The 144,179-nt window shown below is 34.3% G+C and overlaps 11 protein-coding genes across 15 annotated transcripts; 3 read left to right on the top strand and 8 right to left on the bottom strand.

The window, feature by feature from the left end:
• Nucleotides 1-16,538: 16,538 nt before the first annotated feature.
• On the bottom strand, nucleotides 16,539-18,069 carry LOC141692691 (putative WRKY transcription factor 11). The gene is made up of 3 exons (XM_074497604.1): nucleotides 17,487-18,069; nucleotides 17,239-17,361; nucleotides 16,539-17,123 (listed from the first exon to the last, which is right to left on the bottom strand). Exons 1-3 carry the CDS (start codon nucleotides 18,023-18,025, stop codon nucleotides 16,985-16,987), a joined length of 801 nt encoding a protein of 266 aa, XP_074353705.1. The 5' UTR covers nucleotides 18,026-18,069; the 3' UTR covers nucleotides 16,539-16,984.
• Nucleotides 18,070-28,735: 10,666 nt separating this feature from the next.
• Nucleotides 28,736-29,671, bottom strand: LOC141692044 (uncharacterized). Its single transcript, XM_074496788.1, has 2 exons — nucleotides 29,339-29,671; nucleotides 28,736-29,086 (listed from the first exon to the last, which is right to left on the bottom strand). Exons 1-2 carry the CDS (start codon nucleotides 29,669-29,671, stop codon nucleotides 28,736-28,738), a joined length of 684 nt encoding a protein of 227 aa, XP_074352889.1.
• A 4,308-nt stretch (nucleotides 29,672-33,979) lies between these two features.
• LOC141690016 (glutaredoxin-C4) lies at nucleotides 33,980-38,879 on the top strand. 2 transcript variants are annotated; one of them, XM_074494582.1, is made up of 4 exons: nucleotides 33,980-34,283; nucleotides 37,078-37,151; nucleotides 38,403-38,501; nucleotides 38,592-38,879. In XM_074494582.1, exons 1-4 carry the CDS (start codon nucleotides 34,114-34,116, stop codon nucleotides 38,663-38,665), a joined length of 417 nt encoding a protein of 138 aa, XP_074350683.1. In that variant the 5' UTR covers nucleotides 33,980-34,113; the 3' UTR covers nucleotides 38,666-38,879. The 2 variants fall into 2 exon arrangements, with proteins under 2 accessions (XP_074350683.1, XP_074350682.1); XM_074494581.1 differs by lacking the exon at nucleotides 33,980-34,283 and adding an exon at nucleotides 35,208-35,427.
• An 816-nt stretch (nucleotides 38,880-39,695) lies between these two features.
• LOC141690014 (homeobox-leucine zipper protein HAT22-like) lies at nucleotides 39,696-41,643 on the top strand. Its single transcript, XM_074494580.1, has 3 exons — nucleotides 39,696-40,482; nucleotides 40,603-40,682; nucleotides 40,790-41,643. Exons 1-3 carry the CDS (start codon nucleotides 40,150-40,152, stop codon nucleotides 41,064-41,066), a joined length of 690 nt encoding a protein of 229 aa, XP_074350681.1. The 5' UTR covers nucleotides 39,696-40,149; the 3' UTR covers nucleotides 41,067-41,643.
• A 14-nt stretch (nucleotides 41,644-41,657) lies between these two features.
• Nucleotides 41,658-45,732, bottom strand: LOC141690013 (protein trichome birefringence-like 5). Its single transcript, XM_074494579.1, has 5 exons — nucleotides 44,950-45,732; nucleotides 43,451-43,643; nucleotides 42,870-43,063; nucleotides 42,337-42,492; nucleotides 41,658-42,069 (listed from the first exon to the last, which is right to left on the bottom strand). Exons 1-5 carry the CDS (start codon nucleotides 45,651-45,653, stop codon nucleotides 41,742-41,744), a joined length of 1,575 nt encoding a protein of 524 aa, XP_074350680.1. The 5' UTR covers nucleotides 45,654-45,732; the 3' UTR covers nucleotides 41,658-41,741.
• A 6,495-nt stretch (nucleotides 45,733-52,227) lies between these two features.
• Nucleotides 52,228-54,837, bottom strand: LOC141692045 (uncharacterized). The gene is made up of 5 exons (XM_074496789.1): nucleotides 54,603-54,837; nucleotides 53,954-54,446; nucleotides 53,143-53,836; nucleotides 52,980-53,030; nucleotides 52,228-52,872 (listed from the first exon to the last, which is right to left on the bottom strand). Exons 1-5 carry the CDS (start codon nucleotides 54,835-54,837, stop codon nucleotides 52,228-52,230), a joined length of 2,118 nt encoding a protein of 705 aa, XP_074352890.1.
• Nucleotides 54,838-55,040: 203 nt separating this feature from the next.
• LOC141692047 (uncharacterized) lies at nucleotides 55,041-55,514 on the bottom strand. The gene has a single exon (XM_074496790.1). It carries the CDS (start codon nucleotides 55,512-55,514, stop codon nucleotides 55,041-55,043), a length of 474 nt encoding a protein of 157 aa, XP_074352891.1.
• A 180-nt stretch (nucleotides 55,515-55,694) lies between these two features.
• Nucleotides 55,695-56,273, bottom strand: LOC141692048 (uncharacterized). Its single transcript, XM_074496791.1, has one exon. It carries the CDS (start codon nucleotides 56,271-56,273, stop codon nucleotides 55,695-55,697), a length of 579 nt encoding a protein of 192 aa, XP_074352892.1.
• A 5,571-nt stretch (nucleotides 56,274-61,844) lies between these two features.
• LOC141692977 (RING-H2 finger protein ATL43-like) lies at nucleotides 61,845-63,925 on the bottom strand. The gene has a single exon (XM_074497948.1). The coding sequence runs from the start codon at nucleotides 63,209-63,211 to the stop codon at nucleotides 61,964-61,966; it is 1,248 nt and encodes a 415-aa protein (XP_074354049.1). The 5' UTR covers nucleotides 63,212-63,925; the 3' UTR covers nucleotides 61,845-61,963.
• Nucleotides 63,926-72,775: 8,850 nt separating this feature from the next.
• Nucleotides 72,776-80,481, top strand: LOC141690011 (protein OSB2, chloroplastic-like). 4 transcript variants are annotated; one of them, XM_074494574.1, is made up of 10 exons: nucleotides 72,777-73,275; nucleotides 74,907-75,045; nucleotides 75,783-75,864; nucleotides 77,764-77,951; nucleotides 78,084-78,231; nucleotides 78,334-78,437; nucleotides 78,528-78,663; nucleotides 79,553-79,617; nucleotides 79,753-79,908; nucleotides 80,008-80,481. In XM_074494574.1, exons 1-9 carry the CDS (start codon nucleotides 72,860-72,862, stop codon nucleotides 79,858-79,860), a joined length of 1,386 nt encoding a protein of 461 aa, XP_074350675.1. In that variant the 5' UTR covers nucleotides 72,777-72,859; the 3' UTR covers nucleotides 79,861-79,908; nucleotides 80,008-80,481. The 4 variants fall into 4 exon arrangements, with proteins under 4 accessions (XP_074350677.1, XP_074350675.1, XP_074350676.1 ...); XM_074494575.1 differs by having other exon boundaries at nucleotides 79,753-79,877; nucleotides 80,079-80,481; XM_074494573.1 differs by having other exon boundaries at nucleotides 72,778-73,275; nucleotides 79,753-79,877.
• Nucleotides 80,482-81,221: 740 nt separating this feature from the next.
• LOC141690010 (uncharacterized) lies at nucleotides 81,222-84,522 on the bottom strand. The gene is made up of 2 exons (XM_074494571.1): nucleotides 84,272-84,522; nucleotides 81,222-83,970 (listed from the first exon to the last, which is right to left on the bottom strand). The coding sequence occupies exon 2, from the start codon at nucleotides 83,958-83,960 to the stop codon at nucleotides 82,554-82,556; it is 1,407 nt and encodes a 468-aa protein (XP_074350672.1). The 5' UTR covers nucleotides 83,961-83,970; nucleotides 84,272-84,522; the 3' UTR covers nucleotides 81,222-82,553.
• Nucleotides 84,523-144,179: the final 59,657 nt, after the last annotated feature.

A 144,179-nucleotide genomic window follows, 5' to 3' on the forward strand; every position in this document is an offset into this window, starting at 1 on the left:
CAAAAAGATATTATTATACTCGCACTTTTGAAACCTTGGCAAAAATATATCCTTTATATTGGTTCTCGCATGATGTCATACTCTCACTCACATACGGATTATGAGCACTCTAGTGCTCCAAATGGTTTACTGATCAATTATTTTTAGTTTTTTCCAGCGACTCAAGAAATCTGGAAGATCGAAGAATTTATAGTTCTCCACTGCAGCAAGCTACACTGAAGAACTGGGGGCTAGTTGTTATGCCACAATTTGGCATATCCTAATTATCTCCAAATTTTCTAATATTATTAATATTATTAATTATTAATTATGATTAATAATTAGTTACTTATTGCCCAAGAATATCCTCTCCCTGAAACGAGGAAAAATCAATCACAATCAATTAATTACGGAAAATATCTCGAAACGATATTTTTCAAATCAAGAAAGATTTCACAACACTCGGATTAAACAAAATAAAATCAGTAATTAGCACATTAACGATACTTATCCCTAAAGTCTCTTAGGGATAGGCCCGAATTTCACAGAACTGCGTAGGCTTGATCCGATATAAATTGGTACGCAGGCATCTTGTTGTAGAAAAATGGAGGATAACTTGGATTATTCTGAAGTCTTGACAAACAATTTCAGATTGAAACAATTTGGTGGTTATCCAAACTTTTCAACCGGATAAAATCAGAATATAAGAACAGAGAATGATGTATTTTGTGTGAATTCAACAACCAACCTTTTTATTTTTTCTATATCCATGACCAAATCTGTTGCAAGTATTATATAGGTGTCCAAAAGACATGTCCTAAGACACGTCCATACATGTCCAAAAGACATGTCCTAAGACACATCCATACATGTCCAAACGACATGTCCTAAGACACATCCTTTGAGATATGTGGTTGTGTCTAAAAGACATGTCTTTTCACATTAACACCAACCCCCGCCAATACCGAAAATCATAATAAACTCAAACAAGCATGCACTCCGCACTCTCCCGACTTGTTTGATGAAATATTAAAATCACATTGGTCAACTACTTAATCCAATTACACTAAAATATCTAACAATCCTCCCCCATTTTAGCGTAATCCATGATTAACTAAACATAATCACTACAAACAACAAATTTATGCATAAATGAAATATCATGACGATTGAATTTCATATTAGTATATTAAACATTCCAGATATTCGAATATCAAGGTATCACAACTGATTGAACCTCTGTTATTCATAATGAATAAATGAAGATAATATACACATAAATTTACATTCTCAAATGTTCTCACTTGACACTATCTTTTACTAGCCTTGTGTCCCAATCCTTCATAAGCATAATAAAGTCAAGTCCTAACTTCTTGAAGCGGCTAAACTTCATGCTCACATAGGTAGCTCTTTTATTCTGGCACCTGCATATGCAATTTTTCAAAAGAACTATTAAGAAGATAAACTTCAACCTCCTCAACTTGCAGGTCTGAACACATACCTTGGGATGATACTATTAATGTGTTCCAATCTCTAGATGTTAAACTTTCCGCATTGAATTCAACATCTAATGTCATATTAGATGGGAATTGGGTATCTCAACATGAGAAATTTTAGATGGACTTTAATCTCACCCCTACAGCCGATTTGTACACAAGATCTCTTCTCAACCCTTTGGTCAAATGATTGGGTAAATTATCTTGAGTTCTTATAAACTCCACTGATATAACACCATGCATGATAAGCTCTCGAATCATGCTGTGTCTAACACCTAAGTGTCTAGACTTGCCTTTATACACTTCTCTATAAGCATTAGCCAAGGCAGACTCACTATCACATCTGATAGATATGGGAGATATCGGTTTAGGCCACAATGGAATTTCATAAATCAGATTTCTTAGCCATTCAGCTTCTTTACCAACAGCTGATAATGCTACAAACTCAGATTCCATTGTTGAGTTAGTAATGCAACTCTGTTTTTTTGATGCCCAAGAAATAGCACCTCCCCCAAGAAGGAATACCCAACCACTCGTGGAAGAATGATCTTCTTTATCACAAATCCAACTTGCATCCGAATGACCTTCAAGAACCGAAGGAAATCCAGTATAAGTCAAACCATAATTCATGGTTCCTTTTAAGTACTTGAACACTCGGCTTAAAGCTTGCCAATGATGTGAACTTGGTTTGCTAGTAAACCTACTAAGCTTACCAACAACATAGGCTATATCTGGCCTAGTGCTTATCATGGCATACATGAGGCTACCAATCGCTCTTGAGAATTCAAGTTGAGATACTACAACTCCTTTACTAGATACTAGCTTAAGACTAGGATCAATAGGAGTGCTAACTGGAGAACAATTATTAAAGTTAAATCTTTTCAGAATCTTCTCAATATAATGAGATTGAGAAATTGAAATATGATTTTTCGTACGCTTGATCTTTATACCAACAATCACCTCAGATTCTCCCAAGTCTTTCCTGTCAAAATTAGATGACAAAAATTTCTTGGTTTTATCCACTTGATTTTGGTCAGTACCAAAAATCAACATATCATCTACGTATAAGCAAATTATAACTCCTTTACCAGAAGCATCAAACTTGCTATATACACATTTGTCTGCTTGGTTAAGAAGAAAACCATTAGACAAAACCACACTATCAAATTTTTGATGCCAATCTTTTGGTGCTTGTTTAAGACCATACAAAGATTTCTTCAATTTACACACCTTGTGCTCACTACTAGGCATAACAAACCCTTCCGGTTGTTTCATATAAATCTCCTCATCTAATTCACCATTCAAGAATGCAGTTTTTACATCCATCTGATGAATTACAAGGTTGTGTATAGATGCAAGTGTTATCAACAACCCGATAGTAGAAATCCTAGCAACAGGAGCATAAGTATCAAAGTAATCAATCCCTTCTTTTTGTCTAAAGCCTTTTATAACCAATCTGGCTTTAAATTTGTCTATGGTACCGTCCACTTTCATTTTTCTTTTGAAGATCCATCTGTTTCCTAATGCTTTACAGCCAGGAGGTAGATCACTCAATTCCCATGTGTTATTATTCATGATAGAATCTATCTCATCCTGAATAGCTTCTTTCCAGAATGCAACATCCCTTGATGTCATTGCTTTATTAAATGTTTTTGGATCCTCCTCAATAATAAAACAATATTGGTACTCAAACTCAATCTCAACCTCATCTCTTGAACCTTCAACCAAATAAAGTTGAAAATCAGGTCCAAATGATTTATTTTTTCTAGCTCTAAAGCTTCTCCTTGGTTCAGAAGGTCCATGAACATCTTCAGTTTGAACCGGGTTCCTACTGAAAAAATTCTGAATCATGTCTCTTGGTCTAGGTATAGATGTAAATCTATTTTCATTAAAGTCAGAATCTCTTGACTCGATAATCGTATTCACAGATACATAATCATTAGATTCTAAAACATAGAACCTATATGTAATGGAATGCTCAGCATACCCCACAAAAATATAATCTAAACCTCTTTCACCCAAGTTTCTCCTTTTGGGTTCAGTGAGCCTTACAACTGCTCTACATCCCCAAACTCTCAGAAAACTCAATTTTGGTGGCTCTTTATACCAAAGTTCATAAGGGGTAAATTTATTCCTCTTAGTAGGAATCCTATTTAACAAATAACAGGCTGTTAACATAGCCTCACCCCAAAAACCTTCATTCAAACCCGAATAGGATAACATGGAATTAACCATCTCTTTCAAAGTCCTATACTTCCTTTCTGCCACACCATTTTATTGTGGTGTATAAGGAGCAGTGGTTTGATGTATTATACCAGTAGATTGAAAGTATATTGGATCATAATACTCACCTTCTCTATCAGTACGCAGATTTTTAATCATAGTACTTTTATGTAGCTCTACTTCTTCTTTATAGATTTTAAATTTATCAAGAGCTTCATCCTTAGTATTCAACAAATAAACATAGCAATATCTAGATGCATCGTCAATAAATGTAATGACATATTTTTTATTTCCCAACGAAGGTGTAGCATGAAAATCACATAAATCACTATATATTAGTTCCAACATTTCAGATATTCTGTTTACGTCCTTGAAAGGCTTTCTGGTTATCTTACTTAACATACATGTTTTACATTTCTCATTGTTTATATCAATAGCCGGTATGAGACTCATTTTAGACATATCCTTTATTCTTTTATAATGTACATGTCTCAGTCTAGCATGCCACAATTTAGATTTATTCGAATTATTGGTAGCACTATTAGAAGCCATACAAGCAGATTCATCATCAAATGAGACATTAACATTCAACATAAACATGCCATTATATAAATAACCAAAGCCAACAAAAGTACCATGCTTTGACAAGATATACTTGTCACTTTCATACACTTGTTTGTAACCACAATTATTCAATACAACACCAAACAAGAGATTCTTTCGAATTCCAGAAACATACAACACATTATTTAATAATACATATTTTTCAGAAGTAAAAACAAGCTTTACATTTCCTAGTCCTTTGATTGGTTCAGTTTTAACATTTCCCATCTTTAACATAGACCCATCTTCGATTGGTTGAAAATCTTCAAACCAACGAAGATCTTTACACACATGACTTGTTGCTCCAGAATCAATCTACCATGCAACATTATCATCCTGCACATAAAATGTCTCAGATATTAGTGACACATAATTCTGCCCAGAATTATAATTTTGTACTAAAATCTGACCTTGTTGCTTTTCTGGATCCTTAGATCCACTTGGACCAGCGTTATGCTTGCCTTTACCAACCCGACAATCCTTCTTGAAATGACCAGGTTTGCCACACTTCCAACATGCCAATTTTGGTTTCTTGTTGGAAGAGGTATTGTTATTTCCTTTAAACTTCCTCTTCTTACCATTGTCTTTGTTAGAATTCTTAGAAGATTCACCATCTTCAACCATATTTACAAAAGAGTTACCGACTTGATTCTTTCCCTTAGGATTATTCTCAATTTCTTGAGCCCTTAAAGCCTCTTCAATTCTGAATTGACTTCCAAGTTCAACCAAAGTCATCTCTTCCTTATTATGTTTCAGGGTGTATTTGAAATCTTTCCACGAGGGTGGCAGTTTATCTATAACACTAGAAACCGAAATGGATTCATCCATTTTCATGTCGTGTTGAACAAACTGTCCCAAAATCCTTAACAATTCATTATACTGTTCCATGACTGGTCTAGTATCAACCATTTTATAGTTAATAAAATTACTAACCAGAAACTTTTTGCTAGAAGCATCTTCAGCCATGTACTTGGATTCAAGGGAATCCACAATTCTTTTGCAGACTCAACATTTTGGTATATATCAAAAAGAGAATCAGACATACCGTTCAAGATGTGACCCCGACAGATATAGTCATCATTCTCCCATTTGCAGCGTCTTCTAGTCTGTTCTACAGTTTCCTCCTCAATCATTTCTGGCATTGGAGTACTCAAAACGTACACAACTTTTAATGTGGTTAACAGAAAATGCATCTTCTTTTGCCATCTTCTAAAGTCACGTCCCTCAAATTTGTCTAGTTTTGCAAACTTGCTAGTCATGTCTTTTATAGATTCGTTGTTCGCCATCTTCAGAAAACAAACTTGTTTCAATCTTTGTTGTAGAAAAATGGAGGATAACTTGGATTATTCTGAAGTCTTGACAAACAATTTCAGATTGAAACAATTTGGTGGTTATCCAAACTTTTCAACCGGATAAAATCAGAATATAAGAACAGAGAATGATATATTTTGTGTGAATTCAACAACCAACCTTTTTATTTTTTCGATATCCATGACCAAATCTGTTGCAAGTATTATATAGGTGTCCAAAAGACATGTCCTAAGACACGTCCAAAAGACATGTCCTAAGACACATCCATACATGTCCAAAAGACATGTCCTAAGACACATCCATACATGTCCAAAAGACATGTCCTAAGACACATCCTTTGAGATATGCGGTTGTGTCTAAAAGATATGTCTTTTCACATTAACACCAACCCCCGCCAATACCGAAAATCATAATAAACTCAAACAAGCATGCACTCCGCACTCTCCCGACTTGTTTGATGAAATATTACAATCACATTGGTCAACTAGTTAATCCAATTACACTAAAATATCTAACACATCTCGGCAAAGGGATCCGATACAGCGAGACAAATCGAGACACCTCTCAAGTCCAGCCTCTCTTTTTCATAAACCCTAATCTCACAATTACATACAAATCGCTCTAATATTTCAGCAACTCTCCGATTTCGTGTTGTTACGAAATTCCTCCAACAACAAAAATATTGGAGTAAACTAATAGGCGGGATGTATTAATACAAAACTTCAGGCAATGCATATAGAGTACGAGTAATGCATATAGAACTCATTATCATGTCGGCTAAGATAAGTGGAACTAGGATTAGAGTAGAGTACCGTACTTATGCAGTGCACAGTTAAACTTGATCGTAACAATGTACTCTATTCTTATTTTAATATTAAATTCATTTTAATTTTATTTATATTATATTACCAAATTCCAACACCCATGTCATGTATAAAGCATTGCTCATCTCAGCGGCCTCCTATCCCTCCCAGGCTAAGTTGTCACTTAGCCGATCAATCTCCAAGTCCTCAATGTAAGCCAAAACTTTTTATATTTGACAACCCTACCATCCTCCATAGGTCTCCTCATTTCCTTTGCTGAACTTGACATTAATTACAAAAGTATCTCTACATTACCCGATTCAATGGGATGCCTAAACAAGCTACAAAAGCTCAGCGTCGAAGGCAATCGAGTTACAATAGTTTAGGAGAAAGAGTTACAGTAGTTTAAGAGAAAGTCCGGTAGGGTAATACAGAGAGTATCGATCTATCAGAGCATGTCCCATGGAGTGTTAAATCATGTGTCAATATTATCAACTCATCAATAATATTATTGTACTTTTGGCACCCTTTTTATCAAAATTTATTCCAATAATTAATTAGCCTTCAAAATTGCCAAACTATTTATATACAAGTAGTCAAGTATAATTTAACTTAGATATGAAGATACATGTCTTTATTTGGACATATGACATTATTTCCAACTTGAAGGGTGTTAAAGGGTGCCAAAATTTGACTATTATTGGGAAATATGACATTATTTCCATCTTGGAGGTTGTTAAAAAAAAATTGTCTGCGGTAAAGGTTGGCTCAGTTGGTTAAAGAGTGGATAACTATTCCTTTGGTCATAGGTTCGAATCCCACGAGAGGAGAATTTATGATTATGCCTTCTGATTCAGAGCATGTCGCTTAAATGCAGTTTACCTTGGTTCACGTGATTTGCAGGCTATTGCGTGAGCCCGTAGGGTTTAACCAGTGCGCACCCGAAGGTTAGTGACTGCGGGTTACCTACGATTAAAAAAAAGGTTCTGAAAATTGACTATTTTGATTGACACCCCTAGGCCTTTAAATGGGTAGTTAACAAAAATATTATATCATCTCATGCCACATGGACATGGCACTTTGACATTATTTTTGGCATCTTTTTAATGTTCATATATACATAACGAGTTATAAGTGGATGACTTTGCAAACATATTCACTTAGTGCCGGTTTGGGTTCGTCTATTTTAACTTAAATGGGCTTTAAAGCCTGTTAGCTATAGGCCCAATAAGGCCCAACAAGCGAATATCCATCAAGCATCGAAGCCATTCGGGCCAAAGGCCCACGTTGCTCATGGACCGAAGGCCCAATTAGCTTTTAACGAGCTGTTCATCAATGCAAAATCGAAACGGCTACCCCCATATCACTCTTCCAACGTTTGTCCAAATTCTTCTCATAACGGACAAACATTAATTACAGGTTTGAGTATAAATATCCCAAAAAATGTAAGAAACCGAACAACTTTTATACACATACACTCTCAAAACTCTCTCTACATTCTTGTATTCTCAAAACCTACCTTACATCCATATTACTGATTCTCATACTGGAGGTAAATCGGGGGGACAATCCATCGCATTCTCTTCCCTTTCAAGTTCAAGCCGAAGGCTGTTCCTGGATGACCGAAGACTGTTCTTGCATCCGAAAGAAACTGGGCATAATATTTGGATCCGTCTGTGGGACATACAAGAATTGATACGAGATTTTGGGAGAATGACAAACACAAGCCATGAACAAATGCCACCCGATTTCGCTCCTCGTGATGAAGGGCAAACATCTTCATTAGTCGACGCTGATGGGGTGCTCAAAATAACCCCTGAAGAAGAGACTTTTCTAGTAAAGATCCGGGCTGAGAAATTGGTCGCGGAGAATAGCAAGGCTAAAGAAAATGAACAGGCAGAAAAGTAGGCAGAGGCCAAAGCGAAATAAAGGGAGGCTGATGCACTCCGATTGAAAGCCCTACGGCTTGAGAGAGAAGAAATCGAGCTGCAGGAGAAAGCACTTCGTGAAGCATTACAACCCGATGAGACGGTGGTAGTTACCAAGCCAAGAAAGGATCGAAGGGGGTATAACGAAGAAGATGAGTCTCACTCTGATTCGAACCCCAAGAGGGAGCGAACAAAGACCTATTGTTCCTCTGATTCGGACAAAAAGCCCGACGGATCCCGAATCAGGTTGACAAGGCTGGAGAAAGCCATGTTCGGCGATAGAAGGGTTGATCGAGAGCTGATATTAATGGAGGAGATTAAGCAGTACCGACCTCCCCCGGGCGAGGAGAGGCATTTTTCGAAGATGAGTGAGTTCAACGGAAATGGCGACCCGGAGGACCACTGCGAAAAGTACGAGTTGCTGATGATAGGAATGGGTCATAATGACATCATTCTATGTAAGATGTTTAAAACTTATTTGAAAGGATCAGCTTCGATGTGGTATAAGTCCCTCAAACCGAGGTCCATCGGCTCATACGAACAGTTGAAGAGAAAATTTCTAAAGTACTACTCACATCTGTATCGGAAGGCGAAGGATACCGAAGCACTGGTCCACTGTCGGCAAGGGTCGAACGAAGAACTGGGGGATTATCTGGCTCGATTTAAAGAGGAAGCTGGAATGGTCACCAACTTGGACAAGGTCAAAGCAATGGGCTTCCTCACGGAAAGGCTAGACCCCTATAAAGGTAAAAAGCTTCACTCATCTCTTTACGATTTTTCCCTCAATTCCCTCAATGATATTTATGTAAGGGGAGAGAATATGCGGAGAAAGATGGAAAGTATTTGCGGTTATAAAGAGTCCCGAAGAGACGACCGTTCCAAACGAACAGAGAAGTATGACTACTCGAGGTCCGCTAGTGACATAAGGGATAACAAGAAAGAGGGGAAGAAGGAAACAGACCGTGGTTCCGAACGGCGTCGAGATAGAGATTCGGTCGTGTTCTCTCCCTTGAACGCACCGATCTCCAAAATTCTCCACGAGATCAAAGGAAAAAAGGGATTCGTTCGACCAGTCAAATTGAAGGTCCCAAATCACAAGAAAAATCCTGATAAGTACAGTGATTACCACGGAGATTAAGGGCACAATACCAATGAGTGTAATCACCTCAAAAAACTTATTGAGTGATTGATCAAAGAAGGCTAACTAAATCAGTTTGTCCGACATCTGAGGGACAAATTGGGACCGAAGGATAATCAGGAAGAGCCCGAAGTTGAAAAGCCCGAAAGGAGAGACAGGATAAGGGGCGAAGTGAAGACTATTTCAGGGGGTAGTGTACTAAACCGTGACAGTAAGACAACGAAGAAAAAGTATGTTAGACAAGTATACAATATCTACCAGTTCAGCCAGGCGAAACCCCACATGCCTATGACATTCAGTACGGAGTATTATGAAGATGTCATCCGTCCAAATGAAGATCCCCTCATCATCAATCCTCTCATTGGGCAGAACAAAATCTGGAAAGTACTTGTAGACACTGGTAGTTCGGCCAACATCCTGTTTCACAAAACATACTGTAAGATGAACCTGGCGGGTGAACAATTGGAACCTTGTATTCTCAAAACATACCTTATATCCGGATTACCGATTCTCACACCGCAGGTGAATCGTGGGGATAATTTCTCGCATTCTCTTCCCTTTCAGATCAAGCCGAAGGCTGTTCCTGGACGACCGAAAATTATTCTTGCATCCGAAAGAATCCGGGGGTAACAAAGCCCATTTGAGTTTTTGACGTCATGTTTGGCTACAAACCCAATCAATCATTTTCACATACTTAAATGATAGAAACGTGGAGAATTCAAAAAAATGATAGAAACATGGAGGGTCACGTACTTTACGCTTTTCATTCTTTCACCGTTCATCTACTTCTTTTGTTCCCTTCTCTCTTTTTAAAACCAAAGATCTGTATACTTATTTTTATTTTTAATTTTTCCTTCTAATTTTTTATTAATCATGTATTTTTTTTTTTTAATTCATAAGTTATGATTCACCAAATATATTAACAAATTATAAGTAAAATTATTTAATATTATATAATTTTTTTTAAATTAATTTGATAAAATTTGTTCATTCAAAATTTATTAAATAACGATTTTAACTTTGTGTAATTTGTTTAGCCTAGATGACAGTATATATTATTTTGTTTTAACGCGAAACCATTATATCGAATAAAATTATTTAATGTAATATAATTTGATAAAATTTGTTCATTCAAAATTTTAAATAACGATTTTAATTTTATGTAATTTTTTTAGCCCGTGTGACAGTATATATATTATTTTGTTTTAATTCGATATCATTATATCGTGTAAAATTATTTAATATTATATAACTTTCTAAAATTAATTTGATAAAATTTGTTCATTCAAAATTTTTAAATAAAGGTTTTAACTTTGTGTAATTGTTTTAGCCCCAGTGACAGTATATATTATTTTATTTTAACCTGAAACCATCATACTTACCAAACTAATTCAATTTTTTTAATTTTATATTCATGTATTAAAATTATTAATTTATATAATTTTAAATTGATACTTTAATTTTTTGAAAAAAATATATATTATAAGTTATTATTTACTAAACACATTATAAATTTATAGGTAACTTATACGTAAAATAATCCAAATACCGAGATTCATATCACCTATATGACATTTTTCGACTTTAAATTATAATTTACGTTTTTTAAGAAATCCTGAACATGTCCTTATTAATTGAACATGAGACATTTCTAATTTTGTGTGTCTGTGGACTAATAATCACATGGAAAGTGATTTATTATCTCATAATAATTGAATGATTGTGTGATGTGATCATATGTATTGTTTTGTTATATCATATGAATATTCCCTAGCTAGTTTACTTTCAATTTTATTTATACACTATAATATTTCATATTAGTGATATCGATAGAAATATTGGAGTAAACTAATAATAAACTAATAAAAAATATGCATAAACAGTAAATTATTGAATAGATAAGTCAAATGCATAAATAACAAGGAAATTAAGTTGAATATACATTCATTATTCAAACCTTCATGTAAAAGATGACATCACCAATTTTGTTTAAATAAGGACGCAAAATTTCGGTTGAAATAAAGAGTATATATTCAAGATCCACAATAATGTTAAGTTATTCAAAATTACAATTTATATATAAATTATTCTCCCTAAATCATAATATAATATTACAATTGGCCATACTGTAGAGTCCCCTTAATGTACCTCAAGATACGTTTGACAGCATTCATGTGAAGTTTTGTTGGTCGTTCTATATAGCGACTCACGATTTCAACTGAATAAGCTATGTCAGGACGAGTATGCACCAAGTAACGAAGTTTATCAATTAAACTCTTGTACTAAATTGTATCTATCATTGTTCCCTCCTCATCTTTAGTCAACATTTCTTTCGGATCTATTAGGTATTTGGTGGGATTACAGCTCCTCATTCCTGCCTTTTCAAGAATCTTACGGGCATATCCATTCTATTTCAGCTCTATATAGTCTTCATTTTGTGTCACCTCAATTCCAAGATAATAGCTTAACATGCCCAAGTTACTCATTTCAAATTACAGCTCATATGTTCCTTGAACCTTTCCATTAGTGCCTTATCAGAACCAGTGACTAAGAGATCATCTGTGTTTACTGCTATGATCAAACTCTCCCCTCCTTCTTCTCTCGTGTAAACAGCATGCTCATACGGGCATTTAACAAATCCAAGGTTTTTCAAATATGCATTCAGTTTTGCATGCCACGCCCTGGGAGCCTGGAGCAATCCGTATAAAGCTTTTACAAGCTTGTATACCAGTTGTTCTTGTCCAAACTTCTCGAAGCCCTTTGGTTATTTTACAAACACATCCTTATTTAATTCACCATTGAGGAAAGGTTTCTTAACGTCTAAATGGTGAGCCTCCCAATTATTTTTTGCTGACAGTGCCAAAAGCAAACGAACGATTTCAAGTCTGGTCAGCGAGGCAAAAATCTCATCAAAATCAACCCCGTGTTCTTGAGCATACTCTTTAGTGACGAGTCTCGATTTATGTTTTATGATTCTCCCATTTGCATCTTTCTTCAATTAAAAATTCCACTTTAAGCCTATAGCCTTTTGTCCCGCTGTCAGTGTAGACATATTTTATGTGCCATTTTTCTCGATTGATTCAATTTCCCGTTCCGTTACATTTTTCATTCATTTTCCTTAGTTGTCTACACATAATTAGAAGGCTCTTCTACTCCCATTAGATAAAGTTCTTCATCGAGATCAACCTGTTATGTGTCATTATATATATCTGCCAAATTTCTATTGTGTCTAGGTTCCACATTGTCGTCATAATCTGCTATATTTAATCTTGATTGGTGTGTCACAGTCTCAGGTATCACATTTTCCTGCATTGTTTTATCGTCACCAAATTGTTCATCTGATCCCTTATGAATCTCCTCATTTATTTCTTATCCCCCCTCAGTTTCAAATATTAAGTTCTCAGTTTCTGCTTTTTCTTTAGCTTCATTCCAGGGCCATGATTTTGTTTCCTCAAACGTGACATCTCGGCTGACAAATATTTGATTTGTGATTGGATCCCATAGTCTATAGCCTTTCGTTCCCGGTTCTTTGCCCAAGTTGACCACTTGTCTACTTCGATCATCCAATTTAGTAAGCTGATTGCTTGGTATTTTCATATGAGATAAACAACCGAACATACGAATGTGATCCACATGAGGTTTATTTCCAGTCCACACTCCGTACGGAGTCTGTCCAGATAAGGCATGAGTTGGTAACTTGTTCAAGACATACACAAAATGTCTGACGGCTTCCCCCCCACAGAATTGACGGCAAACCTATCTCCTTTAAACAACTCCTTGACATACCGACTACAGTGCGATTTCGACATTCAACAACACCATTGTGTTGTGATGTGTATGGAGGCATGTAATTCCTCTAAATGCCTACCTCATCACAAAATAATATGAATTCGTTTGAGGTGAATTCTCCCCCTCGATCACTTCTGAACACTCTGACCTTCCTTACCTTCCTTTCGGACCTGGTTTCCATATATATCGACTATAGTTATCACAAGTAGAAAAAAAATACTTATTACCTCCTGCTGTTGAAGGTGATATAGGCCCGCACAAATCACCATGAACAAGATCCAGAACTCTCTTTGCCGTATAGCTGGCCTTTGTTGGAACTTGTTTTCTCGTTTGCTTGGACATGAGACACCCGGTGCATACATTTTTTGGTGTGAAATTTTTTGGCATTCCAACTACCATATTTTGCTTAGTCATAAGATTTATGGCATGATAGTTCACGTGGTCGAGTCTCACATGCCACAGTTTTGCAACCTCATCCGTTTTGGACATAAAAGATTTGCTTTTTACTGGTCTCAATCACCATTCACCAATCTATAGAGTCTGTTTTCTGTCCTCTTGACTTTCATAAGTAGACGCTCTCGTTTGTCATACACTCACGGGAATTGACCTCGAATCATTACTTTATTATCTTCCTCAGAAAGTTGTCCAATGCTGATAATATTAGTCTTCAAACTTGGTATATAATAAACATCGTGTAGTGCGTGTTCTTCTCCGTTTTTACACGTGAATATGATTGTCCCCTTTCCTTCAATTTTCACTGAGGATCCATCTCCAAAATGTGCTTGGCCTATTACCTTTTGATTCAGCTCAGTAAACTTAGATTTAAATCCAGTCATGTGGTTGCTTACTCCATTATCAAGATACCACACTTTTGTTTCACTGTTTCCTGAACCATTCATTATCAACGGTGAATGCATTATTCCCTTTTCTTCAAGCTTCATCTCGACTATCTCTTTCTTCTCGTGTTTTGCCAGTAATAGAGCAGGCTCATCATCCTCCATCACAATCATATTAGCTTCATGTTTTTTTATCTCTATTTCTATTTGGTCTTCGACAATCAGCCGCATAGTGTCCATAGATTTGGAAATTATAACACCTTACATTACTCTTATCTCTAAAGTTTCTATTCCTGAAATTTGAGTACCCATCTTGTCCTCCTTTACTAGACTGTTTTAACCACTCTTCCCGGGTTAACAAATGTTTCTTGTCATATCTTTCTTTCTTCATCCACTCATCCTCAGTAAGCATAATTTGGCCCTTCTTTGGCTCTACCTTATCCATTTCTGATCGTACGCCTTCAACGAGCCAACTGCTTTCTCAATTGTCATTACCTCCAAGTTTCGAATTGCTCCATGGTTGAGATAATTGGTAAGAACCTCTGTGAAACTGCCCGAAGTAATTTTTTAACCACATATGATTCTTCTATAATTTCACCCCAAGGCACGTATATTTGAGACAAGGGCATTCAGTTTCATGTGAAAATCATCTAGTTGCTCAATTTATCTCATCTTCATAGACTCGAACTCTGATTTTAGTGTTTGCACTCGTGCTTTTTTCACTCGATCCACTCCCTGACACAAAGTTTTAATCATCTCTCAAGCTTCATTTGCCGTTTTCTTTTCAGCCAAGGACAAAAACACCTCCTCACGTATGCCCTAGTAGATCATAGTCAGTGCAACCTTGTCTGTTTTCTCTTTTTTTGGATTTGTTTTTTCCACCGCACCCCACACGCCTTGTGCTTGTATAAAGACTTTCATCTTCATCGACCAAGCGGTATAGTTCTCCTTGGATAACATTGGATAGCTTAATCCTATTGATCCACTCTTCATCTTACTCATCTATATTCGTTGAGTCTTATAACACACACCACGATTGTTCCCGCTCTGATACCAAGTGATGATAAATCTGTTTTATCGATATGCTTGAGTATTAAAACTGGAACAAGATCACACCGAAATTGTCTAACTCGACTTCTTGATATATTATTGCAGGAAAAACAAAGATACAATATATACAAGATTCTCAGAAAGAAAAGCCACTAAACAAGGACTTGACAACCTTATTTCCTAAACTGACTCCATGACTACTACTTGTTTTCTAAGATCCTAAAAATCTGCCAGACATCATCAGACCAAATCTTGCTAAATGTCAACTAACAATATCATAATATAAAATAAAAATAATACGGAATAAAATTACAAGTTTGAGATTAAATTCCCAACATTTTGTGGATGGTTCCTTCATTAAATATAGTTTTACATATGTGGTTGAAAATATAATTTTGACATTTTAAGAGAAAATAATGTTATGAAATGATAAAGTAAAAAAAATGTGATTGAAGTTTGTGGGTCATGATGGAAACATGGATTGGTAAAACAAAACGTATGGAGCTTTCAATGAACCTGGCAGAAACAGAGGATAACTAATTTATAGCGAATCAAGGTGCTCAGCTAATGGAGAGACAGGGGTTTAGGATGGGACAGAGGAAAGACTTAACAAGATTTTATACTCCCTCGGTCCAATTGAATTTTATACGTTATAATAATCATTTAAAACATAACTCCACGATATTTTTTTAATTTTTTTTTCTAAATAAAAGTTTCATATTTAAATTTTTATTAAAAAAAAAATTGAAAAAAACATTATAAAACTATACTTTATAGAAGTCTCGAAATACGTACAAATACTAAACGTATAGAATCGAATGGGACGGAGGGAAACAATACAAAATTCTAATCCCGGTCACGCAACCGTAGTTAGTTTTGAAGAGGCCAGAGAGTCCCGCACTTGTGCAACGCAGTTACATCCACTTGACAATCGTAACAATTAATGTACTTTATTCTTAATTTCATTTCATTTCTATTTTTTTTTAATATTACGTTACAGTAGTTCGTTTTAGTGATAGACCACATGCATTACGCATAAAACAGCTTCCTCTTGCAAAGCCTGACTAGGGATTGTGTACAAGTTATGAGGACAAGAAGCATGGTTTTTTTATTATTTCATGATAGATAAATGATCATGTTTGTTGGCTCATCTAACATGTTTATTTCATTTTATTCTTATTTATAAGTCTTTTTTATAAGTGTTTTGTTACTTCAAAAATTGTAACAATGCGGCAACTAGCTAAATAGTTTAAATGTGCTAAAAACTGCATGCATACAAATCACTAGATATAAATTTTATGTACCCTATGTTCATTTTTATATCATATTAAATATTTATATAGCATTTAATAGATAATGAAATGAAATATTAGAGCAAACTAACAAATAAAAACAGCCAAAGTACAGCCAAAGTTTCACTTACTATTGCCAACAAGTATCAAAATAACCCTCCAGACCGTATATGGTTAGAGGAGCGGTTAAAAATTTTAGTAATAGCAAAAAGGTATTAATGGACATGTGTCCTTTTAAAAATATAAAAATATAAAAATATCTTATTAAATATACCCGATGTCTCATAAAAATAAATTTTAATGTCCTTTCTGTAGATGGAAGTCCATCAGCAACCACTTCTGTTCAATAATATTAAATAATTATTTGTATGAGTAAATTGTAAAATGATAGCTAAATTTTATCCATTTTGACTGTCTTATACTCTCGGTTCTTCTCCTCCGCAAGTCAAGTTCACCGAATGATGTTTCAGTATACAGCACCTGATATGTCTCAGCTTCTTCCATCATATGCACTTGGGTGGTATACGATTAAGTAGTCAAAAACACATCTCTGGCAATCGATGATTGTGTTCTCCTCTATACGTCACGATCAGAATCATCGGATCATTTTTGTCCTTGATTACATGTTTTCTCGCTGAGCATTCTTTAGAGCTACTGCATTTGTAGTATCCGCCACTGCAAATCACATCGACTTCACAATTCAATCAAACAATTCAAATACAACACATGTATATGATGATATGAACAATTATACATGATGACAGGCACAATGCCTGATCAATTAACTAACCGTGATGATGAGGACCTCGGGATCAACTTGTGCTCGTACTTTTTCCAAGAGTACTCATCTGCAGGAATCGACAACGATGATCCTTTACTTATTCTTATTCTTCTCCTGATTTCAATCTTTTTCCTGAAATCAATCATTCAAAAACATACGAAAATTAATTACAAAGTACTAATAAACATATAATGTAATTTTCTCATCACAAAACAGAAAATTTTGATTTGCTTATATTTTGTGCCAGTTTCTAGTACCTTCTTTTGCAACAATGACAACCTTGCAAGCTCAACCGATCACCTGAAACCTGAACATTTTCACGGCTTCTTTTTCGATGAGACGTAGGAAGAGGAGGCTTCCCGGACGAGTAACACTTCCTAATTGGATTGCTCTCCGTGCTAACACATTGTTTACTTTCTCGCAACTTTATCTTGTGAGATAACGGTAGTGGAGGCTTAGCAGACGAATAATTTCTAGCTACTCCAGTGATTAATACTCCTAGCTTTCCATTGGAAACCGTTGCTTCTTCTCCAACAATCGTCGAGATTTCTGAAGAAATCGTAGAATTTGCGCTCTTACATTCTTCAGCTCTAGCTTTATCTTCAAACTTAACATTAAACGTAAAGTGAGGTAGTGCAGGTTGATCATCAGAATAAGATGAAGTAGAAGCAGTAGTCGTAGTAGTAGTAGTGGATTGATCAGCCGGTCCGCGACGGAACCGGGCGTGACCGGTCCGGCGAATAGAATGAGTAATATAATTGTTCATCTCCTGAAACATGTCAACTTCAACTGCCATTTTATGTGAATGTGTTACAGAGAAATGGGAGTTTGAAGAAATGAAGGTAGTGTATGTTTTATAGTATTTGTGAAAGTTAAGTCAAAGATTCAATGTTTATGATCAACGGACGGGATTAAATGGAAGTGATTTGTAAAGAGTTGAATAATCGACAATACACGAGGTTGACGAGTAGATTGCACCTACCTATACGACTTTTTCTATTTTATGTGCGTATATATGCCCGGCATTAAAATTATTCATATTTTAGTTGTCGACCAAATAATTTGAGAGATCTTAGGACGCAGTTTGTTGTTTAGAAATTAAAAAAAGACTTTTTTACTAATATAATGTAACTAGTGTTATTATTTTGTCAAGTTATAAGGATGATCTTGTAAGAGATATCGTGAATACGTAAGTATGATTTAGTAAGAGTTAACAGGTACGTGTTATCCTCTAAAAATAAATTTTATGTATTTTTATTATTGAATTTGATAAAAAAATTATATTTAAGTGTATACATAAAATTAAAAATATAAAAGTGTTTTTTTTTAAAAAAAAATTGCTTGCTATTCCGGAAAGAAAATTGAAAAATTTCTGGATCCGACCAGTGTCAAGCTATGCATGTATATTTTTGCAAGTATTTTATTTACAACAAATATAATAAAATGATTTGACATTTAACATGCTTGTTATTTTCATTACAATTGTTGTCATAATATTATTATTAATATGATTTGATTGGCTGTCGTGTGGATTCATCTTGTTGTAATTTGGCATGATCACAAATTCTTCAAAATAAAGAAGTGGGAGATAGAAAGTTGACTTTGTGAAGGGTGTGTGGTTGGTATTTGAATGAATTGCCTTTGTTCAACCAATATTGCTAACTTCTTTACATTCTTTATTGGCGAGTAGGAATTGACTTGATAGAAATACACGTGTGTTTCCACTATTCATTCCATAAGTTTTACATGTCAAAACTTGATGCTAGTGAGCTGCTAGCCTGCTACCATTCATTGTTTGATACAGCTATGTTGTACACAATATGGCCTGTTTTCATGTGGTCCACATGAAACAGTTGACTAATATATTTATGGAGTATTTCCTTTCTTGTTGCTAGTCATAAACACATTCGTACTGGAAGTGTTGCGTCCCCTAACACTTCACAATTTTTTTAATGATTAAGGGTTACAATTACGAGAAAGATCTCAAAACTCTTGACTATCATTTTTTTCATATTCATGTTAATAACTAGGAGTGAACTAGTTTTATAGCCGGTGGAATGTAGAGGATATTCTAGATCGTGTTAATTGAAATTGTTTCCGCAGTAATTGTTAAAGATATATTTTGTTGTTATCTAATGTATAAATAATTTTTTTGTTTATGCATATGAACACGAGTGATTGAGATATGTTTGCAGTGCAGTGGTAAATTCGCAGAAAGTAATAAATTATGTTAGTAGACATTTCTTTTCATTTCATAATTAAATGATATTTGTAATATGTTAATGTCCTAAAAAGTAAAATAAATATAAGGGATTATGTGTGTTTGATGTATATCAACCACTCTAAATATAAAATAATTATTAATTTATTTTTTAATTATTTAATTTCTTTATGTGTTACAAATATGATTGATGAGTCATACTACATGGGTAATTGATGTCGGTATTGTAAGTTTACTCACTGAATGATATATGATAGTTTTCGTCCTAATAACTTTCTATTTTGGGATATTTCAACAGATCGTTAACATTTCCTAAAATAGCATATTATTTTTATAATGGCTCCAAAATTTAAACCCGCTTTCTTAATTTTCCTTCAACATAATTCATTTTTTCAATCTCTATGTCTAACAACGATGTTAACAACCTATGTGACGGTGGGAATATACGATATATGTCATAGAATGATTAATATTGAATTGTACATCGTATATAAAGTATAAATAGTTTATTCTATTTTTTATTTCATTGAATTTAATATAATATTTCACAATTTCATGATGATGTTAGATTGATAACAAATAATAATATATGAGTATGTATATGTGTGTGCGTGTATGTCTCTGTATTAATTTATATTTATATATATATGTATTATATTATATTATATCTATGTATGCACATATTAATTATACAATAATTGATAATTTTTAATAAATGAATAATGACGAGGTAAATTAAATATTATATAGATTTTAATGTAGGGGTATAATTGTCAGATGAATTAATTTGCTCAACAAACTCCCCTAACTATGATATATATCACATAATTATTAATAGTGAACTATAAATCGTACATATGTGTATAAATATTTTATTTTATTTTTATTTCATATAATTTAATATTATATTTGATCATTTCATTGTGTTGGAGTGCGATGTTAAATTGATGACAAATAAAAATATATGAGTATGTATCTACGTGTATGTGTGTGTGTGTGCATGCATGCATGTATGTATGTATGTATGTATGTATGTATGTATGTATGTATGTATGTGTGTGTGTGTGAGGATGATGTTAAATTGAAGACAAATAAGAATATATGAGTATGTATCTATGTATGTATGTGTGTATGTGTGTGTGTATGTATGTATGTATGTATGTATGTATTAATGAATATATGTATGTATGCATGTATTAATTTATATATTTATATATTTATTTATTATATGTATGTATGCATTTACGTATGTATTAATGTATGTATTTATGCAAATATTAATTATACAATAATTAATCATTTTTAATAAATGAGTTATGAGGTGAAATAAATATATATATAGATATTAATTATGTGTCAACTAATATATATTAATTGTGAGCAATAAGTATTATATAAATATTAATAGTCAACTAACAAATATTAATTATGAGAATAAATATGAAATAAATATTATATAGATATTAAATAGGGGCATAATTGTGACGCCCCTGACCTCGGGATGTCCTTAGAATCCCGACCCGGGGACGCCAAATAAAGTAAACAACTACTGCAACATTTTCGTCACAATGCTAGACGCATCTTGACCTTCATTAAAACCTTAGTTTATCACATTCTTATCCCTTCCTGAACATCCTTCCCCAAATTTTTTTCCTGTAAATGTTAGTCACATAAAACAGTGAGCTTATAAATCTCAGTAAGCATATATCGTATTAATTCAACCGAGGTTTCTCCGAGAAAATCAGAGTTCTTCAAATCATCAAATAAATAGGATAATCAGAGTTTCATCACAATCGTCAAGAGTTCATCAAATAATTCTCACAAGATTTAAAACGGAGTATTCAAGCACGATAAGTTCACATGTTCACAAGTTCTAGTGTGGGGATCCCGACCTGCTAAACAATTGGTTTAGCTTACTTCCAAAAAGGAAGCATCATCACAAGTTCACAAGTTCTACTGTGGGGGTCCCGGTCTGCTAAATAATTGGTTTAGCTTACTTCCAAAAAGGAATCATCATCATCAGTTCATCAAGTATCAGTGCAAGAATACTCGTTTTTCATCAATGAATTATCAGTCAAATCAAATCAATCATCATTTAAGATCAAAACATCAACAGTGAAATAGTATAGTATATACTTACAGTGCACCACTTAATTTATTCTCTATGAATCCTGAACTTCAAATTGATTTACTATCGATCATTTGTCCACTTGAATCTACAGTGATATGGTTGCTAAAACTTGATTCTACTTGTTACGAGTTTCGATTCGACTACTTGCACGCTAAAATCGGAGTTCGATAACGCATTCGATTATAAGGACAAGTATCTATAAATATATTTTCTCAAAATTTTTTAAAATCTTTATATCAGCATATTATTATATACTTACGCAAATGAGAAGACGATGGGCAAATTTTTTAAAATCATTATATCAACATATTATTATATACTTACGCAAATGAGAAAACGAGGGCGGTGAGGTGTGACTCTCATATCGTTTAAATCTATTTTATAATTTTCTCAATATTTTTAAATTATTAAAGAGAAAAAATATTACATCGATTAATGACTAATTCATAATATAATTTTATGATAATTTTTTTGAATAATGAGAGACCACCTCATTGAAATAAAAATAATTAACGAGACGACGACTTTTTACACTTTTTGATATATTGTATTTATCTATTATTCATAATTTTTGAATAACCAAGATCAAATAAGAAATATAAAAAAAAAAAAGACGGAACATTATTTTAGAAGGCGCTGTGAAACGCAGCTTAGTAAACTAGTTTAAAATAAAAATATTTTCTCCAAAGTGAAAATGTAATTTGAACTCGTGGATAGTAGGGGTGAACAAAAAAACGACCAAACCGCAAAACCGACCCAACCCGCCCCTTATTTCGGCCGACAGAGCCGAACTATCCAAAACCCGAATTTTAATTGGTTCAAATTTTTGTCAACTCGAATATAATGGGTTGGGTCAAGGTTCAAAAAATTTAAACCCTTATTAACCCAACCTAACCCGATTTTTTGATTATAATATTATTATTAGAAATTTTAATTTATGTATTTATTGTAATAAATACTATATTTGAAATAAAATAATTATTTTACGGGTAACACGCCATAAGTTAAACTAGAAGAGTGCACGGTACATATAGTATCCAATAATTTTTACTTGGGAATTTTTTCTATATACTACTTTTTTATTCTTATTTCTATTTTTACTACCCCAATTAATGTGCTTTTTTACCATTACTACTTTTCTTACACTCACAAGCTTTTATTGTTGTACATACGGTCCACTAGGTTTCGTTTTTCAAAAATACGGTAGTGGAGTTAGAGTACTGGAGTTTAGAGTAGTGGTTGGGGGTTGAGGTGCTCAGACTCACTGTTTCATTGCTTGCAACCAAACCTCTCATCAGCGAAGCTCATCAGCGAAGCTCTCTCTTTAGCGAAGCTCTCTCTAGCGAAGTTCTCTCGTTCTCACTCCTGCTCTGTTTTGCTGGTTAATCAGGTGAAGTGTTATGAATCCCTAAATACCTCTTATTTATTCGATTTTTGTTTTTTAAAACCTTAAATACCTTAATTTCGGATAATATGTTGCTTTATAGCTTGTTAGGTTTAAATGAAGTTGCATGTGTATACTTAATTTCTGATTTTGCCTGTTAAGTTTTGTTGATTTGGAACTGTAGAATGGGTAGTATATTAAGTAACAGATCTGTTTATATATCATGTGATGTTGCATATGAGGTTTGTAAGTTGTAGAGAAATTTGCATTTTAGGTGAATATTTCTAGTGTTGAGGCTACATTTAGGATTTAATTGCTTTTGGTTAAGTGGCCCCGCAGGGGCACTCATTGAAGTTGCAATCAGGATTTAGAAATATTTTGGGAGGATTTTAGAAGGATTATTGTTAAAATGGATTAAGTTGATCATAAGGTTACATATTAGAATGTTAAGTTGCATATAATGTTGCTAATATTTAAGCCACATATAATGTAACTTAAACAACTGTTTGTCATAAGTTATTTATGCACACACGAGACCATTTTAAAATATGTGAATGACATGTTTAGGATCTATAGTCAGTTGGTGTATAAAAGTTGTGATACATTACATGGCACATTGAAAAAATGGATGAAAGAACCCTGAAAGAATTGATTGTTTCTCAGTACATTACATGGATATTTATTTGGGATGTTGCAAACCCTCTATATTTCAGGGTAGTAAGACATCTACAAAGGCCATTTAACATGAATCTGGATATTATAGAAATCCAAATTCGTTTTAACAATAGTCTGCGAAGAGCTCTAAGAATCCATAAATGTTGGATCAATTTCACCTTCTGTACGACTTTGACACCTTCGGTTGAGGGATTTAGATCTAGATTTAGGTTGCATGTAATGGATCATCTAGATCAATTAGGAGTTATTTCAATTAACAATGTAATTAGGGCAACTCGATATTTTTATGTTAGATATGAAAGACATATTGTACAAATTGTGCAAAAAGAATCAATACAATTTATGCTTTAAGTATATTGTAATTGTTGAGCTTTATATGTGTTGAAAATTATTGAGATTTTGCCTCTTTTAAGTTACATTTATGACTATAAGTGGGTACTAAGTTGCATGTAATGTTGTAAATGATAGTACTGTGTTGCATGTGTTTTGGCATTGTAGGTTTATAATTGTGCATACGAGGTTCTCTTCGGTGTCTAGGTCTCCTTCGGAGTGTGCTTCTGCTTCAAAGGGGAAATCTAAGATGAGCCCAAAGGAAGTTGCAATGAAAAAGTCGAAGTTAAAGGGGAAAGGGAAGAAGACGAACTTTACAATTCAAGATAACATGATTCCACCTCCTAAGGTACTGCATTTTTTTTGCATACTAGTATGTTGTTGATTATATATTTGTATTCATTATTTTCTATTTTACAGGGGATGTAGTATGTTATTCCTGTTAAAGAGCATGGGACAGCGAAAATTAACACCAATAATAAGTATGATCTAATTAGTGATTTATTGAAAACATTATCTGTAAAGCAGCTTGATGATCTTCGTGCTTCTTGTTTTGGCCATTTTACCCATTTAAGATTTTTTAAAATCCAATACCAACTTATCCATAACCTCTTGCTTAGACAGTTTAAACAACCAAACCCTCTTGAAATTTGGATGGGTATTGCTGGGACAAAGCTTCGTTTTGGCATACGTGAATTTGCGCTTATCACCGGTTTGGGTTGCGTTAGTGCTTTAGATAAGAAAAGGTTTTTAGGTCTGAGAATCAATTTGTCAAGCAATATTATCATGGTGCTAATAGTATAACCAAGAGTCGTGTCAAACAGTCCTTTTTTCAAAAAGAATGGAAAACTGATGATGATGCAATTAAGTTTGCAAAATTGTATTTACTTCACCATTTTCTTCTTAGCTCCAGTAGTGATTCTGTGATTCCTAAGGGTGACCTTGATATGCTGGATAATGGAGATTTTGATCAGTTTTCATGGGGTAGGGAAATTTATAAGACAACCTTAGAGTCACTGAAATGTAATGTAAGAACAGGTTCCAAAGACAACTATTATCGTTTGAATGATTTCCCTATGCTTTTCAACTGTGGTTCTACGAGTGTTGTCCATATTTGAATGGAAAGTACTGTGATGCAAATAGTGGATGTATTCCACGTATGCTTAGTTGGTCAAATGATGGTAATGCGAAGTTTGAGGATGTGTATACTACACTGTCATTGGGCGCAAAAGAGGTATAACTACTAAATTTACCTTGCTCTCAGTTTAATTATATAGTAATATTTTATTTATTTGTTTTTATTTGTGCAGCTGGAATTGAGAAACCTAACTGCTACTACAAGTGAGATTAAGGAATTAAGTTGGAGAAATTATTTCCAACTTCCAATCAGCGGAGTGTTCAGGAGAATGAAAATAGCGATGATGACTTTGTCAACCCCCAACCCCGCTTTTGAGGCTGTCTTCTTCACATGCAAATGCACATGAAGATAACATGTCTCTCGTTGAAATGCAGAGGAAACTTTGCACATTTGAAACTCGTCAGAATTATCTTACTATTGAGGTTAATTCTTTGAAGATAATTATGACCGAGATGCGCTCATATTTTGAATCGGTCTTCTCAAACTTACAAGAAACTATCATGAAAGAAGTATGTATCTTGTTTTTTAGTTTCAGTAACCTTTTTTAAATCAATATAGTTGATCATTTATATTAATTTGGAATACCTTTTTTGATTCAAAAACTCTACTAATTATGATATTTTATGCAAAACTAATTGAATTTCTTAGGTTATGAGGAAGAATGAAAATGATGATGATGTTCTTTTTGATAATTACACTGGAGATGATTTGTCCAATCCCATACATGAATCATTTTTCCGTGCTAGCTTTCTTGAAAAAGATGCTCCAATTACAAAGGATTTTGATCAGGTTTGCATTATTGATTTCTTTTGTTCCTATTGAATTATTGTGATACTATATAAGTGCATGATTATGTTGTACATTATGCCATGCAGGATACAAGAGGATGGGACCCTAGGCCCCAAAATATGGTTGCAAGAGAGGTTGTTGCAAATGAAGATGCCTCAGTTAAGGTTGCAGAGGTTGCAGTACAGGTTGCTACAGTTGACACAGAGGTTGCAGATAAGGTTGTAACATCTTATTTTTTTTCTTCTTATTGAATTATTTTGATATTATATAAGTGCATGATTATGTTATACATTATGCCATGCAGGATACAAGAGGATGGGACCCTTGGCCCCAAAATGTGGTTGCAAGAGAGGTTGTTGCAAATGAAGATGCCTTAGTTAAGGTTGCAGAGGATGCAGCAGCTGATGGAGAAGTTGCAGGGGACCTTGTAAAGACTGCAGAGAAGGATAAAAATGTTGCAATAGGAGATTCAAAAGATGCAGGAGTTGACAGAGCTGATGATGATTTTTTTGGTATTTAGAGTTGGTTGTGCAAAGTGCCAGCAAAATAGGGAATCCCATATTGGTAAATGTTAATAAATTTGTCCGATGTAAATATTTCTATTTTATGTATAATCCTATGAAATTAGTAAATTTTATTTATTTTGTTATAGGGAACTTCTACTGAACCTATTCAGCCAACTCTTGTTAATCCTAAACGGATGGTTAAGCTCCCTTCATATTTACAGTCTCCTTTTTTGCAACATTTTGGTTCGACATCGGGGACAAGTATTGACTCCTTAAGTATTCAAGAAGTGTTCAAGACTGTTAAAGGACTTTCTGCATTGGATGGTAAAATTGGAAAATTGCCAGACTTTAATATTACTGGAGAGTTCATGGAATGGTTGGATCATGGCATGATTACAAAGAAAAAGTAAGGCTTTTATAGTTGTTTCTGTATATGTATATTGAGTTTTAGGTTGATTTTAATGTTTATGTCTTTTATATTTTTCTAGTGCGACAACATTCTATTCAAAACAAGACAACAAGATCAACTCGGCTCTGAATTTAGGGGTTGATTTGGTATCCCAGAAAACTTGGTTTCATATTTGGGAGTACGGTAACAAAGGTCTCACGAACTCTGTAAGTTCTAATGATTGTTGAATATGAGGTTGCATTGCTCAAATTGTACTACAATATTCCTGTTTATATTGATAAAATGTCCTTTTATTCTTTTGTGCAGCATGTTGATGTGTTCTTTTACCATTTAAGGAAAATTTTGAACTTCTTTCAACGGATTCCAACTTTCAGAATAGAGTTTCTACCATGTATAATGCATGTGTCAAGAAGAACAATTTTAAAATTAATATCAAGCAAGAGATTGCTAGAGTTATGATGGGCGATGGAATTCATTACAATACTCATTGGGCTTTGGTTGCTGATGTCCTGTTTCCTGTATTCATTCGAAAGCAAAAACATTGGCTTCTTGGAAGACTTAGTTTTGCAAATAGGGAAGTTCATGTGTATAACACCTTAAAATGTGATGGCGTGAGGGAGATTCTTATAAAAAATATGTGTCCATTTTGCAAGTTACTGCCTTACTATATGAGGATTACTTGCTTCTACGAACGTGATGATATTGACTTCTCATCCAAGGCTTATTTGAACAAGTCAGATGCTGATCCTCTTGGACTGATATTGCATCATGACTGCGTTAAGTCATCATCTATGTAAGTCGCATGACTTTTTAAGTTTGTTAAATTTTGTAGAACTTGTATAATTATATTATGTTATGTTTGATGCAGTGATAGTGGTATATACATGGTTTCGTTTGCTGAGTATCTTGCTGATAAGAAGGAAATTTCCCAAGCAGACTTGGATATTGGCGCTCATAGAAGCAGACTTGCTTTCCTATTTTACTCATATGGCATGGCTAAGCAGATATATGGTTACGAGAGCGAGGGAGAGGATACAAAAGGAGATGAGAAGGCGATAAAGACTCCAACGAAGAAGAGAAAGACGAGATCTATGTGCTTGTGTTAATTTTGTTTTGCGCCACTAAGTACTTGAAAGGAACTGTGTAATGGTGGTTGGGGATGTAACATGATTTGATATGATGGAATTAAGAATTATGTAAATGATATGGTTTGAAAACTTATGATTTTGTTCGTTTACGAATTATTTTGTTTGTATTCGGTTGTTAGTTGCATATCAGGCACTAAGTTTCATATTAAAATCATAAATTGTCAAAGTTGTTGAAGTTACATATTTATTTACCTAGTTGCATATGATGTTGGATATTGGATTATGAAGTTGCATAGTAACAACTTCAATAATTTACGACTATAAGTGGGTATTTAGTTGCATATAATGTTGCATGTGTTGTTACATTGTAGATTTATACATTCTTACAAGGATTATCATGCACTGGCATGATAAGATTGAATTCATTTGGATAGGTGGCCCCGCAGGGGCTCTTAATGAAGTTACAGTTTAAATTTTAAAAATAGAGTAAAGTTTATCACAAGGTTGCAAATTAGGTGATATTTGCATATAGTGTAGCATTCACTGTTGCTAATGTTTAGCAGACATTATAATGCTAATATGCAACAAAAATCAACTTCAAATGCAACTGAAAGTCACTTGATACTTTAACCTCAAAGTCAAATATATAAAACTAGTAGTTCTATTTTGTGTACTATAAAACGATAATTATGTCTTTGCTTGAGAAAAAACAATCAATGTAATCATATAAAGTAACTAATTCAAGCAAGTCTGAGTGGAGGATTTCGACAAGTTCTCCTATTATGTTTGTATTGATTACAACTCCCGTATTTGACTTGTTCACGCTGTTTTGCATTCATCTCCCAAGAAGCTTTGTATCTTCTTTTTTTGGTCTGCCCACTCTTACTCGTCCTTGTGGAGGATATAGTGCCATTGACTTGATATTTTCGGGTACTTCCCACGTGTCTTCGTGACCAACAGGGAACACTGTCTCTTCATATGCATGAATCATTGCTTCCTTTGTAAAATATGGTGAACAATAATCATATGGATCATGATTAGCCTTTTGTAAAACAGAAATTGCATGAGCACAAGGAAGTTGGTCTAGTTGAAATCTATTACATGTGCAGGTTCTCAAACCAATATCAACTATAGCTTTTCTATCATCATTGCGAACTTCAAACAAAACATCATTTGTCAGATGCACCTGTACACATATGAATAGATAAGTCACTGCTTCTCAATACTCAATATATTAAAAAAACTCTAAAATTTAAAATCTTATTGTCAAATTAATGGAGTATAGGTAATTATCTTTCAAGATATCTTCATACTTATTGGCCTGTCTTGTCAAGGTTACATTTACTATATTTCTATTGCTCCAACTCCATTTTTGGATCAAAGAACGCAAACTCTCTAGCATAGTACAAATTGGGAGTTCTCGAATTGCTATAATTACAGAATTTAAAGATTCAGCAATGCTGGATGTTAAGTTTGAGTACCTGTTATTTGGTGAATGAACTCTTGCCCATTTGTCATACCCAACTTCTTCCAAAAATGTTCTTATTCTGCTGTCAACCTTATCAAGTTCTCTCATGTGATACTCGAACTTTTTAATAGTGTATGCATTTTCCGCTGAGAAGAAAGACTCTTTAACCTTTTTTAAGTTCTTCTTGAACTTACTTTTAATGTTGCTCAGGAGATGAAGGATGCAAAATCCATGTGGTATCTCTGGATACACTTTGCTGACAGATTTTATTATGCTCTCATGACGATCAGATATTATAGTCATGTCTCCTCTCAATCCATAAGCATGTCTGAACTTGTCAAAAAACTAGTCCCAAGAATCATCATTTTCTGAATTGACTACAGCGAATGCCAATGGAAAGATCTTACCCCCTGCGTCATGAGTTGCTGCCACCAATAATGTACCTCTATGAGCTAATTTTAGAAAGGTACCATCAACAATGACAACCGGTATGCAATGAGGACATCCTTTCATTGAAGCATTCAATGCAACAAAGACGTATAAGAAACACCCATCGTCTCCCACTTTAAAACTAACATTTGATCCGGGATTTGTTTGATGCAACATAAACAAATAAGACACCAGTTGAGCATAAGATTCGGTTGTGTTGCCTCTAACAATTTCTTGTTCTTTTTCCTTGGATCTCCAAGCTTTGTCGTACTTCACTTGCACTTTATAATCATGTTGCATGTCTCTTATTATATCCACAACTGTGTATTTTGTTTTGATATTGGTGTATTTATTTTTTATGATGTCTGCAATGACGGTTGCAGTGGCTTGCCTTTGATCTTTAAATCTCAACTCCAGATCACAGGTGTGAGTGTCAACCAATTTCTGTATTATGAACTGACTTGTTTGTCCATTTCGTGATGCTCGCATCATCCAGCTGCAGTTTTTATCGAGGCAAGCAATCGAATACTCCTTCTGGCAAGACTTTTTTACATGAAACTGAAAATTGTTGCAAATGGCATAATGACTCACAACTATCTTCAGTGTTTCTCCGTCTTTGTATATTTGATCCAATTCAATATGTTCATGTTGCTTGTTGCTAATGACAAACTTCTTCTAAATGTGAGTTGCATCTCCAATATTTTCAAACTCATTTGAGATATCTACAAATTGACCAGATATGAGTTCTGCATAGTCAATATAATCTGCAATCATTTCGCCATCCATTTCAGTAAGTGAACTTGATGTTGCAACTTCAGGTTGCACGACTTCAATACACACATAATCACTTGTTGTTCCACTCCTAGGTGACGTAATAGTGTCTTGGGCTTTACTTTCTCCGATTGTCAAACACAAAGGATATCTTGTAAAGTCTGGTTCTCTTTTCTTCAACTCAATATAAAACATAAGTTGACAATCATTAGCAATATCAAATGGAGGATAACTGTCTCTAACTTGATACTCGATTTTTGTTGTAGATAATTCTGGAGACAACATCAGTTCATTGAGAATAAGTCCTAGCAAGTTATTATACGTGCAGTTGCTTGGAATCAACAATCCGCAGACCTTAAAGTTGATGTAGTTCTGATTTTCATTCCATTGGCCACCATGTTGTATTATGACCGCGATATTTTCAATTTATACTTCAGAAAATAATACCAAAAATCAATAGCCAATTGCAACTGCAATCAACCAAATTCAACAATATACAACAAACAATGTATTTCATAATGGTCTCGTGTATGCATAAAGAATTATAATGTTGATTAAACATTAGCAACACTATATGCAACTTAACATCCTAATATCCAACCTTCTGATCAACTTAATCAATTTTAACAATGATCCTTCTAAAAGCCTCCAAAAATATTTCTAAATCCTTATTGCAACTTCAATGAGTGCCCCTGCGGGGCCACCTAACCAAAAGCAACTAAATCAACTTTAGAAACCTCAATTGCAACTGAAATCAACCGATTTGCAACTAGCAAATAAATACAACAATGGACAATAAAATTCAATAGCAACTAAATACAACAATGATGAATATAATCAGAATAAATTTCAATTGCAACTCAGAGTAACATTCGAATAAACATATATGCAACACAAACTTATGAAATCAACAACATCTACAAAACTATTGTAATCTCAAAACTGAAAATCATACTGAAATCTGAAATCGTAAGCAATACATAACTTGAATCTACAAATCAAATCAAATCAAATCTACGAAATCGAATTAACTAAATGCAACTAGAATTGAAATTTTAAAAACGAGATTATACCTTGTTAAAGCGTTTAGATGCTAGTTGATGATGACAGAGGGTTAGTTGATGATGACGGAGTGCGGGAGTGAGGAAGAATAGCCGCTGAGATCGGAGCGCGGGAGTGCAGCGGGAATGGGCTTCAATTGGGCTCAAACAGAAATAACGTATTTTTGAAAATGGAGAGAGAAAGAAGGTATATTTGTAAATAAAATTTATCTTTAAATTATTTGTGAAATATATATACAAAACATATATATGTATAAAAAAAAGTCCTTTTTATTTTCTGTTAAATTATGGTGTACACTTCAACTTTTGATTAAAATTATTTATAATTTTGACTCTTAAAAATATTTAAATAGATTTATTCGAGTTTTAACCCAAACCAAATCCGGACCAACCCGACCCAATATATAAAGGGGGTTGGGTTGAAAATAATTGTTTCGGTTAAAGGGTTTATTTTTTAAAAACCGAATTAATTAGGTTGATTCAATTTATTACTTCTAAACCGCCCAACCCGACCCGCGTTCACCCCTAGTGGACAGTGAGCCTTGGATTACATAGCCCAGTGTTCAACCTGCAGTGGGCTTTACTTAAACTCGTGGGTTTTCTTAATATCTGTTTCAGATGGGCGATTTCTTTTCCCGGAACAAATTGGTCTTTCACCATTGAATTCAATATGTAAATTTAAGCGCGTATATAATTTCTTCTATCCCATAAAAATGATCCATCAAACTACTAAAGTTGTCATTAATATCATCAACATGTCGAATGTATTTGAAATTTTTTCTTTTTCTTTTTCAAAAATGATAAAGAAATTTTATAAAATGTACGAATTAAGCAAGTAATAAATTGCGACGTAATATCTCGTTGAAATAGCAATTCCTATCTCATGAAAAATATATTCAATCACAGTCATAATATTCAATCAATCATTCAATCAACCGTATCCGGTAAATAAAATCTAGGACAGTGTCTCTGAATAGGATACTGTACGCACCTTTACTTTCGTTCCAAAAAATGAGGTTGTTTCGCAAAATACCACCTAGTGTGTGCACATATATGTGTTTCCCGTATAAAGTGATATAGTCGCAATCATAACATTTTTACCTCAAATTCTTTTTTGATTTACTTTTTCATTTGATATATCATTCATAAATATTTTAATTTTTATTTTCAAAACTTCTAACGAGTGACAGAATTTTTTTTCTAATAACTCTATAATTTATCACTTAATTTGAAAAAAATTCATAATTCACCTTAACCCAAATACTAATCCAATTAAAATTTTAAGTATTTTGTTCTGACTTCTAAAAGAAAAAAAAAACTATTTGTAAAATTATAGCTGTTCACTAGTATTTTATTAAACTATCAGACCTAATATTTTTCTTTCTTTCTTTCATCGAGTCAGTGAATAGCTTTACATACTCTCTCATCCATAGAAACAATCTAATGCCCTCCAAAGTTCAAACAATAACTTAGCCTCCGTTTGGGGTGCTTTAAAAAACCGTTGTACTGTGACAAAAAGTGCTGGTGGAAAAAGTGATGTCGGAAAAATTAGATGACTGTTTAGTAATTTCTTTTTATTTATGCATATTTTGAGATATAATATATAAAAATAATATTTTTAAGAAGGTTTGATGGTAAAACTGATAGGTACTTCCCACAAAATTGAAAACAACTTTTTTCAAAAGTATGGGGGACATGCTTTTACTAACAGTAGCTTTTAGACGAAAATCGCTGTTCAGACAGCAGTTTTTAGACGAAAAGCGCTTTTCAGACGGCAGCTTTTAGAATTTACCAAACACCTTTCTGCTAGTTTTTCAGCAAAAAACTGTTGTAACCGTCTGCAACAGCAATACCAAACGGGGCCTTACTTCAAACAATAACTTATTTTACAATAATTTATAAATGAGTAAATTTCGATAAATATTTTGTACTTTTTTATCCTTTAAAAATCTCTCACAAACTATATATTAGGGGTTTTTTGGAAAATACCCAAATATCACTTAATTTAAAAAAAACATCATTCACCTGAACCCAAATATTAATTCAATTAAAATTTTAAGTAATTCGTTCTAACAAAAAATATCATTCAATAAAATTAAAACTGTTCACTTGTATTTTATTAAATTATCATAATCTAATGCTTTTTTGTTTCTTTAATCAAGTTAATGAATAGCTCATATTCTCTTGATCCATAAAAACAATCTAATAATGTCAGTCAAACAATAACTTATTTTACAACAATTTTATAAATTAGTAAATTTCGATAAATCTTTTATACTCTTTTATCCTTTAAAAATCTCTCACAAACTATATATTATATTCAGTAATTATTTTATTTAAACGCAACTAAATCTTCGGGTTTATAACGGAGACGCAAAACAAAAAAACACGCTACGAGAAAATTGGTAAATTACTAATAGGAGATCCGATCTGTATCTGTTTAGTGTTGAGTAAACAAGCTCGAAACTTGATTAATCAACTAAAATGGCGACGATATCAAAATCATCAACATCAATGCTAGTAATAGTAGTATTGATGGCGGTGTTATTGTCAATTAATGTTGCGGCGGATGAATCGTCGTCGGCGGCAATGAAGTTCGTGAAGAAGACGATATCTTCTCATTCCATCGTCATTTTCTCCAAATCTTACTGCCCGTATGTTATCTCTCTCTCTCCTTCTCTCTCTCTCTCCCTCTCCTTCTCTCTCTCTCCCCCCTCTCTCTCCTTCTTCCTCTCTCTCTCTCTCCCTCTCTCTCTCTCTCCCCCCTCTCTCTCCTTCTTCCTCTCTCTCTCTCTCCCTCTCTCTCTCTCTCTCTCTTCAACTTTCAATATTAGATAAGTACTGTCGAAGCTGGTGATAATCTGTATTGTTTATATATGTGTAATTATTTGCATTAGTTTGATGTTTGTGTAGATTGATATTAAAGGAGTTTAGTTACTCATTTAGGTTTTTATTGTTACGATTAACGATTAGCCACTATGAAGAATATCGATTTTGAGAAATGTTGCTCAATCTATCCACCGTTCATTCCCAATTTTAGTACATCTTCGAGATTGTTATGAATGTAATTAAATTTAATGTATTTTAAGTTGCAATTTTTCCAACTGGTATTTGTAATATCTTTCGGAAAGTATTGGGATCAGTCTGTGAGTGTGCGATACTTAATCACTTTTCATGTATTTGATATTTTGCATTAGTATTCGGTTATATACGTGTATGTATCAATTTATGTAGATATTTGTTACTGCAAATGTCGATAATTTTTATTAGCTTTACAAACTTGCTCAGCATATAACATTCATGTAGCTGTGTGTCGCTTAAATTTCAATAGCTTTAATTTTTTTAATGGAGGACAAATCCGTATTCGGTAAAGTTCTCCTCGATAAAAATGGTAAATTTCGATAAATCTTATATACTCTTTTATCCTTTAAAAATCTCTCACAAACTCTATATTATATTCAGTAATTATTTTATTTAAACGCAACTAAATCTTCGGGTTTATAACGGAGACGCTAAACAAAAAAGCACGCTACGAGAAAATTGGTAAATTACTAATAGGAGATCCGATCTGTATCTGTGTGTGTAGTGTTGAGTAAAAACAAGCTCGAAACTTGATTAATCAACTAAAATGGCGACGATATCAAAATCATCAACATCGGTACTAGTAATAGCAGTATTGATGGCGGTGTTATTGTCAATTAATGTTGCGGCGGATGAATCGTCGTCGGCTGCAATGAAGTTCGTGAAGAAGACGATATCTTCTCATTCCATCGTCATTTTCTCCAAATCTTACTGCCCGTATGTTATCTCCCTCTCCCCCCTCTCTCTCTTCAACTTTCAATATTAGATAAGTGCTAGGGCTGTAATTAGGGCTGAGCTAGCCGAGTTTCGAGTCGGGCCGGGCGTAATTCGAACCGAGATTAATAGAGTCGAGTTGAACCGGCTCGTTTAGTTAAACGAGTCTAAATCTCTGCCTGAACTCGACTCGTTTAATTTCACGAGTCGAGTCGAGTCGGCTCGTTTAGCTAAACGAGTCGGTTTTAACGAGTCGCGCGAGCCGGCTCGTTTAATTTTACACTTAATCGAGCCTAAATCTCTACCCGAACTCGGCTCGTCTAATTTCACGAGTTGAGCCGAGCCGGCTCAAGTTAGTAAACGCACCAGAATCTCTGCCCGAACTCGGCTTGTTTAACTAAACGAGCTGAGTCGAGCTCACTTAAACGAGTTCGAGCCGGCGAGCTCGCGAGCCGCCCGACTCGAATTACAGCCCTAATAAGTACTGTTGAAGCTGGTGATAATCTGTATTGTTTATATGTGTAATTATTTGCATTAGTTTGATGTTTGTGTAGATTGATATTAAGGGGCCGTTTGGTTCATGCTTTTCGGGTATCAGGTATGGGTTTTGGTCATTCCAAACTCATACTTACCCACACTTGATGTTTGGTTATGAAATTTAATTCTCCAAACTCATAGCTCAAATACCCTAGTGGTGAGTTGGGTATGAAATATGGGTACGAGGAATCAAATATATTTTTCATTGTCTATACAATTCTATGTAAATGTTTAACACAAAATTAAATCAATAAATTAAAATAATATAAAATTAAAATTATATTAATTTTTTATAATTAATAAATTAAAAATATTTTAATTGAATATATTCATTCTACCACTCAATCAAACACGTGCTATCAAAAATGATACCTTAACCCTATATCAGCTTAACCCGATTCCTCATTCCAACCCCATAGCACTTCGCGAACCAAACAACCCCTAAAGGAGTTTAGTTACTCATTTAGGTTTTTATTGTTACGATTAACGATTAGCCACTACGAAGAATATCAATTTTGAGAAATGTTGCTCAATCTATCCACTGTTCATTCCCAATTTTAGTACATCTTCAAGATTGTTATGAATGTAATTAAATTTAATGTATTTTAAGTTGCAATTTTTCCAACTGGTATTTGTAATATCTTTCGGAAAGTATTGGGATTAGTATGTGAGTGTGCGATACTTGATCAGTTTTCATGTATTCGATATTTTGCATTAGTTCTCAGTTCTATACTTATATGTATCAATTCATGTAGATATTTGTTACTGCAAATGTCGATAATTTTTATTAGCTTTACAAACTTGCTCAGCATATAACATTCATGTAGCTGTGTGTCGCTTAAATTTCAATAGCTTTAATTTTTTTAATGGAGGACAAATCCGTATTCTGTAAAGTTCTCCTAGATAAAAATGGTCATTCAGTGTCATCTTAATCTATTGCGTTAAGTAAACTATTTTATTCTGTTCTATTTGACCTTTTGAATGCATTGTAGTCAATGTTATCACTGGTTTAATGTTAAGATATTGTCCACTTAAACATTTCAAATATACATTTTTTCGAAACTTTTAAGATGTACTAATGTTCTTCTACTAATCACTTTGTCTCCTCATGTTCAGGTATTGTAGAAAAGCAAAATCCGTCTTTAAAGAGTTGAGTCAAAAGCCCTATGTTGTGGAGCTCGATGAGAGAGGTTTGTTAGTTTTTCTTTAAGCGGCTTGATGTCGTTCCTTTCATCTCCTTTCATCTCTAATAGGGTGCTCCAGGAATTATGTGATATAGACTTTAATACATCACAGAATTCTTACAAGAAAATAAAAAGAGAGGAAAGATGGGTGTAGAATAAGAGGGCTTTTGGTTGATAGTAAACGATGATAATAGAAATCTTACAAGAGAATAAGAAGAGAGGAAAGATAGGTGTTGAAAAGGGGACTTTTAGTTGATGGTAAACAATGATAACTGAAATCTTACAAGAGAATAAGAAGAGAGGAAATATTAGTTCGAGTCCAAATGGCCCCCAAGTGTTTGCTATTAATTTAAACAAATATCATGTGATTTTGGTTTTTGCTAAATTAAATTTTGTGATATTGGGCCCGTTTGGTATTTTTTTTAAAATGTAACTTATGACTTAAAGTTGAAAAGTGTCGTATAAGTAATATGAATATCGTAAATTATAAGATATTTAGGTGTTTGGATAATTTTACGTATAAGTTAGTTATAAGTTAATAATGTATTTGGTAAATCATAACTTATAAATAATATTTTTTTGAAATACAATTAAAATTTAAATGACAAATTATATGAATTAATAGTTTTGAACTTTTGATACATGAATACAAAATAAAAAAAGAGAAAATATAAAAATATGGATAATTACCACAGGAGAAAAATAGGTATCAATTTTTTTTTAAAAAAAAGAGATTTTGGTTATTGATACGGATTATTCGATTTGTATTATTAAAAGTAGTTTCGCTTATTAATAAATAATACAGATAAATAAAATATACTAAATTTAAATTTAAATATGATAAATTTCAAAAATTAAATGTACAGATAAAGTAAAAGATATTTTTAAAACAAGATGTCTCCATTAGAGTTTGATTAGTTTTATTTAGGGAAGAAAACAAGAACTATTTAATAACAAAAATAAACAAGATGAGGAAGGTAGAATGAGAATCAGAAAGCATCACAAGGCCAACATCCTGCTTATCAACGTTCAGGTGCAACATATGGTCATTTCTTTTTTTTGCCAAACAGTAACGTAACAGTTAAATTGGGCTAAAAGCCCATATAAGTTGATTTTGTAAGCAGCCAAACAGGCACGTTGTCAGCTTTTGCTAGCAATATATTATTAATCTATTTGAGGGATGAACAACCAATGGTTCTGAAGCTTCTCTTACTTGACTGGAAAAGGTATTGACAAGGAATGATTTATGTTCTACAGAAGATGGCTGGGAGATACAGGGTTCTGTTGGTCAGCTTGTTGGGAGGCGTACTGTACCTCAAGTATTCATCAACGGAAAGCACATTGGAGGCTCAGATGGTAAGTTCACTATCTTTGCATACTTCTCATGAATCATTTTAGCAGTTCGTACATTGTATAAGCTTGCAAAACTTTGAATTTTGGTACCAGATACAGTTGAAGCCTATGAAAGTGGAGAACTGGCTAAGCTTCTAGGTATTTCTACGGCTAAAACTGATCTTTGAACCAAGAACATCAAATTGAATTCTGGTGATATTGTAGCAACTTGATGTTGTGACCGAAATGCATGTAAACCATCGATATGATCCAACTATAACTTATACTAGTGCACGCTAATGTCACATATTCTTGTATGTATTTTGGCTACTATATTCTGTGGTCAACTGTGAACCAGATGAGCATTTTCCATTTTAAATTTGAACTAAGAATTATCTATAATTTTTCTGTGACTAAAGCCATGTTTAGATTAAAGCCAGGTGGTTTGCAGAATTCTTCTTATTTAAGTTGGGCCATTACTTTATTTAAAGCTTATTGTAGCATCCTTTCAGAATATTGTATACATTTGATGCATATGGCTAGTTTCTTCTTGGCACTTGACGGATTTTTTTCGAACGAAGATAGCACAAAATGTAAGTATAAATTTGCAGTTTATCTAGAACGTTTTGGCCTGAGGTAACACAGTTTCAAAAATAGATCCATGATATCAAACGAATGTCGCATGTGAGATTTTCATATTTAAAATCAAATCGAGTTTAAGATTTCACTCATCTCCCAAAATGCTCTGTTTCTTCACAGTTAGAAATCTCCTAGAATTTGTTAATGTACGCAAGTAGTAGTCCCCTTCTTCTAGTAGGAGTATTTCCACTACTCCATTAGTAACTGACGGTCAAATTGCTCCATTTTTACTCAAGAATAAGATGGCTTTATGGACGGTGAACCCATCAAAGACGACAAGCAAAAACCAATCATTCGAGTTCGAGTCTTTGACTGTCACCAAGAGTTATTGAGGTAATTATAGCACATTTCCATAATAATCAAATTCAGAGCACCATGACCTTGCCAAGGAAAACACCGTCTTAATTTGATTACTTAGTCTACTTCATTCTAGTAATTGATTAATTGACCAGTACTTTTTCCAATATCAGTTATAAATACTAAATACTTAGCTTTAAGCAAAAAATAAATAAATAAACATCTCGATTTCTTAAGATGCAACATTTTGACCATACTATTTTGTCGTCGCCTTTCATTGATTTCTTAAACTGCAACATTATCACCATAGTATTTTATCGTCGCCTTTCAAAAAAAGATCAAGTAATTTATATCATTTATCATAGATACCCTTCAGTACACCTGCTCAAAACGAGGACTCAGTGTAATGAGGACTCACAACAGGGTAGGAGTCAAATGGCATTATATTCTTGTGGAATTCATTGAAGTCAACCATAAATGAGGAAGTTATATGTTTCCTTCCTTGCACTCACAAGTCTAACGCATGCTTTTAAGTTCTATCTCTTACATATAATTAAAATTTTGTTACTCAATATACACATTTAATTACTGCTAATCTGATTTCCCTACAGAGCAGCACCCAAGTTATTAATAACTCTTCTCAGTTAAAACTTGTATAAACTCCTGTTTTCCCCACCTATCATTTCCCATCTCCCACTTCTCTTGATTTCATCTCTCTTTCTACACATAGTTGGCAATGGGAGATGAGGAAATGGGGCTTGGTCTGGGGCTTTCTATCGGTGTGGGGGATGAATATGTTCCTAAAAGGGATCTGCAGAAGAATAAGCGAGTTGCTAAAGTTTGCTTAGATCTTTCTTTACCACTTTGCTCGGATGAGGAAACGAAGGAAGCGATGAACTCTGAATATAGCAAGGCAGATGGATCAATCTCATCATCCGAAACATGTAAATTTGGAGATTTTAGTGATGATGTCGAAAACAAGAACTGCAGCAATAAAAAACTAAGGCTTACAGCACAACAAACTTCCTTGCTTGAAGACAGTTTCAATATGAGTAACACCCTTAACAAGGTAATCATGATTTATGCATGCAAGTGTGTATACATTTATGATGTGTGTAGTCAATATAATACATGGATTGATCTAATAATAATCATATAACAAGTTGATTTATGATGAATAACAATGCAGGTTCAGAAGGAAGCACTGGCAGAGAGGTTGAATCTAAGGCCACGCCAAGTTGAAGTCTGGTTCCAAAACCGAAGAGCAAGGTATATGCATATTATATTGGTGTGAAGGATTTGGTTATCGTTGCAACATCACTATAATAATGTTCTAATTGGTATGTCTGTGTGTGGGTGGGTGTGGCGGTGTGCAGGACTAAGTTGAAGCAGACAGAGGTAGACTACGCGTTCTTGAAAAAATGTTGTGAAAGCTTAAGTGATGAAAACCGACGATTAAAGAAAGAACTACAAGAACTGCCGTCGCTGAAGGTCCAACAGCCACCACTGTACATTCAGCTTCCTAAGGCTACAACCCTAGCAATGTGCCCCTCCTGCGAGAAATTTGTTCAAGTTGGCGGGGACCCAGAAGAAGACGATGCAAATAAAATGATTGCATCCATTTCCAACAAACACGAAGGTCATAAACACTAATAAAAGCCACAGCTAGCTTAAACCAAGAAACAATAGTCAGAAAATGTGGAAAAAGTTGGTTTTAGCATATAACTAGTTATACTCAACATATCTGCCTGAAACAGTATTACTTAGATAACAAAAATAGGTATTTTCATTGGTCATATCTTATCTTCTGATCCAAATAACTCGCTATTAACTGTAAAGGTTACATCTTATACCTAGGAAATGGAAACGAAAATCTATGGGATAAACTAAATGAGGGATCATACCTAGCTTCTATATACATTTTATCTAATAAAATCTATTGAATGTTTAGATGAAGTTATTTTCTTTTGTCGATGTCAAAAAGTCAAATTCAAATCAATCAAAAGAGCATTTCACTTCTTCATTAAAGGTATAAATAGGAGACCATTGACATAATATAAAAGTAAAATTTATCTGGCATCTTCCCTGAATCTAATTATAAAACATTGAATTGAATTTGAAGGAAAGATGTTCCTTTTCCTAAATTGATAATTTTCTTTATCTCATGTACACTAGAAAACTGTCATTACGTATACTGGCTCGGTTTGCACCTACTAGTCTAGTACCTTCATTCTATTGTCGGGATTGAAAAAGATCTTGACAAATATATAATAACTACATGCGCGGACAACTCGTAAAGTACATTACAGACAGAGATATAATTGGCACTTATCTAGTCCGGAGTACCAAATTAGCATATATTAGCTCATTCCATGCATCAGGAACCCCTGGAAGACACCAATGGCTGCAATCTTGGCGCCTGGTAGATATCTTCTTACCCTCATCTAGTGTTCTGTTCTTCCCATAAACTGATGGATGGCCATCCTTGCGGAAATTTGTCAACTTTGTTATGTTTAATAGTACCACTGGAAACTGCATATCTCGGATTACATCCTGCACAATTTTCATTTTTACAGGATAGTCATCCAAAATAGCCCCGGATTTGATAAGTTCAGTCTCCCCGTTGCAAGATCCGCCTGAATCCCAATCTCCACCTCTAAATGTTTATGATATAAAAAAACACAAAAGCATTAAAAGGTATATACAAAACTGAATATACGATATCAGCAATTTATTATGAAATGGTTTCCAGTTTAGTTATGAATAGGTCAATGAATCGACCAGGAAAATGTTCAGAGCACTACATATTTACATACTTATAGAAAATTAGTACACATATGGGGGAGAGGGGAGAGAGAGGGAGGGAGAGAGGGAGAGGGAAGTTATGTTTTTTTTAATGGCTTGGGGAGGAAGGGGGAGTCACCTGAAATGGGCGGATGAGTAACCACGATAAAAAACTGATTTTCCCGCGTCCACATTTTTATCGATCCACTTTGCCCAGGTACTCATCGATTTCTTGTAAGCTTCAACTGCATCAAACTTGGGATAGACATAGTCACCCTCCTTAAAATAATTTTTCCTGTAAAATAGCATCTCATTCCACTTCAGAACGAAAACACTGGTAAAAGAAATTAAAGTTAAAATTTATTAGTTTTTCCGTGATCTCGAGCAGTCGAGCTAGAAGCACACTGACATAAAGGAATTATCTGATATTAAAACAAGCTTGCAGCATACTAGTTTTTTGCTAATGTTGCATTCAATAACTTGAGATTTTTCGGAATATGGAACAAATCTACCAGTCTCATATCATCTCCTTATTTATGGAAAACAATCATTCATAATCAAAAGTGTGCATTCTTAGTTTACTGCAATCATGATTTAATATAGTTATATCAGACACCCAGAAACAGGTTTATGTTTTTCAATAAAATACATAAGATGATAATTGGATTTTACCCCCTGGACGTCTTTCCGTGAGTCCACCAATGCCCGGTATTAAAAATAAGAATGTCAACGCGTTTCCAACGATTAGCTGACTTGTCAATCCTGTCAATTGACAGAGTTGGGTTGTTGTTTCCTTGACCATTGACACGGGTTCCTTCCCTGACAAGGAAATGAGATCGTACAAATTCCACTGTGCAGTTATAATCCTGGCCAAGCAATTTAATAGTATGACAAAGTATCAGTCCTTTTTACCTTGCCTATGACATTGTAATATGTACTTTCAATTCAAGTTTATATAGGAGTGTGTGTTTAAGATAGTGATGGGGATTAAATTCATCAAGAGTATACTGAACACTGCTTTAATAGTCATTAAACTGGAATTGTAACTCAAACACACCTTTTAAAATCAACTGGTGGAAGATGATCCGGCACAAGGTTGGATAGTAATGAAGAGGCTCAATCGATCTTAACAGGGACATGAATATTTCCCTCGCTATTATATCATAATTATTTTTTATTTTTTCAATTTTTCAATTTTTGTTACCATAAGTAAACATTATACAAGAATCTATTCTGTAGATGATCATTTTTACCTCAAATTTGAAGATGTAATATCCTCTTCCTTTGGTTATTTTGTAGCCATGGATTTCATACATTTTGCTCTTATTTGATAAGCCATCATAAAGCATGCACAGTAGCGACTCAAACTGATTCCTGTTCATGGAATCCCCCACCAGCATCAACCGTTTCCCCCTTAGTCTTGTCAAGAAGTCTGTTGCATTAAACCTATACAAGTAAGGTACCCAAGCAAAAAAAATATTCAGATACATTGAAGTAACTGAAATTATTAAAAATTGAATCTGACAAAGAAAATATTTAAAAATTGGTAGATGAATCTGTCACCTTATATTGGGAAGTTAAAATCATGACTAATGTATCAAATTCTAACCTTTTGAGGTGATTTAAGACCATCCATCTTGAAGAAGCACATAAATATTAAACAGCGTATAAAGTATTGACTAATATGTTATTCAAATGAACTGCTTTTTTATTTTATTATCAAATATTGTATAAATGATGCAAGATATGCCAATCCAAAACAACAATAATAGATGGGAATGTGAATAAACTGAACTCTTGTTCATTGGTATTTCATTCTACCCTGATACTTTTGATAATTATATAACTTGGAACTTGCCCCGAAACTAAAGAGGCAAGAATACTTGTATAAGTCCTATTTTAACTTCACACACACGATTACACGAGCATAGTTGCGTTGTTCTTTCCTTATATATACAAGCTCCTTCAAGTTTCTATACCCAGATGCTGACAAAAAAAGTCTCTTGATCTGGAAACTATGAACAAGCCCAGCAAAACTTGGTTTCTGTAGCTATTCAGTTTCAGAAAGATTATCCAGGTATAAAGAACAGTATACAGTCGCTGTTGGAGAATGAGGTGAAGTTTAAAGCCAACAGATCTCTTTACTGAACTCCATGTTTTAAATTGCACAAATATGTACCAAAATTCATTCACTCATGTTAATTGTTTTGTAGTTCTCCCCATACTAAAATAGGATAGTATAAGAATTAGGAGCTTTACATAATTTAGGAAAATCATATTGAAGGAGAGAGAACAAAAATTTACTTTTCCACTCAATAAGTACAACAGTGGTCTAAGAACATGTGTCGCAAGGTCACTCTTTTAAAGGTTTCTCGAATAGCAGCAATTAATATTTAACAAAAATGCATCAAATTTGTTCCAATAAAACGTATTTATTACACCTTACTGAAATCACTTATATATTTGACTTAATTACTAGTACAACTCTGATTGTCAAATTCTAATTCTTATAAATAACTTGCTTAATCAATCCAAGTAAGCATTTTCAGTACGCGATGACTACTTAGTCACATTTATATAACTCAACAATTCACATCACTAAATCCTATGATTTTGCAAATGTACTAGAAGAAATAGCAATCTAGTACTAATCCAAATATATATCATTCTAAATATGGAAATGAGGAAGTAATAAAGACAAACATAATGTTCATAAATTTAGTAACTTTACAAAAGTAATGAAGTCACTAACCTAGGAATGTCACAACCATCAGGCTTCCATCTCCAATTCATATACTGAGAATCTTTTCTCCCATTGCTTTGACAATCATAAGCCTCGTCAACAAAAGGACAGCTCCCCGCCTTATAAATCGGATAATTCTCTTCATCTTTAACCCAACTCCCTACATATAAATCACAACTTATCTTCCACTTAACACTCTCTTTTACAACACTAGCACTGACATTTGAAGTATTTTCAAGAACAAATTTTTTATTATCTTCTTGAACTATAACATTGATATCATCAACCAACAACCCATTTGAGCTTCTTGAATTCTCAACTGACCCATTTGAGTTTCTTAAATTATCAATCAACCCTTTTGAGTTTCTTGAATTCTCAACTGACCCATTTGAGATTCTTGAATTATCAACTGACCCATTTGAGTTTCTTGAATTCTGAAGTGACCCTTTTGAGATTGTTGAGTTATAAAATGACCCATTTGAGTTTCTTGAAAGATCTTGACTTAGTGCAATGGGAATGTTGAGATCATCTTGAGATCTTGTGTTGAGAGAAAGGGAGAGACTTGAATAGTAGTGATCTCTGTAGAGAGATAGATTAGGTTGGAGAGATTGTTTAGAGAAGTAGAGTAGACTGAGAAGGAAGAGTGTAAGTAGAGAGAAAGTTGAAATGGCGTAGAGATTCTTTTGAGTTGAGAAGAAGAAGATTGTTGCCATTTTTTTGAAGCTAGCATGATCTTAGTTTGTTCCCAGTGTTTTTGTGACGGTTGTATCATAAATTCAACCTGACGGCAAAATTAAATGTACTGAATATTGAATTGTATATTAATGATCGATCTTAAAAAAAATCTAGCTCCTTTAATACAATTATTTTTTGATACAATTATTTTTTTATAGTTAATTTTGATTAAGTAATAATCGTTCAAATAATATTTTTTTCCCATCCCAACATAATGAATATAGTGTATTTTGAGTTTTGATAAAGTAATAAACTCGTTAAAATAACTATTACGTTAAAGACGTTTAACTGTATTTTATTAACATTTCAGTAACATTCATTTAATTTATAAATGTGCCGACAATCTACATTATGAGACCTCGTTGAATGGCAAAACAGAATTGTTGAAATGCACATCATGTCAAGTTTGCTGCTATAACATTCTTATTCATCATTTTTCGTACTCTCATGCTTGTTTAATTTTTTTTTTGAAACTAATATTTATTTTATAAAAAATTAATGAAAATTTATTGAAGAATTATAATCTTTTTAAAGTTTGTTTCGTTGAATTAGAAGATAGGATTGCAAATCACTATGATACTTAGTTGAAACAAGTAATATTTTATACCCTTTAATAAGTCGATTATAATACAATCCCAATAACTATGTTAGTCCAAAATAAATTTGCGATTAAAATTTAAAGGATAGTTAATACTTAATATTGAAGAAATTAATTTTCCCAAATTATTATGCAGATTCCGTGAAACAAACATCACCTTTGATAAATAAACAATCAATATCTATACTATATTATAATATTAGCCTTAAACCCGGGTGATGCAATGATTATTTTTAATTTTGCATATTTCTTTTGAATTTAGTTTGAAGTAAATTTTTTTAAGTTATGAAACTTATTTATTTAAAATTTTAATAATATGATTTGATTATACTTATTAATATACACATGGGTGTATAAGTTAGTTACACTACAGTTTTAAAAAACAATGCATTGACGAAAATTTATATTTTTATTGATATTTATAGGTGTATTTACGAAAGATTATTATATTTTATTAAAAGGTAAATTTCAGCTAAAATCAATAATATATAAATTTTCATTAGTCTGTTAACCGACCAAATCCAACTAACTATATTTAAATTTATGTTAATTTAATATGTTTAAACCCGAATTAATGTTAAAATTTTATATGTCAATGGCAAAAAAATTATGTTAGCTTAAGGCAGGTTATATAACAAAATCAAGCTAATTATTTTTTACTATTTTGTTTAATTTATTTTGGCCCGGGGTGATTATTATTTTATTTTAGACCGAATGAATAATATGTATTATTTTATTTTAGTTTGATTACACTATATCGACCCCACGAATTTTTTATTTTGTTATAGTCTGGTTCAATAATATAACATTTTTAGCGGGATCAATAATATTTATTATTTTATTTTAGCCCAATTATTCAAATCCAATTAACTATATGTAGTTTTTTTAATTTTTTATTTAAAATTGGATCAATAGTATAGTTTTGTTTAGCACGACCGGGTAGATTTTATATATTATTTTGTTTTAACGAAAAGCATTAGACATATTATAATTCTATTATGAATATTTATCTATTTGTGATAGTGTTTTATTTTAAATATTACTATAATTACGGTGATCATACCAACTACCAAACAAACTTTCATTGTTTTGTTTATAATAATAATAGTATATAGATACGAAACATTAAAAGTTTGGTAGTCGGTACTTGCTGAAATTACTTAATTACCCTTATTTAATTATTTAATTCTAATTACTATATCGTTCAATTCCAATTATAATTGATATTGAAGTCAACTTCCTTTATTGTTTTATCAATTTCAATTCTATTTTATATCGAACTCTATATTATTATAATTTATATTAAACTCAACTTCTTCTACCAATTTAAATTTTAATTCATATCGAGTTTTATATTATTCTAATTTATTACTTCAGGCTAAATTAAATTTAAGCAGACTAAATATAATTTTTAGGATTTAGTTGATATATAATGTGACTCGGGTTAAGATAAAATAATAATATTATTAATCCCCCTAACAAATTATACTAATGAACTTGGATAAACAAAATAATATATTTTACTTATACATGGTAAAAAAATACATTATACAATTGATTCAGACTAACAAAAAACTAAAATAAAAATATAATTCGACGAACAAAAATAAAATCATATATACTAATTATTCAATCTAAAACAAAATTATCTTATTGATCCAGACTTTAAATTTTTTTAAAAATAAACTAAAAATAATTAGTTTAATTTGGTCGGTGTATTGAGCATTGGGCTAAAATAAAATAATGTAAAATACTAATCCGAGATAAATCAAATTAATATTACGCTAAGTATAATTCGTATCCTATTGATATGAACTAAAAAATTAAATTTTAATTAAAACATAAATATTTTTTTAAATACACATAGATTTATCCATAAAACTATACCGTTTAATCAGTAATATTATCTTTTTTAAATATCTTTTATAGAGTTATAGTTAATCGATTAAGTAATCACCATGCTAAAATAATATTTTTTTAAGCCCCTCAATAAAATAATGTTATAATAATATTTCCCCATTACCAACTCTATCACTTTAAATAAATTTAAATGTTCTAAAAGGTTATGAACATATATGTCTACTAATATAATTATCATGAAGTCATATCATTTAAAATTTTAAATAAACAAAATTAAGAATTGAATTCAATATATAATATTAAAAAAATATGTGTCATCCGTGCATAACACCGGTTTTAAGCCTAGTAGGTGTATAAAAGATAATCCGTTAATCTCCAAATGACAAGAGATTAATCAACTCATACTCCCTAGTGTACACTGATTACAATTGACAACTGCCAATAAGTTATTGTCTATCCGGGTTTTATGCACCAAAAAGCAGGCTTTTGTATCCCCAGGCCCCATCGGGTTTGGGCTGGGCCGTTTAAAAGTGTTGCATCTCGCTTGTTGGCTTGTAACAATATTATTAGAACTCAGTAATATTTAGGGTGATAATATTATTTTAATTTATACGTAATAAATATTGACCATTCATGACAATCACATCAATTTTACAAATTTATTTAACAACGGCCCGTGTTTCACGTTACCTACTCAATTCCAAAACAACCAACATGCATCCTCATGCTAAGTTTGGTGAGTATCTTTTCCCTGTGTCCATTCATGTTATGTTATTTTAAGTCGGTAAACATGATTCGAAGGAAAAGGTTAATTAAATTTAAACAAAAATGATATCGAAAGGGTAAATTATATATGAGAAATATTAGGGATCTCAGATTATCTTATCAAACTTTTTTCTAAATAATGATGTATGTCACACAAACCTTTTGATGACTTGTTCAATATATAATAATCAAAATTCTTAATTTGTCATTTTATGTTATTTGAGAAAAATTTAAGAAAAATATTGGATAACTATTCAAAATATTATATTTTTAAATTTATTTACAAAAATATTAATCTTTTTTAAATTTCATTTTCAAAAATACGGTTTGCAATCTCGGTAACGTATTATGTAACTTAATTTTCAACTTTGAAAAGACTGATTTCAAGTTTACATTTGTTGCGTTTCAAGTTTATAACCTCTGCAACCTTAAAATCAACTTTAAAAATAAAATAAAATAAAAGTTAGCATAATAGTTACAGAGGTTGCAAAGAAAGAATGCCCATAATACCCCATTTTCCGGTCTCAACTGTCCAAAATACCCAGATGCGCGCGAACTGTCCAAAATACCGACGCATTACGCATTATAGCAGTGCGTATACAACCTTCATTTTTTTTGTAAAGAATACGCATGTCAGACATGCGTATTCAGTTTTGTTTTTAGTGAATACGCATGTCAGACATGCGTATCCTTTATAAATTTTTAAAAAACAAAATTCGCATGTTGCACATGCGTATTCAACAAGTAATTTGGGCACTCCATCCCGCCAAATAGTATTTTGGGCATCAAGCCCCTAAATGGCGGGTATTTTGGCTTTTTACCTGGTTGCAAATCGTATTTTTAAAAATAAAATTTAAAAAATATATTTATAAAAATAAGTTTAAAAATGAGAGTATTTTCAAAATAATTTTTTAAAAATATGATATTTTTAAAAATATTTCAATAATATTTAGGGAAGATAGAATTAGTCAAAATATATTTTCTTATGTTTGGTAATACGGAGGTCGTTATATAAAATGTACTGGCCTATAACCCGTGTCGCACGGGTTAAGTTATTCTTTTTCTTGTTCATATAATATTTTATTATTAAGTATTTATTTTGAAATATTATTTTATGCTAAATATAATATAATATTTCGATAACATGTTTTTTATTTTATTATTTTATTTTTTTTCTAATAATTATTTATTCACATTGTTAGAAGTAAGTAGGCACAAGTGTAAATATCAACCAAATACTCAATTGATCAAAATTTTAATATTTTGAATACATCTTATTTTATTTATAATAGTATAGTTTAGTATAAATTCTAATTTAAAATTTTAATATTTTTGAGTTTTTTTATATTTTTTTGAAATATATCTATCTACCACGTATATGCGTTATTTATTTTAATATATAAGTTAGATTCCTTTAAATATAATTTTAAATTTTTAATAATATATCTTTAGGAAGGCATTGACAATTTTTCGATTAATCAACGTAGTAGATATACCATATTTAGCAGATTGGTAGATTTTAAATAAAATAAATATACTTTATCTTAATTCTCTTTAAATAAATATAGGTGAGACTTGTCTGAGGTGTAGCATATATGACAAACTCCTACTGAAATCTAAAGTAGTGGTATTTATGTAAAACACGGACTAAATATTCGGTCTGCACTTTTTTATTAAATATTTTTAAAAATAATTTATGTAATTGATCGTTATTTTATTGTCTTAATTTTTATTATTTTAAAGAAAGAGCATGCAATAATTAACTTTTTAATTAGTTTGTAATCTTTTCAAGCATAAAATTAAGTAAATCTACTTTGGTTTAAGGGTTTGATACTTTTATGCATGTACTCACGTAACTTAAATACTTACATGAGTATAAATATTTTTTAATGTGAATGCAATAATTATCTTTATAATTTAAATTTTAAAAATTACAAAAGATTATCGTAGGTAACATATTATAATATATTTTGTGATGTAATCTTCATGTTTTTATAGTTCAGCGTTTTTAAAGTTTTTTTTTACTCTGGCTTTAAATGACCAATTTCAATCCCATTGGTCGGTGTTACGATACATATGTTGGCTACTTAGTATTTGAATTGGTAATTATCTTTAATGCCTTAAATCTCATGCAATTCATGAGTTCCGTTAATATTTAAATAAATTTTAAATTTTATCTATTCAATTATATATTAATTTTATTATATTTTATATAAATATATAATAATTATACATTGATAATAAAAATAATAAAAGGATTATGTTGGAACTATAAAAATTTATCTACTTGAATCTCTAATTAAAAGATATTATTACTTTGAAAACCATAATAATCAGAATTAACATATAAATATTATATAATTTACTATACGCTCTGCTAGGTTTCCAAACGTGGGGTGTTATATGAATGTGGTGTTGGTCCACGTCAGCGGGAATGAAGGAATTAGTTAGTCAACAGTTATTGGATGGGGTGATTAGACTAAGTATATCCTCACGGGGTGCACTAGTGATATTATGAAAATAGAAGGATGAAATTATGAGATTATGTACCGATTATCGGAAGTTTAACGACATGACGAATAAGAATAATTAACCCCTATATATAAAACTGATTACTTATATGACCTAATTTAAGGAGCGTGTTATTTCTCGAAGTTGACTTAAGATCCAGCCTGATGACATATCAAAGACTGCGATTAGAACGAGTTATAAGCATTGCAAGTTCTGGTGGTGATATTATTTGGATTAACAAGTTTACCAGTTGTCTCTAAGGATTAGGAAGGAGCTATGAATGTAATAAGTTTTGGTTGGTAGTTTAGTGGGATAAGGAGATTATATCTAGTAATTTAGCAATTTAGTAGTTTAGCATATGTGTAACTTTATTTATTTTTATTTTTAATAACCAAAATAAGGGGATAACCAACCGACTAAACTAAATATGATTTTGCTTATAATGGTATATAATAATATATGATGCATAGATGCGATGCACATACTGATTTTACCATTTCCAATATCATCGTTTATCTAATATTTTTTAATAGAAAACATAAATTGAAAATAATAATAAATAACATAATAAATATTTTTTGAAATTAATGAACTTAACGCTATAAATGTTTTTTTATTTACATGTCTATTATGAATTAAATATATTTAGCTCTTTGTTAAAACACACCTATAAAATTTATCTACTTGAAAATCTAATTAAAAGATATTATTACTTTGAAATTTATAATAATCAGAATTAACATATAAATATTATATATTTTACCATACGTGCTCCGCTAGGTTTCTTTTTTTTTTTTTGCCAGAAAAGAAGAATTTTATTAATGATTCAAATCCTTCAACAATACATTTAGAAAATCAGAGTGGATATCTACCAACTCCCAAGTACGATCAGCTATAAAACTAGAGTATTTCGCTAGGTAGAGAGCTACCGAATTCGCGGACCGTTTAACAAATTTTAGAGTCACGTTACGGGACTCTACGTCAACCAGAAGCTTTTTGCATTCATCAATAACTCTCCCAAGGTAAGAGAAGTTAACTGATGAACACCTTATGGCCTGAATTGCTCCAAGACAATCCGACTCAACTATGACCTCCTGCCAATCCTTGGTCTTTATCCAACTCAAGGCTTCCCTAATACCAATGGACTCTACAAGCTCTGGATGAATTCTTCCATGTTTGCAGCTCGACTTAGCTTCCAGAAGTGTACCTTCATGATTACGAGCCACCATTGCATGGTTATAGGAATGAGATTCTTCAAGCAATGTCACATCAGTATTTATCTTAACTATCCCTATCTGTGATTGTTGCCAGTGCGTGTCGCCATCCGTTTGGATTATAAACCCAAAAGAGTTGTCGAATGATCTGTCTTGCGCACTCTCCCAGTTGTTAAGGACCTGTAATGCTGATGCTACTATATCTTTAGACTCCCTTCCTTTCTGTTGCCACACCACTTCGTTTCTGTTCTTTCAAATGGACCAAGCAATCATAAAGATTTTATGAGTCATACCACTCATCCCTTGCTGCATAGTATCCTGTAGCCAGCTGTCTATCTGCAGATCTACTACCACACCGTAGTTGTAACCAAAATGCTGCCAACATTAAGCTGCAACCGGGCAGGTGACTAGAATATGAAATGTTTTCTCATCATAAATATTACAGACCGGGCAAGTGCTGATCACATCAACTTTTTTGCTTCTCAACAAGTCTTTTGTAGGGAGACATCCCCTAACTACTCTCCAAATGAAATACTTGACTTTCAAGGGCATTTTTTGGTTCCACAATTTATTCAAGCTGATCGAGTTCCTCCCTATATTGTTCCCACTTGCAAGATCCCTTAGCACAGCATATGCACTCTTTACTGTGTAGTGACCTAATCTCTCTTTCCTCCAAAACCAAATATCTCTTTCTGAGCGTCTAATGGGGGTAGATAGGATTAAACTGGTATCCCTTTCATTGAAGTTGTCCCACACTAGATCATCATCACAGTCTTCATTTGTTGTTGACATTAAACAGGACACCATTTGACCCTTTATTGCGTCGTGGTCTGTATGAATATAATGATCGATATCACACGCCAAACACAGATCCTTCATTATGTCTGTACTTAAACCATTCCCCACTCTTTTTGAAGCCCCAGCCTTTAGCAAATTTTGAGCTTCGAGAACACTACGCCATACGTACCTAGGATTGCTTCCCAGTTTTGCTGACAGAAAATCCCCCTCTGGGTAGTATCTTGCCTTGTAAACCCTGCTTACCATGCTTTCTTGATTTGTTATCAATCTCCACCCCTGTTTCCCAAGAAGGGCTACATTAAAATCATGAAGTTTTCTAAACCTCGTACCACCTTCTGATTTTTTAGCACACAAGCGATCCCATGACATCCAGTGTATGCTTTTAGGTTTCTTTGACGATGCCCTCCACCAATACCTGCACATTATATTTTCCATTTCATTACACAACTGCTTTGGCAAAAGAAAAATGCTCATTGCGTAGGTTGGCTGGGCATGTGATACCGTTTTGATGAGAAGTTCTTTTCCACCCTACGATAACTGCTTTTTATCCCATCCTTCAATCCTTTCCTGCATTTGGCTTTTAATATAACCAAAGATAGCGTTCTTCTTCCTTCCTACCATGTTGGGAAGACCTAGATAGGTCGTACCCTCGTCTGCTTCCTGAAAACCAAGAGTGTTGCAAACTGACTCCTTAATATCTCGAATAGTATTGCAGCTGAATACCACTGATGATTTCGATCTATTAATCTTTTGACCTGAGGCCTTTTCATACACCTGAAGCACGTTAAGAATCTCCTCTACAGTGTCTCCGTTAGCTGTGCAGAAAACATACGAATCGTCTGCAAAGAACATGTGAGTTAAAACAGGTGCTCCTCTACCCACTTTGATGCCTGTCAAAAGCTTTCTACGAGCATGGTCCTGAATTAAAGCTGTTAAGCCCTCCATACAAACCAAAAACAAGTAAGAAGAGTGGGGATCACCTTGTCTGATTCCCCGACTCGGAGTAACTGCACCAACCTCTCTTCCTGAATAAGTTATTTTGTACCTCACTGTCTGAACACACTCCATAAATAATTGAATCAAGTGGTCTTCAAACCCCAGTTTTGTCAACATTGCATACAAAAAATCTCATTCTACCCGATCGTAGGCTTTGCTCATATCTAATTTTAGAGCCATCCAACCTGTTTTCCCTGCGACTTTTCTCTTTAAATAGTGCATGACTTCATAAGAAATCATTATATTATCAAAGATCCACCTCCCAGGGATGAAAGCACTTTGAGATTCAGAAATTACTCCGTTTAAGATATGTTTTAATCTGTTCGCTAGAACTTTGGAGACTATCTTGTACACCACGTTACAAAGGGCAATTGGCCTCAAGTCGGCCATGGATACAGGATTCTGCTTCTTTGGTATCATCGCTATTTAGTGTATGTGACTTGATCCTCGAATTTGCCCGTAGTGAAAAAATTCTGAACTAACCTCACAATGTCTTCACCCACCGTTTTCCACTACTTTTGAAAAAATCCTGGGCTCATACCGTCCGGCCCAGGAGATTTGTCTGGATGCATTACAAACAATGCCATCTTGACTTCTTTGTGATGAACTGGGACTAACATACTTCAGTTCTGAATTGAACTAACACGACTATCCACCGTATTTATCACACTGGTAAACTCTGTATCCGTGACTGCAAACAAATTTGAAAAATAGCTAATCATGGTTTCCTCCATACCTGTACCCCGGCCAACCTCTATGCCATTATCATCCTTCAGATTGTCGATTTTATTAATTTTGCGTCTAACCTTCGTTGCAGCATGGAAGAACTTGCAATTACAATCCCCTTCACGGAGCCATAGTTGTTTACATCTCTGCCGCCAGAACACTTCCTGTTCATTATACAGCTCCATCAATTTCTTCGCGTTCCTCCCTTTCGTTCGCTGCATTATCTTCTTGCAACACTGAATTTTATTCCTGAAGCAGCTTGAAACTTCTTTCCCCCACTTACCTAACATAACAGCAGTGAAACTGATTTTTTCTGTCAGAGGTTTATCACGAGACAACTCCCAGGCTTCCTCTACGATTTTTCCGCACATTGGATCTCTTAGCCAGGAATTTTCAAACTGAAAACTGCTATTTTGAATTGTATGAGAGCGAGTATAAGGTTGCAGCAGAATAGGGCTATGATCAGAAGTCGATATTTTTAAATTAATCAACTTTACTTCCGGGTAAATCTGAACAAAACTACTTATCACCAAAGCTCTATCAAGACGAATTTATATCCAATCTTTAGTACCATAACCCCTTTCCCACGTGAACGGATATACTTCCAAATCTAAGTCATGCAAACCACACTCTGTAATGCAGTTGTTGAAACCCTCCACAAGCCAAGACGGGTACGGACGACCTCCATTCTTATCAGTTTGCCTTACTATGTTGTTCAAATCTCCAATGATTACCCAAGGCATGAATACAGTGCTAATAAGATTACGAATTAAATCCCAAGTTTCTATTCTTATGTTGTGATCTGGTTCCCCATACATGCCAGTGAGCCTATACTTGATTCCTCCCTGAGGCTCAACCACAGTGTCAATGTGATTTTTACTAAACGACTTTATGGTAATTTCCTGTTTATTCCGCCACAACAAAGATATTCCCCCACTTCGGCCAACAGGTTCTACTGTGAAGGCCCCTTCAAAACCTAACAAATTTCTTACCTTATCAACTCTGTCATGTTTACATAAAATTTCACTAAGGAAAATAAAATCTGGGCTCTTTTGGAGAGTTAACTCCTTAAGGAACTGTAAGGCCCACGGGGTCCCAAGCCCATGGCAATTCCAACTTAAACAACTCATAATCCTTGGCGGACCCCTTTCATGAGGCCCGCCTTCTTCACGTTTTTTGGATCGATAATTTTTATTGGGCTTTTCTGTTGGTCATGATCCATGTTTACTACCCCTCCCACTTCAGAGCCCAAGTCCAGCTCTGTGTTTTTGCTAACATCCATCAGTAAATCTAAATCATCTCCCGTCCTCCTTTTTTTGTTATCTATTATGGCAACTCCCTTATGAGTAGGGAATGTTTGATTATTTCCTGATCTCATTCCATCATCTTTTGAATAACCAACTTTAGCGCCTGTTTGTTCCGGATTATCTGTGTTTACTATTTTTTCTCCTTGATTTTCGCTTTCCTTATCTCTGTCCTGATGCTGTGGAGGATTGTTAGCCTTGCCGTTAGCGTACCAACCCCCATCTGCTTCTGAATTCCGGCCATACACTCCACCGTTTCCACCAGTTCCATCCCTTATCCATTTTGCTCCTATCATTTTGGTTGGTTTTCTGAATGGTGCTTTCATCCATGATCCAAAAGGCCTGGTGATCTCATTCTCTAGAACTTCAAATAAGCGGCCACAAAACTTATCAGCATGTCCCAATATTCCACATATGAAACAAAAAGTGGGAACGTTTTCATATTTGAATATGATCCAAAACCAATCATTTCCAGTTTTCCTGATCTTCATTCGACATTTCAATGGTTTTGTCAAGTCTATAGTAACTCTAACTCTTAAATATTCGCGCCAAACGCCTGTAAAGTTACTTGGACAAGATTCAACAAAGTTGCCAATGTAATTTCCTACTTCTCTTACCACATTTTCAGTCTCGAAGCATGCACGAAGGTCGTGAATCTGAACCCAGAGATCCATAATGTTCAGACTAATAGCCCTTGGTATATCACCCTCCTTCATTCTTGCAAAAACCAAAGCTTTGCGATTAAAAGACCATGGACTCCCTTCCATGACCCTTTTTATGTCTATCTCATGATAGAACTGGAAAACATAAAGGTTTACATCCACTTCTTTAATGTACACCCCCTTCTCTGGACGCCATAAGGCCGCCATAGTTTGTTGCATTGAGGGAAAATCGATTACTCCTTCTGATAGAAATCGTCCCACCAAGCAGAGTTCAGCAACGTAATCACCCTGTCCATCTGTTTGATCTTCTCCAGTGTCTCCTTGAAATGTTAATCCATCATCTTCTTCATCTTCTAGTGTGACGTTATTCATAGCTTCTAGGATACTGCTTGTTGATGCCATTGTTGAAAGATATGATTGTGACTAAGAACTGATGTCAAGACTCGATACGTACTGAAAGAACAGACCTTGAAAGTTTTCAAGACATAACAACCATGCCAGATGACAAGACTATAAAAAGTATTAACAAATTAAAGGTTAACATATGGAGGAATAGGGTGATTCTTTGAAAAAGGTTAAACAAGGTTAGGTTAACGCGGTTCACATAATACACAGTACAATTTACAATATCATTGAATGTAAAGTTGGCACGGAGCGAGTCGTCTTTGGTGTTTGAATGGAAAATACTAGGTAAAATTTTCACATTTATAGTATTTTACTACCTAAGATATTATAGTTAGACTATAGTAGCAAGGAGAAACTCAATTCGCATTGAAGTTGTGCTGGTTCAGGTATCATTGATTTGTGTTTATTCAAGTTGTTTTGTTTTAGTGTGAGTTCGAGTTCGAGTCTAGACTGTGTGCTTTTCTTCTTAATATTTTTATTTAAATAAAAAACTAATATGAATGTTTTTTTCATTATGGAAAGCTATACTTATTTTTTTTAGGAAGTAACTATCAGTTTCACTATCAAACCTTCTCAAAAATAAAATTTTTGTATATTATATCTCAAAATATGCATAAATTAAAAAAAATTACCAAACTGTCATCTCATTAGCACAGCAGTTTTAAACGACAATCGTCAATATAGCCTAAGCCTGGAACAAAACTTGAACCCCAACTAAGACTAAAATGATGCGCTACTCTTTGAATTTCAATTACTTCCTTGATTACTTTATTTATGAAACAATAAAACTATTAAAAGAGTATCATTTTTTATATAAATATTTCTATTAATTAAACTAATTTTCAACTAACCCCCCCTACTTATTTTAACTACTATTTTCGAAACTTGACCCCAAGCCATTATTATCTCCGAGCATGATTGTGCTTGCGTGCCATGGAACTAGAACTCATATCTTCCATGAAATTATTATCAAAATGGTCATCTCCATTTATTGAGTCAAAGACTCAAAATCATCATAATCTATATCGATCTACAAAACGTGACACGTGCTTGTGTCAAGTAATGATGCCACTTTTTAAACAATCGAAGGTTGTAAATATAATATTAAAAAATATTATTTTCAAATCAAAATTTTTATTCACAGAACCGAAAAATATAAAAAGACAAAAATATTCTTACAGTATTTTTATGTTTTTTGCTATTATTATTTATGCGGGAATAAATTCTTCGTTATTTCATATTTTAATTGTTTTGAAAACAAAAAATTGACTCTAAAAATAATATTCTTCTAAATATACACAACACCGAGAATATTTGGAAAGAATGCCTAGAATACACCAGTTTTTCAGCTTTCAGTGCCCAAAATGCCCGTGTGCGCGAGTTCTGCCATAAATACCCACAGATTACGCATTGCACACATGCGTATTCAGGCTTTTAAAAAAATGTAAAGAACACGCATTGCAAGAATGCGTGTTTTTTTTTAAATTAGTAAGAATACGCATCTTGAAGATACGTATTCGCTAAAAATCAAAAAAGAAACACGCATTCTTGCAATGCGTGTTCTTTACAAATTTAAAAAAATTAAAATCTGTAGGTAAGCAATGCGTGTTCGGTGGATATTTAGTACGGAACTCCCCGTCAATCAGCATTTTGAACAAATTTTCCCAAATGGTGGATATTTTGGTTTTTCACCCGAATATTTGTCGGTGATATCTTACTCGCTTTTTTTATAAGATGGCGTACATTTAATGATGTCATGTGAATTTATGGATATGTTTAACTATAAAAAAGGTCATAAATTATTTATATCGAGTGAATATGTTAATGAGCTCCAATTATATCTTTTAAAACTAATTTTACCCTGTATTTTTCTTGGTGATCTACACACAATATATGGCAATCAATATACGATCTCCATCCCAGCACAAAACTACCTTATTAAAGTTTAATTAATATAATAAATACCAAAAAATATAATAAATACAATAATATGTAACTTGTGCATAATTAATAGAATTAAAATGTAACTCCGATAATATTTATTTTCAATTCACGATATTTGAATTTAGAAATTAAAGTCAACATTAACATATAATTCCAATGAAATTCGACAATGGTGAAAATTTTATACCAGAAACAAAAAAAGTAATATTATTCAAATGTTATTTCCTGCTTTTGCAACGTTCCCACCTGAATTTTATCATTCACCAGTGTATCTTTAAACAACTACACCAAATTCTCATTTGTGTTTATCAACATACATATATAATATGTCATTGTCATTCAACATTAAGACATTTTATTTACCTTACACATTACTAATTTCTATATTTAAAAATATATTTAAAATCTTTTTTACATAAATTAAAATCTACAAATCCCCACACACACACTTATATATATAGGCCGCAACTGTAAAGAGTCGGTGTATTACAGTTGAATACGAAATCATAATTTGACACATTTTTTTTTTAATAATTGAAATATTTAAACTTAATTTGAATTTGAAATTTGACATTTTTTGATAAATATTCGTCATTTGACTATGTGAACCGATTCACTACCTAAATTTAGTCAATTTGAATTTTGAGTTAACGAAGACATCTGATCGATGAGACGGAATGTTTTATACTAATTAACTAAATGTGTTTGATATTTTTTTATAAGATCAATTTAATAACTAATATGTATTAAATTTACTAACTTGGATAAAGATGAGTTATTTAATGGACTTGACATACATCAAATTTGATATAAGTCATCACAAAATCTGTTTATCACCCAAACTTTCAAGATGTGTGCCGACAGAAGTTATGAATCCAATTGATTTCAAATTTTCAATGTAGTCTCAAACCTATCAAATAATATAAAAGGCTCGGGTTTGAAAATAAATAAATATTATTACCGAATTAGTATATGGAAAAAAAGGTTGAAATCATTCACGTATAAATGTCTGATAACAATTAAAATAACGTTATATTAATCCATATACTAAAAAACAAACTATGTCTAACATATATCAACATGGCTAATACTATATCATATTCTAAAATACATATATCTCATTTGACACGCATATATTGTAATTTACACGTCGCTGTCATAAATATAACAAACTTACGATATCACTGAAGTTGAAATGAGACATTGTTGATTACAAATACAATAATTTTCAATTATCTTATACCCATAAATATTGGAACTACACAAATTACAATTGATACCGACACATCTTTAACTCAAAAATCAGATATATCCAAAATATTTGCCGTTACTAAAATCATCAAAGTCTGAAAAATAGGGGTGAGTAAAAAAAAATTAAAAATCCAAATAGGACCAAAAAACTGAAAAAGCAAAAATCCAAAAATAGCCGAACCGAACCGATGGAACGATTTGTTAACAGTTACGGTTTCACCCCTGTAACCGAACCGAAAAGCCAAATCACTCATATTACTTTTAAATATTATATATATAATTACATATGTGTTTATTTATTTATACACAAATGAGGATTTGACACTTACACTTATATTGAAATTTGAAAAATGAATTGTATTCTTTAATTAAAAATGCAATTATGTATTGTCATTTACATAGCTACAGTAGTACTTAAATTCACGTATACTATGTCACTAGTAGCAAAATAGTATATAATATTATTTTGCTGATGAATTCTTAAAAAAAGTAGATTGACACTCATAAAAATTTCAAAGTATTATATTAATTAATTAATTAAAAAATAAAAATTGAAAAAATAACCCGACAAATAGTTAACTGAATCGACAATAACAGTTTCAAGTGATTCGGTTACGATTAATAGCAAAAAATTGAACCGAACTGACATACACAGTTTGATTACAGTTTTCGGTAAAATTGATCTAAATCGACCCGTGCACACCAATACTGAAAAGAAAAACTATAAATACTACACAATATTACATCACTCAACGGTCTAAATAAATATTTAGTATAAGATATTTTGAGTGACATTTTTCTCGTTCACTTCAAATAAATAAGGAAGGACAATAAATTTTATTTTTAAACAAAATCCGCATAAACTGAAATTCAAAAATTATATCCTATACGTTACGAAACATTGCTCGAAAATAGCCTGTAACTCACACGAGTTATTATGATAGTTGATCAACAATCAACCAACACATATCAATACTCACTAAAATAACCGTGACAAGATAGATCAAGTAATTATAAGATCTTAGTTCATTTCTCGCTTAATCGAAAAATTATTCAAGAATAAATACTAATATTCTACAAGTTTATAAGCTTATTAGTAAAAGTAAAGAATAATTATTTAGCAAAAAAAAAAAAGTAAAGAATAATTGTAGTGTTCAACTAAAATAGCAATAATCTGTGTATAACCATGTACTATGTAATACTACATGCACAACATAAAACTAATGCTAAAAAAACTACCGCAGTAAAAAAAAGCTAAGGATCAAGAGAGGGGTGTAAAACAGGTGGGGGCAAAACAGTAATATTACTCTGATAGTTATTACTCTGATTCGTAGCATCAGAAACCCAAGCCAACCACCTTGAAACGAAACCTTCTTGCTGTCTCTGTCTTTGCTGTTGTACCTCATTACTCATACCCCTCTTCCTGCTTATTATTTCCGACACACTTCTCTCTTTATTTACCATTTTGCCACTCCCTCCTTCCGACGCCGCCGACACTCTTCTACTCTCACTCATCAACATCTCCGACTTTATGTACAGCAATTCCGACGGCCTGACGTCACTCCATCTCTGATGCCTGACGTCAGATGATGAGATTACGATGCGGTGGTGGAGGCGGTGGTCTGGTTTGGCTGTGTCGAGTAAGAGCTGGTCTTTTCTTGGCTTCTCGAAGCATCCGAGTGAGACTGAGTTGGAACGATTGGTTTTTATTGAGCTGTCGAGTGAGAGACGACAACCCATTTGCTTCTGGACGGTGATTTGGAGGTGCCCATGTGGGTTGGTGGTGACTTTTTCACCGGCTGATGAGTGTCGACCAGATGTTCGATGAAATGCCTCAACGAGTTCTTGTTCTTGAAAGTTGGGTAAATTACTTAGTTGCGGCTGGTTTTGTGATTGGAAAGTGGGTTTGCTTTGATTGAGTAAAAGAACGTCTTCGGGCTCGACTCGGTGTCGACAAAGTGGGCAAGTTGAATGAGCGTCTAGCCATGTGTCGAGACATTCGACATGGAATGCGTGTTTGCATTTTGGGAGTAATCGTAGGACTTCTGAGGGCTCGTAGTTTGTTAAGCAGACTGCGCATTCTAGGCCTTCTTTTTGGCCTTTGAGTGAGCTGAAACGAAAGACTGGGAGTAAGTCTATGATGTTTGGGTCGATCCCGGAGTTTTTTCGATGAGTGTGAGTGTAAGGGTCTATGCTGGTTCTTGAAGTGTTGGGGTAGGCATTGTTTGCGGTTTTGCAGTGTTTGATGTAGAGAAATATGAGGAATGTGATAGAGAAAGCGGAGATTATTGCACCCACAATTATGTGTATGCTTGGTTTTAGAAGCGGTTTGGTTTGATTCTGGTTTGGATTCGAGTTCGAATTCTCGGGTAGTGGTGGAGATGATAGAGGTGGGTTTGAGTTTGAGGTTGAGGTTGTTGAAGAAGCAATGGTATCATTTTTAGCTTGGGAGAAAAGAAGGGTGAGATTGAGGCAAAGTAAAATGCACAAAAGCCTGATCATTAGGAAAATCAAGAACCTCTTGAAAGCCCCTATCTATGGCCCTTGTTGGCTAAGGAAGAAGAACCCAAAAAACTCAAAAGTGCAGTGAATCTTAAATGATGATAGTATAATTAACAAGGGAAGCTAAGAAAATTTGATAAAAAAGAATGAATGAGAGGGATGGCTTGGTTGGTATGTGGGGGATAGAGATATTAAGATTCTAAGAGGATGGGTTTTGAATTTTCACAAGAAAGATAGATACAAAAGTTGGCAAAGGACAAAAACCATACAACTGACTTGGTTTGGGCCAGGTTTTGGTGGAGGTTGGGAAAACCAAGAATAGTGGAAATAGACATGACATTTTATATCAAAAATGAAAAAAGAAGAAGAATGGGAAAAACAAACAAGAAAAAAGTAGCAACATAAACATATAGGACTAGTTGTCTTCTCAAGAAAAGATGGTCACTTTTTTCCCTTAACTTTATGGAGGACAAAGAAGCTTCAACTCTGGCTAGTTCAATCAAAAAGCTTGTAGCTACAAGAGACAATCTTAGCCATAGTCTTTAGACAGCCGCCGAGAATATATACAGACCCTATAGACAGACCTATAAACAAATGAAGGAGAAGGTGGTGTGATAAGACAGGAGTGGAATTGATGTAGAGTTTGTTATAGAAAATCAGGAGTGGAGTATAGAAAGTAGCAACAGGATAAATCAAAAAAGGAGGCACCCAACTCAACTAATTTTAAAAAAGGTGAGCTATAAGGAATCAATCACATGAGGTAATAGTGTGTTTTGTAGTGAAATGTAATGTTACATATGTATGTAATGTAGCTTGTTACAGAACTGTTTCCATGTGAGAGGTGTGTCACATGTTTGGTGCTCTGGTGTGATGAGCTCCTGAATGCAACTTGGCCCCCTCAGGCCTCAGCCCCCTCTCTGTAGTAATTACTCGTGACCAACCAATTTCATGTTCTTCTCGCTTCTTGGATTTTACTTGTTTGCAACAGAGACAATGTCATCGAATACATAACTCAGTAAATACGTGACAGTGTGAATAAAGAATTTGGAATGGAAGCTGGGAAATTATTCTTTTCAAAATATATTGCATAATGGCGTAAGAAGAATATATAATATTGACTAGGGACTCTGAGAGTACATGTAGCTGTGAAATTGAGGGGTAAATCTGTGAAATTGAATATAAAGAAGAGGTAAAAAATATAGAATATATAATTGCAAATGATTTTTTTCGTCTCGTTTTTTTTTCATATTATTCATGAAAACAATTGCAAATGATATTTTATTTCGTGATTTCAGCAATCTAACGATTCATGTTAGTACAAATTTCTGTGACACTCCAAATCCGGGGTCAGATGATTTGATCGTCACTATAAAACCTTAATAAAAAAATATCATGTTTAACAATAAACAAATGCAAGAAACTGCTCAGCAATTAAAATATATAATTTCCGACCCCAAACTCAACCAAGATCTTTTTAGATTACAATTCTAGAAACAAGAATTCCAAATTTCACAAACAAATTTTTCACTTTCTTTTAAAACTCTTTCAACAATTTACAAACTACAAAACAAACCTACTAGTATAACTTCGAAATGAAGTAAACTAGGCTCAATTATACAATAACACAACTATAATATAAATACAACCAACTTTACATAGCAGAACTTACACTAGCTCTGCAAACCCTGGACCAACTCTCTTCATAAAAGCTTTTTTCTCTACTTTTCTCGAATTACGCGACTAAACTTCGCCGGTCTATCTTTCATTGGAGGGTAAAATTTAAAACAGACAAGTATGATAGAAAGAAATGCTCAGCAAGTATATTAACGCCATATTTAGTAGCCTCAAAATAATTCTGGGTTTATCAGATAAAGTTGTTTTGATAATTTGTAATACTTTTTCGTTAAAACATTTTGGTAATTAAGTAGCAGATGCTTCAACAATAATTAAAATCTTGACAGAAATCACAATCCGTAAAACAACACTCACAGTGATATATGTAGAACGAGGGATAAACAACAATATCTGAACAATAACAAAAAATATCATAAGCTTTATTAGTAAACGACAGTATTTATATTGGAATGTTTCATTGACGGATGTACTATCACAGCTGATCAGTTTGTGTGATAGCACCGGGTCATGATTCGTAAAAAAACATGCCCCACAAACACGAGTACTCAAATAAAAGGCAACACATTGGCCTTTGGCAAGGTATTATAAATATTTCATATAATACATAGCTAATAGCCCTTTACTGGACCGCCATCACGGCTTCTTATGCAAACATCCAATCAATAAAATATTTTTTTAAAGAAGTCGAATCAGTCGACATCCTTATTCGAACCACTCATCCTTTTACGTGGTCCGGAGTAATCACCACAACTGATGGCGAGATAACTAGCATAAATAGTTATTCGCTAACCACACAACAAAGCTCTACTCTATAGATTTAAAACTTAGCATTTGGATATGTAAACAATTAACTATTATGAACTTAGAATAATGGAAAAGTTACTACACAATCTGTAATATACTGTTTTTCAAAAATTACTATTTATATTTATTTGAGTGTTTTATGTGATTTTTAATATTAAAGAAATAAAATTGTGGATATTTTATTCATGTTTGATGAGTTTGTGTCTTTAAATGGACCAATTTGCTAATTATTAGTTCAAGATCGCTCCATGGTGATTTTGTAAAAATATTTACTTACTTTAATCCTTTTCAAAATTTATCAAAAAACCGACCGTCTTATCAAAATCCGTAAATTGAGTCATTTTACAAGTTAGGGATCGCGTGGATAATTTTATCCACGTCTAAAATTATATTTGATATTTTATTCGGGTTCACCTTGGTCGTGGGTGAGTTGTGAAAATATTTAAATATAGTAATTAACGGCTATTTTGTTACGTGTTAAGTAAATAATTATGTGTTTATTATTATTTAAAATGTGTATGGCCATAAATGTTACGTGGTATTTGGTAATTGTGGTCCCTTATGGATTATAGTATTTTTCAGATAATTATTGCATATTAAAAATGCATTTGTATGAAATGATAAGCAATTTAGACGCATGTCAAAGTAAGTTTATTACGTGGTACCCGTTTTGTCTCGATCTGTGTGCATTTGCAACCATCATATGTGTTTTCAGGGTTTACTGATAATTTTAAAAAATATCGATTTTGTAAAATTGATCGGGCCGGGACCCGACCGGGACGTCAAAACTCACAAAATTTTTACTTTTATTTTTATAAAATAAATTTTTTTCCGAATATTCTATGTTTTCGTATTTTTGGAATATTTGTATTTTTTGTAGAATTTTAATATATATTTTATATTTATTTAAAATAATATTTTTAAAACTATTCCCCGTAAATTATTATTTTCGGGCTGTCTATTTTAAATTACGAGATCCAAACACCGTTTATTAGTTTGTGGGGTATTATTTTTTTACTACTATGAATAGCCAAAAATCTGATTTTTCTAATTTTATAAAATCATAAATTATTCAGATAATTATAAGGAAAATCTGATAATATTATGGGGGTGAAAATCTGTTCTTCACACAAATTCAACTTTTATGGGAGATTTACTAGGCCGTTATTGATGTTCTAGTAATCAAATTGAAGGTCTTGTTAAGACCGTTCTTTTAATACCGATATCATCAACAAAGGTTGATTGTTTTATAAAATCATTATTTTCGTTGTTCGTCAGATTTGGGTTTGCGATTTCAGTTAATTTTTTATTGGTGTTGATGATATGAATAGCTTTAACATGATAAGTAGAGTCGATTAATTTTATTGAATCATAAGTTGTAGTCCAAAATTGATTAAGTCGAAGTTCTTGGTTTTATCATTTTGATTTTTCAATTTTCCGGCTTGTTTGTTAGCAATTAGATGTTATAAATGATTGTATTAGATTGTAAATATTCTCGGCTTTGTTTTTGTATATTGGTTGTTGATTTTGGTTAATAAATCTGGAGTTTCGAGTTTGGTCAGATAATTCGGTGAGTTTTCCGGTTTTTTTGATTGTTTTCGGTCGGAGAAATCGACTGGGTGATTAGTTGTTGTTGTTAATGGTATAAACAAGTTCCTAAGAGTTGCCGGATTTTGGCCGGAATTTACGAGCTCGTCGGCCGGATTCTAAAAACCCAGATTATGGTGGCTGTTCTTGGAAGAGCTGTCCATGTTCTTGGCGACATATTTCTTTTATTTTCTAACCCGATTTCAAATTTAAAGAAACCGAGACCTATTTTTTGACGAACTGAGTTATGTGATATGTGAATTATCTAATTACGTGCTATGTGAGTTATGTGTCTACGTGATTCGAGATTTATGTGTTTAATTGTTATAATTATGTGTGGTTATCGTTCGGGTAGACGATAGAGTTTTGACGTGCAGTTCGTCGGATAATTATCGTGTAGACAATTAAAGTGTATCATTTAATTATAGACGTGGGTCGTTATTGCGAGTGTGACTAACTGCTAAAAATCAAAGGCAAGTTTTTCTACACTATTCTAATTTTAGAATAGTTCAAAATTTTACATATCAAAATGATTACTTATGATATGCAAGTACCCTCTGCTATTGTAAATTGAGAATAGACAAATGTTTATATATTTGGATAATAAATTGTTATAAAGATTTTTGGGATACATTTTACGCATATAATCATTGGATTAATGAAACCGTGCTCTTCTAGAAATTATTCTGCTACAATATAATTTATTTTCAGATAAATAGTGAACAACTATTCTATCAAGATATACTCTATACATTGAATTTTATTTATATTTTTAGCGAATAACTAATCATTCTAGTTATCTCGCCACCAGTTGTTGCAGTTACTCCAGACCATTTGAAGTGGGGAGTTAATTATTTGAGGATATCAATTGGTTCGATTCCTTTATGATTCTTTTTAATGATTGGATGAATGCGTAAGAGACCGTGACGACGGTCCAGCGAGAGCCATGTATTATATGAAATATTATAATATAATTTATGCCTTAGGCAGATATATTACCTTTTTATTTGAGTACTTCTAGAATGAGACATGTTTCTATGAATCATGATTCGTGCTATCACACGAACTGATCAGTTGTGCTAGTACACCTGTCAAACGAGGATTCCAATCTAAAACTTATCGTTTACTCGTTAAGCTTGTGATAGCTTTAATTTTCATGCAGATACTGTTATTTATAATCATAAAATAGATGTTGACTTCAGTATGTGATGTTGTGAGCATCTAAGATTAATATTGATATCTAATTTGACGTTGACATCAAAATGAGTATTGATATCATGATTGGGGTTTTGAGTAAAATGGATACAAATTTATGATTCAGTCCACAATCACTGTTTCATATTGTTGTTTACAATTTTCTTATAAACACTATTTTACAATTTCTTATCCTTAATGGGATTCAAAGTATTACTGAAGCATTTTCGCTCAAAAATATCAAAAAGTGTTTTGAATACAACCGAGGAAACGATTATTGGATTCCTTAACTAAATTTTCTGGTTCAACAATTATGATTTTAAATGTTGTGCTCTATTGCAGATGTCGATTTTTATATCAAAAGACCATATATATGTTATACTGAACTTCCTGAGCATTTCTTTCGCTCATAATTTCATGTTTTAATTCTAACCTTCGGAGAGAAGTTGACTGACGCTGTTTAGCCGCGTAATTCGAGAAAGTGAATGAATAATTTTTTGGAAGATGGTGGTACAAGGTCTGCGGAACTAGAGTAAGTTCTATTGTATATAATTGTTTGTATATATATTATAGTCGTGCTATTGTATAATTAGGCCTAGTATACATCTTTTCGAAGTTACAGGTTGGTATCAGACCCGAGGTTATATTAAACTAGGAACGAGAGTGTGTAAGAGTGTGTATAGTTATGTAAGGACGCCGGAGCTTATATCGAGCTCGTGTTGGACTATTGGTTATAGTACCAACGAGTAAGTTAAGATAAGGCGTGTTCATTTGAGAGGTTGTGCTAAGCTGGATGGAACTTCTAGCAGTTTCAAACATCTATTGTGGAATCTTCTGAGGCTACTACGAGGCGATGACAAAGTAGAATATCGATAACCTTAGGGCGTGAAGAAGAAGAGGGTTTAAAAGCGGGTGACAAATCATCAAGAGAATCAATAAAGAAGAAATTTTTTAAGACCTCGACAATACCCTTTCTTTCTATATATTATATTGACATCTCTTAAAAAGAGGTATATGTTACAGGATATATTCCTTAACACCCATTTTCAATCACGTATGTGTTTTAAATGTGTTAGAGGCTATCATGAAGCCTAATTTTAGGTTTTGATAGCTTTGCCAAGTTGTGATAGTGGAATTTTCCACCTTTCTTATGGGGTGGATAGTTTTATTGGTGAGGTGACACCACTTGCTCATTTTGTGCCAGAATTTTTGTTTTATGGATTTCATTTCTTAAGAAATAACGGCTTTTGAAATATATTCAGTTTTGATCCAAGGGTTGCTTTAAAGAGTCATTTATTAGAAACCCTTGATTATTCATTTCATTTTGAAATATTCCTTTCATATTATTTTACTCAGACTGAGATGAACAATCCTATATATAGGGGACGTCAGAATTCTCTGTCTGTGTGGTAGAAGTTAGATGGGACGCCATCAGTGGTGTGTTTTGCATTACAAAAAGGCTAATTACCTCTCTATTTTCGATAAATACGACTTTTCGATAAATACGCGACTCAAAACCATTTATAAAACAAGCGAACTTTCGATACAAAAAGATCTATGTCTCAAAAGTATTTTTAATAGAAGCGGAATATTTTTCTGAGTCTAGACGCGTTCGTTTTGTATTAAATGGGCAACAATCTATTTATTACGAATCAAAATAAGAATAATTCAATTAATAATAATATTAATTGATTATTAAATACCTCTCTATTTTTTAAAAGCTCAAACTAACCTTAAAATATTATTTGGCTTAATTATAAATAATTATATTTCATTTAACTATTTTTAACAAAATTAACTGATTAAATAATTAATCAATTAATTAAATCATAATTAATTAATCAAAATAAATTATGAATAATTAAATCAAATTATGATTTTTGAAAATAATAAAAGAATATATTTTATGAAATTAAAATAATTTAGTTAATTATTTAAAATAATTAACCAAATTATTTGAATTAAAAAAATAAATTTTGGAATATTAAAATAAATTTTAATTTATTTTTAAAAATAAATTAGCGGAAACAGTTTTACAAATTCGTTTTGAGGGAGAATGGATCAACACCGGGTTAAACTCCGGGTCTCCAAGAAAAGTTATCGGGTTGGTAAGTACAGAGGCGGCATACCAAGAACAGGTCGCCAGAATCTAGGGCTGCCCAGAAACCGATGGTCGTTCTGCTCCCCCCTACACGTCCAAAACAACACGATTGTTACAGGATTCGACTTAATCATGTCCAAAATCATTGCAACAACTTGAATACAACCTTAACATCACCAAACTAATTCAGAAATTCAATTCTCGTATAAGGATCGAACGAAAATCGGCTAACAACCGATCAAACTTTGGCCAAAAGCGTAAACTACAAAAATTTCAATCAAATTCAACGATATAAATCACAAAACAAAGGTCTTAACACATAGAGTCTATTAACATAAATTTCAAACACACCACATCAACCATATGTTCGGAAAATTGATGAACATCTCCGATCTACACCCCAACATCGACCTAACACTTTCAACAATGAAACATAGTAATTCTGTACTCAAATCGACTATAAACAATATGATAAAACTATTCATAACCACATAGTTCATAAAAAATCATTACAGAGAAAAGCCCCAATTTTCGACACAAACCCTTTATTTCGAAATCAAATTTTTACTAGTTTGTGAAATTAAGGATTCGATGTAAGAATCTGATAGAGCTTGAAGAGCAAATCAATTTGACTACAAATACGACAGGTTTTCCATCTCAGATCATCTCCAAATCATGGATCAATTCCCAGAATAACTCAAGAACAAAAATCCTAATTTTGGAGAGAATTTACATTTTAATCGATTTTTTTTATAAAATTATTAGTAATTAAAAATCTATTTATAATTACACAAAATACCCCAAAAATTATTTAGGGCCTAATTATATCATTTAGTAAAATTAACTACCCCAAATTTAATAATTATCGGGGAAAATATTATTATCAAATAAATACAAAGATTATGTCAAAATTCCCCAAAATTATGATATTTCCAGAAAAATGAAAATATAAATATTTGAAAGTCCCACGATTTTATAAAAATAAAAATAAAAATTTTATGGGTTTTGACGTTCTGGTAGGGCCCAGTTCGATAACTATTAAGAAACCAAAACCTTTCCTAAATTAACAGTAAAGCCTGAAAACACACATAAAATATGCACTACACGTCGAACGAGACAAAATAGATAACACGTAATAAACATAATTTAGCACACGTCAAATCATGTATAATTTCATATAAATGTATTTTAAATACGTAACAATTACCCGAAAAATATGCTGGTCCTTACGGGACCATATACAATTCTACCGCATGTTAAATCATGGACATCAGTATTTTAAATAATAATAAACATATAATAATTCATTTATCACGTAGGAAAATATCGGTTAAATACTATATTTACATGTTTTCGCAATTCACCCGCTACGAGAGTGAACCCAGATAAAATACCAAATATACTTTTGACGTGGATAAAATACCCACTCGATGCCTAAAATTGTAAAATGACTCAATTTACCGATATTGATAAAACGATCGGCTTTCAGATAAAATTTTGAAATAATAAAAATAATTAAATACTTTCACACGAATGACTAATATCGATAGAAAAATATCAATTAGAACATTAATCCAGTAAAATACACCAATTTATCACACGAGAATAAAATATCTATAATTTTATTCCTCCCACTTTAAAAAATAACACAAAACACTTAAATAATAATAATTAATAATTTCTGAAAATACGAGATATTACAATTTATGCCAAAATTATTTAACGCTGAAAGATGTCTCGCCCAAAACATAGACAACAACTTCGTCAACAACAATAATAGGATACTCGTCTCAGGATAACGCGAGCACAACCTTGATGTTTATACACCATCTGTTTATAAATAAATATCGTTTGATTTTTTGGCATACATATTTAGGAGTTTTGACCACTTAGTTAAAATTATCATTTTTAATTTTTTTTTACAAATAAAAATATCAATCCAATACTTTAATTCACAAAAAAATAAATTAAAACAATAATTTTAACTAGGTGGTCAAAACTTCTAAAATGTGTGTTGAAAAATCAAACGATAATTATTTAAAAAGAGAGGGAGTATATGACAATCAAGAAAGTCATGCTCGAGTCGAATCGAGTTTTGACCGATTACCGGGAGGCAAACCAAAAATATAACCAATTTTTTTTTAAAAAAATTATAAAGAAAGAACAAAAATAAAATTGTTCAAATCCATTTTTTTTCCGTTCAATGAAAATTAAAATAACAAAATTCGGAACAAAAAATACAAAAACTTTACTCTTCAATTTTCGTCCTCATAACCTAAAACCCTGGTTCTCGTCTCTCTAAACCCCCACACTTCTCCAATCTCTCCATGGTGATAACTTCCCCATCCACCATGAATTTCATAGCCACCAGCACTCGTTCAATCTCCTCTAAGCTTCTCTTCTCCACCTCTAAAACCCCATATCTAATTTCATACAAATACCCCACTATAATATCTCGTTCATTCTCCACCACAATGACTCTCTGGGGCACCCATCAGAAACCCACCTCTAAAACCCCCAAATCTGATGACCCTTTTGATAAATTGGTCTCAAAATCAGGTTTTGATAAGAAAGATTCGAGCTTTACTAGGCCAACCGAGATTCCATGGCAAAAGAAAGTGTCGAATTTGGTTAAGTTGATTGGGAGAGTTGAGGCTCCGGTTGAGTTTTTCGAGGTTTCGGGTGGGAAGAGTTGGGCTGCTACTGTTATTTCTCAGGAGAAGAAGGGCTCGATTTCTTTGAGGTTTATTTTCGTTTTTGCTTTTTCTTGTAGTTATTTATTTATTGTTTGTTTGTAAATGTAAGAATGTACGTGTTTGTTTCACGAAAAATGTTTGATTGATTTTCTGAAGTTCGGAAATAGTTTGTAGTTTTCCAGGTTTGCTGCATTTGTTTGGTTTGAGGAAAATCAAGTTAATTTTATATTTTAAGTTTCAACTATAATTAGAAAAATTATGAGGATGGTGAGAAGTTATTTGGAATTGAAAATTATTCTCCTATTTTGAAAAGGTGAAGGTCATTTCTTTAAAATCATAACATTTTCTTCTCCTGTGCAAAAATAAAATTTAGCAAATACAAAATCAAATGTACACAGGAATGGAAGTATTTACTGAAATCAAACAAAGCTGTTGAAATCATAGATCTTTAAATATTTCCTCATACTAAACAAAAGCCGGAAAATAAGGAAAGTTTTTTCTGTCAAAAAACTGGAGCTGGAGCCTTAGTCCACAGACTAGGTGAATCGTATTTGTGTAAAAGATATATCTGATGTTTCATTTTATTACAACTCAGTTTTGTATATTTATATTGTCAATCTCAAATATGCTGAGTTTGTAAGATAAGATTGTTTATATTTACGTTCACGCAGACAGAGATAGAGTGTATTACTAACTAATATGAGTGGTTTTTGGCGCACTTTGCTCTTTTGTTTTTTGGTCGATGATGCTTTATGTAGAAGGAGTATTACGTTGAAAAAGGTTTACTACATTTTTGGAGGAATGTATACAATCTTGGACATGAGAAAAATTGGCTATTATGAATTATGATGTTACTCTAGATTCAATTCTTTGAGCACGCGTTATATGGTTTTGTTTGTGGATTGAAGCAAGAAAATTGAAAAAAGATTTCTATCTTTTCCTACTTTATTATTATTGTTCAAACTACAGAATTCTTCTAATTGGATTAGATTTTCTATGCTGCCAAATGGAAGAAGTAAGAACTAATTTTATTTAGCAAAAAGAAAAAGAAAAGAAAGCACTCACTTTTATCACTACCGTGTACTAATCTCAACCATCAACACACAATATTTTATCACCTTCGTGCTAACTGAGCAACTTCAAATAGCGTCATGATATTGTTTGAGTTCAATCTATATATATTTTTCTACTGTCTTACCTACTCTAGGTCACTCTCTATTTTTAGTTTGCTTGGCACACATGAAACATGTAGGTTGAACGTGTATAGTTGAGTCTGTGCAATATTTAAATTACGATTAATGATCTTTTCACTTTGCTCGTGGACTAAACAGGCCAAGTTGTTTATGTTCTTTTTTTAATATGGAATAAAAGCTTGAATTATCAGTAACTGTTTTGCAAGGCTAGTCAAAATTATCTATACAGTTTAAATATACTCGATCTGGGACTGTGGATACCACTGAGGTCTTCTCAATTTATATAAAATAGTAAATAGATTATTGTCTGTTCCTGTTCCCAAAAGTAAATAATGTTCTTTACCAATGACAATAGGAAGTAGGAAGTGGGAACTATCGTCTGGCCATAATGTTGAATTATCTCATCATTCTATATTATTTTTTTAATTTTTCCTTAATTATAATATTGATTTCTAATTTCTATAATATGTTATATTTATAATCAGGATTCCACTAATATTTCAAGGCGATTTGGCACATGTTGCTGCTTCTCATCTGAAGGAGGAAGATTATGTGTATATAGACGGACAACTCAGTGCGGATTCCCCACCGCCTGCTTTGAAATGTGAGCAATCAAGTTTGCAGGTAATATCTGAGTGGCATTGTCTGATCACAGTAGTAAACCCTAGGTAATTGTAAGAGAATTCTTGCAGTTTTTAACTCCATCTGTTCCGTCAGAGAATTCTCGAAGTTCTCAACTCCACCCATTTCTGACTATATAAGGTTGGCCAAGAGTCCGTTTGACTGTACTTTTAAAAGTTACTTGTGGATTAAATTACTTAAAAGGAGAAATTAACATTCTAGATTCAAGTTATTATCTGTTCGGACAAAATAATATCTAAATTATATATTTGGATGATGATATTAACTTTCGTCAAATATAATTTTAAAATTAAAATAAGTTACTCAAAAAAGTACCTTCTACCTACCTGAGTTTTAGCGGTTTTCAGCAGGTTATGTGACCAGTGATACAAGGAACGCGGGACGGAGCCCCATTTTGCGAACCTTTAGTATTGCAACTTAGATTTAACTTTGATATTCATATTATAGTATAATAATAATTAAATTTACTAAATGTCGTATCAATGTGTTCCATTGTACCCAAGCGTTCCACCGTCCCCGAGCGTTCCATCGTACCGGGTTCATCCAAAGTCCCGCGTATCCGTTTCCGTACCACGTTTCGAACCGAACCCCTTACTATGTAACACCGGTTATGACTGACTTGACATAAATAAAGCAGTTAATGCATTATTTCAGATTCAGTCATTACCCTTTTTGTATGATTGCTATTAATGATATCTGACCATGAATTTATCATACAGGTTATGGTGCATAATGTCAACTTTGTGGAAGGTTCTTCATGGAAGAAAAACTTTAGTGATCGCAAAATTTTGGTTCCTCTAGGTAATTTTGAAGTCTGTTTAAAGTTCTTAGTTTAAACCTTTTCTTAATGAATCATTTGTAGAATTAAATTAAGTAGTAGCAATAACACTATTCTTGTGAGACTAATACTATTAATAGCAGCAAGTGGATAGTTACTTACGGTAAGTGATTTGATTAAGATTCTATAAGTTGGAGTCAAATCCAGAAAGTTGTTATTCTGCTGCTAAGCAGCTTTGTTTATCTTGAATTTTTTTGAAGTTGGAAAAAACCTATTGACTGTGGCAGGCAACTTTTTTTTATAAAAATACCAAAGATTAATATAGGGTGAAAGACAACCTTAAAAACTAGAGTTGACAATTCGTTCGTTTCGTGTACTTTCGTGTTTCGTGTCATGAATGCCTAACCCAAATCCGACCCATTAAGGATTCGCTTTATGTTCGTGTACCTTCATTTTGTGTACATTTCTTGTCGCGTTTCATGTAATTTTAAATTAAAAATATAAATAAGAAAAATTAAAAATTACTTGAATGTTAAGTTGTTACTAGTTGAGTTTGAAGTCAATAAGTCATAAAGAATCAAGTGTGGTCAAATCTTGTGAAATTTAAATTTGAATCTATTTTGTATTTATCTTTTGTAAATATTATATATGTAAAATACTCCCTCCGTTCCTTTGAGTTGTTAACATTTGAAATGAAGTGTCCGACACGTATTTTAAGGCTCTTATCTAGTATAGTTGTATAACTTATTTTGAAAATTTTCTTTTTTTGGATAAAAATTTAAACATTGAATATTTATTCAAAAGATTTTTTTAAAAATAATTTATGTAGCTATAGTAGATAGGAGCCTTAAAATGCGTGCCGAACACTTTATTTCAAATGTTAACAAATCAAAGAGATGGAGGGAGTATTACTTTAAGATATATGTTCATCTAGTTTTTAATAAATTTATATAAATATTTATTTATTTTGTGTACTTTCGTTTCTTGTCGTGTACTCAAGGCTAAACCCAAAACCGACACTAAATTCATCCGTGTAATTTCGTGTTCGAGTGCCGAAAAGGTCAACCCAAAACCGTAATTTTCGTGTCTTGTACGAAATTGCCGTCTCTATTAAAAACTCCCCGAGGAGACTTTATTACCTTTTTGACTTACTATACTTGCTATGGACAAAGTTGATTGTGAGAAATATCATTTAAAAGAAGAAACTTCATTTTCAAGATCCGAGTTTTTCTAAATATTTTTAATGGACGAGAGAGGGATTTCATTTCCAGGGAAAGAGTTGCCTTGAAACCATTTGGTATGTGACATTTAAAAGTCCAGGATTTTTCAAGAAATTGTGGATAAGAAATGTTGAGGAATGGTCCAAAATCTGCTTATATGTAACTTTTGGTGACCTGATATCTTTGAGAGAACATTTCTACCCCCTCCCCCCAGGAAAGTTCATTTGAAGGCAGACCAAGTTTCTGGCATTTTGTGTGTTAATTTTAATTGACAAAAATTGGGCTCCAATTTCAAACATATTTGAGACCCGAGAGGATTATATATATTTTTTATTTTCATAGAATACTTTTACTCTTGTAGTCTTGTAGAGTACTATCCAGCACTTGACTTTTTCCTTCAGTTTCAAACATATTTGAGACCTGAGAGAATAATTTATATTTTTTATGTTCATGTAATACTTTTACTCTTGTAGAGTACTATTCAGCACTTTTGACTTAATTAGATATTTTTTTGTTTAGCCCAGTTGATCGTAATGGAGACATAGAGTTACAATTTAGAAGTTGGCTTAGCACCAGGACTGTTAAGCATGAATAATACACATATCAGTGGTTGAGTTAAATGCTATAACCATAGGTTTTGAGAAATCCTATTCACTTAACATGTTAATTTATTTCAACTAATTTTTTTCCTTATAAACGTAGAAAGTTTTAAGGCTGATGATGCCTCCCAAAAGAAAGTAAGCGGGGATGATGATTACCACAGAGAAGAAAGTGTCAGTGACAACACTTCCCAGAAAAGAGAAAGTGCGGAGGAGTTTAAAATCTTGGACCAGTCACTCTTAGATCTCATAACCAATCCTCAGGAGTGGTGGGACATCAGGCTGAAACAGGTACTGAATCCTTATTATTTTTTGATCCGGTTATTTAGCATATGGAGAATGATCTTAAATCCTTGCCACAAAACAATACGAGTAATGTACTCCGAATTGAAACCTTTCACAATTCTTCAAAACGCTGGCTAGGTCAATTCGGAATCTCCAGCATTTGAGCACAAGGTTGATGGCAAGTTAGTTCACATCAACGAGTCTACTCCAGATTGGATCAAAAGGGAATTAGAGAGCGTAAAGTTTGATTTTAGAACTGAAAAGAAAACCTCGAAAGATGGTCGTGGTATGGTTACTTGTTCTTTTGAGTCTACAAGATCTAGGTTTGTTCAAGTTGATGTGTTTTAATTTTTAACCATGACATTGATCTTTGCTTCTCTCATTCCAGCTAGTTTAAACAATAGTGGAGATCTCATATCAAACTCATGGAGGGACCTTCTGAAAAATTCGAAGCAATGGCGTGATTTTCGAGAAAATAAGCTCCGTGGATTGGTGATCATTTCTCCCATGTTTGTGTCTGTATGGATCGTGTATGCCTAAAAAATTTACACTCACGTATTTTTCAAATAAAAAAATCTCTAGGTGAAACCAAAATACCCAGATTTCAAGCACAAGGATAGTGGTGCTGCGCTATGGCTAGATAGTGCTCCAGAATGGGTATTGCCAGGACTTAAAGGACTAGAATTTAATGCTCCATTTCAGAAGGGGAAAAAAGCAGGTGATGGAAATGAATTTATATTACTTTGTAGATTGACATTTGAAAATCTGTCCAGCTTCTTTTATTTGAAGTTGCTTTCTGATACTTATTAAAGTAGAGAGAACTTTGCATACCCTAGCAGCAACCGAAAAACTTTGTTCTCTAGTTGGCACATCCTGCTTTTTTGGTTAGTTTTTTTTTGTAACGCATGTCAGCCTTTTATAGAAGGTTTAGCTGGACTATTGGTACAGTGTTGACTGATCTCCAGCTTTCAAGTTCAAATGGAACATGATCCCAGTGGATTTGTTTTACACTAAATGCAGTTGGGACTCTTTGCTGGAGATTCAAAGTCCCGGCGGCATGAAAATCCTTAAACATTTCGTTAAAACGACTGTGTTTTTGGTTATGCAAATATAGATGAATCTATTTTTTCGTTGACCTGTTGAGGTTCAGTATGCTTAGTTTTAGGTTGGATTAGGCTATAAGATGGAAAAGTATGAGCATATACGTGATTTAGTCATGGGAATGAGTATATTGCTTGTCAATTATATTGTCCTTTTACATTATTATTTGTGTTTTGGGCTTGTTTAAGTGATGTCGTTACTCAAAATAATAACTGTTTTCACACTCAGGGAAACATTATATGCTTACGATGTCCACAATACATTCTAAGGAATGTTTTAGTTGAATCCAATAGTGTAATTTTCTCCTCAATTCAGACGATGACACTTGGAAGGACCTGTTGTCCTTGTACATTATAATTTTTGTTTCGGGCTTGTTCAAGTGATGTCGTTGCTCAAAATAATAATTGTTTTCACATTCAGGGAAATATATAAGCCTACGGGGTCCACTATACATTCTAACAAATGTTTTAGTTGAATCTAATAGTGTAATTTTCTCCTCAATTCAGACGATGACACTTGGAAGGACCTGGTTGAAAATTCGGAGAAGTGGTGGGACAACAGATTAAATAAGGTATGTTAGCAGTTGTTTCGTTTTCATCATTGCATGGTTGCAGAAACCAGGACCTGGCCATGGAGCCTGCTGATACAATCAACATCAAGTGTGCTTATTTGTCATTTTAAGGTCTTGTGTACATTTTTTATGTAGAAAAATCCAAAAGCTCCGGATTTTAAACACAAAGATTTAGGCACAGGATTATGGATTAGCGACTCACCAGCTTGGGCATTGTCAAAGTTGCCACCTCAAAAAGCCTAACCAAAATATTTTACTAGGTAAGAAACAAAACTGATTTCAGGAAACCAGGTAAGAAGATACAATCCCATTCTTCTTCCTGCCTATATTTTATTTTTTTATTGTGGTGCAGCATCATTGCTGAAACCATTTATTGTCATTACTTACTAGGTATCTTTTCACCATGGTAACGGGTAGATTGATGCTTTCATCCTTATTTTTTTTTGCGGAACTGGCACCAGACCAAATTTGATTTCTGTGAAAAGTGTTGGTAATTATGATGGCACACCTTCTCTACCACTGAATCAGTCGTGGATCTATACAGCTATCAACTTCAAGTACAAGGGACCGAGAAAGAACTCATCCACATGTGCCCATACATATTTATCGATCAGATCTTTTTGAGATGTCAGAATTCTTGATGTACATGAGTATGTTTACCGTTGCAGGTTTTTGACAGTAATTCAAGAACATGCTAGTCATATATGACAATTATTGTGGGGTTATCACAAAAGTAAGATTTACCTGGTGTCTATATGTATATTCAAACTAAACGTTGTATATCTGAATATATATTCTACTTAAAAGTTCAGTAAACTTGTCAGGTAGTTTAGATGATGATAGATTGGCCCAGGTATTCACGATGATATTGTTTCATACAGTTGTCTACGCTTTTCGAATTGTGGAGATGTGCTATGCTGTATCATGGTTTAAGTACGGTTTCTTCTTTTTTTCAAGTTGAAAATAGTGGCTAAATTGTTTGGCAACAAATTAAAATTCTAATTACGAAATTAAGACTTGGCCCAAAAGGTACCTGAATGGTCAGACAAGGTGATTCACAATGGTGGAAAAGCAGAGGCAGAAGCAAGTTCCAGATACTGGGTTGCAAGTTTTTATGTGTTTCTGATCAACAGGTGGAACAATATTTATGTAAAGGCCTTATTCTGCTTTGTAATTTATGGCCATAGATTTGCCATGAGTTTTCTATGGACAATTTACAAAATCCTGATATAATTGACAAGTGCATATAAGAATTGAATTTTAACTTGGTGCAGCAGCCCTTTAGTCGAAAAGGGGCTCTTTGGCCTTTGGGCAAACTTGGTTAATAATATGTGGGGGGATATACAAGAAAGTAAAATACATCTCATCAGTAAAGAATAACTACATTTATAAGACCAAGAAAATAACAGTTCTTCTGGATAATTGTGTGTGCAAATAGAAACAAACAAAGTGTTAGGTTTAGTCCTTAAGCTACTAGCTAGGCAGAATAGGAAACATCTGTAGGCCATCGGACACAATCAACATAAGCGAGTCCCAGCATGGCAGCACCTACCAGAGCAACTACACAAAAAAGTAATGCTTACCAGCTTACAGTTAACCAGAAAAAATGCAATGCAGACAATCCTGGGAATTTTAGTGTTAGTGGTGAAGAAGAGGATTTCAAGAAACTTCATGGAGAATCAAGTGGAGGAATTCCGGCTGTTGCTGCAGCTGTTGTCTGTTGAAATTAATTGAAATTAGAGCCCCAATCGTGGTTCGTAGCATCTCTCTTCAGATACTGTAGGAGAAAATATGAAAACTGGAACATTTAAAGATCTTCCAGGTTCTGGAAGGCTGCCATTGATACTGATCAAGAACCTGATTCCACGTAGAGCAATTGATGATTAATAGCAAAGCATTTAAGAGAATATAGCAAAACTTCAAATTAAAAAAATGTAGTGAAATTATCAATGTTACATATCCACACCACAACAGTACCTACAGGATCAAATCAAAAAGAAAATGTTGTTACATGCTTTGGTATGTAACGAGAATCAGAGAAAGAGCTCAATGAATATTTTAACTTTAAATAGAAAAATTCTAAATTACTCCAATATAAGGATGACTATGACAATTTCTTTCTTAACTCCAAAAACATTGAAATTATAAGTACGAGAAAGATGAAGTCAAAAACAAAGAAAGTGAACCTTGTGAATGGAGGAACAGTGCAAATGATAGCAACAGCGCAAGCGCCTGGCAACTTCTGACAGACAGTGATGATAGCAACAACAGGCAGTGAAGTTGATCATTTTCCATTTTTTCATTTGTTTCTGTGTCCAATTAGAAAGTACCTACTTTGTTTTGATAAACATTAATTGCTACATATGAGATTTTATTTAATTGATACATATTAGCAAAACATGTGCCATGAGTGATGAGCACCCCGTGCTAAGCCTCTAAATTAGAGAATCACTTGTTAAGGTATTTTTAGGCCGCTTTCTACTAAATGATCACCAACCTACTAAGTTGTGAGATGTCCACTCTGATGGTGCATAATCAAGAACACAGAAATCAAACCTAATCAGTGGACAGTGGCAATATACAGAAAGCAGAGCCGAAAACCTGAAGTAATGCATGAAACATGTAATGAAAGGAAAGTTCAACTGTGGACAAATCATAGTCAAAAGAAGATCTTTTTTAAAACTTCAGTACCTCATAATCCCTGAGATTTTTCGTAAATGAGCAAGAGAACTTAGTATCAATAATATACCAGGCAGAAAGACTGTACTGTCAATGAATTAGAAGTGTGTGTAAGCACCGAGGAAAATCTAAAACTACAGCCAGGATTTGATTAGTACTACCGAAAATGCAGAAGTTGAAATTTTCAAAGAAAATGAATGAATGTATATTGATTTTAATCCAGTTTATCCAGAATTAAAATGTACAAAAATTCTGATTTAGATTCCTCGGAGAGAGATTTCCAACTGCTCTATTTTCTTAGCTAGTTCATGCTTCCCACTCGTCTTTAATCCATCAGTAACCATGTCAAAGTTTCTGGACAAGGGTGACAAGTTCAGCTCAGTCATCTCTACCAAATAATTACCAGCCTCAACAAATCTACCGCCACGTACAGACATTTTTATCAGCATGGTATAAACTGGTCGATTTGGTGGATGCCCCTTCACCTTCATTTCACTAAAAAAGCTAAAAGCATCGTCAAACTGCCCTCTCCTACAAAGACCCTTCAATATAGGAGCATACAAACTCGGAAATGGCTTGTGTCCGTCCTCAATAGATCTATGAAGAATCGCAATAGCGTCATCAATTTTATCTGCTTTCGAAGCTGCCATGATCATAATCTTATAGGTATCAATATCCGGACAAAGCCCCAATCTACAAACAGCATGGTAAATATCAATACAAAAATCCAACTCCCCAGTTTTGCATACGGCTTCTGCTAGAGAGTTGAATGTTGCAACATCTGGCACAAAACCTTCTTTGGTCATTTTCCTCACCAAACCTTTGGCCGATTCAATATAGCCTGCATTTAACAACCCATCAATCAATAGGTCCCGGCCACGGACAGGTGGGTTGAACCCTTTTTGGCTCATCTCTTCCAGGAATTCTTGAGCTTCTTTCAGCTTACCAGCAGAGCACCATCCATTAACTAAAACAGAGTATGTCTTTTTGTCAGGGACACCACCTTTTCGGACCATTCTCCGAATCAATGCATAAGCACCTTGGAAGTTCTTGACCTCACAGAGGGCATATAGCAAGGAGTTATATATTTCAGTAGTTTGGGGGCAGTTGAAGTTCTTTAGTCGATTAAAGAGCTCAACAGCCTGGTCTATGAGACCATGTTTACCATATTGTTCAATGATAAACGATACAACCGATGGTGATATGGGTATCTCCTGTGTCTTCATTTGCAGGGCAACCTTCCACATAGTTTCCCAACAACGAGTTCGAGCAAGGGTCTTAAGAAGTTCCTCAAACTCAAGCGTAGTCGGGTCATACTGAGGATGTTGAGTGCGCACCCAATTGAAAAACCGAAACGACTCAGCTCCATTATGACAACAATTACGAAGCACACGATAGACCAACTCAGAATTAACTACACGAGATATACTCATTTTATTAAGCGTTCTCTCCATATAAATATCCTTACGAACCACATTGGATATATGGTGAACGGTCGCAAAGTAATCATCTTTCGATACTCCACCACCACCTCTAAAAGCATTTTCTCTATTATCTTTAAAAACAGGTTTCATAGAAGTACCAAAACCTCTATACAAAACAGCATTACTTCTCGCAACATCCAATATTCTTTCGTAAAAATAGAGTCTTGCACGTATGAGCATCTTCAAGAAGCTAAAATCCATTATAACACAAAAAAAAAAAACAATTAACACTATTACTCAATTACTGGTAAAAGCACATAAGTTTTAATTGTTTCATTGCAATGAACAAGAATCAAGAAAGTTTAATTAAACACTAATGCTAGATTAAAATTCATTCATTCATATCATTATCAAATACTAATAGAGCAGCTCATATGTATATCAAGAACATAATTATTATATCAAACATTTGAGTAAAGATAAAGTGTGATTATTTATGTGGGTTGGAGATTAAAACAAAAAAGATTGAAACTTTGTAAATAATTATTTACCTCAGGGCTTGGGCTTGACCTAGGCTTCTCCCAAAGCGCAGCTATGGAGAGAATTGGGAGTAGCAAAACACCACAGTGGCAATTCCGATATAACCCGTATTTTAGAGCCATTAAGTTCAAAATCCTGTATTTATCCCCAATTGATACTTGTTCGTAGGAAAAATGGACTAAAATATCACAAGTTGTTCATAAAACATTCAAAATATACATGAATCAATTAGAAAAAACTAAATTCGCGAGATTACGCGCCTATCATGTCCCACTTGATACATACTAGAAAATTCGCTAAATAAATGATCCCAAATAATACTTGAAAACAGATATTTTGGAAATTAGCCAAAAGGCGTTTGACATTTTTTTTAGAGAAATAATAAAAAATAATATTTTTAAGTTCTTTTTGCAATTTTACCATTTTTTGAAAAAATTGCAAAACTACGGGTTGTAACCTGAATCAACCATATATGCAATTTTTCTAAAAAAAATACTCAACTGAGATTACATCTGTTTGTATTTGAGGTTGCAGGTTGCAAAATCGTATTTTTACAAATTAAAATTAAAAAAATCGTACTTAAAAAAATTCAAAAAAATCATATTTTCGAAAAAAACTCTTTTTTTACTAGGCCACCACACTAGTTAAAGTCACGTTTTGGTGGTTTTTATTATTATTTTATTTTAAGTTTTTAACGTTTTGGTGGTTTTTATTATTATTTTATTTTAAGTTTTTAACTATATTTTGTTTTGTGGCCGGAAATGCTATTCAATGTTATGTTTTAATAAATATTTTTTAAATTTTTATTTATAAATTATGGTTCAATAATTATTTAATGTTACTATATTTTTAGGGTTTAATAATCCACCTTTGGGTTTAAGAAACATTAAAAAACTTTTCTAAAAAAAAAGAAATATTAAAAAATTGAATTAAAAATATATTTAATTTAATAATTTTTAACATTTTAGGGTTTATCTATCCCCTTTTAGATTTTAAAAATATTTAAAAACATATTTAAAATTCATTCATATGATTATCAAAGATTAATAGAGCAGCCCATATGTATACCAAGAACATAATTATTATATCAAACATTTGAGTAAAGATTATTTATGGGGGTTGAAGATTAAAGCAAATAGATTGAAATTTTGTATATAAAATGGAGGAATTAAGAAAGCTATACAAACATATACTAATTTATTAACCTCAGGGCTTGGGCTTGACCTAGCTTCTCTCAAAGCGCAGCTACGGAGAGAATTGGGAGTAGCAAAACACCGCAGTTGCAATTCCGAGATAACTCGTATTTTAGAGCCATTAAGTTCAGAACCATGTATTTATCTCCGATTGATACTTGCCCATTTGAGAAAGAGTAGAGTGTACTTTTTGTGTATGTGTCACGTCATTTTGGATATTATATTTTAAAAACTAATATTTTGTGTACGTGAATTGTGACCATTTTTGTGGTCGGTGTACCTTCGTCAAATAAAATTAATAATGATATTTTTGTCGGGGGTAGTTCTGTCAATAGCTACACACAGTTAAAATTCCTAAATTACTTTATTCTTTTCATTTCATCGCTTCATCTTTTCTCTCCATCATTTTATCCCGCGAAAACACTTCCGCCAATTTCCCTAGTTGCCCAGTGCCTTGATGCTGCTCAATCGATTGAGAATGGTTTGGATTCGGAGAAACCCTAGTGATAAAGACATCTAAAAGTCAGACGAAGGTCTTGATTATGATGGTAAGAATTTTTACTTAAGATTTGTACTTAGTGTTTGTTCATAATAAAATTTTAATGATCTGTTCCTAGGATTTGTTGGTAATTAGGATTTTTGGTATGTACGGTTGTAAAGTGTACTTACGTATGTTATTGTTGATCCATGTGCATTATTGGTGTGGTCCTTTCTATAATATTCATTTCAAATAAAGACAAAAAGGGAGTGCTTTTTATGTTTGCTTGAAATGTGTTGTTTAGTAAAGCATGTATAAAGTATTATATTATTCTGTAATGTGATTTAAAGTTGTTTCAAAGGCCATTTGCGCTGATGTTATGGTGAGGATTCAGAAGAGAAGAAACAAGATGTTGAACAACTATGCCCTTAATCCAGTGTATTTTAATGCTATGAGGAGGCTGAACAAGTAAGTGAAATGCCTTCATACTGTTAACTTTGGATTCATACCTGAGATGTTGATAACTATGATTTGTTCTTAATTGTAGTGCAATATGTTAGATATATTTGATAATGTCATGGCTAATATGATTTATGTTTAGATTTCAGATCTTACTTAACAGGACAAGTCAGTACTTAACCATTAATCAGTACTTATACTGAAAGTCAGGACTTAAGGATATCAGTACTTATATTATCAGGAGATAATCATCAGAAGTTAGATATCAGAACTTAAGTGCTGGAGTATGTTCAGAAAAGGACAGTAGCTGATTAAAGGAAAGAAGATCGAGATAAACATGACAATAGATATGCATGAAGAAGGAGTTCTGTGAAGAATGGAATACTTGGAAGAAAAGATATCTGATTGATATATTTTAGGAAGCAGAATTATATTTCATATCAATTAGCGATTATCTTGTAACTGTGTAGTATATTAACACAGACATAGGGTTTACACTATAAGTGTTATCATATTAGAGAAGATTATTTATTGTAACCCTAGCAGCTCTCGTGATATTTGTTCATCACTGAGAGGTAACAGTTCCATACTGTAACAGAGTTTATTGTTTCAATAAAGTTTGTTTTCTGTTACTTAAGATATTAGAGTTCGATTTGATTGTATTATACACTGTATTCACCCCCTCTACAGTGTGTGTGACCTAACAAGTGGTATCAGAGCCAATCTGTTAATACACATACAGTTAAAGATCCAAACACAATCATGTCTGACACAGAAACTCCAACTAAGCCTACAAAAACTGAAGAACCTCCAAAGACACAAATCCAAAGTCGGTATGAGACTATCAGAGTTCCCATACTGAGACCATCTGAATATCCCATATGGAAGGTAAGGATGACCATGTTCCTGGAAGCAATAGATCCAGAATATCTTGATAGAATCAAGGAAGGGCCTCACAAACCAACCAAGCTCGCTGTTGCAGTTGCAGGTGAAGCAGCAAAGACCGTACCAAAGGAGAAGAGTGATTATACTGCTGAAGATATAACATCAATTGCTAAGGATGCTAAGGTACGACACTTACTGCATAGTGCCATTGATAATGTAATGTCAAACAGGGTAATCAACTGCAAGACTGCTAAGGAGATATGGGATGCTCTGGAAATAAGGTGTCAGGGAACTGACACAATTAAGAAGAACAGGAAGACAATACTCACTCAAGAGTATGAACATTTTGACTCAAAGACTAACGAGTCATTGAATGATTTATATGATAGATTTGTCAAACTTTTGAATGATTTATCATTGGTTGATAAAGAGTATGATCTTGAAGATTCAAACCTTAAATTCCTGTTAGCTCTTCCTGAATGCTGGGATTTGAAGGCAACGACAATAAGAGACAACTACAATCTTGATAAAACAACTCTTGATGAAATCTATGGAATGCTCAAGACTCATGAACTTGAGATGGAACAAAGAAGCAAGAGGAAAGGAGGAAAGTCAAGGACAGTTGCTCTTAAGGCTGAAGAAGAATCCCCCAAAGCAGCTTCCTCAAGGAAAAACAAGAGTAAAGCTCTTTTCATAAAGTCTGATACCGAGTCATCAAGTTCTGAAAGTGATGATGACTCAGATTCTGAAAGCTTGCCTGAGACTGATGCTGGTGACGAGATGATGAAGCTGTGTGCTCTTATGGTGAAAGGAATCACAAAGATTGCATACAGGAAGTTCAGGAAGGGAAAGAAGTTTTCCAGGAAAGGCATAAGTTCTGATAAGAAGAATTTCAGAAGATCTGAAGGCAGAGGAGGAAAGTCTGACAGAGGAGATTATACAAATATTAAATGCTATAACTGTGGTGAGAAAGACCACATATCTCCTGATTGCAAGAAGGCAAAGGGTGACAAAGGCAAGGCTCTTGTCACAAAGCAGAAAAGCTGGACAAACACCTCAGACTCTGAAAGTGAGGAGAACTATGCATTGATGGCAAATGCTGATAAAGAAAGTGCTGAGAGCAGTTCTGAAGCTGCTGAAACAAAGGTACCTCAGACTACTTATGCTTTTCATACTGATGATATTAATGAGTTGAGAAGATATCTTAAAACCATGTTTGTTAGTTATAGAGATCAAACTTTAACATGTGAAAGATTAACTTCTGAAAATCTTGCTTTTAAGAAAAGAAATGATTTCTTAGAAAAAGAGTTAGTCATGTTCCATCAAACTCAGAAGGATAGAGATGATGCTTTTTATGTTAGGGATGAAGTGCTAAAAATGAATGAATCTCTAAAAACTGAGTTAGAAAAGGAAAGAGAGATTATCAGGACTTGGACTAACTCTGGCAAAATAACTCAAAACTTGCTAAGTAGTGGAAACTGGAAAGAGGGCTTAGGTTATGGAGAAGATAAGAATGATAAAGGAACTGAAGAAATTAAGCCTGTTGTTAAGCAAAAGCCAAAGTTAAAACCTGTTAATTTTGTAACTGTAAAGTCTGAAAATGAGAAATCAGAAGTTAAAGAGGAAGTAATTTCTGACAAACTAAAACAGGAAAAGACAGCTGAAGTAAACATAGGCTTAATGACAAAGAAGCAGCTTAAGCATAAGCTGAAAGATGTTAAGAATGCAAACAAGGTAAAATCACCTAGGAAAAGTAGGAATGGAAATGAAGGTGTGAATAAAAGCAATGATTATAAACTTGTTCCTGATGCTCCTAGGAAAACATGTCATAACTGTGGAAGTTCTAACCATCTGGCTTCTTTTTGCAGGAAGAATAAGAATATTAACTCCTTACCTTCAAAATCAGGAGTTAAGAGTCAGTCTGTTAGATACAAACCACAAAATCCTTGTTTTCATTGTGGTAGTTTATGGCATTCCATTTATACTTGTAAGGATTATCATAGTTTGTACTATGATTATTATCAAATAAAACCTTCTTTGAAGAAAGTTTCCATTGTTCCTTCTAGTGTAAATTCTGATTCAAAGTCTGATAGTGTAAGTTCTGATAAGAAAAATGTTAACATAAACTCTGATGCTAAATCCGCTGCAAATGTTAACAAACTTAATAAGACCAAAGGATCCAAGCAAGTCTGGGTCCTTAAAACTAATCATTAGTGGTCTTTGTGATTGCAGGGCAACAGGAAAAATATTCTAGTTCTGGACAGTGGATGCTCAGGACATATGACTGGAAATAAAGCCCTGCTATCAGACTTTGTGGAGAAAGCTGGCCCAAGTGTTTCTTATGGAGATGACAACATTGGAAAAATATTGGGATATGACAATATCAATCTTGGGAATGTCATAATTAAAGAAGTAGCTCTGGTCTCAGGACTTAAACACAATCTGCTGAGTATAAGTTAAATCTGTGACAGAGGTTATCATGTTGATTTCTTTGAAGAACACTGTGAAATTGTGAGTAAATCTAAAGGCAAAGTTGTTCTGAAAGGATACAGGCGTGGTAACATTTATGAAGCTAAGATTTCAACAAGTACTGTTGGTTCTGCAATCTGTCTGATAAGTAGATCATCAATTGAAGAAAGCTGGAATTGGCACAAGAAACTCTCTCATTTAAATTTCAACAATATAAATGAACTGGTCAAGAAAGATCTTGTGAGAGGACTGCCAAAGTCAGTATTTGCTCCTGATGGCCTTTGTGATTCCTGTCAGAAAGCCAAACAAAGAAAATCTTCATTTAAGAGCAAGACTGAATCATCAATTCTTGAGCCTTATCATCTACTACATGTTAATCTATTTGGTCCAGTGAATGTCATGTCTATTGCAAAGAAGAAATATGCGTTGGTCATAGTGGATGAGTTCACCAGATACACATGGGTGTATTTCTTGCACACAAAAAGTGAAACTACATCTATCTTGATTGATCATGTCAAACATCTGGATAAATTGGTCAAAGATTCTGTGAAAATCTTAAGGAGTGATAATGGCACTGAGTTCAAGAATTTGATAATGGAAGAGTTCTGCAAAAACTATGGAATAAAGCAGGAATTTTCTGCTCCTAGAACTCCACAGCAAAATGGAGTTGTTGAAAGGAAGAATAGCTCTCATTGAAGCTGCACGTACAATGCTTGAAGAAGCAAAGCTTCCAACCTATTTCTGGGTTGAAGCTGTGCAGACTGCTTGTTTTACTCAAAATGCAACACTCATTAACAAGCATGGAAAAACACCATATGAGATGGTGAAGAAAAAGAAGCCAAATCTGAAATACTTTCATGTATTTGGATGCAAGTGTTTTGTTCTCAAGACTCATCCTGAACAGCTAACCAAGTTTGATCTAAAAGCTGATGAAGGAATCTTTGTTGGATATCCACTTTCCACAAAAGCCTTCAGAGTCTATAATTTGAGAACAAAAGTGGTCATGGAATCTATCAATGTCTCTTTTGATGACAAGAAGATTACTGGTCTTGAAGATTTCATTGACCATGATCAGCTGAGATTTGAAAATGAAGACTCAAATTCTGATACTGAAAATCCTGACAGTCTAAGTCCTGATACTGTAAACTCTGATGGATTAAACTCTGATGTTATTGAAACTGTGGTGACTACGTCAAAAGAAGATGCACCTATGCAGGGGGAGCATACTCAAGATCTTACCACATCTCAAGAAACATTAGAACATACATCTGGCTCTTCAAGTTCTGATTCGTCAAGTTCTGATAAGCCAAGTTCTGCTAGTGCTGAAAATCTAAATTCTGAAGAATCCAACTCAGAGAGCATAGTTTCAGGGGGAGCATCAGAAAATGAAATTGAAGACAACATGGATCATGGGGGAGCATCCAGTTCTAGAGAAAACCTTCCATCTGCAAGGAAGTGGACAAAATCACATACACCTGATTTGATAATTGGAAATCCTGATGCAGGTGTCAGAACTAGAAAAGGTACTTCAAATGAATGTCTTTACAATTCTTTTCTCTCTCAGACTGAGCCAAAGAAAGTGGAAGAAGCTCTTCAAGATGCTGATTGGGTGCAAGCAATGCAGGAAGAGTTGAATGAATTTGAAAGAAACAAAGTCTGGACCCTAGTGCCAAGACCAAAGAATAGATCTGTTGTTGGTACAAAGTGGGTATTCAGAAACAAAACTGACAGTGATGGCATAATTACAAGGAATAAGGCAAGGCTGGTTGCAAAAGGATATTCTCAACAGGAGGGAATTAATTATGATGAAACATTTGCACCAGTTGCTAGGTTAGAAGCCATAAGGATATTTTTGGCTTATGCTGCTCACAAAAAGTTTATTGTCTTTCAAATGGATGTGAAAAGTGCTTTTCTCAATGGAGAATTGGAGGAGAAAGTATATGTTGAACAACCTCCAGGATTTGTAGATTCCAAACATCCAGATTATGTCTACAGGCTTGATAAAGCACTTTATGGACTTAAGCAAGCTCCTAGAGCATGGTATGAGACTTTAGCTCAGTTTCTTCTGGAAAGTGGATTCAACAGAGGAACAATAGACAAAACGCTGTTCTACCTCAACCATGGAAAGGACTTACTTCTGGTCCAGATTTATGTTGATGATATCATTTTTGGGTCTACAAATGACAGACTTTGCAAGAAGTTTGCCAAACTGATGCAGTCAAGATATCATATGAGTATGATGGGGGAACTTAGCTATTTTCTGGGCCTTCAAGTCAAGCAGAATGAAGAAGGCACTTTTATTTGTCAAACTAAGTACACCAGAAACTTGCTGAAGAAATTTAGAATGCAAGATTGTTCAAGTGCATCCACTCCCATGGCCACTGCAACAAAACTGGATAAGGATACTGGTAAATCAGTAGATATTACTAATTACAGAGGTATGATTGGCTCTCTACTCTATCTAACTGCTAGTAGACCTGATATCATGTATGCTACACATCTTTGTGCAAGATTTCAAGCAGATCCAAGAGAACCTCACTTAACAGCTGTGAAAAGAATTTTTAAGTATCTTAAAGGAACAGCTGATCTGGGATTGTGGTATCCTAGAGAATCAGATTTTAAACTAATAGGTTACTCGGATGCAGATTTTGCAGGTTGCAAAATTGACAGGAAAAGCACAAGTGGAAGCTGCCAATTCCTTGGAGGCAGATTGGTTTCTTGGTTCAGCAAGAAACAAAAGTCAATTTCCACATCAATTGCAGAAGCCGAGTATATTGTTGCAGGAAGCTGTTGTGCACAGATTCTTTGGATGAAGAATCAGTTACTGGATTATGGGTTAACATATTTCAAAATCCCTATTTATTGTGATAATCAAAGTGCTATTGCTATGACAGGTAATCCAGTTCAACACTCTATGACAAAGCACATCAGCATCAGGTACCACTTCATAAGGGAACATGTGGATGAAGGTACAGTGGAATTACACTTTGTTCCAACAGATCAACAACTAGCAGATATCTTCACAAAACCACTGTGTGAAGCCACTTTTACAAGATTGGTAAATGAACTTGGAATGGTTTCAGGTTCTTTTTCTAAATCTGCCTAGTTTTGTTCTGATGCATCAGACTTTATGATCATTATTTACAGAATGTAATCTCTTTGTGTATTCTGTGATTAATTGAAATATGCGTTTAAGTACTGATTGTTGTCTGATATATGTTTCTAAACTCTGATCCGTGATATGTATGTTTAAGTAAATATTCAATCCTATGAGGATAACTGTGCTAGATACTGACCTAATAGTCTTCAATAAATAAATGATCCCATGTAAGAAGTAATTATTTCTGTGGAAATTTTATGACACAAGCAAATTCTGATAATTGAGCTTAGTTGAGTTTACTTTGTTTATCTTATTACTAAGTCACAAATTAGAATAATGCTACTCATCTGTTAAGTTCTGATACTAGTAAAACTGCTGAATGTACTAAGTGCTGATAAACCTCACTTATCAAAAGAAAAACCAAAAGGATCAAAGAATAAAATCAGGTACTCCTTTGAGATCTAGAGTACAAATGTGGAAGGGACGACCCAAGTGCATTGCTGGTATTAAGTAAATATGCATTAGAAAAGCAAAATATTTTCTTGGTGACTTTTCACACTCTATGATTACTGGAGAAATACTCTGATAATAGCATAAATTCTGATAAGCAGTCGTGACTCACTTACACTGAGAAGCCACTGTAAAATAGAATTTAAAAAGATGCATAAAATTAGCACAAAATAGTTGAGGTGGACTCAAGCATGAACTCATTCATCAGTAGGTTTCAGGATAATGACAGCTCTTTAGCAAAATTTTAGTTATGCCTTATTTCTAAGATGTACTGAAGTGAATCAGACTTTACTCTTTGTCTGCTATTTAGCTTGATGCACACACTAATCACTCCATCTGAATGATGAAAATTACTGTGGTGGTCTATGTTGTTTTAGATAAACAGTCATTGTGTCACCTTGCACTAATTCTGAGGACAAGTTCTGGTTGCATATTCTGAAGATTAAGTTCTGAAGAGTATAACTCAGAACTTGTGTGAGGATTTACTCAGATAAGCATTCCTTTTTTCGAGTTAAGAAATTATGTTCTAATGACTGTTAAGTTCTGATATAAGTCTAAGTTCTGATATTACAGTCTAAATTCTTTACTTGACTTATCCGTAGATAAAATTTGATAACAGTCTCGGTTCAAACTAGAATATGTTGAAGTGGAAGATTAATAGTCACTATGGTTAGGGTTAATGGTATTCGTACTTGAACAGTTTACTTTTACTTGTTTCTTGTGCACATTAAACCATGTTTTCTCTTTCCAATAATTGTTATTCTTTTTTCAAGTTCGGGGAGACGAAGTAGAATTAATTCTACCTGTCAGCATTAAATTCCTTTGCATCTCCTGGCATTCACTTGCCTATATAAGCAACCACTTCACATCAGCCTTCTCATCAAATTCTTTCTCACAAACTTACCTTCATACTTTTTCTTTTAAAAACACAATGGTCAGATACAACATGTTTTTGAATTACCAAACATTTAATATGGAGCTAAGCTGTGCTGATTGGCAGCAGGAATGGCACGTCACGACCATTCCTGAGGAGATATGGGACTCTGTCCCACAGGAGGTACTGACCCACCTCCTGTTCTTCTATATGGATTACCATCGCCATCTGGAGTGATTGGAGGAGGAAAGGCTGGAAGCTCTCCGCCAGCAAGAGCGAATCATCCGACTCGCCATTCTGTTTGTCGAGAGTAGGAAGAAGAAATGATTTATTTTCTTCTTCCTGTTTTTCTTCATCATCAGCCTTGCCCTGCTTCTTGAGCTAGGACTAAGGCTGTTGACGTTAGGTTTAGTAGCTTAGGGAAATCTTGTACAAGTGCTGATGTAATTTCAATTTCATGAATGTATTCACTTGATATATTAATGAAATTTGTTTTTGTTTCAAGATTTTGTCTCCGAGATACTTTGTAATGCAGTGATAAATCCTGGTAGATATTCATATTCTGATGACCATATAAATTCTGTTTTACTTTAAGTTCTAATTTTCCTTTATCAGTACTTACTCATATAATTTATCTTGGTCATTTTCACTTGATTTCTTTTCAGAATATTAATGCTGCAGTGAAAATTAATTAAATAAGTGGGAACGGTTTCAATTTTAAATTAAAACTGTTTCACCTTGATTAATGGAATATCTGGGTAAATGGAACGATTTTTCCTTGAAAACAGGCAAGTGGGTAAGTAATGATTACTGTTTTCTCGAGCCCAGTAACTATCCGTTATTACTGCATGTCTGACAGGTGTCCCAACGAGTTCTTTTTGTGTATAAGTAACAGAGAGAAAAGATTGTCAAATCTTTTATTTACTTTTCTCTTTTATCTCTCTCTCTTTACTTTCATCCTTTCTCATCTACTGACAATTTTTCATATAGACATTTTTTTCAAACACAATACAGGCAACCGTATTTCTCTCAAATTTTAATGGCACCCAAGGACATAATCTTCCAAGGAGCAATGTTTGTTCCTAATAACTTCTCTGCTATACTCAACACATCAGAGGCACCCTCTGAACTTCATTTCATTCAGGACTTTCTCACTAATTCTGATATTGGGTACGCTTTAACTGAGCCTGAATCAGTCTCTGGAGTTCAAGTACTGGAGTTCTGGAGGAGTGGAGTATATGATGATGGTGGTGCTCAAGGGTCCCCGAGTATTATCTTTTCATCAGGGGAAAATGAGTATGTTGTGACTTTGTCTACGGTTCGACAAACACTGCAGATACCTGAGAACTGTGTTTATTCTACGGTTGACGAACCAGTTCTTCAGAACATGATGGCCAGTCTAGGATATGAGGGAACATTGGAAAAACTTGGAAAGTTGAAGACATCTTTCATGAGGAGGGAATGGAGTTTCTTCTTTGACTGCATTACCAAGGCTTTCGCCAATAAATGCTCAAATTTCGATGCAATTCCCATATTCAGCCAACAAATCGGGTATGCTCTTATAAATCAAACTGATTTTGATTATGCAAGTGCTGTCTTAGGTTTTATTGGGGATAGGATGACAGAAGATCAAAATATTGTATATTTTGCCAGATTTTGTCAGCTTATTTATAAGTTCTGTTGTAATCAGCCCCAATATTTTTGTGATTTAATTCCATCCTTCAGAATTGCCAAAAGAGCTTTCACTGACTTATTATCTACTGATAATAAGAAGGCTGTGTTAAGACCCCTCTTAATACCTTTATCTGTCAAACAAGCCTTAATCACCTATGACCCTGTTAAGTACACTGCACTTTTTCCTGATGTTCAACCATCAGAACCTCATCCCTCAACACCTACTGTGAAGCCTTCATCTTCTAAATCTAAGAAGACAAAGACTGTTCCTAAAACTCTTCAGAAGAAAAAGAAGATTGCCTTGAGAGATGAATCTGATACTGAGGACCAGGTTCCTTCTTCAGAACCTGTTGTAAGTGAAGCTGAGAAAAAGACTTCTCAGAAGGATTCTAGAATTGGGGGATCTAGGCTTCTCAAAAGGCTTAGAAGAATGACAGTTCCTGAAACTCCCAAGGAATCCAAATCAACAACGAGATACAAGAAATAGAGGGCAAAAAGGCCAGTTTCAGATGATGAAGAGGAAGCAACTAAGGAAGGGATCAGGAATCTCTGATCTCACAAGACAAGGAATTTGCTACAGTCATTTCTTCTCCATCAACTCCATCTAAGGAAGCTGTTTCTGAAAAGGCTAACACACCATCTGTGTCTCCTGTTGATCCAGGCACAAGTGCTGATATTGATGTTCAAAACTTGGTTGTGCCTGACGTAATTCTCGTAGAAGCTCCAACATCAACTAATCCTTCAACAACACCTGTTACTGATGCTGTTCAAACTCCAGAGTTATCTACAACACCTTCTTTGCATCAAGATGTTGATGCTCAGACTTTATGTGAGCATCAGGATATGGCTGTTGATCAGAACTTAGAACCAGATCAGCAACTAGAGGATGTTGAAGCCTCCATTACTACTCACACTGTTGTTTTATCAGAAGATACTGATTCTGTAAGTTCTGATGCTGCAAATGCTGGAGATACTGGTGATGCTGCTACAAATGCAGATGCTGATGCAGCAGGTCCTTCAGGACATGCTCCTCAACAAACTACTCTTAAGTCTGAACTTGTTAAGAAGTTTGTTACCAGAGAAGCACCAATGCCTTGGAGTGAAACTCCTGCAGGACAGGAGTGGACTAAGGAATGGAACTCAGTCACCTGTGTTCCAACTGCACAGAATCTGGCCGAGCAATTGACAAAAGCTGATGAGATGTTAAATACTGATGATTTCAAAACACAGCTTAGAGTCACTGCATTGAGTACTAAACATTTACAAGGTCTTCATTCAAATACTCATGCAGAGTTATATCTCTTAAGGGAAGAACTAATGAAGCAAGAACAAGTTCACAAGATTGATAAGAAAAAGTTCTTCCAACCTACCTTTGACAGGATTGCTTATCTTGAGAAGACTCAAGATAATCAACAAGCTCAGATTGATGGTATTCTGAAAAATCAAGCTTCTCAGCAATCACAACTTAATGAAATCCAATCTTCAGTGGAATTGCTTGTCTCTATTCTATTACCTGCTGATGCCAAAAAGGGGGAGAAAGTAATTAAGTCCAAATGCAAGACTGAAAAGACACTGAAAGGGAAGGATGATGGAAAAGATGATCGAGGAAGCTCTGGAATGGGTAGAGGTCATAGTCAAGGTAGAGGATTCACATCAAGACAAGCTGAAATTACAAGTCACAGGACAAGTTCTGATACTGGGAAAAGGATAAGTTCTGCTACTGGTAAAATGATAAGTTCTGATGAACTTTTAGATCTTGATGAAGAAATGTCAAGACAGTTATTTCTTCAGGAAAATCCAGGAATGGACTTGGAGAGTTTAATGGAAGAAGAAGCCAGGCTTAAATCAGAGAAAGTCACATCTAAATCTGAAGCTTCTGGTAAAAAGCCACTTCCAAAACTCAAAGCATTGTGATCAAAGAAAGGACACATTCTGAAGCAACATTGGCTAGATCACAACCACAGATAGATCCAAGATCCAAGGGTAAAGAAAAGGTTGGTGAACCTATCAAGGTTTATGTACCTCCTGAGGATGAAAAAATTACTGATGAAAAGGATGATCTTGCTCTGACTTCAAGAAAAGTTCTTAAAACAACCTCTGACATGGCTCAAGTTGTTCAGAGTCAAGAAATTGTAAGTTCTGATATTCAGAAGAAGCAAGTAACCTCTGACATAGCTCAAGTTAACTTGATATCAGAAGATAGACCAAAGACACTCCTATCAGGATTCACTAAAGCAAAACAGACTCAACCTTTGAAGACTACTGCAAGTGGTTTTGAAGCTAGAATAGTTACTGGAAAGGAAGCAAGAGATAAAACTGGATTGGGAAGTGCTGATGAAAGGAGAATACAGAACACTACCAATGATCCAACTTCCTTGAGTGAACCAGGTATTGGAGCAACTCCTGAGAGATTGAATCAACTGGAATCTGTACAAATGGTTTACCATATCTACTTGAAAGAATACATCTTGTTGTATTTCATGACAGATGGTAGGGTTTATCATATAAGGCAAAATGCTATTCCGTTGAAGTATTTTGAAGAATTGGAGCATGTACTATTCTTACTTCAAGTGGATGACAGATTGACAGGGACTGCTGCAAACTATTTGAAGGATCAAATTCAGAGACAGAAAAGGCTTTATTCTGTTAAGTTTGACAACACATACGTTCCAAAGTACAGAGATCACAAGGGTGATATAGTTGAAATGAAGCCCAATTCTGCTCAAATTATAACTACCTTTCTAGGGTACAGGGCTGTGGAATTCAATCTTGAGTCTGATAAAGCTTATTTAATCAGACTGGATCAGGATATAAGAAAAGCAAAGATCAATGATCTCAGAGATGCAATCTTTCAAATTGGTGAAGATACTGCAGAGCTTAAAGATGCCAAAAGGAGAATGATTGATGAACTTAGATATGCTGAGAGATGTTTGTTGAAGAACTATCTCAAAACAACTCCTGACATCAGAGAGATCAGATAATGAAGCCAAGTCAAAGATCTACAACTGCTTAAATTCTGATATTTGAACAGACTGAAGTTGTTATCAGAAGTTAAATATTGGTAAAGCTTTAAGGACTGTAAGCTGTAGTTATCTAGTCTAATTCTCATGCATTTGTACTTAATGTTTTTGACATCATCAAATATCTGTTAAACATGTATATTATGCTAATTTACAAGTTGGGGGAGATTGTTAGATATATTTGATAATGTCATGGCTAATATGATTTATGTTTAGATTTCAGATCTTACTTAACAGGACAAGTCAGTACTTAACCATTAATCAGTACTTATACTGGAAGTCAGGACTTAAGGATATCAGTACTTATATTATCAGGAGATAATCATCAGAAGTTAGATATCAGAACTTAAGTGCTGGAGTATGTTCAGAAAAGGACAGTAGCTGATTAAAGGAAAGAAGATCGAGATAAACATGAGAAGAGATATGCATGAAGAAGGAGTTATGTGAAGAATGGAATACTTGGAAGAAAAGATATCTGATTGATATATTTTAGGAAGCAAAATTATATTCCATATCAATTAGCGATTATCTTGTAACTGTGTAGTATATAAACACAGACATAGGGTTTACACTATAAGTGTTATCATATTAGAGAAGATTATTTATTGTAACCCTAGCAGCTCTCGTGATATTTGTTCATCACTGAGAGGTAACAGTTCCAGACTGTAACAGAGTTTATTGTTTCAATAAAGTTTATTTTCTGTTACTTAAGATATTAGAGTTCGATTTGATTGTATTATACACTGTATTCACCCCCTCTACAGTATGTGTGACCTAACACAATAGATCAGAGTAAAAATTATCATGTGATATGGAGTGGAGGTGCTAAGTATTTGGTGACAATGTCTGCCGGTACTTATGAGATGGTAGTAGATTTGGAGGCTTATACTTGGGCCTGTAAGAAGTGGGACCTATCTGGTATTCCTTGTTACATGCTTGTGCATGCATAGCATGGAGGAAGAAACCATATGAGCCCTTCATTCACATGTCATACAATAAAAACATGTTTTTAGAATGTTATTCAAACATTGTTGAGCCAATAGTAGGAGAGTCAGAATGGACTGAAACACCATATCCAAGGCCCTTGCCCCCAGAAAAAAGGTTCAACCTGGGAGGTCAAAGAAGAAGATGAGCAAGTCAATAACATAACTGATCCATCTGGAACAAAGCTCAATAGACAGAATATCAAAATCAAGTGTACCTACTGTATAGAGGCCAATCATAATATAAGGACTTGTCTTGCCAGGGTAAGCCTAATTATGTTGTATATTGTTGCTGATTAATTTTTTAAGACATTAATACTTGGAATAATGTACTTACACAGGCACATGATAGAGCAAATGGATGTGAAAAGGTGGTCAAAGTTAGGACTAAAACCCTTAAGAAGTCACAAATGAATGCTAAAGGCTAAGATGCTTCCACTCAAACTGGTGTAGGTGGGACAACAAGTGCTGCAACTAATGGTAATGTAAGTGGTGGGACAACAAATGGTGCATCTATTGGTAATGTTAGTAGGGGTGAGTAAGAATATCATTGCTGAAGGCACTCAGGCTGGGGAGTTGCACAATATGACTACAAGGACAAAGGTTTAAAAAACTCCACTTAATATAGAGGCACAACTGAAAAATGTTCAAGGTCAGGGAACCACAACTACTGGGGCACATATTGAGGCAATAATGAGGCAAATGGAAGCTAATTTAAGCAAGCACCCTGTCTGTAAAATTTGATTATTATCATAATTTATTTGAACTTGGTATTATGATGGTTTGTATAACCTGTTATCCACTTGATGTATGTTGTTTGGTGGAATATTGTATGACCTGTTTTGGCCATCATTGACTTGTATTGGTGAAATTGTATTTTGGAGGTCGCTAACATCAGAATGTTAATCTTTTGGTACGATGGTTACAATGTATTGTCACCATTTGGGTAATACTTAATATCATATAGACTTTTTCTTATATTGTTTATGTTTTTGACGATTCATCTTTGTTTCTGATATGTACATGATTCGAGTTATGTACAATCGCATACGATCATAAAAAATACTATAAGTGCTTAAAACTTAACAAAACAAAAACAGTTACCAAGCATAATTTTCAATCAAAGTCTAATATTACATCAACAAAAGCAACATTACATTGTTCAAAGAAACCAACTAGTGAATTACTACTAAACAACAACACCAACGAAATACAACTAAACAACGCATAGTTGGCACAACTTCATCTGCAAACACCTCCAATCATTGCTTTATCGGATTCATAAGAGTAACCTTCATCCTCAACCACGACTTCCTGTTCAACTGCACCAAGAACCATGTTCATCATTAGTGAAAACTACACAAACATTGCAATGACAGTGAACTCTTGCTTCTTCTTCACATTATTCATCTCACACTACAAGAAAAAAGGCCGTTTCCTACCAAGATTTTCCTACCAAGGAATTCTGGTAGGAATTGCTCCATTATTTCCTACCAGGTCGAAATCTGGTAGGAATTGCTCCTGGTGGGGCCCAGATCTTGAACATGCAAGCACCAAAACCTACCAATATTGGTAGGAACATCAGTTCCTACCAATATTGGTAGGTTTTGATTGAAAAATGATACCAAAATTGTAACACCCCCAAATCCGGGGTCGGGTATCCGGGTTGTCACGAGTTCCATTTCCCTTAATAACACCCAATCTTAATAAATAATCAACTACTCTGTACTGTGACCCCGCAATAAACACACACACCACAAGTTATAGTCTCAGAGATGAATATCCAAAAATAATCACAAGTCGTTTTATTCCACCAATATATGCCAATACACCTTAAAAGGGTTTCTGAATAAATTTACATTTCTTTGCCATTATTACAATTCATAAATATACATAAATCTGGTACATCAAAAGTTGAAGCCTAGCCTATTGGTAGTTCCTACCTCAGCTACAGCGACATCAACGCCTATAGGAAACTGTGGAACGTTTCCTATCCGCTCACGAATTGGGAGCTTGGTCCTGTTCATCTTTTCTATCTGTTGTTGTGTGATGAAAGAAGAAAGCAAGGGTGGGCAGCAAGCCCACCAAAATAATATGTATAATGATTTACAGTATATGAGCCTTCTCATAGTACTCATGAAAGTCTTGGTCTAAAGAAATGAACCAAGTTTGATACCTTAATGCGATGAAGTCGCAAAATATTCAGTATATATATATACATATATACTTTTCAAAATATTGGAAGTCCTCTTCCATGCATAATACACACAGAGTTCCAGTTTATAATTGTATAAAACTATCGTTGCAAGGTGATCTTATATATCTAACCTTGTCTCAACGTTTTTCTGAAAATCTTTGACATGCACCAGATAATCATTTACTAGATATAAGTTTAAAAGATGAAGTTACAAGATACTCCAATATACTTATATCTTTTCCAAATACTGCTTGAACTACCACCGTTCAAGTTATAATGAGCTTTCAACAGTTCATCACATAGATGAGACTACAAGACAAGATTTGAATAGATTAAATCTTTAAAATATCATCAAAATAAAATGAAGTTATGAGATACTTCATTTGATGCAAACATCATTTTGAAAACTTGACCCTGCCAACACTCAACAATCGCCCAACCGTAGCCTTTCTATCGAAGTGCTCTGGGTAGTGTTGCAGAAATATCCAATTGGATGATGAACTCATTACGGGAGTTTGCCGCGCCAGGAAGACCACTTACGATGATCAGTCGTAGTAGTACAACCCCACCATTTTCTACATGTAGAGGAGAACCTGTCGGATTTACTTGTCAACCGAACACTGAACTCCTAAGGAATGGACCGCCTTAGCGGAACTTCCAGGCCATTTGGGCCAATATAATAAGGCTGGGCCGGCGCTACTCGACCACTTACGCCACTCCTAGTTCAGATGAAATCCATGACTCTGAAACGTAAAGCTCGTCCCCACTTTCCCCAAGTAGAAACTTGTTGATACGGCTCCACCAAGAAGTCGTATCTAGTTGGAAAGGAAAACTCACCGATATTTCCCAGGCGATGCCTGTTAATGGATTAAATTGTTCTAAGAATTTTACTTCCCGAGTGTTGGGTAAGTAATCAAAATTCTTTTATCAAGACAGCAACCTTGTTGCGAATATAAAACACACCACAGAGCCGGATCCCTCAGGTTTTGAGCGAGTATTTAAATCCCCTTCAAAAGGAGGATCTTAAATATAAAAAAATGAGTTTTGGGATCCGCTCTAACTTTTAAAATCATTTTGAAGACTCGAAAACATTTTTAAGAATGTTTGGAGTGATGCTGATTTAACAAAATAAATCAGTCCCAATATATTAGAAAAAATCTGAATATTATTATTTAAATAATATTTCCATAAAGAATAATCTTTATAAAATAATTGAAGTATAAGTTTTAAACTTATACTTGAAATGAATATTAAATAACCAAAGATATACCTATACGAAAGTACTATCTTTATTTGAATAATCAAAAGTGAGTTTGATTATCGACACCTTATTCTTTAATAAAAATAAAGAATATATCTCAGCAAATAATCGGAGTCATAGATCCTCAAATGAATATTCAAATAATATTCAATAAATAAAATAAGCTGAGTCATAAGCCCTCGAATGAATATTCGAAATAATATTCAATAAATAAATAAGCTGAGTCATAAGCCCTCGAATGAATATTCGAAATAATATTCATTAAATAATATAAAGTTATCGAATAAACCTTATTCGATTAATAGTTTTGAAAACTATAACCATATATATATATATATATATATATATATATATATATATATATATATAAAATCAACTCGGGATCCTCGACTCCCGGTTTTAGAAAATGTTTTCACCTTTAGGTCCCTATACTAAGGGTATATGCAAATTACCGCTATTCTCTATAGGTATTATCAACTGAACCAACAGATATATATAGCAAGAATACGAAACAGGAATGCATATGTACCATATCACATGCTACAATATATCGCAATAATTTGCTAATTTAACCATCATGCATCTATCACAAGATTATGCATATACAAGTGTATACATCACAACAACAGTATAACGGATAGAAAACTTGCCTGAGCGACTGGGGGTTACGAATGGCTCGGGACGAGTCTGGTAAGCTATAAACAACAAGTAAGTTGGAATTAAACCAAAGTCACTTGTAAATCTATACTCTAACCAACTCAGACTCTAACGCTCGTTTTGCGCTTACTGATTCTCTTAAGTCACTCGAGTACCCTCGGCTCCACCATTTTTAATAATTTAACCATTACGAGTTTTAAGGCGATTCCTTCGCGAGTGTCTTACCAACTGCCTAACACACTTAACATAATTGTTTCATACATTAATTAACCCTTTAAGGTCTTTAACCTATGTTTCAAAGTAAGGCGAGGGGTAATGGTTCGTTCGCGAAACGTCGTTATTTAAAATAGCCGTTTCTCCTAAACCGTACATCGGAATCAAACGAACCACATATCAAAACGAAGCTCGTAACATGAACTATCTAAACATGGCAATGGTAAAAACCTAGCAGTGAGTTCAAGGGTTCTGATGTTAAGAACAAAAACAGTCTACGGTAAATCGGGCATTACGACGACTATGTTTATGCGATTTCCCAATTTAAACCAATCCAAATCAATCACCGAACAACCCCAATCCATTCTTACAACCAAAGCCCATCCATAACACATTACAACAGCCCCAACCAACTCATTATTAACAATTATACTTATTCCTAAAACTTGAATTTAAACTATACTAAATTGAAAGGCATATGTCATAGCCTACTCGTTTATTCGAGTATTTAACTCAACTCAAATAAGAATGTAATAAGTAAATAGTGGATCAATCATCAGAGAGATCTCACAAAGTAACATCTGTCAAAGATCAAAGAAACATTGTTCATCTGCAGACTTGAAGATTCACTGGAAGAAGTTCAAGAATTTGATCATGCCTCAGTGATGTAAATCAAGATCGTGGATTTAATCAAGTGACAGAGATCTCGTCAAGGTATCAATTTATTACAAGGATTCAATCAGAATATCAAAGTCAAGACATGAAGAAACGTCACGGAAGTTAGTCACTCATGAACCAGACAGTACATCGAGTGTCAGCATTGAAGTGGCGGAATTGATTCATAAGTCTCAGTGACTTTCAGAAGATTGTCAGAAGAATGGATGCTGCTCAGCGTTAGTATTAATTCTCTATTAATTAATTAAGTCATATAATTTAATTAAGAAAATAAATTATATCTGCAAAGATTAATTTATTGATTAATTGAATTAAATTGATTAATTAAGTTAGAATTAATATTAAGGATTTACAGAATTTTAATTGATTAAAATCTGTTTTAATTCTAAAAAGACAACTGATTGTACTAGTATGACAATCGGTATGACAATTGATAGTCATACCGAAAGTCATGCTAATTCAGTTGATTGTCTTGATAGAATTATTGTTTAGATTAAAATCACTTATTAATTCAGTAAGACAATTTCATTTGTACTACTATGACAATCGGTATGACAATTAATAGTCATACCGAAAGTCTTGCTAGTTCATTTTAATTGTCTTACTAGCTCTAAAGGATTGTCACACCAGTTCAACATTCTCAGCTGTGGTGATTAAAAACAAGCAGAGACCAATTCATCTACATAACACATACAGAGAGCAATCAAACAGAAGCCAAGAACAAAAAGAGAACAAGCAGCCAAAATATTTCATCTTATCTGCTAATTCAAGTTTACAATTTCTAGCTTGTAAAGTTAAATCCAATCAACTAGAAATCACTCTCTTGTTCTTGTGTATCAATCTAGCGGATTAAAATCCCTAGAACTTAATCTCAAATCGCTTTTAGCATTTGATCTTTTAATTACAAAAATAGAAAAAGTTCATGTCGAATTTATTCTAGATTTGTAATAATTGATTTGAGATTAATCCCTTGTAACCGATACCGTAGTTGTAACACCTTTCAAGTTTAATAAAAGTTTTATTTAACTTGAATTTTGTTTCACAAATTTTATTCCGCATTTTATTCGACGAAACGGTATTGTTTGCATTCAACCCCCCCTTCTACAAATAAATTGGGACCTAACAATTGGTATCAGAGCCTTCTGATTAACGTACAAATTAAGATCCTAGACTTTTGTGTTTCTTTCACTTCTTGAATTTTTTATTCACTCAAAAAATTCATAATGACTACATAAAAAGTTGGAACCGTTAAAATTCCACTTTTCGATAAAGAAAATTATGTTATGTGGAAGAAGAAGATGCTACTGTTTTTACAGGTTGCTAACCCCAAATATTTGCAAGTGTTGAAGAAGGGTCCAAAAATTCCTATGGTTATGGAACCAGAGGTAATAGAAAATGATGTGGTGATCACCAAAGCGAGAACTTATGTGAAGGATCCTGAGGACTTCTCTCCTGCTGAAATAGAAGAAGCTTCCCTGGATGCTAGCCTTCAATTAATCTTAGTAGATTCCCTTAATCCCCTGATGAATAGACATGTGATGAATTGTAAAGATTCCAAACATATCTGGGAAACTATTGAGATTATTAATGAAGGCACAGAGGAAGTTAGGGAGAACAAACTAGAAATCCTAACCTCTGAATATGAATATTTCAAATCAAATCCAGGAGAAGGAATCACTGAAGTGTTTGAGAGGTACAATGCATTGATCAACAACCTGAATATTAATGGTAAATACTATTCCATCAGGGAGGTCAACAAAAAGTTCCTTTTAACACTGCCAACTCATCTCGAACATAGAATCACTGCCATAAGAGAAGCAAGAGATCTGAGTGAGATTTCTTTGGAAAGGCTCTATGGTGTGTTAAAGACTTATGAGTTGGAGCAGATTCAGCAGAAGGAAGTTTACGGGAAAGGAAGAGTGGTCAGCACGTCTACTGCTTTAGTAGCTGATGAACAACAACAACAACCACAATATCAACATCAATCTCAACAGTCAGAAAGAATGGTACAGTCTTCCAAGGTTGAAGATAATGTGATAGTAGCAGAATTTGATTCTCCTACTACAAATCAATCAGGAGATGATTATTATTCCTTGGAAGAACTGGAGCAATTGGAGGATGAGTCAATGGCCCTGATTGTCAAGAGATTCTCAAATGTCAGATTCAAAAGGAATCCCAAGTTCAAGTACAAGTCCAACTACAACAGATTCCAGAAAGGTGGATCTTCATCCTCTAACACCAGCAGTGGTGGGTATAAAACAGGGATGGTTGATCGAAGCACCATTCGATGCTTCAACTGTAATGAGTTGGGACACTTTGCCACAGAATGCAGGAAGCCAAAATAAGCTAGGAAGAACTCTTATGATTCTAATCAGAAGAGTAAATCTGAAAGGGCGTACCTGGCAAAGGGAAGAAGCTGGGATGATACTGACAGTGAAGATGAAGAAGTTGGGAATCTTGCTCTCATGGCTAGTGATGCAAGCACCTCATCGTCAAGAAAAGAGGGCATTAAACAGGTACAACCGGTAGTGTGGATTCTTGACAGCGGATCGTCAAGACATATGACCGGAGATAGAGCCCTGCTATCAAATGTGGTTGAGAAAGCTGGCCCAGTGGTTACCTTTGGAGATAACAGCAAAGGTTTAACGGAGGGATATGGCTGTTTGCAAGCTGGAAATGTTATCATTGAAAATGTATATGTTGTGCAAGGACTTGAACACAATCTGCTTAGCATTAGTCAGTTCTGTGACAACGGCTACAATGTTTTATTCGACAAGCTGAAGTGTCAGATTCTGCACAAGAAAAGTGAAAAACCCTCCTTAATGGGAATCCGGAAAGGAAATCTGTTCGTAGCTGACATGAACTCTGGAAGCAATCTTGAAGTCAATTGTTTCTATGCAAAGGCATCGTCAGATGAGAGTTGGCTATGGCACAAGAGACTTTCCCATCTCAATTTCAAAAAAATGAATTCTTTTGTCAAAAGAGAATTGGTAAGAGGTTTGCCTCAGCTGGAATTCTCTCCAGAAGGACTATGTGAGGCTTGCCAGAAAGGAAAGTCAAAGAAAGCAAGTCACAAAGGCACTGACACATCTTCCATAACTGGTGTTCTGCAATTATTGCACATGGATTTATTTGGTCCAGTTAATATCCTTTCTATGTCAAAGAAGTGTTACTGTCTTGTGATAGTTGATGACTATTCCAAGTATACGTGGGTTTTATTTCTTCACTCTAAGGATGAAACACCACAAGTTGTGATTGATCATATCAAGATGATTGAGTTAGATTCTAACGTCCCTGTTAGAGCAATAAGGTCAGATAATGGGACAGAATTCAAGAATACACTTCTCAATGGATTCTGTACAGACAAAGGGATTACCAGACAATTTTCAGCTCCTAGAACCCCTCAGCAAAATGGAGTGGTAGAAAGGAAGAATCGTACATTGATTGAAGCTGCAAGAACGATGTTAAATGAATCAGGTCTTCCAATGTACTTTTGGGCTGAAGCTGTCAATACTGCATGTTATACTCAGAATCGAACTCTAATCAACAAAGACTTCATGAAAACTCCTTATGAGATTTTGAATGAACAGAAACCTTCTATCAAATACTTTCATGTATTTGGTGCCAGATGCTTCGTGCTCAAGGATGGAGATGATCGTCGTGGTAAGTTCGAGGCAAAGGCATATGAGGGTATTTTTGTTGGATATGGAAGAAGATCATATAGAGTATATATCATTGATCAACACAAAGTAACTGAAAGTGTCAATGTTACATTTGATGACACTAAACTCCCTAGTATCCAAACTGAAGATCCTTCTGAGAAACTGAAGTTTGATGATACGTCAGATTCAGAATCAGAACATGGTCAAGAACCTGAGGTTGTTGCTGGTGAAGAACCTGTTAATCCTGATGATACTCAAGGTAATAGTGATGGAAACTTTGGCAACAATGGAGATACCACTGCTACTGACGGAGAATCATCAAGTCAACATGGCAACAACTCAGGGGGAGATGCTGAAGGATCATCTAGTAGGACACAACATCACAATGAATTTCAAGGCGAATCATCAAGATCACATCTTCCAAGACAGACAGTCTGGAATAAAGCTCACCCTTTTGAGTTGATTATTGGTGATCCAGATGTTGGAGTCAGAACTAGACGTGCTACTCAAAATGAGTGTCTGTTCTCAGGATTTCTTTCTGAGATGGAACCTAAGAAAATTGAAGAAGCACTGTCTGATCCAGATTGGGTGATTGCTATGCAAGATGAACTCAATCAGTTTGAAAGTCAACAAGTCTGGAAACTGGTACCTAGGCCTGTACACAAGAAAGCTGTTGGTACTAGGTGGGTATTCAGGAATAAACTAGATGAAGATGGTGTGGTTACAAGAAACAAGGCAAGACTGGTAGCTAAAGGGTATTCTCAAGCTGAAGGTATTGATTATGATGAAACCTATGCTCCAGTGGCTAGACTTGAGGCCATCAGGATATTTCTGGCATTCGCAGCATTTTCAAACTTTAAAGTTTATCAAATGGATGTCAAGAGCGCCTTTCTGAATGGAAAGCTGGATGAAGAGGTATATGTAGAGCAACCTCCTGGTTTTGAAGATCCAGATCATTTGGATTTTGTTTTCTTTCTTTTCAAAGCTATCTATGGGCTAAAACAGTCTCCAAGAAAATGGTATGACACTCTCTCTGAATTTCTTATTGAAAATAGCTTTATTAGAGGTGTCATAGACAAAACTCTCTTTTCTAAAAAACATAAGAATGATACTATATTAGTCCAAGTCTATGTGGATGATATAATATTTGGGTCTACTAATGATAATCTCTGTAAGAGATTTGCTAAGTTAATGCACAGCAAGTTTGAAATGAGCATGATGGGAGAGCTGAAGTTCTTTCTTGGATTACAAGTAAATCAAAGGTTAGATGGAACATTTATTTGTCAATCCAAGTATCTCAAAGAACTCCTCAAAAAGTACAATCTAGAGGATTCTGCATCAGCAAGGACTCCATCAACTACAGCTGTCAAGCTTGGACCATGTGAAAACTCCATTAAGGTAGAGGTCACAAGCTACAGAGGTATGATTGGCTCGTTACTCTATCTTACTGCAAGTAGACCAGATATTATGTATGCTACATGCTTATGTGCAAGGTTCCAAGCGGATCCTAGAGATATTCATCTCGTTGCTGTTAAACGAATCTTAAGATATCTTAAGGGAACACCAAATCTAGGTATTTGGTACCCTAAAGAATCTGGTTTTAACCTTGTTGGATATACAGATTCAGATTATGCAGGAAGTGTTGTTGATAGGAAAAGCACCTCAGGAAGTTGTCAATTCCTAGGAAGCAGGCTAGTCTCATGGTACAGCAAGAAACAGCAAACAGTTTCCAACTCAACGGCCGAGGCTGAATATATTGCTGCTGGAAGCTGCTGTGCTCAGATCTTGTGGATTAGGAACCAACTACGAGACTATGGCTCTGTATTGAACAAGATTCCTATTTTATGTGACAACACAAGTGCAATAGCCATTACCAACAACCCTGTGCAGCACTCGAGGACAAAGCACATTGATATCAGGTATCATTTTATTAGAGAGCACGTCATGAATGATACTGTTGAACTATTTTTTGTTCCAACAGAAGAACAAATAGCAGATATTTTCACTAAACCACTTGACGAATCCACATTTACCGGATTAGTTGGTAAATTGGGCATGTTGAATAGTTTTAGTGATTAATTTAGTTAATATCTGGGATCTGTTCTTGAATGAATTAAATGAAAAATTCATTTGCAAATTTATTTTATCATTTTATCATATTTCTTGCTTATTTCTATGTAATATATATTATCTTATCTATTGTTATTTTCCCTTCTTGTTAATTTAAAATATCTCAGAATATTGTATTTCCTCTAAAAATATTTTTCTATGAATTTTATTTGCTAAAATTCAAGAGAAATCTATTTTTGGAATAAAAATAATAAATTCTGATATATTGTCTTTGTTTCTGTAAAAATTTTTAAGTGTTTATTTCAGTTTTACTATTTTGTAATATAGTTTCAGTACATAAATAGAAGTCTGTTCCTTTTATTTTATTTTGTTTTGTTTTCTACTGCAATGACAATCGGCAAGACAATTGAATTGTCTTGCTGAAAATCATTTTAGTACTTATATATATATACTTATTTTCATATTAATTCTGTGTGAAATCCTTTTATTTCCAGAATGACAATCGGCAAGACAATTGAAATTGTCTTGCTGAAAGTCATTTGCAAATATAATTGTCATTTCAGTGTTTTTCAGTATAGTTTTATACTGGCAAGACAATCGGTATGACTATTGATTGTCTTGCCAGTTATAAACATTATATATATCTATTTTATTTTATTTTGCCTGGTATGACAATCGGTATGACTATCAGATTGTCATACCAGTTATAATTTTAATACTTATTCTATTGTATTTCTTTTCCTTCTTTTGCCTGGTATGACAATCGGTATGACAATCCCGGATTGTCATACCAGCTGTTATATAAAGGCGTTTGGTGTATTGTTTTTAAACCATTTCATCAGTTCAGTTCATTTCAAAAAATCTAACAGTTTTTATCTCTTAATTTTCTCTCTTCTCTCTCTTCGAACCAAACCATCAATCTGAGTATTTCCTTGCTCGAGTTTTTACTCAGCTTACTATTTCATCACTTTGTGATATATACATACAAGTATATATATACAAAGGTGCTGTTGGATTTTTATTAAAAAAAAAAAAAAAATTTATAAAAATCAGTTTGCCCCTTCAAATTCCATTTGTGTTGTTGATTTTGAACTTTTTATTTTTAATTTTAATTTCTGATTTGTGTCTTTTGGCTTATTAAAACTGTGTTTGTGAGTTAAAAAATTCTAACGAGATACATTTCTGTCTAAATTTTTCGATTATAATTAATTTAATTCGAATTATTAAATTAATTTAATTAATTCGAATTTTCTTAATATTATTCTTAAAATTTTGAAAAGCGTGTGTCTTATTATTATTTTAAATGGCTCTCAATTTCCAAATTGTCGCGCATAATCAGGTTGGTTATTTTAATCCGGAAAAATGTGATGTTGAAAAATTTAAGCCTTGGATTAGATTTTTAAATGACCATTCGATTGTTAGCTCTGCTATTAAATCAAATGTGATTTTAAATATCGATCTTCTTAGACTGATTTGCACAACCTCTACTGTGGCCGGTGATTCAAAATCTTTTTCATTCACCGTGGTAAACACACAGTATGTAGTTGATGAAACAGTCGTCAATCGTGCGCTAAATTTTCCACTTGACAATTTCTGTAATTTACCCTCTGAAAATGATATCACAAATTTTTTCAATGCTATTCACTATCAGGGGGTGATCAATTTAACCAAACTTTCTAAATCAAATTTGGTGTCTGAATGGGATATTTTCTTCGATACACTTTCCAAAGTGTTTGCCAACTGCACAAAATTCAATTTTTATAACATCACTTCCACTCTGCAGTATATTGGTCTTGCGGTTGTTTTCAATCAAAGGATCAATTTTGGCAAACTACTTTTTCCCATTCTCTTGAGACGTCTAACTTCTGCTTTACGTGATCATTCTACAAATCGTAGGGTATCATGTTACTATGCTCGTTTTCTCATGCTTATAGCAGATCATCTACTCACACCTGAACACAAAGCCCTTTTTGCTAACTCTGCTGTAACTGAACCCCCTCCAATTAGCAAAAAGATTTACACTCGCCAAGACACAACCTTCAAATTCATGCAAGTTCCAGTACTTGTATCTGCTTTCATGGCCAATTATATTCCCTTACCTATTTTCAATCTTCCCGGCCATGAACAGCAACCTCAACCTCCAGTGGTTCAAGCCACCCAGGCTCTTCCATTACAGGTAGTAATTCCTCACTCTCACTCTCTTCCTACTTCTGTTGACAGACCCCCAGTGGTTGATAGGGCTGACCATGAAGTTGTAGAACCACAACTTCAATCCCAGGTCATAGAGCCAAACACAGCGTCTCATTCTATCTCAACCTCTCCCCCACTGTCTAAAATGTTACCCAGGAGATAACTAGGAAGTAGTACATTGTTAAATATGAGTGAACCCTCAGCTCTGCCTCCTCCTAAGAAAAGAAGAACATATTCTGAGGCATCTGAAAGCCCATCCTTGTCCTCCCAACAGGACATGGACTTTGAAATGGCCAATGAACAGTTACTAGATTCATTCTCTCAACAGGATGAATCTATTGAAATTCGCCATAGGGCCATGGCATCTTGTACTGAGTCAAGCACAATTCCATTACTCACAATGGAACCATACACTTCCCCAGATCATACTCAGGACACACAGCGAGGAGTGCACGTAGAGTCGGTTACAGTGCCTGCCATAGTTACGGCAGAAGAGCAGTCACATGCTTCAGAGGGAAAATCTGACTCTCCGCCATCTTTAATAGAGTCATTTTCTCCCCTCCCAGATCCAACACCTCTGGCTCCCTTATGGGATTCTCCACTCGCAGATTTATCTGGAGAAAGTGGAGGGCAACTCGGTCAATCTATCCCTGAAGCAATTCAGACATCTATTCCAAAAGATTTGATAGCATTGACTGAGGATCGGGACTCGCGAATTCCCATTGCACCACCACTGACCTCTCTTGAAGAGGCTAGGGTGATTTTTAATGCAGGTACACAAGAACAGCAACTGGAAGACTCCTCACGAGCAATTATATTGAGAGAAACACATGCACGTGAGATGAGTGAACCAAACACGAGTGAACTTCAGGTGAGAGCACACACAGACACTGATACTGTAAACCTGTTAGCTCAGATTGCTGCCCTAAAAGAAGAACTTGCTAAAAGCCAAGCTGAAGCTCAAGCATTCAAAGCACAAGTGGTTGAACGGTCTTCTTCTTCCACCTCTGTCAACAATCAGCTTGCAATCATAAGGAATGACATCTCAGATCTAAAGACTACTGTAATACCAAAGCTCAATTCTATTCAGGACACTCCAAATTTATCAGCTGATGACATATCCAACTTCTGCTCTCTACACACAAGAATGACTTCTCTTGAAGACCTCGTTGAGATGAATCATTCACTGGACTCCTCAAGATTTCTAAAGATAGAGACGGGCATGGAACATCTAAATGAAGGGATGAAGCACCTATATTACATGATCAAGAATTCTCATTGCCCTAATAAAGAACAAAGAGCTTATTTTGAAGGACCGTCTGGTGGAGGATCAGGCTCTGGAGGTGATGGAAGTTCCAAAGGAAAGTCAGTAGAGGATCCCTCAACTAAGGGGGAGAAGAAAGGGAGTAGTGCCAAAGGGAAAGAAAAAGATACTTCTGCTGGAGATAAAGGAAAGGCTGATGATGTCTACTACAGTGGAGAACAGGATGACTTCGATATTTTTGACATTCCCACTGAACCAGTTCAGGAAGATAAAGATGGGTTATTTGAAGCTGAAGAAGAAAGTGATTTTGAAGATTGGGAAGAAGAAGATACAGTGGATCCTAGGTTTGAGAAAGAATTTTAGAAAGAGTAGTCAGAGATGCTAAGAAAAGAAGCTGAACTCAAGAAGGTCTCTCAGATCATTGACAGGAGGAAAGACATACAAAGAACAGAAACTCTTCAAAAGCAACGTCTTCATGACATTAAGGCTCAAGAAAGGAGAAGAGATGTCAGACTAAAGATTGGTAAAAAATGGGATGAAGCTAGGAGAGTACTCGATATGCCTCAGCTATGCACTAACAATGATAGGCAATTCTTACATCTTCTTGACAAGCTGGAAATCTCAAATCCTAACAATGACATGTACATGAATGCTATCAAGACTGAAGTCTCAAGGATCACAGCTGCTTTTGATAGATCCCTAAATGAGATGAGCATTTTTGTATATTGTCAAAGTGAAGGATCATTCAAGGTGTCACTTCATCTATTTGAGAATCGTTCGTTGTCAGAGATTTGGGTTCTTTTAAACAAAGTCAAAAGAAGCTCAGAATTGAATGAAGTTCTTCGGGAAAGGCTTAAAGAGTTTGCCAGCAGGGCTAGTCCTCAAGTGGTCAACAATCCTCATCAGGTGAGATTCTTTAAGTCTGATTGTCTTCAAATCTGTCAGCTAGATGTACAATCTCTTAAAGACTACTCAGCTAAGCATCTGGTCTGGATGGAACATCATTTGAGAACTGCTGGATATTCATCCATGTTGAAGACTCAAGCTGCTGACTTGATTCAAGCTTATTGTGAAAAGAATGTTAAAAGGTACAATCAACTCAAGAATAAGCTGAAGTCAGTTGGAGTTCAACCAGTCAGACCATCAAGCTTCACTTCAGAAAAGGATCGTGTCTTTGACAAGGAATTGCTTCAAGATTTAGAAGAAGGTGAAGTCAGGAGAGAAGACAACTGAAGTCAATTAGCTCAAAACTCAATGTAATATGATTAGAGCATTATGAATCAAGATAGTCTAATGTAGTTATATGTTCAGGCTAGAGGAACATCTATCTTGTATTCACTTGTAAATTTCATTTGGAATCTGGAAAATGTTAAATATAATCCAGAACTTTTCTTCTATTTACTTTACCTTACTGTTTATATCTTTTTCTTATTTGTTAGCTGAGTTATCCTCTAGGTATTTGTTGTTATTGTCTAACAAGCAAATAGGGGGAGATTGAAAGGCATATGTCATAGCCTACTCGTTTATTCGAGTATTTAACTCAACTCAAATAAGAATGTAATAAGTAAATAGTGGATCAATCATCAGAGAGATCTCACAAAGTAACATCTGTCAAAGATCAAAGAAACATTGTTCATCTGCAGACTTGAAGATTCACTGGAAGAAGTTCGAGAATTTGATCATGCCTCAGTGATGTAAATCAAGATCGTGGATTTAATCAAGTGACAGAGATCTCGTCAAGGTATCAATTTATTACAAGGATTCAATCAGAATATCAAAGTCAAGACATGAAGAAACGTCACGGAAGTTAGTCACTCATGAACCAGACAGTACATCGAGTGTCAGCATTGAAGTGGCGGAATTGATTCATAAGTCTCAGTGACTTTCAGAAGATTGTTAGAAGAATGGATGCTGCTCAGCGTTAGTATTAATTCTCTATTAATTAATTAAGTCATATAATTTAATTAAGAAAATAAATTATATCTGCAAAGATTAATTTATTGATTAATTGAATTAAATTGATTAATTAAGTTAGAATTAATATTAAGGATTTACAGAATTTTAATTGATTAAAATCTGTTTTAATTCTAAAAAGACAACTGATTGTACTAGTATGACAATCGGTATGACAATTGATAGTCATACCGAAAGTCATGCTAATTCAGTTGATTGTCTTGATAGAATTATTGTTTAGATTAAAATCACTTATTAATTCAGTAAGACAATTTCATTTGTACTATTATGACAATCGGTATGACAATCAATAGTCATACCGAAAGTCTTGCTAGTTCATTTTAATTGTCTTACTAGCTCTAAAGGATTGTCACACCAGTTCAACATTCTCGGCTGTGGTGATTAAAAACAAGCAGAGACCAATTCATCTACATAACACATACAGAGAGCAATCAAACAGAAGCCAAGAACAAAAAGAGAACAAGCAGCCAAAATATTTCATCTTATCTGCTAATTCAAGTTTACAATTTCTAGCTTGTAAAGTTAAATCCAATCAACTAGAAATCACTCTCTTGTTCTTGTGTATCAATCTAGCGGATTAAAATCCCTAGAACTTAATCTCAAATCGCTTTTAGCATTTGATCTTTTAATTACAAAAATAGAAAAAGTTCATGTCGAATTTATTCTAGATTTGTAATAATTGATTTGAGATTAATCCCTTGTAACCGATACCGTAGTTGTAACACCTTTCAAGTTTAATAAAAGTTTTATTTAACTTGAATTTTGTTTCACAAATTTTATTCCGCATTTTATTCGACGAAACGGTATTGTTTGCATTCAACCCCCCCTTCTACAAACAAATTGGGACCTAACATAAATCCTTTAACCAAACCATAAGATTTAAACATCTCATTCACCACCATTCCAACCCAAACTCTAAACAAACAAGCTTCAAGCTATTCTTTGCCATAACTATCAAAATCATCCTAATATACAAAGTAAAGCTAGGGTTTGGAGATGATATACCTTCCTTGAAGTGGTATGAGTAGCTAGGAAGCCTTAGGAAGGCTTGAGGAGTCTTAGAGATGCTTGGATCTTAAAGGAAAAACAAGAAAAATCAAGTTAAAAACCTTGAAATCACTATTCATTGTCTTCTTCATTGATTTCTTGGAGAAGATTGAGAATGAATTGGAGGCTTAAACTCATAGGATAGCCATATCTATGCATAAGGAGTACTAGAGAATTATCTAACCAATTTAGGAAGCTTGGAACTTGGATTTTGAAAATTCTTCCCTTGAAAAAGAAGAAAAGCCGAGAGCAAGATGATGAGAATGAAATGATTTTGTGTTTTTTGATTTGTTTGGCTTAGCTTGGTTATTTTTTGTTTTGTTTTTGGTTAATTACCTTAATAACCTTATATTTGTGTGGTTATAAACCAACCACACCTCCTCCTTCCCTATGTCATGCTTGCATCACCTTATTGTGTCATCATCCCTTACTTGTCCTCTCCTTATTGGTTGGATGACCTCATCATCCCTAACCTCCTTGATTAACTTCCTAATTGTTTGCCTAATGACCGCTGATCTGTTATACGGTTTGCTTAACTTTCGTTTTCGTTTATCGTTTGAGGGATCATACCCGGGATCTTATTACTTGGGTTTCCTTAACCTTTCTCAATACATTATATTCCTTTTATGATCCTCTCTTATAATCCTTTAATTTAAATCCTTTTTATCCTGTTACCTTATACTCAATTCTTTCCATATCTAGTGGATTTCCGGGAAAAATCAAAGTGTTCGGAATTGGATTCTGACGATCTTTACATACACTTATATACCACATAGAGTACTAATAATATCCCAGAAGATCAATAACAGAACCCCTACATAGTGTGGCATGAAAAGTTTTCTCATTCAGCATAATCTGCAAAATCACTATTCATAAGGGTTTCAAAAATTTCCAAAAATTGGGGTTATTACAGTCTCCCCTCCTTAAAAGGATTCCGTCCCGGAATCAGATAGAAAATGAATAGGGATACTCTCTTAGCATTGCACTTTCTAACTCTCAAGTAAATTTTCCCATATTATGGTTCTTCCATCAAACTCTGAATAGTTTGATAACCCTTCTCCTAAGCACTTATTCCTTTTCACTCTATAACCCTTCCTGGTTGCTCCATATAGGTTACGTCGGGTTGCATGTCTATGCGCTCATATGCCCCTATTTATCTGGCATCCGAATTACACTTCCTTAACATTGATACGTGGAACACGTTATGACTTGCTACATGTTCGGGGGTAGGGCTAGCTCATATGCTAACTTCCCAAAACGTCTTAATATATCCAAAGGTCCAACAAATTGTAGACTTAGCTTTCCTTTCTTTCCGAACCTCATCAATCCTTTCCAAGGGATACCTATAACATTACTAGGACCCCTATTTCATACTCTTTGTCCTTTTGAGTCAAATCAGCATACTTCTTATGTCCATCTTGGGTTACTACCAGCCGTCCTCTGATTAGATCTATTATATCCCTGGTCCTTTGGACTACTGCGGGTCCGAGCATCTTGCGCTCTATAACTTCATCCTAACATAAGGGAGATCGACATTGTCTTCCCTCAAGGATCTCATAAGGCGATACCTCAATACTGACATATGATCGATTATCGTAAGAAAACTCAATCCGTGTTAAGTGATCATTCCAAATTCTTTCAAGTCTATTGCACCGGCTCTCATCATAGCTTCTAGCATTATAGCTCTTGCTTCTCACTACCCATTCTTTTCCAGTTCGTAATCGCTACTACCTTCCGTTCCTAATATTATACTGGTTATACTTTTGCTCGTTTAGCGTTCTATAACCTTTTAATAACCTCGTCAACCTTAGTATCACGAATGTGTTTCCATTCCGAATCCCACCACAACTTTACTACTCCTTTTTCAGCTGCTTCTATCTTCGAAAGCTTAGTCCTTCATATAGAAGTAAAAGAATTTATTGAGAGATTACTATGATCATGAACACTTGTTATATCGCATAGTTAGTACAGAAGGTGGCCAGCCTTTAGTACTTGACAAGCAATTAAACAATAGATGGTATCCTACTAGGCTTCTATCACACAGATAGATAGTCATTCGACAATACCTCCCCTTCTGGAAGGGTTGTTCTTCTCAGCTTATATGAAATGAAAAGAAGAGAAAAGAACGAACTGAAGAGAATTGCATATATGAAAAAAAATATACTGCCACAAAATATCTGGCTTGGAACCTACCTCTGAACTATAGAGGTTTGTCATAGGAGAACAAAACATATGTGTATATATATCAAGTATTATCGCATCGCATTTCACATGCTTAAATATTTTTGCTATTCTGTCCATCATTAATATGGACCCTTGCTCTTCCTCGAGCTTATACACAATCACCTTTGAAACTCCCTCGACATTGAAAATCGAATCTGGGATCTCATTCTAGACATCATCGTTACTAGAATTCTATACTTGCATCGCAACCTTCCTCGTATAGTAATACGACTCTCTATTGATAAAAAGGAATAAATATTCAATAGGTAGATAATCTACTTAACCAGTCTATTCAACGACAACTTATACATCATCACAACCCGATTAGGGGTACCCAATCTCAACATCCATTACACTACAACTCTCACGGTTGTAATCGGCTCATTATTCAAAGAATCGTTGCTGCATTACTATGGTCCACCACTGACCTACTGTCGTCATTAATTTTCCTTGGAATCTTAATAGCTAACCATACGGAGTCCATAACTGTCGTATCAAATTCTTCTAAGGAGTTAACATAATCACCTTTCATGATTCATGAAGAACACTCCAAACTCTGACGTACTTTCATGACATGAAGCATATAAAATTGCAGAAGAGTTTCAATCAAAGCATCGATAGCAGGTTAATACCATTCTTAATCGTATGCCTTAAATAGATGACTTAACTCAAGGGTTCGTCTAGTCCTTTTTGAAACATGGTCCTGACTTATCTCAAGATAGTATCCTCTGAGATAGATAGCCCGCTCATGGCGATTACACGAATTAAACCTTTACCAACTACTATTACGATTGGGTATTGCACAGTCATCAGAAGGAATGTCAATCTTCCAAACCATAATACAATCTGCATAGCTTTAACCATCATCACTGTATTCCTTTGGCACAAGCGCCTATAATTATCCTCTTACCTTTAAAGTGTCGGCCACCTCTTTGGCCTTTCATGATAGTAAAATTTCCTTACAGTCAATGTCATTTTAACCACCTCCAAATAAATTTTCTACCTTATTTCAATCACAGCTTATGTGAAGATGTTTTCCTTAAAATCTGATGAGTAAAAAAAATCACCATTTTTCCATAAGTTATCGCCTCAGTCTTTAGAGGTTAATCACTGCCATGACTGACTCTCAATCATAATTAGAACATCTTTTATCTTAAGTCTTAATTGCCCTGAACAATTTCGACCATTACTGGTTCGATCCATACCTTCTCGTGGTTTAACATGTGCCCCACTTGACATCATTATAATTACGTCATATTTCCTTTATCATAATTTCTATTCTTGAGAATTTTGAATATTACCTTTCTCCTTGTAAAACCTCTAAGGTTATCCTTGAATCGTTCCTCATGAATTCCCTAGATACAGGGCATATCAAGATACCATTTATTAATACCAGAATCATTGTCTACATACTTCTGAAAAATTTCTCCACTGATCCTTAAAGGTTGTTATTACCTTAATCCTTTCCAATTCATACTGTCAAAACTCATGATGTCCCTATTAAGGGTGAAATGCCAACCTTTATGCATTCCCCTAGGATTCGTTTTTTTAAGTTACCGATGTTCTATCCTTAATTCCACCTTTAAAAAGGTACATGTATCCTTCCATGGATAAATCAAGTCATATATCCCTGATAAGGGTATCTTATTCAATCATTTCCACCTCGATAGTCTATACCGAATTTCACAATAGCATCCTTATTCAAGTTAAGGTCAATCCACATGGCCTCCAAAAGATAAAAAATGGTTATCCACTTTTCTTGCCTAATTTGGTAATGATAACAAGGATGTTCTGGAAGATATTGGTCGTGTTCAACGTGAACCTCTTCTTAATAATTCCTTATTTACTTTTATTGTTTATCTCAACAGTCACCTCAATGTTGGGATATCTTTCATATATGGCGTCTCCCTTTCTGGGTATCATGCCACCGGTCTTACACTTCACCTTCTTGAAGGTCACTTCCTTCATCCAATTTTCTTAATTTCTTACTTTCTTGTCTCCTCAGTCTATCTGCGTCTCATTATTTATCCTTCGAATTATCTCAAGGTTTCCTCGAATCCTCCCAACTTACAGGGGATAAAATATATGTATCTCTTATGCCCTCAACCATCAATTTTAACTCATGGTGAATCACCCTCATCCTGACGAATGCATACTTTTCTATTTCTATTGCTACGAGTCTTTAGGGTTTCCTCATACCCAACTCCCTTATCATACCTCAAACTCTATTGCCTTTATATTCCTTTCCACTTCAGTTTCTTTTTATTTTCCTTTCTCTTATCCTTATTTCATGAACCAACACAACATAAGTATTGATTTCAAACATCCCGTCATTCTGGATTCGTGTCCTCAGAACGAATCTTGACAACTTTTACAACTTATATTCATAATTCATCATACTCATCTGCTTTTGTTCTAGCTCCAAAGCTTTTACACTATCTCCTTATCTTTGGGAATTACTTTCCCGAAAATAATTGACTGAACTTAAATCAGTTTATTATAATCTCTTGCTTCGTGCCTTCCTTGGTCTTTCACCAGCGGGTGGTCTCTCTCTTAGGAGGGTAAGTGACAAAAACAATCTTTTGTGATTTGTCAATCATTCAGAATCTCAAATGATTCCTCTATTTCCTTTAGCTAGGCTCTTGCCTCGACTAGGTCAACCTGTTCCTTGGAACTCTGAGAGCTTAGAGACTTAAAGGTCCTGAAAGAATTTCCTACTGCATTGTTTCCTCAAGGCGGTGGTTGGGGATAATAGTCTAAGTTCTGTCTAGACAGGTCCATAAATTGCCGTATAGGAGTACCGTCTCGGGTCTCCTTTCCTTACTCGACTCTCTGTTTCCTTAGTATAAAATGTTTCAACCTTCTCCCATAATCGGGGTTATCTTATACATTAAAAACCTTGTTTTCCACTCTATTATGTTATGGGTTCTTTCTTTCTTGATGGCAACCTCCCTGACTATCACATTCAGGGTTTGCCCTAAATCTTATTCCTCAAACTATGGCTCTCATCTAAGTTCTCATCCTTAAGCTCTTGAACTTTTGGAACCCAATTTCTGTAGGAACACCTCACTATCCCCTTATCATCTTTCTCGGTATGGATCTCTTCTCCAGTCATTGACTCTCTGCCTTCATTCATTACTTTTTCTGGCACAATATGTTCTTTTCCAAAAATTCGGTCTCTATTGCAATCTCAAACAGCTTTTTGGTACCGGCTCCGGTTACCTTCACTTCTATTTCCATTTTCTCAAAATCTCTTATAAACTCTCCCAAAGACATTATTATCTTGAGTCTCTCCTTTTTACTAAGGGCATCAGCCACCACATTGGCTTTCCCTGAATGATAAAGAATCTCCCAATCATAATTCTTGATTAGCTCTAACCACCTCATTTGGCGCATGTTGAGCTCTTTCTGCGTGAAAATGTACTAGAGCACTTATGGCTTGTGTAAATCTCGCACTTTTCTCCATACAAGTAGTGCCTCCCATCTTTAGGGCAAAACTATTGCCACGAGCCCAAGCTCATGGGTGGGGATATCGAATTTTATATTCCCTTAATTGTCTTGACGCGTACGCGATTACCTTGCTGTGCTGTATAAGAAGCACCCTAATTCCTTATGCGAAGCGTCACTACACTTCACCAAATCTCATTTTCCATCCGGCAACGCAACATAGGGAACGTCACCAACCTCTGCTTCGGTTCTTAAAAGTTGTTCTCGCATTTCTCTGTCCATTCGAACTTCTCAGTCTTACGAGTAAGCCACGTTAAAGGGGCTACTATCTTTACAAACTTGAACGAACCTCCGGTAGTGACCGGCCAATCCTACCTCTGGGAGTTTCCCTAACCATGGTCATCAATTCCTCAATGGTCCTTTATTCATTCTTGTTAGGATCTTCCATGAGATCCTCCTCAGCAACAATCCCATCTAGGACAACATCCTCAACCACTACATCCTCAATATGAACATCATCCGGTCCTGCGTTAGGACGCTCTATCGGATCCACAATCCGATCTCCAATTAGTAATAAAACATCATCGCGCTGTCACTTCTCAACCTCAGGGTTCGGAGTCCCGCTACCATATACGATAATGAACTACGCTACTATCACGATATTTATAAGGGTTCCCATAAGGGTTTTAACTATCAGTACTATGTTAGGTAGTCCGACTATGAACTTGGCAAGAGTTCTTATTATCTTAGTGAACTTATTATCTTAATGTCACATTATCTCTGAGGTTTATAATGCTTAGCTCTGATACCACTTCTGTAACACCCCCAAATCCGGGGTCGGGGATCCGGGTTGTCACGAGTTCCATTTCCCTTAATAACACCCAATCTTAATAAATAATCAACTACTCTGTACTGTGACCCCGCAATAAACACACACACCACAAGTTATAGTCTCAGAGATGAATATCCAAAAATAATCACGAGTCGTTTTATTCCACCAATATATGCCAATACACCTTAAAAGGGTTTCTGAATAAATTTACATTTCTTTGCCATTATTACAATTCATAAATATACATAAATCTGGTACATCAAAAGTTGAAGCCTAGCCTATTGGTAGTTCCTACCTTAGCTACAGCGACATCAACGCCTATAGGAAACTGCGGAACGTTTCCTATCCGCTCGCGAATTGGGAGCTTGGTCCTGTTCATCTTTTCTATCTGTTGTTGTGTGATGAAAGAAGAAAACAAGGGTGAGCAGCAAGCCCACCAAAATAATATGTATAATGATTTACAGTATATGAGCCTTCTCATAGTACTCATGAAAGTCTTGGTCAAAAGAAATGAACCAAGTTTGATACCTTAATGCGATGAAGTCGCAAAATATTCAGTATACATATATACATATATACTTTTCAAAATATTGGAAGTCCTCTTCCATGCATAATACACACAGAGTTCCAGTTTATAATTGTATAAAACTATCGTTGCAAGGTGATCTTATATATCTAACCTTGTCTCAACGTTTTTCTGAAAATCTTTGACATGCACCAGATAATCATTTACTAGATATAAGTTTAAAAGATGAAGTTACAAGATACTCCAATATACTTATATCTTTTCCAAATACTGCTTGAACTACCACCGTTCAAGTTATAATGAGCTTTCAACAGTTCACCACATAGATGAGACTACAAGACAAGATTTGAATAGATTAAATCTTTAAAATATCATCAAAATAAAATGAAGTTATGAGATACTTCATTTGATGCAAACATCATTTTGAAAACTTGACCCTGCCAACACTCAACAATCGCCCAACCGTAGCCTTTCTATCGAAGTGCTCTGGGTAGTGTTGCAGAAATATCCAATTGGATGATGAACTCTGTTAGGAATATGTGTATTAGTTTGATGATAAGTTAAGCAAAACACTTAAGTAGAAATCTAGTGTTTGTAGCCTCAACGGATAAGACCATCTTGGCTATCCGTTGAAGGAGTAGCTTTACTTAGCAATAAGTTTAGTATTGTAGTACATTTCACTCTCTGGTTTCAAGCTGTAATTCTTAGATGTTGTTAGGAAATAATCAGTCATGTTGACTACTAATGGATGTACAAATAGGAGGGCTAATTGTAAATATTTCATGCCTTGTAATTTTGTATAAGTGAAGAAGTGTCAACGGATATTGAAGACCTTCAACGGATAAGAAACAAAGCTTCAAAGGATGTCTCTAATGCTTCAACGGATAATATCCATCAACGGATAAGTGCTTCAACGAATAAAGACTTCAACTGATAATGCATCAATGGATAAAGCTTCAACGGATAAAGCCTCAATGGATAAGGCATCAACGGATGAAAGCTTCAACGGATGCTTAGTTCATTAGCAGTTGATAGTGACAATTCACAAGATGACAGAGGCACATGGGTTGATAGAGACATACTGGAATGTGGAAGCCTCTAGGAGGAATCAAGAAAATGCAGCATTTCCATTCTGATGCAAACAAGGAAGTATTCAAAGATTTACAGATTATCCTAGATTGCATTGGATAGAGAAATGAAGAAGAAACATGTGAAGAATCTTTTCAATTATATTTTACAGTTTGTCTTCACTTGTAAACTTGGTGATATATAAACCAAGTAGCAGCTAGTAATTAGATATGAATTTTCCTGAGCTGTTTAGAAATATCTAAAGAGAAAATCATCTAGTTTATACTAGGAAACAGCTGTGATTTAATTCTTTGAATCACAGATTTTCTGAAATAACACATCTCTGGTGGAACAACAAATCCACCAGAAAAGTTTTTAAGTTCTTTGTGCTCATTACATTTGTGTTTGAATATATATCTGTCTGCATCAGCTTCAAGCAATTCACACACATTTGATCACTCAAATACTTAGCCTTAGAAACTGCTCAAAACTTGAAAAAGTTTTGAGATTTACATTCAACCCCCCTTCTGTAAATCTCATTGTTAGTCCACTGGGAATAACAATTGGTATCAGAGCAAGCTCTTAACATACAAAGAGTTTAAAGATCTATTCTGCTAACATCATGAGTGCACAGAAGAATCCTCCTGCTACCAGCATGAGTAGGAAGGATATTGGTGTAAAGATCCCAGTCCTGGAAAAAGATAATTATCATCACTGGAAAGTGAAGATGCATTTACATCTTCTTTCTCAAGATGAAAGCTACATCAACTGTATTGAAAATGGTCCTCACATCCCTCACAAAGTAGCCACAGCTGCTACTACAACAGTTGCTGTTGGACAGTCCATTCCCAAGCCAAAAGCAGAATGGACTATTGAAGACATGGAAGAAATCCGCAAGAATAAGAGAGCCATGAACATTTTGTTTAATGGCTTAGATCAAGATATGTTTGACAATGTCATCAATAGCCAAACTGCAAAGGAAGTTTGGGATACTGTACAAATCATCTGTGAAGGCACTGAGCAGGTCAGAGAGAACAAGATGCAGCTTCTTTTTCAACATTATGAATATTTTCACTTTGAAGAAGGTGAATCATTAAATGATACCTTCAACAGGTTTCAGAAACTGTTGAATGGATTGAAGCTGTATGGTAGAGTGTACCAAGTCAAGGATTCCAACTTAAAATTTCTTAGGTCTCTGCCAAAGGAATGGAAGCCCATGACTGTCTCTTTGAAAAATTCTCAAGATTATAAGAACTTCACACTTGAAAGATTATATGGAATTCTGAAGACTTATGAACTTGAAATGGAGCAGGATGAGCTGTTGGAAAAGGAAAAGAGAAAAGGAGGAACAGTTGCTCTTGTAGCTGACAGTGAGAAGATGGAAGCCAGGAATGAGGAGAAGACAATGCCAAGTCTCAAAATTGGCACAATCAAATCAGAATCAAGCAAGGGTAAAGAGCAAGTTGCTGAGGATGAAGACAATTCCAATCAGGATGAATCTAATGATATTGAAGAACATTTGGCCTTTCTGTCCAGGAGGTTTGCAAAAATGAAGTTCAGGAAAAACACAAAGTTCACTAAGCCAAACAAAAACATGATGGACAAATCAAAGTTCAAATGTTACAACTGTGGCATTAGTGGACACTTTGCAAGTGAGTGTAGGAATCCAAATTCTGAGAAAAAGAAATTTGAGCAAGTTGATTACAAAAAGAAGTATTTTGATTTGCTCAAACAAAAGGAAAGAGCTTTTCTCACTCAAGATGATTGGGCAGCAGATGGGGTAAATGAAGATGATGATGTGGAATATGTCAACCTAGCCCTGATGGCTAATTCTGATGAAAATGAAACTAGTTCATCAAGCAACCAGGTAATTACTACTGATCTCTCTCAGCTTTCTAAACATGAATGCAATGAAGCTATAAATGATATGACCAATGAATTATATCATTTGCGTGTTTCCCTTAAATCACTAGCAAAAGAAAACACTAGGATCAAGGAGAATAATGTGTTTTTAAGTGATAGGAATGCTGTGTTAGAGGATCAGGTAATTGAGCTTGAAAAGATAAAACTTAAATGCTTGATTGTTGAGAGTGAACTAGCAGAAGCTGTTAAGAAAGTAGAAATTCTTTCTACACAGTTAGAAAGTGAGCAAGAGGTAATCAAGGCCTAGAAAACATCTAGGGATGTTAGTGTTCAGATTGTAAAGGTTCAGGGAATTGAATCATTCTGTGAGGATGCCTGGAAGAAAAACAAAAAGGAGTTAGAATTAATTGATGGATTGTCAACGGATGTGGAATCAACGGATGATGAAAGTTATCCGTTGAAGGAAGAAAAGGAGCATCCGTTGAAGGCTCATCAATTAAAACAGGCAAGTTCTTTTAAAAATCTCAATAAAAAGAACGATTCAACTCTCAAGAACTTTGTCAAAGAAGGAGCTAGCACATCCAGAGATGTCAGTAAGGTGAATATAGGACACATGACTTTAGATCAGCTAAAATATAGGCTTAAGTTGGTTGAGGATAAGAAGGAAACTAAAAGAAAATCTAAAAGAAATGGGAAGGTAGGGATTAATAAATATAACAATTACACACCTGATAGGTATGCTCCTAGAAAAAGCTGTGTGCATTGTAAAAGTGTTAATCACCTATCTGATAATTGCAAATCTGTTAAAAATGCTCCCATGCCTTCAAATCCCTCCATGCCTAACATGTCTATGTCACCTCTGCATGCTATGCCTGTTATGTCTCACCAGAATCCTCATACACATTTTGCAAACATGCCATATATTAACAATCCTTATTTTACTGCATTTAGTATGCCTCAAATGCCATACAATATGCCTATGTGGAATAACATGTTTGCACAACCTATGCCTTATCAAATTCAATCAAATGTGTTAAATGATTCTGTGACTAATCCCACACTTCAACCAACCACATCTGAGACCAAGGTTGACCCAAAGTTACCTAAGTCAAAAGATGCAAGAGGAATGAAGTCTAGGAAAAAGACTAACAAGGCTGGACCCAAGGAAACTTGGGTACCAAAATCAACTTGATTGATTTTGTTGTGTGCAGGGACAAAGAAGGAATCTATGGTACTTGGACAGTGGTTGTTCAAGACACATGACAGGAGATTTCACCCTGCTCACAAAGTTTAAGGAGAAAGCTGGCCCTAGCATAACCTTTGGAGATGACAGCAAAGGATTAACTATGGGATATGGCTTGATTTCAAAAGAAAATGTCATCATTGATGAAGTTGTATTGGTTGATGGTCTCAAACACAATTTATTGAGCATCAGTCAACTATGTGACAGAGGGAATACTGTATCCTTCAATTCTGAAGCCTGTATTGTCACAAGTAAAAAGGACAATAAAGTGGTTCTAACTGGAGTTAGAAAAGGGAATGTGTACTTAGCTGATTTCAACTCTACAGATGCAGAATCCATTACTTGTCTTCTCAGCAAAGCAAGTCCAGTTGAAAGTTGGCTATGGCACAAGAAGCTGTCCCATTTGAATTTCAAGACAATGAATGATCTAGTCAAAAAGGACTTAGTTAGAGGAATGCCTCTAGTGGAATTCACAAGGGATGGACTGTGTGATGCTTGTCAGAAAGGAAAGCAAAAGAAAGTATCATTCAGTAAGAAGCTTGAATCTGCAATTGATGAACCACTACAACTTCTACACATGAATCTTTTTGGACCAGTCAATGTATTGTCAATTTCAAGGAAAAGATACTGCCTAGTGATTGTAGATGATTTCTCAAAGTTTTCATGGGTTAATTTTCTTGGATCAAAGGATGAAGCTAGTGAAATCATCATCAATCATATCAAACAAGTCAACAATCATCCTGATTTCAAAGTAAGGAATATTAGGAGTGACAATGGAACTGAGTTCAAGAATTCAACCATGAAGTTGTTCTGTGAAGAAAGTGGGATCATGCATGAGTTCTCAGCTCCAAGAACTCCACAACAAAATGGTGTGGTGGAAAGGAAGAATAGATCACTAATTGAAGCTGCAAGGACAATGCTTGAAGAGTCAAAACTCCCAACTTATTTTTGGGCTGAGGCTGTTAACTGTGCATATTACACTCAGAATATTTCTCTAATCAATCAGGCAAAATGCATGACTCCCTATCAATTATTCAAGAGAAGAAAACCAACTTTAAACTTTCTACATGTCTTTGGTTGCAAATGCTACATCTTAAGGAATCAATCTAATCACAAAGGGAAGTTTGATGCAAAGGCTGATGAAGGAATATTTGTTGGTTATTCTGCTGGAAAATTATATAGGGTCTACAATCTAAGAACCAACATTATCATGGAATCTGTACATGTTGTGTTTGATGATAAAAAGATTGATGGACTAACAGATGAGGGACATCATGAAGGACTCAAATTTGACAACATTGAGATATACTGTGATGATAGTGAAGATGAGAATGATGAAGAAGGCATCTCAAGAAGAATTCAGAATCTGCCTTTGGATAATGCACAAAATGCTGCATCCGTTGAAAGTCATAATTCAGCTTCCGTTGAAAGAAGCATTGCAGCATCCGTTGAAAGACAAAGTGCATCATCCGTTGATCACAGTCTGTCAACGGATAATCAATTCACTTCATCAGTTGATAGAGCTCCCAATTCCTTTCAAAGGATCAGCAACTCAGGGGGAGTTTTAACAAATCAACATTCTATCTCACATCATGACAATACCGAGGCAACCTCATCTAGGGCTAATCTACCACCTCAAAGGAAATGGACCAAGAATCACCCTTTTGAACTGATCATTGGTGATGTTACATCAAAAGTACAAACTAGAAGGGCTACTCAAGATGAATGTCTGTATAGTAGCTTTCTATCACAGGAGGAACCTAAGAGAGTGGAAGAAGCTCTATTGGATCCAGATTGGATTTTAGCAATGCAAGAGGAGCTAAACCAATTTGAGAGGAACAAAGTATGGAAGCTGGTACCCAAGCCAAAGAACAAGAGTTCTATTGACACAAAATGGGTATTCAGAAACAAGATGGATGAAAATGGCATTGTCATAAGGAATAAAGCCAGATTGGTTGCTAAAGGCTATTCTCAACAAGAGGGAATAGATTTTGATAAAACATTTGCTCCAGTTGCCAGACTTGAAGCTATCAGAATCTTTCTAGCCTATGCAGCTAATGCCAATTTCAAAGTCTATCAAATGGATGTCAAGAGTGCATTTCTAAATGGGGAATTGGAGGAAGAAGTTTATGTAAGCCAACCTCCAGGTTTTGAAGATCCAAATTTTCCAGACTATGTGTATTATCTGTTGAAAGCACTCTATGGACTAAAGCAAGCACCTAGAGCCTGGTATGAGACTTTGTCAAAGTTCCTTCTAGATAATCACTTCACAAGAGGTACTGTTGACAAAACTCTCTTCTTTAGAAATGTTAATGGCTCTAAGATACTTGTACAAATTTATGTAGATGATATTATATTTGGATCTACAGATGATAAGCTTTGTAAAAAGTTTGCTAAATTAATGCAAAGTAAATATGAAATGAGCATGATGGGAGAGCTAACTTACTTTCTTGGTTTACAAGTTAAACAAGTTAGTGGTGGAATTTTCATTAGTCAAACTAAATATATTTATGATCTTTTAAAGAAGTTTGACTTAATGGATTGTTCACCTGCAAAAACTCCCATGGCCACTGCCACTAAGCTTGAATTAAACAAGGCTAAAAAGTCTGTGGATATTACAAGTTATAGAGGCATGGTTGACTCACTTTTATATTTAACTGCTAGTAGACCTGATATAATGTTTTCTACATGTCTCTGTGCTAGATTTCAAGCTGACCCTAAAGAATCTCACTTAGTGGCTATTAAAAGAATTTTCAGATATCTCAAGAGGACTCCAAATCTAGGAATTTGGTACCCTAGAGAGTCTGGTTTTGATCTAATTGGCTACTCAAATGCAGATTATGCAGGTTGCAAAATAGACAGGAAAAGCACAACAGGCACCTGTCAATTTCTAGGGAACAAGCTTGTATCATGGTTCAGCAAGAAGCAGAATTCTGTTTCCACATCAACAGCTGAAGTTGAGTACATTGCTGCTGGTAGTTGCTGTGCACAGATACTATGGATGAGGAATCAACTATTTGACTATGGTCTGACTGTTGACAAAATTCCAATATTCTGTGACAACACAAGTGCCATTGCCATTACTGAAAATCCAGTGCAGCACTCAAGAACCAAGCACATTGATATTAAGTACCACTTCATTAGGGAACATGTGATGAAAGGTACAGTAGAACTTCATTTTGTTCCAAGTGAAAAGCAGATTGCAGACATATTTACCAAGCCACTTGATGAATCAACATTCACAAGATTAGTAAGTGAGTTAGGTATGCTTAATTATTCATAATCTATGTCATCTATATAATCTGTCTTGAAGCCTGAAATGAATTTGCTGCAAGAACAAAGCTGGCTTTAATTAAGACTTATCCTATCAACGGATATTCTCTATCCGTTGAAAGCCAAAATTGTTCTATCAACGGATGTTCATTATCCGTTGAAAGACAAATACATTTCTGGTAATTTTATCCTTCAACGGATAAAATGGTGTTGTTCATCAACGGATAACTATTTCCCTTATCCGTTGAAGTGTCACGTCAGTTACTACAAGTGAGTCACAGCCGTTGATTCTTTTACTCAACCGTTGATACAGATATACAGTGTTGTATGTATTTGTATTTAAGGTAGTTTTCAGAATTTCTACAGTTTTATTTATTCTTGAACGGCCGTAACTTACTTAAAAGTATCATTTAATCATTTTATTTACGTTTTAATTCAAGAAAGTATAAAAGCCCAATTGAACTCTTATTCTCACTTTACGCTTTCTTGCAATTCTTATTCTCTTTCTCTCTAAATTCTCAAGTTTTTCTCTGCAACCTCTACTCACAACAATGGCACCAGTAGTCAAAATTATGTCTCAAACAGGATTTGTTTATGAAAAGAATAATTTCATAGCCTTGGTTGAAAAGAATGAAGCCCATTCTGATTATCACAAGATGATGGACTTCATCAAGAACTGCAAACTAAGCTATGCAATGCTGAAAGCCCCAACCATCTACTGTGAGGTGATTGAGGAGATTTGGACAACTGCAGAGTTCAACTCCACATATATGACTATTTCCTTCTCTCTCAAAGGTAAGGACTATTGCATTAATTGTGATGATATACAATCTTGCTTTAAGTTGCCTGAGAATAATGCCATGACACCACACACTGATAAAGATGTCTCTGCTATGCTAGATTCCATAGGCTATGCTTTTGATTCTGCTAGTTTAGGTAGTATTAGAAGGAAAGACCTTAGGAAAGAATGAAGTTTTCTTGGAGATGCCTTTATTAAGGTTTTCTCTGGGAAGATTAGCAATTTTGATGCTATCACTTCATCTCTTGTTAATATGCTCTATATGCTAGTTTCTGATAGGTACTTTAATTTTAGCAACTGTGTTATGCTAGAATTAGGTTCCAGATTAGGTAACAAAGCTAATAGACCACATAACATCTACTATGCTAGATTCTTTATGTTATTGGCTAACCATGTTGCTGAAGGTTTGGTTATATCCAATGAGAATAATAAACTCAAATGTTGGGCACAAGAGAAAAGGGTCCTTGCAGACCTTTTGAGAATGAACCTCAACAGCCAGGTGCCATTGGTATACTTGCCAATCATGAATGCACCACAGGTAAGTGAGGTAAATACTTCTATAACTCCTACTATTTCCAACCCCAATGTTTCTTTGCCTTCTAGTGTGGCTATGGAACCTGTGTCTTTGTCCAAACAGGCTCCTACCAAAGCCACCAAATCTAAAGTTTCCAAAGTCAAGTCAAAGAAACCTACCTCTGTTATTTCTCAAAAGACAACAGTTGTAACAACTACCATAAACCCTGAAGGGAGTGAACAGGGTGTGAGTGATGAGGGGAGGGGTGAACATCAAAAAGCCCCCCCAGGATAAGGTGGGAGAGGTGAGTGGTACCCAAACCAGCCAAGCCACAGTCTCTCAAAAGACTGTGGTGGTTCAAAATGAGTCCAACACATCCCTAGTTGCATCCTCCCAAAAGGGTGTAACTATTGAAAATAGTCCCCAACCAGGGACACAGAACAAAAGAGGGAGGGACACTGAAGCCACACATTCACCATTTAAAGCCTTTTCAAGGAAGAAGAAGGCCAAGACCCTAGTTTCCACACAAGGGACACACACAGCACATATACATCCACCTGTATCTGTGCCTTCTCAAATTCAGCTTGATGTGATTCCAACAAATGTGGAATCACAGCCCCATTCTCTCAATATAGAAACACACCATTCATCAAACTCTCCAACACCCTCTCTAGATGTGGATATGATATTCACATCAATTCCTGATTCTCCCTCATTAAAACTCAGGGAGGAGCCCCACTCAAAACCTGGTGATCATCATCTTTTAGATGATTTGTTGGATCATCAGCCAATTATTTCAGATGTAGTTACAGAATCTGTGTCACCACACTTAAAATCAATCCACACAGATTCAACAATTATGTCACTTTCTATATCTACATCTTTTCCTTCTTCAACGGATATCTCTCATCCGTTGACAAGTGGTTGTTCTTCAACGGATAAGCTTAACAACAGTTATCCATTGATGCCATCAGTTTCTACTTCAATGGATATTCCCTATCCGTTGATGGTCTCTACACACTTAACAGAAACAATTCCAACTGTAGAGGACATGGCAACTGTACAATCACTTTTAGGTTTGAGGGAAGGGAGTGATCTTTTGAGTGAGAGGCTGGGTTGCTCCCAGGAAAAAGGAGAGGCTGAGAGTCACCATATACATGCTATTTCTTCCAGCATGGCAAAAGTGAGTGAGAGGAGTGCCATCTTAGAAGGTGAGGGTGTGAGGGTGTGTGTGAGCCAGGGGGAGCCCCTGATGCAAGAACAGAGAGAAATTGAGAGAAAGGCAGGTACAGAAGCTATAAGGGTGGATCCAGCCATTGCTAGTGAGTTAATGAAAGTGGATGATGCAGAAAAGGGAAGACAATTTCAGCAACATTACAAAGCTGTCATTGATAACATTTCCTTGGATGCTGACACTTTTACTCACCCTGTTTCAGCCTATCAATTATTGGCTGCACAGGGCAATGTGGAGGCAGAACATACACTACACATTGTACACACTTCAGAATCTCTTCTCAGAGACAAAGCTGCTGTCAACAGGCTGCCTTCTCAAGCTGGTGAGCCATTTGAAGAATTTGGAGTAAATTCTAATGATGATGACTCTAATTCTTTGAATGAGAGCATGAACTTAGGGGGAGTAGCAGGCCCAAGTTCTGTTCCTGATCTTCCTGAATGGGCATGGGAAAAACCATCAACACCAGGAGAGTTTGGTGTCACTTTGGTCAGACAAGTCATGACAATTCAGAAGGCCCTTCAGGATACTCAAGATGCTGGTACCAAGGCCATTCTTCAAGCTCATCTGGAATCTCTGCATCTCTTGCAGTTGCAGCATTACCAGCAAAATCTAAGTGTGGATGAGCTCAAGCAGGACATTGCTGATCTGAAATCCTACAATGCTGAGAAATTGGATTCAGTTATACCCTATGGTACTATGCAAGATTTATTGGGGAGACTGAGGAAAGCATCTGATGCTGACAAGAGGCTGGCCAGATTGGAAGATAGGGTTCAAATCATTGAAGACTCTATGGTCACCATTCTTCAGAATCAACAAACTCAAATAAATCTACTCATGCAGCTGGCAAAAGCACAAGGCTTGACCCCTACCCTTGATGATAACCAAAAGGGGGAGAATAAAGGGGAAGGGGAAGGAGAGCCATCTACAACAGTTCAGATTTCTCAAGTGCTAGTTCCCGTCATCACAACTTCTCCAACTATTCAAGTCAAAGGAAAGCTAGATGGAATTGATCTAATCCAGATAGCAGCAGCTGAATTGCAAGTCAAAGAGCAAAGGAAGAAGATTGATGAAAAGATGCAACTAATATTTGGTTCTACAACTTCTCAATCACAATCTGTGAAGCATAGCACAAAAGTGGAATCAATTATTATGGAACTCAAGCCAGTAGGGAGGCATAAGGATGGAGAAACTTCTTCCAAAGATCTGCAACCTATGGTTCTCAAGCCCAACAACAGATCCAATAAGGACTCTACAAAGAATCCTCTAAAAGAGGTGGATTTTCCTCTTCCAAAAGCTGATGAGGACAAGCTTTTAGGTAGAAGTATTGCATATCTCAAAGAGACCATGGATTAGGCTGTAAGGAGAAACATGGCTATTATCTTCAGAGAGGGAAAGAGCATATGTGTGAATCAAGGACATCCCAAATTCTCAATAGCCAAGAGGGAAGAAACCAAAAGGTTGAAGGAAGAAGCCAAACAGCTAAAGGCTGACAAAAGAGCACAAGCAAAGCTTGAAAAACAGCTAAAGTCAAGTCAGGCTGAAGAACAGAAAGAAATTGAAGACAAAGGTGAAGATGAAGCTATGGGGGACATGGTTGGTACTGAGATGGAGGAAAGAAGTAAGGAAGAATGGCAGAAAGGGAAAAGAAAGAAGGTCAATGCAAAGAGAAAAAAGGTAGATAAGACTGAAGAAACCCAATTAATATCCAAACCACTACCCTCTATTCCTGAACCCATTGTACCTGACCCCTTCATGAACATTCATGGTGAAACAATCATTCCCAAGGAGGAACCAATTGATTGGGACACCATCAAATTGCCCACCTTCCTAACCTCTTCTCCACCATCAAAGAAGCAGAAAAGAAGAATCAAATCAACACCCTCTAAAGCCTCAATCAAATTCACACAGAAGCCTAAGCCTAAACCTCAAACCTCTAAAGATGATTATGTTCATATCTGTGACATAAAAGAATTTTCAGACATTGAACTCTATCTGGATGAGCTGGAGGATGTAAGGGGAATAGCTGCCTACAGACAGCTACCAGAAAGACTAGTGTTCAAATACAAAGGAGCTGGGGAAAGAACATGGCCTCTTCACAGAATTCTGAATGAAGGCTACTCTACCTTGATCAGAGTCTACTCAGCCATACAAAGGGATTCTGGCTTTACCAGGACTACCAAGACTGAGATTCTCAACAAGAGTGCCAACATAAGGAAAACTTGGAGGGAGCCCAATGCTTTGCCAAGAACTTTACTCATTCAAGAAAGAGGAATTACAATTCACAAATCACCTCATTGGTTGATGGAGTTCAGAGACAACAAAGGAGTCAGAAGATTTTTCAGAATTGAAGATCAGCTAAAGATTGCCAGTAATGAAACTCTCAAGGATATGCAATCTAAGTTAGATATCAATGAAGAAGATGAAGCTGAATTCTACAGACAACTTCAACTTCAAATAGAGGAGAATGACAGGAGGCTAGGAAAGAAAACCAGGGATCAAAGGAAAAGAAAGTAATTTGCTCAGGCTAAAGGAGCACCCTTGGAAATAATGTAATTCTTCAATTCCATCTCAGCATATACATTTTTGTAGCACTTTTGAATTTCTGCTTTATTACAGTTTATATATTTGTTAAGTGTTTTGTTATCATCAAGCTAAACCCAAATTTATGTCTACAGTTCTAGTAGAAATAAATAGGGGGAGATTGTTAGGAATATGTGTATTAGTTTGATGATAAGTTAAGCAAAACACTTAAGTAGAAATCTAGTGTTTGTAGCCTCAACGGATAAGACCATCTTGGCTATCCGTTGAAGGAGTAGCTTTATTTAGCAATAAGTTTAGTATTGTAGCACATTTCACTCTCTGGTTTTAAGCTGTAATTCTTAGATGTTGTTAGGAAATAATCAGTCATGTTGACTACTAATGGATGTACAAATAGGAGGGCTAATTGTAAATATTTCATGCCTTGTAATTTTGTATAAGTGAAGAAGTGTCAACGGATATTGAAGACCTTCAACGGATAAGAAACAAAGCTTCAACGGATGTCTCTAATGCTTCAACGGATAATATCCATCAACGGATAAGTGCTTCAACGGATAAAGACTTTAACTGATAATGCATCAACGGATAAAGCTTCAACGGATAAAGCCTCAACGGATAAAGCATCAACGGATGAAAGCTTCAACGGATGCTTAGTTCATTAGCAGTTGATAGTGACAATTTACAAGCTGACAGAGGCACATGGGTTGACAGAGACATACTGGAATGTGGAAGCCTCTAAGAGGAATCAAGAAAATGCAGTATTTCCATTCTGATGCAAACAAGGAAGTATTCAAAGATTTACAGATTATCCTAGATTGCATTGGATAGAGAAATGAAGAAGAAAAATGTGAAGAATCTTTTCAATTGTATTTTACAGTTTGTCTTCACTTGTAAACTTGGTGATATATAAACCAAGTAGCAGCTAGTAATTAGATATGAATTTTCCTGAGCTGTTTAGAAATATCAAAAGAGAAAATCATCTAGTTTGTACTAGGAAGCAGCTGTGATTTAATTCTTTGAATCACAGATTTTCTGAAATAACATATCTCTGGTGGAACAACAAATCCACCAGAAAATAAAGTTTTAAAGTTCTTTGTGGTCATTACATTTGTGTTTGAATATATATCTGTCTGCATCAGCTTCAAGCAATTCACACACATTTGATCCTTCAAACACTTAGCCTTAGAAACTGCTCAAAACTTGAAAAAGTTTTGAGATTTACATTCAACCCCCCTTATGTAAATCTCATTGTTAGTCCACTGGGAATAACAAACTCATTACGGGAGTTTGCCGCTCCAGGAAGACCACTTACGATGATCAGTCGTAGTAGTACAACCCCACCATTTTCTACATGTAGAGGAGAACCTGTCGGATTTACTTTTCAACCGAACACTGAACTCCTAAGGAATGGACCACCTTAGCGGAACTTCCAGGCCATTTGGGCCAATATAATAAGGCTGGGCTGGCGCTACTCGACCACTTACGCCACTCCTAGTTCAGATGAAATCCATGAATCTGAAACGTAAAGCTCGTCCCCACTTTCCCCAAGTAGAAACTTGTTGATACGGCTCCACCAAGAAGTCGTATCTAGTTGGAAAGGAAAACTCACCGATATTTCCCAGGTGATGCCTGTTAATGGATTAACTTGTTCCAAGAATTTTACTTCCCGAGTGTTGGGTAAGTAATCAAAATTCTTTTATCAAGACAACAACCTTGTTGCGAATATAAAACACACCACAGAGCCGGATCCCTCAGGTTTTGAGCGAGTATTTAAATCCCCTTCAAAAGGAGGATCTTAAATATAAAAAAAATGAGTTTTGGGATCCGCTCTAACTTTTAAAATCATTTTGAAGACTCGAAAACATTTTTAAGAATGTTTGGAGTGATGCTGATTTAACAAAATAAATCGGTCCCAATATATTAGAAAATATCTGAATATTATTATTTAAATAATATTCCCATAAAGAATAATCTTTATAAAATAATTGAAGTAGAAGTTTTAAACTTATACTTGAAATGAATATTAAATAACCAAAGATATACCTATACGAAAGTACTATCTTTATTTGAATAATCAAAAGTGAGTTTGATTATCGACACCTTATTCTTTAATAAAAATAAAGAATATATCTCAGCAAATAATCGGAGTCATAGATCCTCAAATGAATATTCAAATAATATTTAATAAATAAAATAAGCTGAGTCATAAGCCCTCGAATGAATATTCGAAATAATATTCAATAAATAAATAAGCTGAGTCATAAGCCCTCGAATGAATATTCGAAATAATATTCATTAAATAATATAAAATTATCGAATAAACCTTATTCGATTAATAGTTTTAAAAACTATAACCATATATATATAAATATATATATATATATAAAATCAACTCGGGATCCTCGACTCCCGGTTTTAGAAAATGTTTTCACCTTTGGGTCCCTATACTAAGGGTATATGCAAATTACCGCTATTCTCTAGCATAGGTATTATCAACTGAACCAACAGATATATATGGCAAGAATACGAAACAGGCATGCATATGTACCATATCACATGCTACAATATATCGCAATAATTTGCTAATTTAACCATTATGCATCTATCACAAGATAATGCATATACAAGTGTATACATCACAACAACAGTATAACGGATAGAAAACTTGCCTGAGCGACTAGGGGTTACGAATGGCTCGGGACGAGTCTGGTAACCTATAAATAACAAGTAAGTTGGAATTAAACCAAATTCACTTGTAAATCTATACTCTAACCAACTCAGACTCTAACGCTCATTTTGCGCTTACTGATTCTCTTAAGTCACTCGAGTACCCTCGACTCCACCATTTTTAATAATTTAACCATTACGAGTTTTAAGGCGATTCCTTCGCGAGTGTCTTACCAACTGCCTAACACACTTAACATAATTGTTTCATACATTAATTAACCCTTTAAGGTCTTTAACCTATGTTTCAAAGTAAGGCAAGGGGTAATGGTTCGTTCGCGAAACGTCTTTACTTAAAACGGCTGTTTCTCCTAAACCGTACATTGGAATCAAACGAACCACATATCAAAACGAAGCTCGTAACATGAACTATCAAAACATGGCAATGGTCAAAACCTAGCAGTGAGTTCAAGGGTTCTGATGTTAAGAACAAAAACAGTCTACGGTAAATCGGGCATTATGACGGCTGTGTTTACGCGATTTCCCAATTTAAACCAATCCAAATTAATCACCGAACAACCCCAATCCATTCTTACAACCAAAGCCCATCCATAACACATTACAACAGCCCCAACCAACTCATTATTAACAATTATACTTATTCCTAAAACTTGAATTTAAACTATACTAAATCCTTTAACCAAACCATAAGATTTCAACATCTCATTTACCTCCATTCCGACCCAAACTCTAAACAAACAAGCTTCAAGCTATTCTTTGCCATAACTATCAAAATCATCCTAATATACAAAGTAAAGCTAGGGTTTGGAGATGATATACCTTCCTTGAAGTGGTGTGAGTAGCTAGGAAGCCTTAGGAAGGCTTGAGGAGTCTTAGGGATGCTTGGATCTTAAAGGAAAAACAAGAAAAATCAAGTTAAAAACCTTGAAATCACTATTCATTGTCTTCTTCATTGATTTCTTGGAGAAGTTTGAGAATGAATTGGAGGCTTAAACTCATAGGATAGCCATATCTATGCATAAGGAGTACTAGAGAATTATCTTACCAATTTAGGAAGCTTGGAACTTGGATTTTGAAAATTCTTCCCTTGAAAAAGAAGAAAAGCCGAGAGCAAGATGATGAGAATGAAATGATTTTATGTTTTTTGATTTGTTTGGCTTAGCTTGGTTGTTTTTTGTTTTGTTTTTGGTTAATTACCTTAATAACCTTATATTTGTGTGGTTATAAACCAACCACACCTCCTCCTTCCCTATGTCATGCTTGCATCACCTTATTGTGTCATCATCCCTTACTTGTCCTCTCCTTATTGGTTGGATGACCTCATCATCCCTAACCTCCTTGATTAACTTCCTAATTGTTTGCCTAATGACCGCTGATCTGTTATACGGTTCGCTTAACTTTCGTTTTCGTTTATCGTTTGAGGGATCATACCCGGGATCTTATTACTTGGGTTTCCTTAACCTTTCTCAATACATTATATTCCTTTTATGATCCTCTCTTATAATCCTTTAATTTAAATCTTTTTTATCCTGTTACCTTATACTCAATTCTTTCTGTATCTAATGGATTTTCGGGAAAAATCAAAGTGTTCGGAATTGGATTCTGACGATCTTTACATACACTTATATCCCACATAGAGTACTAATAATATCCCAGAAGATCAATAACAGAACCCCTACATAGTGTGGCATGACAAGTTTTCTCATTCAGCATAATCTGCAAAATCACTATTCATAAGGGTTTCAAAAATTTCCAAAAATTGGGGTTATTACAAAAATGACCCTACCATCCATGTCATGAGTTCTCCTTTTTAAATCAATTAAACTTTATTTTAAAATTAATCATTTTAGACTACCAGATTTGGTAAGAACTTAAAACCTACCGATATTGGTAGAATATGATGAAATCTTTATATGGATATGAGCCCACCCTCCATATCAGCAGTCCACGTATTATCCAAAATAAATATTATTTTTTGACTTTGGAAGCTTTATAATAATTCAGGGTTTTTTCCTACCGATATTGGTTGGAAAAGAGGTCTGCCAGCTAAAAGGTGTTTCCTACCAAATTTGGTGGGAAAAAATTTCCAGATTTAAAAATGGACCCACCACCTTTTTCTTTTTTATTGTGTGATGTTAATGTATTGAAGATAAATAAAAGAAAATAAAGAAGAAAATAAAGATAAGAAAGAGCAAGAAGAAAAAGAAGAAGTTTTTTCATTGTTATTTATTATAGTTTAAGTGAACTTTGTTAAAACAAAAAGTTCAATTCCTACAAGTATTGGTAGACAATGACCAAAAACAAAGAAAAATTTACATTTTCGTATTTTTTGTTGATCGTTTGTCACATTTTTGTTGAACAAACTCTAAAAACCTAAAGATGTATTCATTTTAGTAGTGAAATTCAAGAAAATAGTTGATTATACTTACATTCTCGTGTTTCTCTTACATTTAGATAAATTATAATTATTATAAAAAAATAATAAATATCGAAACGTTTCGATAAAATATAATTTCAAAAGTGGAAAGTCATTTTATAGCGAAAGAAAAGTAGGAAAAAAATTTGGAAATGAAACTATTTATAAACAATAAAATCATTTAGAAAACGAAGGAGCAAAAATGTTCGAAGTTTGAGTTAGGTTTTATACTCAAAATTTATGGATTGTTTAGGGGTTATATATTTTAATATTTTTTTTCAATAATCCAACCGTACGGATGATTAGACATATTGATTTTCGATATGTATGTAAAATATTGGATTTTTTAAAATTAAGCTCATATATTTTTATAATAAATATATAAAATAAAATGTTCAATTCCTACCAGTATTGGTAGGAAATGACCAAAACAAAGAAAAATGTGCATTTTCGTATTTTTTATTGATCATTTGTCACATTTTTGTTGAACAAACTGTAAAGGCATAAAAATGAATTCAATTTAGTAGTGAAATTCAAAAATATTAGTTGATTATATTTACATTCTCGTGTTTCTCTTATATTTAGATAAATTATAATTATAATTATTTTTTTTAAATAAATATCGAAATGTTTCGATAAAATATAACTTTAAAAGTGGAAAGTCATTTTATAGCGAAAGGAAACTAGGATAAAAATTTGGAAAAGAAAAGATTTATAAACAATAAAATCGTTTAGTAACGAAGGAGCGAAAATATTCGAAGTTTGAGTTAGGTTTTATACTCAAAATTTATGGATTGTTTAGGTGTTATATATTTTAATTTTTTTTCCAGTTATCCAGCCGTACGGATGATTAGACATATTGATTTTCAATATGTATGTAAAATATTGGATTTTTAAAAATTAAGCTCATATATTTTTATAATAAATCTATAAAATAAGATGTTAAATTCCTACCAGTATTGGTCGGCAATGACCAAAAACAAAGAAAAATGTGCATTTTCGTGTTTTTTGTTGATCGTTTGTCACATTTTTGTTGAACAAACTCTAAAGACATAAAGATGTATTCATTTTATTAGTGAAATTCAAAAAAATAGTTATTATACTTACATTCTCGTGTTTCTCTAATATTTAGATAAATTATAATTATTTTGGAAAAAAAATAAATATTCGAAACGTTTCGATAAAATATAATTTCAAAAGTGGAAAGTCATTTTATAGCGAAAGGAAACTCGGAAAAAAATTGAAAAATAAAAGTATTTATGACTGATCCAACCTAACAGATGTGAAGATCTATATATTTTAGTGATTTGGTAAATTTATTAGAAAAAATAAATGTATTCGGTTTGTTATTTTAGCTGTCAACAAGTAGTTTGACCAGTTTTCTTACTAGCGTTTTGGTACCATAATGATGTTTCCATTTATTTAAAAATATTTAAAAGTGATCCAACCGTACAGATGTTAAGATCTATATGTTTCAGTGACATGACAAATTTTTTAGAAACATGAATATTTATTTTGAATAGTACTTCTAACTGGTGTTTAGTCCCATAAAAATGCTTCGGGTTTTTTAAAAATATTTTTGAATGATCCAACCGTACGGATATCAATATCTATATATTTTATTGATATGATAAAATTATTAGAAAAAAATAAATGTATTCGGTTTGCTAATTTAATAGTCAACTTGTAGTTTGACCAGTTTTTCTTACTAGCGTTTAGTCCCGTATTAAAGTTTCCATTTTTTTTAAAATATTTATGGATGATCCAACAATACAGATATCAAGATCTATATATTTTAGTGATATAATAAAAAAATTAGAAAAAAATAAATGTATTTGATTTCCTATTTTAACAATCAACCAGTAGTTTGATGAACGTTTGTTACTAGTGTTTAGTCCCATATTGATGTTTCAAATTTTTAAAAAAATTATTTATGAATGATCCTACCGTATGGATGACAAGATCCATATATTTTAGTGATATGAAAAAAAAAACTAGGAAAAAATAAATTTATTTTGCTTGTTATTTTAACAATCAATCAATGGTTGAGATAGTACTTCTAACTAGTGTTTAGTCCTATATTAATGTTCGATTTTTATAAAAGTATTTATGAATGATCCAACCATAAGAATGTCAAGATCTTTATATTTTAGTAATATGATAAATTTATAAGAAAAAAAGAAATGTATTCGTTTTGTTATTTTAACAGTCAACCAGTAGTTTGACCAGTTCTTCTAAATAACGTTTAGTACCATACTGATGTTTCGACTTTCTAAAAAATCTTTAAAAATGATACAACCGTACGGATGTTAAGATCTATATGTTTTAGTGACATGAAAAAAAAATTAGAAATTTTTTTATTTATTTTTGTTATATTAACAATCAACCAATTGTTCGAATAGT

The sequence above is a fragment of the Apium graveolens genome, chromosome 10 (genome assembly GCF_009905375.1).
Source record: "Apium graveolens cultivar Ventura chromosome 10, ASM990537v1, whole genome shotgun sequence".
NCBI classification, from domain to species: domain Eukaryota; kingdom Viridiplantae; phylum Streptophyta; class Magnoliopsida; order Apiales; family Apiaceae; genus Apium; species Apium graveolens.

Coding starts and splice junctions, on each gene's coding strand:
- LOC141690010 (XM_074494571.1), bottom strand. CDS start 83,960: ATGCTCATACGTGCAAGACTCTATTTTTACGAAAGAATATTGGATGTT.
- LOC141690013 (XM_074494579.1), bottom strand. CDS start 45,653: ATGGCAACAATCTTCTTCTTCTCAACTCAAAAGAATCTCTACGCCATT. Junction 43,644..44,949: donor GATGGTTGTGACATTCCTAG/GTTAGTGACTTC, acceptor TTACTTGTATAG/GTTTAATGCAACAGACTTCT. Junction 42,070..42,336: donor TACTCATCCGCCCATTTCAG/GTGACTCCCCCT, acceptor ATAAACATTTAG/AGGTGGAGATTGGGATTCAG.
- LOC141692048 (XM_074496791.1), bottom strand. CDS start 56,273: ATGAGTTGTTTAAGTTGGAATTGCCATGGGCTTGGGACCCCGTGGGCC.
- LOC141690016 (XM_074494582.1), top strand. CDS start 34,114: ATGGCGACGATATCAAAATCATCAACATCAATGCTAGTAATAGTAGTA. Junction 34,284..37,077: donor TTCTCCAAATCTTACTGCCC/GTATGTTATCTC, acceptor CCTCATGTTCAG/GTATTGTAGAAAAGCAAAAT. Junction 37,152..38,402: donor TGTGGAGCTCGATGAGAGAG/GTTTGTTAGTTT, acceptor TATGTTCTACAG/AAGATGGCTGGGAGATACAG.
- LOC141692045 (XM_074496789.1), bottom strand. CDS start 54,837: ATGATACCAAAGAAGCAGAATCCTGTATCCATGGCCGACTTGAGGCCA. Junction 54,447..54,602: donor AAAAGTCGCAGGGAAAACAG/GTTGGATGGCTC, acceptor TAACTTATTCAG/GAAGAGAGGTTGGTGCAGTT. Junction 53,837..53,953: donor TGGGATAAAAAGCAGTTATC/GTAGGGTGGAAA, acceptor TATAATGTGCAG/GTATTGGTGGAGGGCATCGT.
- LOC141690014 (XM_074494580.1), top strand. CDS start 40,150: ATGGGAGATGAGGAAATGGGGCTTGGTCTGGGGCTTTCTATCGGTGTG. Junction 40,483..40,602: donor TGAGTAACACCCTTAACAAG/GTAATCATGATT, acceptor ATAACAATGCAG/GTTCAGAAGGAAGCACTGGC. Junction 40,683..40,789: donor TTCCAAAACCGAAGAGCAAG/GTATATGCATAT, acceptor GGCGGTGTGCAG/GACTAAGTTGAAGCAGACAG.
- LOC141692044 (XM_074496788.1), bottom strand. CDS start 29,671: ATGACTATAATATCTGATCGTCATGAGAGCATAATAAAATCTGTCAGC. Junction 29,087..29,338: donor TTGCTGAATCTTTAAATTCT/GTAATTATAGCA, acceptor ATATGTGTACAG/GTGCATCTGACAAATGATGT.
- LOC141690011 (XM_074494574.1), top strand. CDS start 72,860: ATGGTGATAACTTCCCCATCCACCATGAATTTCATAGCCACCAGCACT. Junction 77,952..78,083: donor GGGACATCAGGCTGAAACAG/GTACTGAATCCT, acceptor AACGCTGGCTAG/GTCAATTCGGAATCTCCAGC. Junction 79,618..79,752: donor GGGACAACAGATTAAATAAG/GTATGTTAGCAG, acceptor TTTTTTATGTAG/AAAAATCCAAAAGCTCCGGA.
- LOC141692977 (XM_074497948.1), bottom strand. CDS start 63,211: ATGATCAGGCTTTTGTGCATTTTACTTTGCCTCAATCTCACCCTTCTT.
- LOC141692691 (XM_074497604.1), bottom strand. CDS start 18,025: ATGGCAGTTGAAGTTGACATGTTTCAGGAGATGAACAATTATATTACT. Junction 17,362..17,486: donor TGTCATTGTTGCAAAAGAAG/GTACTAGAAACT, acceptor GATTGATTTCAG/GAAAAAGATTGAAATCAGGA. Junction 17,124..17,238: donor CCGAGGTCCTCATCATCACG/GTTAGTTAATTG, acceptor TGTGATTTGCAG/TGGCGGATACTACAAATGCA.
- LOC141692047 (XM_074496790.1), bottom strand. CDS start 55,514: ATGTGCGGAAAAATCGTAGAGGAAGCCTGGGAGTTGTCTCGTGATAAA.